The sequence below is a fragment of the Mytilus californianus genome, unplaced genomic scaffold, assembly GCF_021869535.1.
Source record: "Mytilus californianus isolate M0D057914Y unplaced genomic scaffold, xbMytCali1.0.p SCAF_4, whole genome shotgun sequence".
In the NCBI taxonomy this organism is placed as follows: domain Eukaryota; kingdom Metazoa; phylum Mollusca; class Bivalvia; order Mytilida; family Mytilidae; genus Mytilus; species Mytilus californianus.
In genome coordinates this window covers 49,735,093-49,871,570 of record NW_026262690.1, presented here as the reverse complement: position 1 = coordinate 49,871,570, position 136,478 = coordinate 49,735,093, and the positions used below count along the sequence as shown (strand labels likewise).

Sequence of the window (136,478 nt, the reverse complement as noted above, 5' to 3'; positions counted from 1 at the left end):
TTATCCTCTCAAAACTACCAGGAAGTAAATTTGTGCTAATGGAGTACATTTAATGTTAGATTGGTTGTTTTCAAAATGTCCAGTGACAAGAACAAATTAAAAAATGAGGGTAAAGTTTACTCCCCAAAGTTTGCTGTCAGTGATGAAGAATTTTTGACAGCTGGAGAAGCATAGGTTAAGAACGGAAATTTTTAATTTATCCTAAGAAAAAATAAGGAATAGATAATTTCTAAATCAGTTTTCATCTCATCAGATGTTTGGTGATAATATATTTAAAAAAAAACCTGAAAAAATGAATCTCACTATCCTGAAAATTACTACAAGAACCACAACTGTCACAAATTATGTACTGCTAAAAAAAATTCAGATGGCTCCATCAAACGACAAGTCTTCCTAATTTTTTTTTTAAATGCTACAGAGGAAAGCAGGTGAAAGATTCATGGATCTCATCATGTTGATTTTGATGCGAGGCAAACATTTCTGAAATGGTAACCTAACAACAACAACATTTTTCAGAAAACTTTTAAATTTGTTTTGTAAGTTTTGTTGAGAGGATATCAATTATGCATTCTATCTGATCACCTGGCCTAAAGTATGAGCTATTGTTGTCTTATGTCAAAAAACTATTCAAAAATTTTAATGGATAGGTTTAAATGCTGACCAGTAAAAAGGATCAATACAAGACCTACAAAAATATCTCTAAAAAAGATTTACAAATAAGCAAACACAACTGATTGCAAAAGGTAAAAATAAATATTAAAATGGCATTTACAGCTGTTATCCTTATGCTAGCAAGTTGAAGTTTTGGTTGGCTTTCTTGCTTTGTTTGTATTAAAGTTTGCCCAAGCCTTATGAAACATTAAGAGAAAAATTTAGCAGGAGTTTCCATACTCAGCCGAACCTGGTTTGTCTAATAAAATTATTAGAACGAACGAAGATCAACTGTATTCACAAGTCACTCCAAAGAGCCTGAATAGCTCACTTGGAAAATACTATTACAGCTGTTATCCTAATGCTAGCAAGTTTGGTTTGCTTGCTTGCCTTGTTTGTATTAATGTTTGCTCAAGCATTGTAATTAAGATTGACATATGAAAACAATATAAAAAGGCGGAGTTAAACTTGGACATTATCAAATAATCAAATTTACCTATAAACAGGTTTAACTCCGGTACTTATATTGTTTGCAAATGTCAATCTGAATTACAATGGGTTGTTTGAATTTCGTAAGGCTTTCAGTTGCAAAATCTTTCAGGAACATTAGTCAATATAATCTTGAAATACTAGGTTAGTGGTACATGCTCCATGGGGCCTCTGGTTAAACCTATTTCATATATTCTTAGATTTCAAACAAATGAGATATTCTTATAACAAGAATGCCACAATCCAAAATTAAAAAATAGAGGGCAATTTTTTTTTGCTTAATAAAAAATAGTATATTATCTTTTTGGGAGATAAAGTATGCTGTTTAATGACTGGTTTCAGATATAGACTATAAGTGCCTTTATCATACATTTGTCCTTTTAGTGTTATTAATCACAAATTATGGCTAAACATCGATCTTTGAGACTTGACATGTAATAAAAGTAAAGGGCCAATACTATAAACTACAGTTATTGAATGACAGAATGGAACAAGAACACATAAAATAATCAAATAAGCGAACATAATTTGAAATAAGTTTAAACGAAAAATATTTATTAAAAAAACGTACAAAAATGGGAGAGAGAGGTCCATTCCTCGAGCACCTGTGGTTCATCAAAGTGTCATGACTTTACAGTCTGTTTGCTTTATACATTTGTACTTGGTATGTTAAAGATCCAACATGGTCTTCTACAAAGCTGAAACGCTGTTATTGATGAATATCCTATACATCATTTTACTCATACTTATGTTCAGTGAAAATATTTCTGATTCAAGACTTGGGAAATATTTGTAACATAGTAACCCTGGATCAGTATTTCAAATTTTTTTTTCAGTTGCTACTTCTTGATCAGAAAGAAGCATCTGTCTAAGTTTCGAAAAATTACACAAAAATGTTGATGTCTACAAAAACTTTACACCCAGATTCTGACTGTATCTAAAGATTACTACCATAAGTAAACCAGTCTGTCCGACCGTGAATAAAATACGGGAAACTGTACAAAAATATTTTCGAAGATTTGCTGAAGATGCTATCTCTTTATTGTGTAGAGGCTTCTTACTGAATTTCGTAGAATTCCGTGAATGTTTGACTATTCATCTATGTCTAACGAACTCCAACCACAGATGCATGTATGATTAGGTTCTCGTGTTATTATTATTTTTGTTTATAGAGCTGCTTATCTTGCTTGTTTAAGGTTGTAGTACACCTTTAATTTTTGGTTATGCTTTAAATTATAGTTGTGTTTTGCTTTAATTTAAAGTTGTGCTTCAAATGTTTATTGTGCTACTGTTTTTTAGCCTCTTCGCTAACCAACGGTTACGACCCGAGAGGGGACCGAATCTTCTTCTTCTTCTTTAGGTACAGAAAACCATCAACATTTTGAAGATTACTTTCCGGCGCATGTAAAGTTTATTACATTTTTTCTTCTTTTTTTTTATAAACTTTACAATTTTCATTTAACTTTTAATTTTTACATTTTTTATATATTTTTTTTCATATTAAGATAAAAACTTGGACTGGCTATTTATGAGAATATCTTGCGATGGTATTGCAATTTCATTGTTTATGACTTTGTGGAACATTTGAAGTCTGGTTTTTAACCTGCGTTCTTGTAGGGTTTGCCAGTTTAGCATTTCAGATACACTGCTGGTGTTGTGGAATCTGTTGCAAGTTTAGCGTGCAGCTCTTCTTTGCACTTGTTCCAGTCTGTATATGTTTTCTGAAGTGTGTGGATCCCAAACTGTGCAGCAATATTCTAATTTTGGTCTTACTATAGTTTGATATGCTCTTTCCTTTACTAATTTTGAGTTAATGTGGCAAAAAGCTGTAGATGTTCTATATCCAGTATTTCTATATTTGTTTAAAACATATCTACATTAGAATAAAACGATTCAAATGAACATTTATTTATTAAATCAAACGAAATTTATACGAATTTTCATTTTCGAAATAGAAATTACCTAATGATTTGTTAGTTCTATTATGAGACTCACTAGTACCAGAGAATATCCTAGTGAGTCTCATGATAGAACTAATAAATCATTAGCCCGTATTCTCTGGTACAAGAGAGTCTCATAATAGAACTAACAAATCATAAGCTATTTTCTGTTTCGAAAAATTATCATAAGCTGAGTAGTCACTGTCTCTGTATAGACATTGATTCATGACATACTCTTCTTAAGTTCTCAGGTGATACATTTTCCCTTAGTCGAATTTGGCTTTTTTTCTACGGTTCCCTTATGTTCATATAGCAAGTAATATACTTCCTTTTGTGTTTGAGCATTCCTGGTGAATAATAAATTCAGAAAAATATTTCGGACGGACCAAATTTATAGTGTTATTTTAATTTATTCGTGTAATGATCGCATTTCAGTTTTCATAAATGTTTGTTTTCACCATTTCTTTTGCATTGCAACCATTTTGCATGGAATACTACTTGATATGTTATGATAAACAGGGGCGGATCCAGGATTTTGGAAAGGGGGGGGGCGAAGTATGTAAATATCGCCGAGCGGAGCGAGGCGAATTTTTTTTTTGGACCTTTTTTTGGCTAAAAAACATAAAATAAGTGTAAAATGCACTTTTTTAACGGTTCCTGACGTAAGGCATGTATATTTTATAGTTAAAGTGTAAGGGTTGGACATTTTTTTATGCCGTATTCTCCCCATTAATTGTCTATTATAAAATGATTGGATGGATCCAAAGCTATGTACTAATATATTTGATATGGGACTTGTCAGTAAAAAATTGACATGGAAAATTCTCGTTTGTTGTATGTTTAGTTAGCATAACATCACGGATTTCTTGTTGTAAAAAAGATATACGCCGGGCTATTCAATGAAATTTACAATACGACCGACACGAGTTAAGAAAGACAAACAAGCAATTTTTATCCAAATGTTTGGTTGAAATGTTTCACCCAACAAGGGAAGTGAGGGGTTCCAAATCAACCAAAGGCTACGAATGAGTCTGAAATGACAACGAATATATGAATGACGGTCGACAAATGGAGACATAAAGGCCACACCCAGCAGGCAGGTTGCAGTCGGGCCTTGAAAAAGTATTCATTTTATCAGTTGAATGTTCGAAGAAAGAGACATTCCGGTCAGATATTGGATTTACATGCAAACCCCCGGCCCCAAAAAAATTACGGCCGTTTTTTTATTCATCATGTCCATTTAATGCTAAATAATTCTGTTGGAAACTTTTGTTTCTAATAGCAAAAAAAGTGGACAAGATTATTGTTTTCAATCCAAATACGGCCAGAATTTTTGTTTAAGGCAAAAATCAGGGTCAGAATTTTTTCTCTCAAACATCTCAGACTGCCCCCTCAAATCAAATGGTCCGTACCTTAGAATTTAAATCTATCTAGAGCTTATTGACTGGGGATCATTATTCAGCTATGTTATTAATAGGCTGGGGCGTTTTGGGTTAAACATGTTTTCGTAGGTAAATAATATTGCTGTGGAACTTTTTTCATGAAAGTGTAATAGAGTATTACTTTCTGTTCGGTGGAATTGTGAAATAGAAGTCAATAAATACGTTCTTGCTCAATCCTTTGTTGCTTTGAGGGTGTCATGCTTGTCATCCTCAGCCTAAGCAATGTGTTACTGTTATTTGAATTTCAAAATGACTGACGTTTTTTCGACGAACTGGTCAACTCCACCGTAGCGAATCGCATGATTTTGACATAATCAATAATATATTACAGTAAATACGAGCGAAACATATCTTTATAAGTAAAGAATTGTCGCATAAAAATTAAATACGCGGAAAATGGCAAAGTTCACGAAGACTAGTCTGATTTATCATTTTACAAAAAAAAAAAAAAAAAAAAAGTGCAAGCAAAGGGGGGGCGTACGCCCTCTACGCCCCCCTCTGGATCCGCCACTGATAAATAAAAATGCACATGTCTATCAGTTTTATACGTCGTTGAAATCTTTTGTTCGTACAGAAGGAGCATTGGAATTTAAATCCTTTGAGTAAGAAGCTTAATAGAACTGTAAACATTCTTGCTTTGAGGCAGAAATCAAGGACTGAATTTAGGTCACACTGATAGTTTCTCGTTTATATATCTATAAAATGCATAAAATATAATAAACTATGGAAGATAGTCAGTAAATTGTATATTATATCCAAAGTTGTCATATATATATATATATACATATATATATATATATATATACAAGTCTAAATTGAAAACAACGTTCAAACCTATGATTGCGTTGGATAAAAACCGCAATTTTTATACGTGTGCATGCAAAACAAATTTCTTGGTAGAGGGGTCTAAATACAGCACAAACAATATTTTCCAAAAGACCAAATGAGTGAAAAAGTATATTTTAACAAAACGCATTTGACTAGCAGGTCGAACAACTGATGTTCTTAAACCCTGCTGACTGCCATTAGCGATTGCCAAATAAACGGGTCACAAGATGTAACAAAATAGATCTTATTATTAATTTAATACCAAACAGAAAACAATAAACTTGCGGAAAAGATGGTATACCGCAAACATGAGGTGCAAAAATTTGTACACCATATCCGGATTTCGACAATTAATGTCTCTTCAGTGATGTTAGGAATCGAAACGGTATTTGGAAGGCCATATTTATATATAATTTACCTCAATTTAGGATAGACTCTTGAATTTTGAAGAGTCGAAATAGGATGAACGTATCATATAAACCCGAAGGCAAATATAATACAAGCCCAAACTTTGTTACATCTTGTGATCCGTTTATTTGGCAATCGCCAGTGGCAGTCAGCAGGGTTTAAGAACATCCGTTGTTCGGCCTGTTAGTCAAATGCGTTTTGTTTAAATGTACTTTTTCACTTTTTTGGTCTTTTGGAAAATATATATATATTACAGTGAATTTGTATAATTAGGGATTATGTAGAATCTGTGATTTTTCAAGGATTATGTGTTGAAAATGATTAGTGATTTCACATAATAACTGAAAATTTAAAGAATAATTTTACAAATTCCCTGACTATTATTTCAGGTATTATATATAATAGAACATACTTTGTTTAATAAAATAAACAAATATAGACAAATAAATCATCTGCATTTCGTATCAATTTAATAAATGAACAGTATTCATTCCCTGTCCATTTATCAAATCTAAAGTGAACAGTTTTTCCAGGTATATGCTATTCAACTATGTTGAATAATACATTAATTCATAAACAAAAAAGCATTTAAAATTGAAATGAATAATACAAACATTCTCAATGATGGGGATAAAGTTCTGCACATATATGCCATGAATTGTTTCGTTTGCCCAAAACAGCATTAAATGCATATTCATGTTGTGAATGTAAATGCACAGATCATGCAATTTGCAATAAAACAAATGTCGATGATGGTTATAGAATACCTGTCTTTTGTTTTTGTTTTCTATGTTTCAATGGACATTGAATTCAAGCTAAGCAAACTAATGCAACTAAACGTACAGAAAAAAGTCAGAACGCCTGTTTTGCAAATTGTTCGCGGAAAGGAGGATACCAAAATATGGAACGAAACATAGAGTTTTGCTCGGATCCTACAAAATAAATCAATTTGAGGTGGCCGATTCACTTTTTTGGCACCTTCAGATGTTTCTACATAAACACTTTTTTTTTCTTCAAGTGCAGCAACATTAGATTCAATATGTAAAGGACAAGGTTTTTTCTAAGTGGATGTTGTTCACGAATAACCGAAAGGCGTCTTCTAGCATTTGAAAATGGTTGATTTGTAAATGTGCAATAGCAAATGCCATCCAAATCTACAATGGAGTTTATAAAAATAAATGAGTTGTATTAGAGTATTGTGCTGAACATTCACAAGCACTTGTCTCTGAAAAAAAAATCCTATATACCTTAATACAACAAGTGTTATATGTTCAAACTCTTTTAGGTCATTTTTTAGTAACAACAAACAAAAGAACTATGTCAATTGGACCTGCTTTGATACTATAACTGCCCTTGTTTTTTTTACTTGATAACATTTTTGTTCGCTTTGGAGATTCCGTATATCGTCAAATTATCGGAATTCCAATGGGAACTAACTGTGCACCACTTATTGCAGACCTGTTTCTGTATTGTTATGAGTTACAATTTATGACTAAAATCAGTAAAGACCCATCGAAACAACATCTGATACAAAAATTTGATAACACTTTTAGATATTTGGATGATATATTGGCTCTCAATAATGACGACTTCAGTATGTACACTAAAGAGATTTATACTGCTTAACTGACTTTTAATAAAGATAATACCAATAATAAACACTGCCCTTTCCTGGATTTTGATATCTATATCTTTAACGGGAAGCTTAATCCAAAATTTATGATAAAAGAGATGATTTTTCATTTCCTATTGTTAATTATCATTTTTAGATGATGACGTTCCCTTGTCACCATCTTATGGTGTTTATATATCTCAACTTGTTCGATTCGCTCGTGTATGTAACAACGTATTTGATTTTAACGAAAGAAATCTATGTATTACTGAAAAATTATTACACCAGGGTTTTCGATATCACAAACTAGTCAAAACATCTACTAAATTTTATCATTGGTACAAGGACATCATTCGTAAATATAAATCAACATGCAGACATCTTATACGTTCACGTATTTCACATCCAATCTTTTATGGTAATATTCTTTACAAAGCACAAAAATGTCGACTTTCACCTCAAAAGCTAACCAAACCTTTAAACAGACTTATTAAGAAGGGATATAGTTACGATACTGTTGTCAGGTCATTAAAGATGGCATATTTTGGTTTTTATATTGATTCACTCATAGGGTCTTTGCGTCGGAAATAAACACATATATTCTAAAACCTGTTGTTGGCATGATACGGGTTATGTTCTTCTCATATATTTTATGATGGTATGATACTAAACCCCTAACGGGAAGGATTGTGCTTGATTTTCATATGATGAAGACATAATCTTTCAATCAGTTTAATTGAGGTCTGGAGCTGGCATGTCATTAACTGCTAGTAGTCCTTTGTTAATGTATGTATCATTGTCATTTTGCTTAGTTTCTTTCGTTACCTATTCTGACATCGGACTCGGACTTCTTTTAAACTGAGTTTTACTGTGCGTATTGCTATGTGTTTGTTTTTTTCTACATTGGCCAGAGGTATAAGGGGAGGGTTGAGATCTCATAAAACTTGTTTAACCCCGCCGCATTTTTGCGCCTGTCCCAAGTCAGGAGCCTCTGGCCTTTGTTAGTCTTGTATGATTTTTAATTTTAGTTCATTTATATGTTTTGTAGTTTAGTATGACGTCCATTATCACTGAACTAGTACACATTTTTGTTTAGGGGCCAGCTTAAGCACGCCTCTGGGTGCGGGATTTTCTCGCTGTGTTGAAGACCCATTCGTAGCCTTCGGCTGTTTTCTGCATGCTCTTTGGTCGGGTTGTTGTCTCTTTGACACATTCCCCATTTGCATTCTCAATTTTATTATATTAAGGTACTAGTATATAGGAATTTTTGTTCAGAGACAAGTGCCTGTGTGAACATTCTAATATTCACGTTTCAAAAGATGTTGAAATACAATTTTAAAGAAGAAATTATTATATATTAATAGCTTTATTCATTGTTTCATCATTCCAGTTATTATATATGATCCCTGACATTTTTCTAGTGATTATGCATAATTCCTGAAAATTTTAGTGATTAAGTTACCAGTGATTATACAAAATCCTAGGGATTATACATAATCCCTAATTAAACACATTTACTGTAACATATACACAATAATAATGAACACATGAGCTCTGACGATCGACTGCATCAGTGACCAAAAAGACCACTTGACCAAGAACATCTATTTGTCCCAGTCCTGTTTGTCATAAAGTTTGGTAAGGAAATCACATTGAAAAAAGAATGTACAAGACCTCCAAGGAAGACCAAGATCATGCTGTTTCCAAATATTTTAAGCAGAAATGGTAATGTCCATGTTTTGGTTTTGCCGGAAACAACTAAAATCAATATAATAAACAAATAATTTGAAGATTGATTGATTGTTCTAGTGGCAATTAACAAGGATGTTCAGGCCGAGAACAAATCAACAATGAATCATTGACAATAGGCAGATCCTGCAAAAAGGGGTTGACCGGGATGATGGACGGAACATTTAGAATGTCACACAGGCAATTGTCTCTGAAAAAAAAATCCTGTATACCTTTGTGTTATATTAAGGTATATAGGATTTTTTGTTCAGAGACAAGTGCCTGTGGAATGTCACTGGATAATGAGGATATATTTTATAGAAACATAAATTTTGCCTTGCAACCGGCCACCTAAGAATCCTATAAAGAGATGTTGCTAAGGATCTTAACGTGCAGATAGTGTGGTGTTCTCTGTACTCGACGCATTGGATTTAGCGTCCGCTGACCAGCTGTTGTATTACGCTAGCTGCGTATATATACATACCGCACAGTCAAACGGACTCACAACTTGGGCAAGGTTTTTACTGCCGGTCGGAAGAAGACCGCAAGTGACCACATTTCTATACCCCAGTAACCCTCCGTATGTATCATTTCCTAAAGAAAAATCTGTGCACGTTTGGTGAAATTCTGTCTATATATTGTCGTTTTCGAGGAGTTGCGGATTAACAAAATGTTGCGCGGACGACAAGGATGACGACGCAGTTCGGACAACATAAGACGACATACTAGTATGTTATCATATGTATCGCTCCAGCTGTAATAGCAAGCGGGAGTCCATTACTAGGACCTGCAGTGATTCATACAGTTAAAAGGGACAACTTAACACTTTTGAAAACGAGGCGGAAAGGACAATAAAAAATTGTAAGTCGGATTGACAATACCATGCATGGCTTAAAACACAACGAAAAGACAAAACAACAGTCCACAAAAACTACATAAAAGATCTACAGACTTAGAAACACGAACCCCATCTTCATCAATAACCGGCTGTGATCTAAGGTGCTCTGGAGGGGGTTAGCATATTCTGCCCAACATGTGGCACCCCTGTTGTGTTGCTTATTGTGGAGATTTCAAATTGGTTGGTTTAAGCAAGAGTACGTTCAGATGGATCAGTTCAATGTCTCTAATTCTTAACCGATGAATACTTTCCTTTGGATAAATTGTAGCTATCTTAAATATCAGTCTTGTCTGATTTATACTTTCCTCAAACGGTTGATAATTTTTTTAATCGACGTGTGTTTCGTTTGATCTCAGTTCTTCACAGATAATTTTCAATTATGACATAGAATTTTATTGTTATCTGAATGCAAAGAACGGCTAGCATAATCCTTGCTATGTACATCCCCTCACTAGATAATCCACGGGTGTCATTCGGTATATCGGGAAAAAACATCGTGAAAGAATACCTCAAGTATTGCGATTGGATCTTGACAGCTCTGATATAGGATCGTGAAGGAAATCTTATCGAGAAGACATATGCAAGGTCAATTACTAATCTTATTTAATGAACTATACGGACAAATTTACAAAAAAAAAATATAACTGTCTGTTAAAATGGTACAACATTGTGATCAGTATCTGAGAAAATCATTCAAGGTTTGAAAGTAAAACCGTTTTTACAAAACTACAAAAGGCAGATTGCTCCTCGACATTTCAATTACATTAGATATGTAAACAAACAAGATTTTTATCATAATTCGAATGACTTAACTACTTTTCTTGGAAAAATGTCATTCCATTTTAATAATGCAAATGGTTCTTAAAGTTATTTTGTGTTAGCATAATCAGAAATTTAGCAAAAAAATGAAATATTTACTAAAAATTGATTTTTTTTTGGATCGTGAAAGATCGCGTACCGCTTTTTGGATCGTGAAAGATCTGATGCCACGAAAATCATTATTTAATTATATGGTAATTTATATTTTTAATTGGTATAGCAAATATTGGATTTGCATGACTCATTCCGTTTCTCTTTTGTCGGTGAATATGGCTATAATCTATCAATGCCATTGGATCTGATTATCTCATAATACCACAACCACTAGATGCTTTATAGCAATATCAGTCTTTTTGTCCATCCTTCATAAGTTTTGATTTCTTATACAAATTAAGATTGCGAATAGAACCTAATCGGCGAATAACAGTTCAAGCTGGGCATCCTGCACAATCAATCGCGAGGTACATTGATCGGTAATTTCCCCACTAAGTATGGTACAATGACGTATAGCTATTGTGAGCAGACTGGTCAAACAAGCAAGTAAAAATAACGTTATCCGAGTACCTTTTTAGTTTATGTCGGCGCAGCCACGAATTAAACAATAGATTAGCAAATATTGTCATACGATGTACGCACGAACGACACTCCATATAACTGAATGTAACAACCCTTACACACAAAAAAAATGCGTACACATGCATATATTACCAGGGCGGATGCATTAAGCATGATAGACACATGCGTGCTTTTACTTTTCAAAAATTTACGCCCCTGAAGGTCCTTTTATCTTGGAAATCTACTTATCTAAACACGTTTTTAGTTATTTAATAACTTTTAAGGAAAAGTGTCGAATTAAAATGTTCGTTCTTATTAAAATATTTACACGGTTCAACTAGTTGCAAGTATATCAATTGGTAAAAGAAATATTGTTTTCTGATTACTAAGTCTGGTCCCGCGCGGGACGTTTGTGCCTTTTGATAGGACATTTGCGCTTAAATTTTTAGGACTTTTGCGCTTAAATTTTAAGGACATTTACGCTTTTTAAAAAAGGACATTTGCGTTTTTTTTTTCAATAGGACATTTGTGCTTAATCAACATATCAAAAAAAAATCATTTAATATAAAAAAAAACACAAACATTCACATATATATTTATATTCAGCTAAAAGCATCAACCTTTCCCCATCATGCTTGTGTCAAATGAAAATGACAACACTCCAAGAGGGTGGATGGGAGTAAATTCCTTATAACAACCATGAGTCTTTCTAAAAGTCAACAGGTACAGCAGGTGGTCTAAAAATAAAATTTCGGTCTTCACAAATTGAAACAGTTCCTCGGACTATTCATGCAACAGAATAACCACAAGAGGAATATAGTTTCCAATTTGAATCCACTAATGAGAAGGCTAATTGAAGAAAACCGGTCAAAATTTAAATGTTCCATCCATAAAAGTTTCCTTTTCTCTATCGTTTACCTAGAAACGAATGCTACATTTTGATAATATGTCTGGTTTACCCGAATATTTTTTTTTAATTTTGTCGTTTGTTCGGAAGAACTTTCAAACAATATGTGAACATCTTTCCATGACTTTGGTAAATTTTCTATAGATAACAGGTAAACTATTATAGGTAAAAAGCGCAAATGTCTTGTCAATTTTGTTCATGTGTATCAAAGTTTAAAGCACAAATGTCCATAGTGTTTGAAGCGCTAATGTCCTTAAGTGTTACCGGTAAAAAAGCGAAAACGTCCTGCGTCCGTCTGGTCACGCCTTGTCTTTCACGATCAAGATAATGCGTTGCCCAATCTTTCATGATAAATTTTGATGAAAAATCAACAAAATTCAATGTTTTCAAAAACAAAATGAACGGTTTCAAGGGGAAAACCCTTTTATATTAATGTACTATCTGACACTCCAAAGATTCAGTTTCAAATATATCATTATATATTGGAATTTGACCATTCTAGGTATAAAACGTGTTTTTTTAATGAATACCATAGACTTGTGTTGCGCCTTTTGTGTTTTCTCTTAAAGTTGAATCATTTTGACAGACATAATTTTTTTTTGGATTTGTTCCGCGTTTTGAAAATACAGCAGATTTTTCACAGATTTTGAAGTAGATTTACAATTAATTACATTCGTGATCCGATACCAGATCTTTCACTATCCGATTGCAATGCTTGGCCACCGTTCGGTATTCTTTCGCGACCTTTTTTCTCGATATACCGAATTACAACCGTGTAATCCAAAGTTTGGTGAACATGTTAAACGCAATCGAACTTTAAATATAGGATACCAGAGACAGTTAAGTCTGTCTCATTTCTTGACTTACATCTAAAAGATTGACAAAGAGGGTCAGTTGAGTTCAAAATTTTACGACTAAAGGGATGATTTCAGCTTCCCAATTGTGAACTTTCCCTTTCTATGTAGCAACATTCCTTCATATGGAGTTCTAGTTTGTATATATATCTCACAGTTGATACGATATTTCAGAGCTTGCGTTTTCTGTCATGATTTCCATGATAGAGGGTTGTTGTTTAAAAGGAAGCTATTGAATCAAGGGTTCCACATGGTGAAGTTTAAGTCGTCCCTTGAAAAGTTATACGGACGTCATGATATGGATAACCGTTATGGAATTTCTGTGTAGAAGATGACAACGGAAATATTCCAAATGTCGTTACCACAATCCCGTCCTATCTTGAGCAACACGACGGATGCCACTGGCATGGGGAACAGGGGCTGCCTAACCCTTCCGTAGCACACGAGTACACCCCTAGTATTTGGTAGGGTTCGTGTTGCTCAATCTGCAGTTTTCTATGTAGCGTTTTGTGGACTTTTTAGGGTTTTTTAGCCATGGCGTTGAGAGGTTTTCTTAGACTTATGAGTTTTGAATGTCCCCTTGGTATCTTCCGCCTCTCTTTTTTTTTCACTGATTGTGCCGGTATTGTGATGTCCAGCAAAACCTCTCCTCTTACGACATTTAAGTAAAAAGACGTGTTTTTTTTAATTGAAAAGTTAACTGGCTCGAGAAGAGAAATATCGTTTCACACTCGGCTCAATGATAGAATCGATGTTTAAATATTCATATAATCCAATCTAGGGTTTGATGTTGAGGTTCTCCTTTATGAATTGAAGTTAGAGGGTCATATTTTGACAAAAAAACAAATGGATATTATTTTACCTATTTATTGCATTTTGTTCTTCTTTCTGTTTTTAGGAGGCGCATCTGGGGCGTCCCCGTCTGAATCCGCGACGGAAATCTGGATTGTTTACAAAGAAATTTTCTAATAATTTCTGTGAAAGTATTACAGAAACAACTGTCGAGTCTGATTTATCCATATGTCCGGTAAATTTCTCCCTCAAATACTTCTGTTTGTGTCATTACTTTTTGTAGCGTCAAATGACGTCGGCTATAGTTTTGATAAATTTCTTAAAACTATAATGTACCAAAAATTAAGAAAAAAGATTTCTTTCTTTCATCGCCAAGCATGTCTATCACTAAGCATTATGCTAAACCTTCCATGCAAAGGTGATATACTGAAACACACGAATTCAGCATAAAGTTTCTATTTGAAAATACAAAATCTTTATTGTCATATAAACATAATTTATTTGTGACAAAAAAACAAAAACAAACATAATATAGCAAAGAAAAAAACTATTCTATAAGAAATGAACACATGCAAAAATATTAGACTTCTGCCCTCAGTTCTAATGACTGTTTTTTAAAGGAGTCAATATTTTTAACATGTTCCATGATAGAGGGGTTTAGCTTTTCTTTTACTTTTTGTACTTGGGTAAGAGACATAAAATTACGAGAAGATAGACAATTTTCAAACAGATTACCCCTTAATTGTTTGTTAATTTTACATTCAAGGGGGAAGTGTTTTTCATCCTCCAGCAAATGGCACAGTTTTACATATTCTATCCTTTCTAGAAATTTTATAATAGCGACCTTTTTCTATTTCTAAATTATGGTCACTAATTGTCAACTTGGTGAGGCATTTTGTTATAGAAAAGTCATCGGAAGCTATATAAAATTCTCTATCCAAGCTAAGTTTTAAATTTTTATAAAGCAGCAGTTTACTATTTTCATCATAACTATCTATTCTATTAAAAATGGATTGGGCCGTTAACGGGCATTCATTTCGAGTGACACAATGTTTGAATTAAATGAAAATCAATAAATTGGGCTTGAATTTTTCTAGTCTACCGGATTTTCCTACGTTCATTTTCTTTGTGATTTACACAAAAAATAAACCAAAACAACAATCCAACAATCGCATAAAGTTTGCTCGACCAAAAAAAATAAGCTATTTATAAATGACCACTGAAATCATAGTCTGGAACTTGCCCCCCCCTTTTCCCCTCCACTCCCCCCCCCCCCCCCCCATTAGGCCATTTATTGTGCTCCTCTGTTCTAATTTTGGAGAGAAAAAATTATATGAATAAAGTAGCAGCATTATTATATAAAATGTTGTGATTGCATGGGTAAGAGCTAGAACACATTCTATTCTATTCTACCATATAGTGACAGCCTTCAACAAATTGAAGATTATGTCACAGGAGGAAACTTACAACAAGACATAGATTGATATATATATACAATCTTTAAAAAATGCGAAAAAATTAAAAAATGCTTTGTATAATTAAGTAATCATTAGATAAACGAAAATAAATTGAAATACAAATGTATTAAAGAATCTTTGAAAAAATAAAATAATCACAAATAGAGGAAACAAAGGAAAAAAGTATGAAAACGGGTTCCATGTGATTGGTATTTCTTAAATTTTTCCTATTTTTGTTGTTATGAAAAAAATGAGTTATCCATAGGAGTTGAAGATCGTTGAATATTAAGAAAAAAGAGTTTTTTTCTAAGTAGCAAAACTGGAGGGATGCCATTAGTTCCCATTGGAAAACCATCACTCAATGTGATACGAGTACGCTATAACAGATGCAATTTTGTTTAATCATTTGTAGAAAACTACGTTAACAATTCATTTGGGATAAAAGATCCTAAAATGGTCAAACATTTTTTGCAGAAAAAAAGATGGACAAAGGGAAACAACTCCAATTTGGAAAATCGATGGTCACGTCCACGAGAATTGAACGGTATCAACAGAAAATGGCTTCCAATGTGAAAGCGAAAATTGTTACTCACAGTTTTAATGAGTTTTAGTCCCAATTCTTGAAACAATGACTTGAAAGCTGAACGTACTAGCTTGACTTGGCCCAAACTAAGAGAAATATTATGGGGTCTCATGTGATAGACATCCTGCGCCAAGGAATCTGGGCATCACTCACAGGAGGCTGGTTCTACGACCCTCATCAAAGCATCTTTTCCAATACTTTTCATTTGTATCTATGGATGTCATTACTTGTATTCCCACTAATTCTTCATCTTGTAAGTTAAAAATTAGAAACAAAAGCTATTACACATCTAAAAAGCAATAACAAAACGGATGCAAGTACTTCCTGCTATAAAAAAAAACCAACAGTATGTCGATTGACAAAATTATGAAGCAGAACTTTTATTTTCTGAGTAACCATGCCATATACAATGCATGGACGAAAGTATCCATTACTTGCAAATTTTCACATAACTCCATTTTTACCAAAATATTATTGTCTGATAATTACTTTACAGATTTAAATCAACTTCGTACCACCACTAACAAATGACTAAACATGCTAAAACATAATACACCTTGTAAATGGTCATATTTGTCAGTCATTACTGGTTATCACAGACATGAGTGAGAACTCCTTTTTTTGGGCAATATCTATACTGGTTTAAAATGTATGCAATTTTTCATGGTTTTATGTTTATAAATATTTCATAAAAATACCACATAATTTATTTTATGATTTTAAAGTGAATATACATTTATTCCAGTGCTGTTATTCCTGATCATTTTACAATTTGAAGGGTAATATATCTATAAGAATGTCATTCTTATATTATCCAATATAAAAGTGACATTTTGATATGAAGTGTAATTAAGGCAGATTCCATAAAAGAAAAGGAAATGTCTGTCTAAACAGTCAAGGGTGTAACTTGAATAAGTTATTAGAGAAAAATAACATACATGTGTTATTACAGATACTTTCTCTTAATATGTAGTAACATATGTTTGTTATCAGTGTACCATAAATTTTTTTATTTTCAGTGGGCACTTGGGAATTCTTGAAACTTGTGCAGTAACTTAATACATAACCTTGAAAACTAATTTTCCAATTCAATTAATAAATTTTTGATCAACTATGGTAAATCAATGAGACAAGGCTTTTAAGTGATAACTTAGCTGTAATAACAAGGCTTAGTTATTACAGGCATTTAACTTATTACATGAGACACTTGAAAATGACTAGGAAGCTTGCGCAGAACCTCATTACATGCTCTTATAATTATTTATTACAATAAATTAAAATACATTGTGATATATGTAGGAGAAAAGGCTTTGAACATGTTGAAGAGATGTAGAGAAGCTGTAATAACACCCTTTAGTTATTACAGGCATAATTTTTCTGTAATAACATGGGTGTGTTATGCATGATTGGCAAACTATGGGCTGTTATATCTTTCTAAAGTTTAATATACATAAAGACAATTATAATATCAATAGAACTAGTACACAATTTAACAAAATAAAGGATGTATAATGCCCCTTTGAAACATGTAACATACATATGTTATCACAGATGTTTGATTTCTTAGCCCTCAATAACAAATGTATGTTATTTTTCTCTAATAACTTAAGTTAGACCCTTGACTGCTACATGAACAAATAAATAAAAATAATACTATCTGTTATTTGAATGATAATCTGTGAACGTTTTAATGAATAATAATGTTAAATGATGTAAAAAATCAGTTATTGGATATGATTGTTTCCATTTAAAGTAGAAATTATCAAAATAAGTTGAAAAAAGGCTAAATGTTTGACAGAATTACTTCCCATTTTTTGACACAAGGTTCATGTGTTACTATGCTTTGTGTTGACACTGGTATAATGGTTTTTATTAGTGAAGTCTGATTTCAAACATCCCTGTTTCCAAATCTATTGTTTTTTTTAGTCAAAAACATCTGTGATATAATTTTTTTCAATTTCAAATATAGTGCTTCATAGCTGTTTGTCTGTCAATAAATCTTATGATAGCAAAATGTTCTTTAAATCTTGCCACATCATTGTAGGTACTTATATAAGCCTTTTTAAACTGTATTTCATAATGTACATTAAACAAACACACGTTGAATCTTTCAATAAACTTTATTTAATCAATAGTTTAATAAAATATGTTGCTAACATAAGTTCTGTCAAACTTGTTATAATCTTATGTTAGCAACATCATGAACATTTGGATGAGCTACAAATTAGAGTTATCAGTCCCGGGGTGAAATCTTGTTAAATGTCAGGCTGCGGTATTTTCAAGGAGTTTTAAAAATGACTTTCAATTAGGATAAGATCTCCAATGTTAGTTAAAAAACCCAAATATATATTGTCTGTCAAATTTATCTGATGTTAACAACATCTTATGATAGCATCAAGTCTGTCAAAATCTTATGTTAGCAACACTATTTAGTCTGTCAAATCTGATGTTAGCAACAATAAAATCTGTCAAATCTTATGTTAGCAACAATAAAGTCCATCAAATCCTATATTAGCAACAATAAAGTCAGTCAATTCTTATGTTAATCTTATGTTCATGTTGCTAACATAAGAATTTTCTGTCAAAATGTCTGTCCTTTTTGTCGAGCCTTCGACTTTAGTCGAAAAAGCGAGACATAGCGATCCTACATTCCGTCGTCGTCGTCGGCGGCGTCCACAAATATTCACTCTGTGGTTAAAGTTTTTGAAATTTTAATAACTTTCTTAAACTATCCTGGATTTCTACCAAATTTGGACAGAAGCTTGTTTATGATCATAAGATAGTATCCAGAAGTAAATTTTGTAAAAATAAAATTCCATTTTTTCCGTATTTTACTTATAAATGGACTTAGTTTTTCTGCCGGGAAATATTACATTCACTCTGTGGTTAAAGTTTTTAAAATTTTAATAACTTTCTTAAACTATCCTGGGTTTCTACCAAACTTGGACAGAAGCTTGTTTATGATCATAAGATAGTATCCAGAAGTAAATTTTGTAAAACAAAAAATCCATTTTTTTCTTATTTTACTTTTAAATGGACTTAGATTTTCTGCCAGGAAACAACACATTCACTCTGTGGTCAAAGTTTTTAAAATTTTAATAACTTTCTTAAACTATCCTGGATTTCTACCAAACTTGGACAGAAGCTTGTTTATGATCAAAAGCTAGTATCTAGAAGGAAATTTTGTAAAAAAATAAATCCATTTTTTCAGTATTTTACTTTTAAATGGACTTAGATTTTCTGCCAGGAAACAACACATTCACTCTGTGGTTAAAGTTTTTAAAATTTTAATAACTTTCTTATACTATTTTGGATTTGTACCAAACTTGGACAGAAGCTTGTTTATGGTCAAATGCTAGTATCTAGAAGGGAATTTTTTTTTTCTTCCAGTTAACATTACATTCAGTCTGCAGTTAAAGTTTTTAAACATTTATTAGATTCATAAACTATCCTGGATTTTTACCAAACTTGGACAGAAGCTTCTTACAATCAAAAGATAGTATCAAGAGGAATATTTTTATTGATTTACTTCCTCATTTTTGTTGAGCCTGCGATTAACAGAAAAAGTAGGCGAGACACTGGGTTCCGCGGAACCCTTACGAATTTTTCTTATGATAGCAACTTTATATTTGACGTGTCTTTCATTTAAAAAAATATGATGTGAATAGATTTATTTTTTGTCAAAAAGTCTTTATTTATATATTAGTATAACATGTATTCCAAAACACAAGTTCATTGGTGTTGATTAATGCCAAACATACTTATGGGAGTTTTTTTACTTATTATATGGAAGCTGCCTTATATATATAATTTTTTGTCAGGAAATTTGCCAAATACATGTTGTTCAACTTACTTTAATGGTAAATATGCATTTTTATTTCATGAGAAAACAAAAGCAACAGAAAACAAAATTATGACAGAAAAATCTAATAAACTTCAGACTATTCTACTACCTTTCAACACAAGGTTTAAACAAATTCAGCCATTTATGGCTTAAAGTTTTATTTTAGTGTGTTATTATATGAAATATCATATTATATTTGTATTAAATGTAGGAGAGGAATTCTTATGTCCATGCACTGTACATTTAATGTTTTTTTAACACAATTTCTTTTCAAGTCATGCAAATGTGAGTGATCCTCCATTATATTTATGAGGGTGTGACATTTCTCTCTAAAGTCATACTGCTTCTCCTTTTTTGATTAAAAAGAAAAGAATGTTATCTATACAAGGTTCAACCTTAACTCTTTAACAACTAAACCATGATATTTTACTTTTCCAAAAAAAACCAATCACTTGTCCAAATTTTGTACTTTGCTTAAGAAATTTCCAAACTGCCATTTTGGCACAAAATCCATCCATCCTGTCCAGGTTTAATTTTATTTTAAATACCACTTAAAGGTTTCCCCAGCATAAGCTGCTATACCCATCTCAAGTCTGGGAAAAACACTGATTCAGTTTTGATATACACTAAATAGCATAAGAATACAGAAAATGGACATATTTTTTACCCATAAACATGATAAAGAATCTCAAAAATTTCCATGATTTCACTTTTGATTGAAGGTGACCTTGATTATATACATTATGTCTCACATTCTTCAGTACTTTCCTAAATTAGCTAGGTTTCTCATGATTGGTCCATCAAAATGTGTGTTAATCATTGATTTGGCTGTTTATGAATACAGGGTTTACTAAAAATCAGTGAATATGAGTTTATTGTCAGGGCTGATTGTGATGATGATTATTGATAACAAGAGAAATAAATGAGGCTAGATTCTGTATTTTCCATGTTTTTGATTTTATTTCTTTACTTGCCCACCAGACAAGTACACTTCAGCTTTTACTTGATTGAGAATAACATTCAATTGTCCTGGGCAATGGAATAACCTCTTATGTCATACCCTGCCAATGATGCTGAAAAAGTGTAAGCCATGTTGATTCATTATCATAATGATATATAATTTATATTATGACAAAAAATCCACAAGCAGCTCAATATGTACAAACACTTCTGTAATCATAGCTGGTAAACAAAAATATATTTGCCAATCTTTAAATTTTATTTTTGTTCGTATATTTGTTTACGTTTTTTAACTTTCACGTAAGTTAAAAAATCTAATTTTTTCAAGTATTTAGTGTTCTGTTGCATTATTTATTTCTAATTTTGTAACTTAGGGTAATTGTAAGATGCTTAAATTTACATATATATTTTGTATATATATGTAGGACTCTAAAGTGCGATGGGGACGCTAAAGTACGATGGTCACACTAAAGTGCGATGGTCTGCGCTAAAGTGCGATGCCTCCATACGCTAAAGTCAGATGGTCCGCGAAAGTATAGACGTAAGAAACGTAGTTGGATTATGACGTTAACAGTCGTTTATACAAACCAAAAATGAACATGCCGGAAGATAGATTTTGAATATTTGATTTTGAAACAACTTTTAAACCAAATGTCCATGACTTAATTTTAGACCTAACCGTGCTTTTTCGGCTGAAGCAAATGTGTTTTTTTCGGGTGCTGGAAGAAGGAATTGTCTCCTACAGTCAACCATTTTACTATATAGATACAAAATAGGCTGCCACATGTGAAACAGGATCTGTTTACCCTTCCGGAGCACCTGCGATCACCCCCAGTGTTTGGTGGGGTTCGTGTTGCTTAGTCTTTAGTTTTCTATGTTGTGTCTTGTGTACTATATTTTGTCTGTTTGTCTTTTTATTTTTTAGCCATGGCGTTGTCAGTTTATTTTCGATCTATGAGTTTGACTGTCCCTCTGGTATCTTTCGCCCCTCTAGTATACGCAAAAGTACCCTGTTTCCATTGGAAGCGAACGGATACATTTAAATCATTGTTTACGTTGAAGCTTACTTTGCGGTCCCCGTTAAAATATTTTCGATTTTATTGAAAAGTAACGTCGGTAAAATAAAGGTAAAATTAAGAATGGAAATGGGGAATATGTCAAAGAGACAACAACCCGACCAAAGAGCAGACAACAGCCGAAGGCCACCAATGTGTCTTCAATGCAGCGAGAAAATCCCGCACCCGGAGGTGGTCCTCAGCTGGCCCCTAAATAAAATTGTGTACATGTTTTCAAAAGTAAATTATAAATTTTTGGCTATTAAAAACATTAGTTTGTACATTGTTGGAAAATATAATATGTATTTGCACTCGCTACGAAAAAGGAGGAAAAAAAAGCTCGGCGAACATTGCCTTTCTCTCGCATTGATAATAAAGCTTGTACTAATAAATGTTACTTATTCCGACAGTGAATGAATTTTGTATTTGTTATTTACAATGACGACTGTAAGGGGAGGTGTTCACATTACTGATAGACTTTGTGAACGGCAACCTACGCTAATTATCCAAATATTAAATACGCCCCAATTGTTACATTTACAGGAAATAAAGTATTTTGTGACACCTATATATTACCGTTTTAGCAATTATTGCGTGGTCGGTCTTCTAGAGTTAGAAACAACCACTTAAGCCTACCGGTAAATTATAATACAATCTATCACATATGTTATACCTGAGCCTACTAGCTTTTGAAAAAAGACTATTTTTTAACAGCCATGTGTTTAACGTTTTAAGTCCTCGAACCTTATCCTATTCATCCATCGCACTTTAGCGTGACATACCATCGTATTTTAGCAAACAAACAACCATCGCACTTTAGCGTGATTCACCATCGTACTTTAGCGTAAACCATCGCACTTTAGCGTGACCATCGCACTTTAGAGTCCTACATATATATCATCAAATGTTGGTGTAGGTTTAAGACACCCATTCTGTTTACATATACTTAGCTTTATGTGAGCATGCTATACTTCAAATTCATCTCTCATCAGTTTTCTGATTTCAGAATACTTATGTATTGATTCTTTCGCATAATGGATATGTATAACATTTTTGTGCTCCGTTGTAGCAAAGAGGGCATTAAGGTTTACCCTTGTCTGTATGTACGTCCCAAAATTGGTTTCTTTTCTCTTACTTTAGTATGCCTAAACGAAATGTTATGAAACTTATACTCAATGCTTATTATTACAAAACTCAGATCAATTTTCAAATTGGACTGGCATCACTGTTACCGTTCTGGAGCTATGCCCCTTTATGACGTTATATGCAAGCAGGGGCATCATTTGTGTCCCATGGACACATTCTCCCTTTTTTTTCCCCCTTTTATAATAAGAACTAAGAATCAGAGTTTTGATGATATCAAATTTGTGTTTTTTCTGGTTATTTTCAGACATTGGAACCATCCCTGGTAGTTTGGACAATATATTGCTGTGTAATAGGAGCTATATTCACCATCATCAAGATATTCAACTTTAGAATACATCATATGTTCGATACTAGTGAAGTTATAGAAGACAAATCAGACAAAAATGAAGAGGAAAATAAAGAAAACAAACCAGCAGTTATTGGGTTTGTATTATAATGTCACTGGTGTTACAGTCATTTTAATGTGCTGTTAATGGATTTCTTTTAAAAAAATTGTAAATTCACTATCATTTAAACATTTTTTGCCTCCCCTCAACAAAATCAATAAAGGGAGACAAGGTGTGCTGTTACCAGCAGCAGTGGCGTAAACAATGTATTAGTTTGTGATTTGGTCAATTTAAGTGGAACCACTAGTGGTAGGTCAACATGGTATTTGGTATGCAGTTGTATTAGCAATTGGCATTTCTCATTTATTCAGAGATTATTTGACCCTGCACCTACAGTCATGGTTCATTGACTTTGAATGTTTTGCATAGTTAACATGCTAAAGTTTAAAGAATTGCATTATAGTATCAAAACATCATAAAGGTGGAACATATCTCTGTGTCAACAGTTTATGTATATTAAATCCCTTACTGAAATTGTGGAAGTAAAGGGGGTATGTGTTTGCTTGGACATCTGTTCAACTGTGTGTCTGTCCATCCATCTGCTACTGTTGAAGTATTTATATCAGATTAAAACTTGTTTATTAATACATTAAGTTGAAACCTACACAATGTGTATTTGAACAGTCTGTCTGTATGACCCTAATTGAATGGTCATTGTCAGCCTTCTTTACAAATATTGGAATAACATTTAATATATATGTAATGAGTTGTTAAAATTTTTTTTTGTGCCTTATTTGGATATTTGACTATTGAAATCAATTTCATAAAAATATGAGTTTGCTGCTCTGTAGGGATTTTGTGCTGATATTTGATATGCCAATTAATTTCAAAGAGGGTGGTAATTACATACCACTTATGAGTTTTGCTCTGGTTGGCATATTTTTTACCTAATTATGTCCCTTTCATAAAAAATATCAGTATTCTCTGCAGTTGTCACCCCTCCTTTAGATTTGTTTTTCTCTTTGAAACATTTTATCAATATTTTTATAGATCTAGCAGTAATTCAGTACCAGTACAGATGTCCATAGAAGGGGAGGCAATAGAAATGGCAACAATACGACGACTGGATGATATAAATATTACTACATCTGATCCTAGTAATTCAAGTGAAGAGAAAAATAGTCAAGTGGAAGTTAATCTAATCAACAAACAAGGTAAACATTTTAGACAAAAATATTGTACAGGTAAAAGTTAGCATCTGGCTACATAAACTTAGTATTTGATGATCACATTCTTACTGTTACTAATTGTTATGATAGACACCTTGAAAAAATGTAAACAGTCTGACAAAAACTTGATTTTAATATATGTATATAGTTATTACAAATGTTGACATATTTTTTATGGACAACATGATACAGATTATAATTGCTTCCCAGGAAGTCTGAGATTAAGGGAGTTGCATTCATGATGATGATATACACAATAGTTGTGTTTGTGATTTGCAGGTAAAGGTAGTCAGGCTCCCTTGGCTGAGCATGAAACTGACAGTATAGATCAACAACAAGATGATTCATTAAAACAAATTCATGACTTTGGAACAATCAGTTCAAAAGGTAACAAACATATATGTTTATAAAATATTCAACAGGGATAGTGATATTGTTCCTTGGAGAAATATGTCTTTTCATTTAAAAAAAAACAAAGGTAAATTAGAAAATGGTTATTTAACATTAAAAAAAATTCAGATTTGACAATGAAAAGTTTGACTGTAATTTTTATACGACTGCAAAGCGGTCGTATATTGGTATGACGTTGGCGTCGTTGGCGTCGTCGTCGTCCTGCGTCGTCCGAAGACACATTGGTTTTCGCACTCTAACTTTAGTTTTACTTTAAGTGAATGGATCTCTATGAAAATTTACCATAAGGTTCAATACCACAAAAGGAAGGTTGGGATTGATTTTGGGGGTTATGGTACCAACAGTTAAGGAATTAGGGGCCAAAAATAAGCATTTTTGTAACTTCCAGACATAACTTGTGTGTTAGTGTATGGATCTCTCTGAAATTGTACCACAAGGTTCTATATCACACAGGGAATGCTGGGATTGATTTAGGGGGTAATTGCCTCAAAATATTAGGAATTAGGGGCCAAAAAAGGGGCAAAAAACAAGCATTTATCTAGTTTCATGACAATAACTTGTGTGTAAGTGTATGGATCTTTCTGAAATTGTACTACAAGGTTCCATATCACAAAAGGAAAGCTGGAATTGAGTTTGGGGGTAATTGCCCAAAACGTTTAGGAATAAGGGGCCAAAAAGGGGCCAAAAATAAGCATTTTTCTAGTTTCTAGACAATAACTTGTGTTCAAGTGTATGTATCTCTCTGAAATTGTACTGCAAGGTATAATACTACAAAGGGAAGGCTGGGATTGAGTTTGGGGGTGATGAATCATAAGGGGGTTCAAAAAATTTGGGGGGGGGGGGATTTTTTTTTTTTTATTTTTTTTTCCTTTTTTTTCCTTTTTTCCTTTTTTTTTCTTTTAAAATTTTCCATTTTAAGTTGGTTATTTCTGTTTTATATTTAAAAGCAAATAATAATGATATTGTAGGAGATACACACCAAACAGGATGTGTAAATTATTATATAATAAGTATTGTGCAATAGCAAGAAATTTTCAATTGCACAGTATTGCACAATAGCAAGAAATCTTCAATTGCACAGTATTGCGTAATAGCAAGATATCTTCAATTGCACAGTATTGTGCAATAGCAAGAAATATCCAATAGCACAATATTGCGCAATAGCTAGAACTTGTCAATTGTACAGTATTGTGCAATAGCAAGAAATATTCAATTGCACAGTATTGTGCAAAAGAAGATACTTCGTATAAATTGCTTATTTCTTGACCAATTTCAGTGGGGTTTTATTCTTGAATTCTTGGGGTTCTTTGATATGCTGAATCTAACCATGTATTCAGATTTTTAATTTTTGGTCCCCATTATCAACTTTGTCCACATTGAGGTTAAAAGGGTCCAAAATTAAACTTTGTTTTATTTCATTAAAAATTGAATTCTTGGGGTTCTTTGATATGCTGAATCTAACCATGTATTTAGATTTTGGATATTGGACCATAATAGGTGAATGTCCAATTTAAAATTTTTAAATTCTTAGACCACATTCATTCTGTGTCAGAAACCTATGCTGTGTCAAATATTTAATCACAATCCAAATTCAGAGCTGTATCAAGCTTGAATGTTGTGTCCATACTTGCCCCAACTGTTCAGGGTTCGACCTCTGCGGTCGTATCAAGCTGCGCCCTGTGGAGCATTTTATTATACTTTAAACTCTGAAACATTACTTTTTAGTCCCCTACCGACGAAGTCAAAGGGGACTTTAGGTTTGCACTCTGTCCGTCTGTCTGTCCTTCTGTCAGTCCGGCAAATCAGCTTTCCACACTTTTTTTCTTTGTTCTTGAAGATTTTATTTGATTTGATTTTTGGCGTTTTAACGCCACTTTTAAGCACCGCTTTTGGGCTATTTTCGTGGCGGCCAGTTTTTATTGGTGGAGGAAGCCGGAGTGCCCGGAGAAAACCACCGACCTTCGATAGGAAAACTGGCAATCCTAGTCAATTAAGAATGGAGACGAGTGCACCCGCACGAGTGGGGTTCGAACTCACAACCTCAGTGTTGACTGGCTAGTGATTACAGTAGTAACTACTTAGACCACTCACTGTTCTTGAAGATGTTGATTTGATATTTGGTATAGTTTTATCATGACAAGTTATAGATCAAGTTCAAATTTTGTTCCAGTCTGATGATTTAATCCAGAGTTATGGACCATTACTCTGGACCAGATCTAATGTTAGAGTACTATGTTAAACCATATTTCTGTACAAAGGGAGATAACAAATTTTTTAAAAGACATTCTTTGTTCAATTATTTGAAGAATTTTTTTGGCAGGTTTGTTAGTGATTTAGTATAAACTCATTTTCTGAATGCTATATATATAAAAAAAAATTATGAAGAAAAATCCTTTAATTAGATAATAATCTATTTTTATTATGTATATATTTCAATACATTACATTGTGTAGATAAAAGTTTTTGACATTTTATAGATAAGTTACAAATCTATATTAGTTTGTGACAAATGAAAGAAAAAATATTTGGAACTATTAATTATATTTGATGATAATTTGAAAATAGATATACACTGTTTTACATCATATCTAATTTTAGAGAACTATTAATCATATCTAATGTTTTTTTCATCATGCTTATACGATATTGATTGATAATTGGTATATAGTTTTATCATGACAAGTTACATATCAAATTTTTGTTTCGGTCTAATAATTTTGTGCAGAGTTATGGTCCTTGGACTTGAAAAATTCACTCATATAATCAGTTTTCCACACTGTTTTAAGTCATGCTTGAAGATATTGACATGATATTTACTTTTTGTTTACACCATGGCAAGTTATATAACAAGTTAGCATTTTGTTCCAGTATAATGAATTTTTACCCGGTAATGGACTATGTATTGCCATGCAATACTCTCAGAATGCTTGTTATTTCTGAAACTGAAAAAAAATATTGCCATTTTAAAGACTTTATTTGAATCTACATGTATAACAATCAGTCAGCCCTATCTGTAAATATACAGACATAATTAAATGACATAAATTTGTTAAAGGTCTTTTACAAATACATGTATTGATGTTCTTTTTGTCTTAAGAAAACTGTGAGGCATTTCGTCATTCTGAGAAAAAACAGGGGTTTGATTTATCAGAAATGTTTTGAATATTTTCATTTTGTTTTCTATTACAGAGGATAGTTCTGACAAAGATTTAGCAGGAGGTAGTCAGATTACCACAACAGCTCATGTAGAAATAAATCATCACATTTCTGATGGAGAATTAGAGGAAGGAGAAATCAAAGCTGTCAATCATAAACATGAAGATTCTGATTCCGATATGTCTCCTCATGGTAAACATCGAATTAAAAAGAGACGCAAAGCTGTAAGACGAGCTCAGAGTGATGTTGAAAGAGGTGAATACTATCGTGAAAGACCAAGACAAAACAGATCTAACATGTCACTTCCCCAAGGTACAAAATTATCGGAAGTTAAAATTGATATTAATGATGAAATTGCGAGTGGTAATATGTTTAGACCTAGAAGTGAGTGTATCATACGACAAAGAAAACATAGTAGACCAAATTGTGAGATGATGATTGTTGAATTAGAGTCAAGTCCAAAACATGCAAGGAGAGATGATATTTCAGAAAAAATGGATGCTGATGATGAAGCTGATAAACCAAAGTATAGAAGAAGTATGTCCCAAGATGGTGCATTCATGCCTTTTAAACCAAAAGCTTTTTCAGCAGGCTGTGGTTTAGACTTAAAATCACATTCAAGTAAAAAAGAAGCAAAAGACAGTAGTAGAACTAAAGACTGTGAAGAGGAAAAAGGAAGCAAAATGTCTAAAGACAAACAATCAACATCTAAAAATAGTTCATGTGATGTACCAAAGAAAGAGAAAACATATAAAAAGAAATCAAGACCTAATAGTGCAGGCGATATCCATAAAATTTATGCAGATAAACACCAGTCGGGAAAAAGTAGTAAACCTAAAGACCTACCTTTATCTCATAAACAATCACAAAAGGTGAAGGACATTGATGGTGCTTCTCAGAAAAGTAGTACTGTGGGACTTGATTGGTTGTTTAGTACTGACAGTGATTCTGTTTCATCTGGTGAAGGTAAGGTTAAAGGTTATAAGGCTTTCGGAACAGTTAATATTTAGATGCTACAAAATTATAGATTGACACACTACAAAAAAATCCATATGAAAGATTTGACACTATATTTTAAATTCTATTATAAAATAGATTAAGTTAGCACTATGGTAAATTTAAATGGGTAATTATGGTTTGGGGGAAAAAATGGGGGGGGGGGGGGGGTAAAAAGAAATTGTGGGGGGTCAATTTTTTCTCATTTCAGATTTCAGAAATTAAAAAGAATTATTCTTCAAATATTATTTTTTTTCAAATTTCAAATATTGAAAAATTTCAAGAAGTAATCTTTAATTGCACAGTATGGCGCATTAGATTTGTAAAATCTTTGACCACATTTATTTATTTGTTATGCCGAATCTAACGATGTATTTAGATTTTTAATTTTGGATCCAGTTTTCAAATTGGTCTACATTAAGGTCCAAAGGGTCCAAAATTAAAATTTGTTTGATTTTAACAAAAATTGAATATATGGGGTTCTTTGATATGCTGAATCTAAACATGTATTTAGATTTTTGATTTTTGGCCCAGTTTTCAAGTTGGTCCAAATTGGGGTCCAAAATTAAACTTTGTTTGATTTCAACAAAAATTGAATATATGGGGTTCTTTGATATGCTGAATCTAACCATGTATTTAGATTTTTTATTTGTGGACCCCGCTATCAAATTGGTTCATATAGAGGTCAAAAGGGTCCAAAATTAAACTTTGTTTGATTTCATCAAAAATTTAATTATTGGGGTTCTTTGATATGCCAAATCTAACCGTGTATTTAGATTTTTAATTTTGGGTCCCGTTTTTTAAATTGGTCTACATTAAGGTCCAAAGGGTCCAAAATTAAACTTAGTTTGATTTTAACAAAAATTGAATTCTTGGGGTTCTTTGATATGCTGAATCTAAACATGTGTTTAGATTTTTGATTATGGGCCCAGTTTTCAAGTTGGTCCAAGTTGGGGTCCAAAATTAAACTTTGTTTGATTTCAACAAAAATTGAATATATGGGGTTCTTTGATATGCTGAATCTTACCATGTATTTAGATTTTTTATTTGTGGGCCCGCTATCAAATTGGTTCATATTGAGGTCAAAAGGGTCCAAAATTAAACTTTGTTTGATTTCATCAAAAATTTAATTATTGGGGTTCTTTGATATGACAAATCTAACCGTGTATTTAGATTTTTAATTTTGGGTCCCGTTTTTTAAATTGGTCCAAGTTGGGGTCCAACAAAATTAAACTTTGTTTGATTTCAACAAAAATTGAATATATGGGGTTCTTTGATATGCTGAATCTAAACATGTATTTAGATTTTAGATTTTTGGCCAAGTTTTCAAGTTGGTCCAAATTGGGGTCCAAAATTAAACTTTGTTTGATTTCAACAAAAATTGAATATATGGGGTCTTTGATATGCTGAATCTTACCTTGTATTTAGATTTTTTATTTGTGGGCCCGCTATCAAATTGGTTCATATTGAGGTCAAAAGGGTCCAAAATCAAACTTTGTTTGATTTCATCAAAAATTGAATTATTGGGGTTCTTTGATATGCCAAATCTAACCGTGTTTTTAGATTTTTAATTTTGGGTCCCGTTTTTTAAATTGGTCTACATTAAGGTCCAAAGGGTCCAAAATTAAACTTAGTTTGATTTTAACAAAAAATGAATTCTTGGGGTACTTTGATATGCTGAATCTAAACATGTGTTTAGATTTTTGATTATGGGACCAGTTTTCAAGTTTGTCCAAGTTGGGGTCCAAAATTAAACTTTGTTTGATTTCAACAAAAATTGAATATATGGGGTTCTTTGATATGCTGAATCTAACCATGTATTTTGATTTTGGACGTTGGACCATAATAGGTAAATTAAAAAAATTGAAGTTCTTAGACCACATTCTTTCTGTGTCAGAAACCTATGCTGTGTCAAATATTTAATCACAATCCAAATTCAGAGCTGTATCAAGCTTGAATGTTGTGTCCATACTTGCCCCAACTGTTCAGGGTTCGACCTCTGCGGTCGTATCAAGCTGCGCCCAGCGAAGCATTTTATTGCAATTTAAATAGAAGGCACAGAAATTGGCTGCCTTTATTAAAAGATATATCATGTTTAAATTAAAATTTCAGTTGAACTAGATTCACACAGAGATCACTTTATGTCTGATACCTCAAGTACAATGACTAATGAAGGAGACAGTACAATTGATACTAGTCCGCAATTTCCTATCAAGTATGAAGTCCTAAAGGAGACAGACACACCTACTCCAAGTACACCTAGTGCTGATGAACTTGAGACAATGAGGCAAGGTGCCATGCATAAGCGGCCTGATACACCTACTCCAAGTTCACCTAGTGCAGACGAACTTGAAATGATGAGACAACAAGGTGCGATACCAAAGCGGCCGTCAGCTAGGCCACTCCCTCCTATACCCAAACCTACACCTACAGGTAAGGAGAAATATAAAAAATGAGATGTTCCTGTCTACCTATCTTTTGATTTTATCCTTGTAGTAGATGTTTTTAAGTGCCCTCTGATGTAAATGCCAAAAAAAAAATCATTTAATTTCAAAAGTTCCTGTAAAAATAAAATGTTATTTTAGCCTTTTGATGTACATTTCACATGAGTTACAGTAAAACCTCTACTAAGATGGCTATTAACAACAGAAATTTTCAAACTGATTCCTTACACTTTGTCTATAATCTACTGATTGAATAACTTTCACTTTTGTAACTGTTTTAGACAACTGTGGTAGGTATATTGTGTTAGAGGTATAATGTGTTGTTCAACACTAGGTATATTGTGTTAGAGGTATAATGTGTTGTTCAACACTAATTTTACTTGTATGGGTGCTAGAAGTGCATATCCCTTTTTGTTTAAAACATGTCACATGTTTATAATTATTATAGATGAGAGCGCTGCAGGAAGTCCATCTTCTGGAGAGTTACCAGATCCTGAAGACTTCAGACGGAAGATTATGGAGATACTCAGTGATACGTCTGATAATCCAGAACAAATGAAGAAACTTTTTAAAGTTGTTATTGAAGCCAAAGGTGTGTTTGGTTGTCTTTCTTATGAATAAAAAGAAAAATCATATCCTTTGATTCATTTCTTTTTACTAATTGTAAATTCTTGATTCTAGAGTTTTGTTATTGCTTAAAAAAGAAAGAAAATTAACTGTTGAAATATGTTTACACCCTACAGAGACAATTCAAAGTCCACTCTTTTGGGAGAAACTTAATATTTTAAGACATAAGTTTTCCTGCACACTAGTTCTAATGTTCTACCTTAGAGACAAAAGTAAAGAATTGTTGTAAAACAAGAAGAGTGGTGCATTTGACCCTTCCTTTACTATATATTTAATTTTGAACTTCAAAGTAAAAGTGGTAGAGTTAAATCTGCAATGGGAGCTGCATTGTGTATTTTACACAATCCAAACTACACATTTGAAGATATTTTGAGGGGGGGAGGGGGTGTATTACGGAGTGCAATATTTTAGATAACTTTGAGGAATAAATTCTTCAAAAGTCCTAAGAAAACATTGTAAAAACAGGTTGATTGTTTCAACCAAAACTATTGAAAGATCAAGATAAGACATTGAATGACTTTCATTTATATATTTCTTGAAAAGTATAAAATCTTAATTTTTTACTCAAATATTTATTACAGGGAGATCAGGAAGTAGAGATGGCAGTAGTCCTCGACGAGACAGAACTGCTAGTAAGAATGGAAAAGTTACTTATTATGTTCTGATAGGTATTCATATGACTAAATACACACCTAAATATACATATGTTAAACTTATTGCTATTCACAAATCATCCAGCAGCAGATAATTTATGAATTTGAATGGCAAAAAACTACCATTGAATGTATTTCTTCTTAAAAAAAAACTATTTACATTCCGAGATATATATATTTGAATAAAAATTATTCAGTTGATCAGCTGAGGCTTAATCAGGAATATGAATCTTAATCTAATAATTAATCATAGGGGTCTTTACATTCAGTGGAAAATATTTCATACATGAAGGATGAGAACAAGTTAACAATATTTGTGGATCTCAGAAGTTGTTGCGCTGGGTTTAATAAACATACCTTTTTTACTTCCACTTGAAAACAAAATCATATTATAGGTTTAGTATGAAATTTTGAAATTTATGAATTTCCCTGGAGATTTGACGATTGTTTCTTTAAGGTGCAGACAGCATTACATTTTCCCAACACTTGCTTTGGACTTATTATGCATACAGATAATTTGGTTGTATGTGACAAATGCTTACATAAATGACCAAATAGACCTCTTCTCTTTCTATGCATGTCTTGTATCTTATAGGATTCCAGAAATCTGCATTCTTAATATATAATAATATACTGTAAATTCAGAAATTATTGCGCACATTTATTAATGCGATTGTTGAAGAAAAGACAAAAATGCGAGATTAATTATTGCGATTCTATCAAAATCTGGATACAGTTATATGTATTCGATATCAGAATGCGAGTTCCAATTATTGCGATACTCACCCAGTCGCATTATTCGCATTAATAAGAACCTCGCAATAATTTCTGAATTTACAGTAGTACATAAATGTATAGTTTGATGTTAACATGGGTTGATGTAAATGCAATAGTTTCATGAATTACTTGGAAATGTTAATAATTAAAGGAACAGTTCTTTTATTGATGTTCCTCATCATGACATTCACTGAAATGGTCTTAAGCAATGAACTATCTCACATCTTACAGCCAAAATAAAGAGAATAGTGCTTTTATTGATGTTTCTCATATTGACAAAAACTGCATACAACCTGTAGTAAATTTGTACTTTGATGAAATTTAAATTCTAGGTTTGCCTTTACCAACAAAATCCATGTAAATTGGTATCCCAGGAATAATAATAGATCCACAGTACATATATTAATGTTGTAATGTTATTTTAGGTAAAAGTAAATCTGACTGTGCAGAAGATCCAACAGGAGAAAGTACACCAAGGTTAGGAGAACATGATAGAGGTTCATCAGATTCTAAATCAGGGTCACCTACAGAAAGTTCTGCTCTTTTACCCTCTGTTAGTATAGCTTCGGCAGCTTCATCTCAGATTAAAAGGCATGGCAGGTAACTATAACATCTGACAAATTCCTGCCTTCTGTAATAAGGGCTTCACCAGGTTTATCTCAGATTCAAATGCATGGCAGGTAACTATAACATCTGACATAGGACTTAGTTTCTGTAAGGCCTTATTTGGCCTAGAGTATCCAGTCCATTGTTATAAGATAAAAAGTTTTTTTCAATTTGATGTATAGAAATGTAAGAAAATGAAATAAAATTATCTTTGTAATGCTTTTCTTATAAAGCGTTGACATTTAAATCCTAAATAGGCTAAAATAATAAAAGTTGACAAAATCTTCTGGATTACAACCACATTTAGGTCTAGGAATCATAGAGCACAGGTTTTGAAAAACTAAATATTCAAGTCAGATGGATAATTTCTTGAAACAAATATAATGATGAAAGACCTTTTTTGTCTACACATGCGCTGCATGTTTCTGATGCTAAAACCTGATGGAAATTGGCCCTGTTTTCATTGAATTTTGTTGAAAATCAAAATTTGTTCTATTTATGACGTCATGAAACAATTGCTTATATGTAAATTTTTTAGCTAAAAGAACTTATTCCTATGTAGTCATTGTTTAACTTTTCTTTCATTGTGATAATGGCAAATAAATCCTGATTTGAAATTTTTTCTAGAAAAAGGGGCCATATTGGGACCTTATCGAACCTACCCTTTTCTTCCTTCTGTTAGTTTTTATGTGAAAGTTTCATCTCAGATAAATTGGCAAACCAGGCAACCATACTCTCTGGTAAATTTTTGCTTTCTGTAAGGAAAGCTAGGGCAGCTAAAGAAGTGGCAGGTAACTTTACCATCTGACAAATTTTTGCCTTTTGTTAGGATAGCCTCAGCAATATCTCAGATTAAAGGGCACGGCAGGTAACTATAATATCTGACAAATTTCTGCCTTCTGTCAGGATAGTTTCAGCAGCTTCATCTCAGATTAAAAATAAATGGCAGGTAACTATAGCATCTGAAGAACATTTTATCCTCTGTTAGTTTAGCTACAAAAGCTTCATCTTAGATAAAAAGGCACAGCAGGTAACTATCATCTGACTTAATCTTTTGCCTGATAGCCTCTGCAGCTTTATCTCAGATTAAACGGTATGGCAGGCAGCCATACACTCTGGCAAACTTTTGCCTTCTTATAGCTGCGGCAGCTTTAACTTAGATTAAGAGGCATGGCAGGTAACAATACCATCTAATTATAGTTTGCCTTCTGTAAATAACCTTTACCTGCTATAAAAACCATTACCTGCAATAAAATGCATGCCATCACTTTGCTTTGTTTTTAGTTATGATGGTTTCAGGTAGGACAAATCTTTGTTTGTAGTTTATGAATTCTATATTCAATTTCTATAGTTGGGTAAGTTTGACATAAGTATCAATATCATCACTGTAAATATAACCTTCTAGTTAGGTAAGTTGGACATAAGTACCAATATAATCACTGTAAATATAACCTTCGTTATTTTCTAATTCGTGGCCTCAAGCGCAAATAAAGTATTTATGAACAAAAACTCAACACATATCTATGGGAAACAGCTAGCCTAGACGAGTGCAGCAAAGTTTTATTTTTCTAATTATACAACTGTCCTCAATCACTTTGCCAGCACACTAAGACCGCTGCAGCATACATGTCTTACAAACATATCTACAAAGAAAAATAATGAAATAGAATTTGTTCATATCATAAAACAATATTTACATAATGTTCTTTCAAGATCTGCATAAAAAACGTAATGCGTTTACAATAATTAGAAATTAATACAAAACATTTTCACAGGGGGGGGGGGGGGGGGGGGGGGGGGAGGGAAACTTTACTGCACTAAGACTGAGCTTTGAATGGTCAAACTATGAAAATGTATTTTCAATGTAAACTTTTACTGCGAATGACCAGTCCATGCTATCATATAAAGAAACTTTAAACTCTTAACTTTGTTAAGGTGACTTATTGTTATGCTAAAATAATTTAAATATTATTGTAAACATGAACACATGTTCCCAATATAACAACAAACCCATATGCTATTGATAGTTAATAAATACATTTAGGTTGTTGACAGCAATTCGAAAAAAATAGTAAAACATTATAACTAAATATACCTTCTTAGTTTCAATAAATCATAAAATATCATGTGTGTTGAACAAAAATTTGTAGTATAGATTATCTTTTCTTTCAAACATAATCTTAACTTACAGTAAAAAAAGAGAACGAGGAGTAGGAAAGTCAAGAAGACGTGTAAGACGAAGTGGTTCACCACCTGGTAGTGTGAGGGACAGCGTGAGAAACACTGGGAAGTTCCATACTGCTGCATCTCATGATGATACAACTGAAGGAGCTCTTCATTGGTTCCAAGATGAAAATGGTAAACAAATTTTATTTGATAGTTGTACAAATATTTTATTTACATTGTATAGATTAAATGGTATAGCAGTAAAGACACACTGTTTCTTAAAAGTCCGTCAGAAAATAATGATTTAAAATATGACATTATTTACTTTGTATTTTTATAGGAAAATGGTATTCCTATAGCTTTGGAGAAAACAGTTCAGGATTAGCTTTTACAGCCAATGAAACTCCTGTAGATAATAGTTTTTGGTCAGACAGGTAATAATTACATTTAATTAAATTACTGTACATCTGTCAGTCAACACTTGTTGATGCCTTCATAATTTGTCTTGATACCTTTCAAAGGAGTATGTTTGATAATGCCCTAAAATGGCCCCTACTTCTAGCTTCAGTTTCAAATTAAGATCTAGGAAATATGACTTTTTTTTGAAAATTATGTATTAACCCTTAGACTGCTACGCGCGACTATTGTCGTTTCCGTAACTAGTTTTTGTCGAGCCTGCGACTTTTGTCGCAGAAAGCTCGACATAGGGATAGCGATCCGGCGGCGGCGGCGGCGGCGGCGGCGGCGGCGGCGGCGGCGGCGGCGGCGGCGTTAGCTCACTTCTTAAAAGCTTTATATTTTAGAAGGTGGAAGGTCTGGATGCTTCATACTTTGTATATGGATGCCTCATGTTACGAAGTTTCCGTCAGTCACATGTCCAATGTCCTTGACCTCATTTTCATGGTTCAGTGACTACTTGAAAAAAAAGTTAAGATTTTTTGTAATGTTAGATTCTCTCTTATTATAAGTAATAAGATAACTATATTTGGTATGTGCGTACCTTGCAAGGTCCTCATGCCCGTCAGACAGTTTTCACTTGACCTCTACCTCATTTCATGGATCAGTGAACAAGGTTAAGTTTTGGTGGTCAAGTCCATATCTCAGATACTATAAGCAATAGGTCTAGTATATTCGGTGTATGGAAGGACTGTAAGGTGTACATGTCCAACTGGCAGGTGTCATCTGACCTTGACCTCATTTTCATGGTTCAGTGGTTATAGTTAAGTTTTTGTGTTTTGGTCTGTTTTTCTTATACTGTATGCCATAGGTCTACTATATTTGGTGTATGGAATGATTGTAATGTGTACATGTCTAGCGGGCAGATGTCATTTGACCTTGACCTCATTTTCATGGTTCAGTGGTCAAAGTTAAGTTTTTGAGTTTTGGTCTTTTTTTCTAATACTATGTGCAATAGTTCAACTATATTTGATATGTGCGTACCTTGCAAGGTCCTCATGCCCGTCAGACAGTTTTCACTTGACCTCGACCTCATTTCATGGATCAATGAACAAGGTTAAGTTTTGATGGTCAAGTCCATATCTCAGATACTATAAGCAATAGGTCTAGTATATTCGGTGTATGGAAGGACTGTAAGGTGTACATGTCCAACTGGCAGGTGTCATCTGACCTTGACCTCATTTTCATGGTTCAGTGGTTATAGTTAAGTTTTTGTGTTTTGGTCTGTTTTTCTTATACTATATGCAATAGTTCAACTATATTTGGTGTATGGAAATATTTTATGATCTATTTGGCAGTCACGCAGGTTTTATTTGACCTTGACCTCATTTTCAAGGTTCATTGCTCAGTGTTAAGTTTTTGTGTTTTGATCTGTTTTCTTAAACTATAAGCAATAGGTCAACTCTATTTGTTGTATGGAAGAATTGTTAGCTGTACATGCCTGCCTAGCATGGTTCATCTGACCTTGACCTCATTTTCATGGTTCATTGGTCAATGTTTAGTTTACTTGGTTAATGTTAAGTTTATGTGACAGTTGTAATAAAGCTTTATATTTAGGACTATCAACATAATATCAATGATTAGTAAAGAAGGCGAGACATTTCAGCGTGTGCACTCTTGTCTAACACAGTTACCATGGAACGAGTGGAGTCAATATTATGAGATTGCAGCATTTTAGACTTGTATGGATTTCAATTGGTTAAAATTCTGCGTATTTTTTTCGAGTTTCTCTTGACTTTTAAATCAGCTATAAGCAATAAAACCAAAAGTGAAAAATTTTGATGAAAAAAGTAACAAAATGGCGGATAGTGTTTGGAGTGATGGCTAACAAACTCAGAATTATTTCAATGATAATGACGTGATAGTGGCGCCAGATTTGAAGGATTTGGACCAGAACAAAAGATATGATAGATAAAAATTGAAACATTCTAGCAAATCTGCCAACAGAAGACTTTTCATGCAAGAACCACTGGGATTTCCCAGACGATGTACCAAACGGATGGACATGAGACAGGATTACGATGTTTATCATTTTGCCGTTTAACTGTGAAACAAAATTGATCACTGACATCGACAGTTCCGAACTTTGTGTTTGTTTAAGCTTATCTATTGACGAAACTGTTATCAATGAACCTGTTCATTGGTTAAACTTATTTGAATGTGGAAGTAAAAGTTGTCGCAGTGAAAGTCAGAAGGAAAATAGTCGCATAAAAAAGGCAGCTGGTGCGAGCTAAAAGTTTTTTTTTGATAATCACAATGAAACTACCGGTAGTTCATAAAAGAGATTTTCAATAATATTGGTTCAATTCTAAAGTGAATGATACTTTTGTAAAGTTATAACATTGATGGATTCGTAAATAAAACTTAAAATTTAAAAAATTTACCTTTGTTTTCCTCTATTTGCACCTATACAGGTAAAAAATTACCAAAGACACACAAAAAATAAAATATATAAAAAATACAGAATCTAACAATACTTTTTTATATAACTTTTATTGATGAGTACTCAATAATTACAAAGATTGGCACTCATACCACATCTTCTTATTTCTATATATAGCAATAATAAGTACCCAGGTAAACATGTTTATTTCGTCAGTTATTAACAATTTATTCAGCAATACACAAAAGTACAATAGAAATGAATGCAGCAGTCTAAGGGTTAAAGTTCTTGTCATGATGTCACAAATAGCACACATATTGATTTTCCACATAAATTAAAGAAAACAGGTAAATTTTCATTGTTTTTTTGGACTGGAAACATAGAGCCCATGAATCGACAAGAAAGATCTTTTAACAATTTGTTTATTGTAACATTTTACATATCTGATTTGAACATTTAGTTTGTCGAAGCCTGCGCTGTATGTTTCCTAGGCCTAAATTTGGTAGAAATTCAGACGATTTTGCCTATTTCATCAAAATCTCTACTTTTGGTCTCTTTGGGTTGTAAATATTAAGGCTTTAAATGAAAAGCTACTCAGAAAAGGCTTTATTGCACTTTCCTATATGTCCACTGGAATAATTTTTTATCTTTGAACAGTGGACTTAATATTTGGGGCCATATACATGTATGACCCACACCGAACTTCCTCCTTTGAAGAAAGATTTTCTCTAGTCATGTTATCATTTGACACACATTTGGAGGGGAGACTTTTTACAAGTTTCACTTAATTATTAGTGCTAAATGGATAGCAGCTTGATTTGATGCCTCATACCTTTCAATTTGAATGAAAGTTTACTTTTAGTAAGATAATGGATTAGTTTGTTTACTAGAAAATTTGGGAAATCAAGGATTTGGGGGGTGGGCAGTGAGGGGAGAGTTTTATCTTTACCTTGTATAAATTCAATTATTGAATATATTATTCTAATAGTAAAAACATTAATTAGGAACCATATTTTAGTAGGATGCTTGTACAAGTATTAAACTATTTGCTACTTGAATAGCAATTTCTGTTTGTTGGGGTCTGCAGGTTTGAATGAAAGTTCACTTTTATCAAAATCTGCTAGTAGTTGATCATCAGAAACTTCACAAATAGGAAACTGCCTTCTTATTACTGTGGAGGTATGTGAGCCTGCTCTTTGTTCTTTCTTTAAGCTATCTTATTTACTTTACAACAGAAGAAAACTATAACAATTAAATAAAATGACACTGGTCATAATTTTGTAAAACCTAAGAATAAGCATTATGTTGTTTTGGACAAAACTAGATGTCTAAATTATATACATTGGACTTATTGAATGAACATGTTCAGTATTTTCTATAGGTATCATGCATGTTAAAGTGCTATTTTGATATTTTACTGAAGATGCTTTGTTCAATTTGATTAATTTATTTTTGTGAGTACCAATTTTCGTGGATTAAGGATTAATTGAATTTTTGATGATATTTCAATACATGGTTTTGCCAAAGTCTGCATACAAGCTTAAAGAAAGTTTGTACTTTGTTGAACATTTAAATATGTGGTTCATCTGTACCCATGAAATAACAATCCACCGTAGTAAGACATTAACATAGAAAGAAGAGTTTCTATGCCCTTTCAATGATAGTTATGTTTTTATCGTTTGAAATATTACAGTTGGAGTAATTCATCTAGTGGATCTGGCTCAACTGTGATGATTGATTCAAAGACAGAAGATAAAAAAGATGAACCAGTCTTACATGAACTTGATCTTCCAGGAACAGTCACTCGTCAAACTATTGAGGAACTTTTAATGACAAGAAGAAGAATGGCTGGTACAGCATGTGATAGTTCTGCAGATTCTGATTCATCAGGAAAAGCAAGCATAAAAGAGGCAAAAAGAAACCATTTCTACAAATTCCAATATCTTCCAAAGAAATTTTTAAAGATTAGATTTGATCGATTAGCTTTATTAGCATTGTTAGACAGGTTAGTAATGATAAATTTCCTTCATCTGTATAAACAGGTCACCTTTACTCTAGCTGAAATGAATTGAAATATAAGGCCAACAAAAATATATGTGATTGCCGCCATAAAAAAGGGTTGGTGGGTTGGGATTTTTTCGGGAGGCAGAAAACAGACATATATTTATGACTGAATTATACAGTCGACTCTCTTTATCTCGAAGTCAGCCGGACCAGAAAAATATTTCGAGATACCCGTAGTTCGACTCAAACGAATACCGGAAGTTTGACAGACCAAGGGGCACAACTCTTGCTTAGCTTGGTAAAGCTAAAATAAATCCGGATGAATATGGGAAGGGGATCGATATTCTGGTCTCATATCGATGGATTTGTATGTTATGGTCTTTCATTATTATAATAACATTGTTTTCACTTATTTAATTATTTCTTTGAACAGTTACAATTTTTCCCTGTGGCTTTTATCCGAGAGAGTAATTTCCAATCGATCTTAGCGTTATTTAAGTCATTTAAATGTGACGAAATTGTTTATTCTCAGAAACAAGAGATTTTAGAAATTTAGATGTATTTTTATTTTCTTTTATCTCAATCTTTCTTTTAAAGAAAAAATACAAAAAGATAAAAGACTCCGAGTGAGTAGTTTTTGTGTGATCACCAACGGAAGTCTTAATCCCCACTTTATACACATCCAAGCTCATCAGTGTAAATCATGATTAATTTAATTAATTTTTTTTGTAAACATTTTAAATAATTTTTCATAAACTTTAACAATGTATCACTAATTATTTATCATGGTGATAAAAGATAATCTTAGGTAAACACTCGTGGAAATAGAATGTCATAAATCAATACAGTGGTCAGTGACCGGAAATTTAATTACACGTGTATTGTCAGATTAACTCTTCAATCCATTTAATTCCCGGAGGTCATGTTTTGACATATGTGTATTAGTTCGAGATAAATAATGAATTTTGAATGCTTTTGTTAACCTTGGGACCGTAAATTTAGTTCGACTCAACTGAATTTCGACTCATCCAATTTCGACTCATCAGGAGTCGAAATACATATATTTATATGGAACAAAGTTCAGGACCACGAGAAAACTTCAACTCATCCGAAATTTCGAGTCTACCGAGTTCGAGACAATGAGAGTTAACTGTATGTTGAAAATATGTAATAAAATTGTTTATATAAAGTTGTTGGCCAAAAAAAAAAATTCTCATTGAGGTGACCTCTTACAAGAAGTATATTTGTATTAAACAATATTGATAATTATCATTTTGGGGTTAAAATACCAATATTTCCTTATTTTTAGATAATGAGAAGAAAAATATAAAATTTTTCAGTGGGATAAACAGTAAATATTTCATATATAGATAGGGGAAAAAAATCAAATGATATCAAGTATATACATTTTATTGCTGAAAAAAATAATTAAGGAATGAAGCATATTTTCTAGGTAAAAAAATATTATTTTTAAGCTGTTCAGATCACATAGTTATGTGTTCAAATTTTTCCAAAATTCAAATGAGACAGAAAACTCAGTAATAAGATGTAAAAATACATGGCCTTTAATAGTGGTCTCACAAACTATATTAATCAGTCAAAAATAGAAATTTTTCATGCTCACATATAAAACAAGTAAAACCATCAGTAAAGTGAATGCATAATAGATGTTTTTCTTGAGTTTAAAATTATACTTGAGGCTTTTGTTTGTGATTTCAGAAATTTAACAACAATAGAAAATAGTATAGCTGTGATAATAGCAGTGACCGTAGGTGCTGTTGGGGCACTGGTGCTGTCTGCCAATTTTTATTATGATTTCTGGGTCTTCATGTTTTGTTTTGTTATTGCTGGTTGTCAGTATTCTGTTATGAAGGTAAGTGTTCCATAAAAGAAAAAATAGTTTTAGTTGTTCACTGAACTAATTGTTAAACTTGCATGAGAAAATTTTTATTTTTGAAAAATTTATAAAAAAAATGATTTTTATTTTGTTAGCATAAAGATATTAAAAATCGTGAGTATCCCCCCTAAATAAAAAGAAATGTATACAGATTTAGTTTATTTTCAATGGCAGAATTAGAAATATGAAAGTGCAATTTATTTTAAAGTTATGGTAAGAAAACAGAAAAAAAATAATTTTTAATTGAGAATTTGATAATTGTCAACAGCAGGTTAGCTGATGTAGATTGAACATAACACATTAATATATTTTTACAGAGTGTACAACCAGATGCTGCTTCTCCTACACATGTAAGTTATTAATTGTTTATGAGAGTCTTTATACTTTATCTATGAAAATAGCCCAAGTTTCATAGCAATTTGAAAAAAAAAGAAAGTTGGAAGGGAGGATGATGTATGTGTCCAGAAAAATATTGATTTTATACTATCAAACAAATTGTGAATTTATGATATTAGTTTGTTGTCATCATTATCATCAGTAGTTGTCAGAATTATCATCTTCTGTTTGAAGACACAATTTTAAGTTTAAGTTGACAAATATTTGGCTTATGAAATTAAAATAAAGTTCCTGGCAAAAAACAAAGGCTTGTATTGATTTTGTGGATTGTGTACCTATTTGTTGATGACACAAAGGTCAAATGGACCCATCACAGGGTTTTTACTGGTTTTTCATTAGATTTTGTTGCAGGTATTTTTCTTTAAAACAATAGATATTCCAAGTGAGTCTGTTAGAGCTTTTTTTTTTAATCATGAGTCTGTTACGGCTTTTTATTTTAATCAAGCCCAGAAAGATTAACTTCTTTCTTTTCATTTAGAATTTGTGTGACTATTTCTTTGAATTCCTTATGAAAATCCATGACAATATTTTTTTTTACATTTATGGTACCTCTTATCCTCCAAATATCACCCTTTTACATTTTTTAGATATAACGTTTTCTTTTCCTTCAAATTTGGATTCAATATTTCTATCTCTGACTTCTTATTGAAGATCTAAAGAATTGCATCCATGGACTTTTCACAGGTCTCACTTCATCAATCTTTAAGGAGCCCTATAGCTGTCAACCCACCAATTTTATACTTCAACATGTCATAATGAGAAATGGTGAAAGCATGCTCATTTCAAAGTAAACTATTAAAGAGTGGCAGTAGAAATTCTCATTTATCAACTTTCTGATGCCTTGAAATATTTTCAAATTTCTTTTCCCAAGCCTATCTATATCTTATATATTGCTAGTTAGTGCTTTCATGGTTAATGTTAATATTTTTAATATTTTTATTTATGTTCGGTCTGTCCATCTGTCCGTCTGTCCTGCTTCAGGTTAAAGTTTTTGGTCAAGGTAGTTTTTGATGTAGTTGAAGTCCAATCAACTTGAAACTTAGTACACATGTTCCCTATGAGATGATCTTTCTAATTTTAATGCCAAATTAGAGTTTTGACCCCAATTTCACTGTCCGCTGAACATAGAAAATGATAGTGCGAGTGGGGCATCCGTGTACTATGGACACATTCTTGTTGCTTATGTATTCATATGATATGCTTTTTTTTTATAGGGGTATAACAGATTAGTTGTATTCAGCCGTCCATTTTATTTTTGTGTATGTTGTGGCCTTATGTTGCTGCTGGACTATGCACATAGCTTTGCCTCACCTAACCCTGTAGATGTTTATGGTATGCCATTTGGAATTGTATCATCTCTGAGATTTACCAGAGATCTCCTTAAAGGTAATGTTGAATCATACACTTACAAATTTGTCTTTCCATGGCTGTTTAAATACATTATAATTTGCATATGACCTTTATATGTAGATTTTGACCTCATTGATAATTCAAACAATGAATTCACAAAGTTAAAAAAATCAGGACTCCTATACCAAAGCCATTGATCGTTAATTACTAATGATTTTTAAGTTCAAATGATATATATACATAGTTATTTAAGTATTACTCTGACACGGAACTGTTGACATCAAATAACAAATAAAAGTATATGAAAGTAGAAGAAAAATGTATGTGGATGAGACTGGACTTAATATAACCAAAAACTTTTCTTGCGATGAAATAAAAATATAAAAGAAGACATAAAAACAAGCTAGGAAAACACATTACTTTGTTTTTATCATATTGCATACAATGGTGGAGATGCAAATGAGACCAATACAGTATAACTAACTTACATAGAACTCATGCAAAATGGTTCATTCTAGTCTTAATGTGAAGACCTGTATTCAAAGACCACCTGTGTTAAGAGACCACAAGACCCAATAGAAAGTATCCACAAGAATAAGTTAGTTTACTGTACAAAGTTAAGAGTTTTTATGTTTTTATGCCCCCGCGGAAGTGGAGGGGGCATTAAGTTTTACCCTTGTCCGTCTGTCCGTACGTCCCAAAATTGGTTTCCGTTCTCTAACTTAAGTTTGCCTCAACCAAATGTTATCAAACTTATACACAATGCTAATATTAATTTTTATTTCAGTATTAGTTTTGTTTTTCCCTGTGATTTTTACAGTAGGACTTCTGCCTCAAGTCAATACATTTATTATGTATCTATTTGAGCAACTTGATATGCATCTGTTTGGAGGTAATGGTAAGTAATCCTTAGTAAGAATTTAGTACTGTAGAACATATCTGATATCATCAAGTCAACAAGTAATCTTTTACATATTTTGAAATTGAAATAGTTTTATGAAAAACATGGCATCAGTAAAGACCACACATGTTTCAGCTATGTATCTGTTCATAAAAAAGAAGAAAAAAAACATGAAATAAACGAATGATATAGCAACCTGCTCACAAATTACATCCTAAAAAGTAAAATATTTATTGGAATCCTGCATTGTTCATTTCATTTGATACATGTACCTGTATTTTTCAGCTACAGTCAGCCTAGGATCATCAATATATGTGTTTTGTAGAAGTATAATTGCAACAGCTTTTCTCTATCCTTTCTGTTATTTAGCTGCACAGGTAAATTTTACATGGATTTTATGTTACATTTTCATATTTAAAGTCAAATATCATGTGACCTTTTTACTAAATGTGACAGAATAGGGGATACATGATGGTGTTATTTTGGTGTCAAATCCGGGCACCCAACATTAGAAGGGGACTTATTTTTACATATATACTTATATTTAAAAATATCTTTTTCTGCACTTTTTCAACCAATGTATACCAAATATGTTTTAAATGTTCTTTGTAAGGAAATTGGACTGAATGAAAAAAAAAGATAAGAATTTTATAATTTTCTCTTAGAAAACATTATCTTTGGCAATACTGATTTATGAAGTCTTCTTCATACTGTACACTATATAAGTGTCTAAATGATGTTACATTTTGAATTGTGAGTCTTATTATTGTATTTTACCTCCTCATTTCAGGTAGGAACATGTCCTCAGAGTAAATGTGAACAAGAATGTGCCCAGAATGCAGTATTTTCTATTTTATGTGCAATGATTGTTGCTGTCTCATACCATCTCAGTAGAGGTGCCAGTGATCCAAGTGTCTTGTGGTAAGTCTTGAGTCATTTATTAGTCCCCTACCGATGAAGGCCGAAGGGGACTTTAGGTTTGCACTCTGTCTGTCTGTCAATCCGTCAGTCCGGCAAATCAGTTTTCCACACTTTTTTTCTTCATGCTTAAAGATAGTTATTTGATATTTGGAGTATTGTTTTATCATGACAAGTTACAGATCAAGTTGGAATTTTGTTCCGGTCTGATGATTTTGTGCAGAGTTATGGTCCTTGGACTTAAGTAATCAGTTTTCAATGTTTTTTTTCGTCATGCTTGAGGTATTGACTTGATATTTGTTGTATAGTTTGTACATCATGCCAAGTTATAGATCTAGTTAGAATTTTGTTCCAATACAATGAATTTTTAACCGGTAGGGGACTATGTATGGCCATGCAATACTCACAGAATGCTTGTTTCTCTTGTACTAATTTGTTAGATGTATCAGTGATCCAAATGTCTTGTGGTAAGTCTTGAGTCATTTATTTCTCTTGTACTAATTCATAAGATGTATCAGTGATCCAAGTGTCTTGTGGTAAGGCTTCAATCATTTGTTTCTCTCCTACCATTTCAGTAGAGGTGTCAGTGATCTAAGTGTCTTGTAGTGAGTCTTCAGTCATGTGTTTCTCTCCTACCATCTCAGTAGAAGGTGTTAGTGATCTAAGTGTCTTGTGGTAAGTCTTCAGTCATGTGTTTCTCTCCTACTATCTCAGTAGAGGTGCCAGTGATCCAAGTGTCTTTTGGTAAGTCTTCAGTCGTTTGTTTCTCTCCTACCATCTCAGTAGAGGTGTCAGTGATTCAAGTGTCTGTTGGTAAGTCTTCAGTCATTTGTTTCTCTCCTACCATCTCAATAGAGATGCCAGTGATTCAAGTGTCTTTTTGTAAGTCTTCAGTCATTTGTTTTCTCTCCTACTATCTCAGTAGAGGTGCCAGTGATCCAAGTGTTCTTTGGTAAGTCTTCAGTGATGTGTTTCTCTCCTACCATCTCAGTAGAGGTGCCAGTGATCCAAGTGTCTTTCGATAAGTCTTCAGCCATTTGTTTTTCTCCTACCATCTCAAAAGAGGTGCCAGTGATCCAAGTGTCTTTTGGTAAGTCTTCAGTCGTTTGTTTCTCTCCTACCATCTCAGTAGAGGTGTCAGTGATCCAAGTGTCTTTTGATAAGTCTTCAGCCATTTGTTTTTCTCCTACCATCTCAAAAGAGGTGCCAGTGATCCAAGTGTCTTTTGGTAAGTCTTCAGTCATTTGTTTCTCTCCTACCATCTCAGTAGAGGTGCCAGTGATCCAAGTGTCTTTTGGTAAGTCTTCAGTCATTTGTTTCTCTCCTACCATATCAGTAGAGGTGTCAGTGATCCAAGTGTCTTGTGGTAAGTCCTGAGCCATGTGTTTCTCTCCTACCATCTCAGTAGAGGTGACAGTGATCCAAGTGTCTTGTGTGTAGGTCTTCAGTCATTTATTTCAGCTAAATAAACACAGTAATACATATTTATTGTTATCTTGAAATAAATGATTTGCAGTTAGCAAAAAACATCTTAAGTTAAGTTTATGTAAAAGTCCAAATATAAAATGTTAGCTGTGTGATAAAGATAATGAAAACCTTAGTATTCATTTTGATCAACAGGATGCTTGTAAAAGATTTGATATGTAGTAATAAGAAACAGGATGAAGTTGATGAGAAAGATCTGGAAGATCCTTTACCAGAGAAACTTAAACAGTGTGTTGTGAGTATAGTATACATATCAGCAGTGAAGAGAGGATTTATGAATTATAAAAGATTTATTACATTTATATAAATTGTCTAGTTAGGGCCCCGCTGAATGGCAGACGCCCTATAGTGATCAGTCCGTCCGTCCGTAACAAATTGTGTCCGCTCTATATCTAAAGAACCATTATGATTTCAAAGTTTATACTTGACATGTACATTAACCAACACCAGAGGGTGTGTCATAATGTATGTACAACTTCCTAGGTCAGAGGTCAAGGTTAAAAACTTTGGTTTTAGTTGACAACCCCATGTCCTATGGTAAAGATTGTGTCTGCTCTATATCTTGAGAACCGTTATGATTTCAAAGTTTATACTTGACATGTATATAAACCAACACCAGAGGGTGTGTCATAATTTATGTACAACTTCCTAGGTCAAAGGTCAAGGTCATAAACTTTGGTTTCAGTTGACAACCCCATGTCCAATGATAAAGATACAAATTTTTTACCACATATTATTCACAGCGGGGCCCACAGAGATGGCTCCCATCTCAATGATATCTAGTTAGTTCTATAGTGTTATTAACTGTCTGTTTCTGTATTGTCCCAGAGACTGAGAATTGAGGGTCTATTCAGCTGATCAAGAATCCATACCATGACCAATACAGAAACATCTAGATCATAACACTTTTGTTAAATGATTCTATCTCTTCTAGTTAAATTTTTGGCAGGTGTAATTTAATATATTGAAATTGTCTTTTTCTCAGTTACAATGTATTTTTTGTCAATATTGATGAAACTTCTGATTTCTTATTCATGTACTTAATCAATGCTAATACATGTACAGAATAATTTAAACATTTAACCATCCTTCTTATTGTGGTCTACATTCTTGTAGATTTTGATTGACAGAAATTAAACAGTAATATTAATCTAAAATGCTGCTTGGAAAGGCTGTGGAATTTTCTGTTTAAATGTTTTATAATTCTTGCTACATTATTTAAATTTGTTGATGTCATTTGTAATAAAAGATGTATCTTATGTATCAAAATATGTCCATAGTTTGATGAGGCAAAAACACTTTCCACCAGAAGTGAGTAATCTGTATTAGCTTATTTGTTATGTATTAGCCCCAAGCTGAAAAGCTGTATCGAATGAAATCAAATCAAAATCTTTAATTAAAGTCGGTATGTCACAAAACAATAACATAACCTCTTTGAGCTTTTATAACCTACAAATACATACATTTACACAATAAACATACACAATAAACATACAAAATAAATATTAAAGCATAAAAGACATAAAACATATATTTCATGCACAGTTAGGCAAGGCTGAACTACTTTAAATACTACACATTATATACATGCATGAGCACTAAGCTAATAGCAACATTAAAGCAGCAACATTAAAGCAGCAACATAAAACACTAAAGCACAGATAATCACAAATTATAAAAAGCTAAGCAAATAAAACACAAAAAGAGTGGAAGTAAAATAAGCAGCACTACTATGTTTCAAAGCTGTAACATAAAACATAAAAATAAATACTAAGCACATGCATTGCAATGGCATGAGTTGCCATTCCATGAGTTTATTAGACTCTTGAATTGGGTAAAAGATGTTTCAGTTCTAAAGTGGTTTGGCAACTCATTCCATAGTTTGACTGCAGAATATCTGAAAGATTTCAATCAATACCTTGTAGTTCTTACTGCAGGCATTTGAGCTAAGTTTTGATATCTGAAAAATTATTTTGTTTTTTTAATGTTTATAAGATCATGTAGGTATATTGGATTTTCTTTATTAACTGTTCTAAATACCTCTATTGCCATGGTTCTTAGGCGTCTTACTTTAAGAGATGGCATTTTTTATTTCAAAAGTAAATCATCATATGTGCTATTGTAATCCTGGTAAATGAAGTGGAGTGCTCTTTCTTGTACTTTTCCAATTTTAGTAGTGTTTGCCTTGCTGTAGAAATGCCAGGACAATGAGCAGAATTTAAAGTTTGACATAATGAACGAGTGATAATTGTTAATTTTCCCAGTTTGTTCAAGTATTTGCCAAGTCTTTTTAAGACATTAAGTTGTCTGGATGCTTTTTTGCAGATGTTGGAGATTTTTGTGTTGAAATTTAGTTCAAAGTCACTGGTGATGCCTAATAGTTTGACCTCTTTTTCACATTTTATTTTGTTACCTGCCAGGTCAAATGTAATGTTTTTGCCCATTGTTTTTTTGCCAATTGCCAAAGCTTGAAATTTTTCAGGGTTTGCATTCATTTGATTGGAAGAGAACCAGTCTATCAGAGCCAAACTGTCTTTTTCAAGTGTAGAAATAACTGTTTATATCCCTATTTGCATAGGAAAGTGTATTGTCATCATCATAATTGTAGAGTGAACTGTGTGAGTTGAAGTGAAAGATATCATTTAAGAATATGTTTAAAAGTATATGACCAAGAATCGAACCCTGTGGTACTCTTTTGTATATATTTTGCCAATTGCTCAGACTGGAGCCAACTCGAACACATTGTTTCCTGTAAGATAAGTAATTTTTTAGCTCACCTGGCCCGAAGGTCCAAGTGAGCTTTTCTCATCACTTGGCATCCATCGTCCGTCGTCGTCGTCAACTTTTTACATTTTGAACTTCTTCTAGAGAACCACTGAATGGAATGAAACCAAACATGGCATGAATGTTCCTTATGAGGTGCTGACCAAGTGTTGTTACTTTGTAGCGGATCCATCATCCAAGATGGCCGCCAGCGGGGGACTTAGTTTAACATAGGACCCTATGGGAAATACATACAAATGTCTTCTTTTAGAGAACCACTGAATGGAATGAAACCAAACATGGTATGAATGTTCCTTATGAGGTGCTGACCAAGTGTTGTTACTTTGAAGCTGATCCATTATCCAAGATGGCCGCCAGCGGGGGACTTAGTTTAACATAGGACCCTATGGGAAATACATACAAATGTCTTCTTTTAGAGAACCACTGAATGGAATGAAACCAAACATGGCATGAATGTTCCTTATGAGGTGCTGACCGAGTGTTGTTACTTTGAAGCCGATCCATAATCCAAGATGGACGCCAGCGGGGGACTTAGTTTAACATGGGACCTTAACGGAAATACATACAAATGTTTTCTTTTAGAGAACCATTGAATGGAATGAAACCAAACATAGCATGCATGTTCCTTTTGAGGTGCTGACCAAGTGTTGTTACTTTGAAGCTGATCCTTCATCCACGATGGCTGCCAGATGGGGACAATGTTTAACAAAGGACCCTGTTGGACAATACATACAAATGTCTTCTTTTAGAGAACCACATACTGAATGGATTGAAACCAAACATGGCATGAATGTTCCTTATGAGGTGCTGACTAAGTTTTGTTACTTTGAAGCTGATCCTTCATCCATGATGGCCGCCAAGGGGGGGACTTGCTTTAACATAAGACCCTATGGGAAATACATACAAATGCCTCTTCTAGAGGTGCACTGAATGGAATGAAACCAAAACATGGCATAAATGTTTCTTATGAGGTGCTGATGAAGTGTTGCTACTTTGTTGCCGATTTACTGTTCAAGATGGCCACCAGGATTTTTTATTAAATTACAGGACCAATATTAAACCAAATTTGGCCTCACTCATTATTAGGGTATCTGTTATGATTTTAATCTATTTTTACATTATTTCCAAAACCAAAGTAGAATCAGGTGAGCGACACAGGCTCTTGAGAGCCTCTAGTTATCAGTTCTAGAGAAGAAGTTGAAAGACCATAAGCTTCAAGTTTTAGCAGCAGAAGATTGTGAGGAAGACAGTCAAACGCCTTAGAAAGATCCATTAGTATTGACCCAATAAACTTATTTTGATACAAGTGCCATTTTCCAATCCTCAATGATTCTGAGTAGAGTAGTTTGACATCCATATTTTGGTCGAAAAGCTGATAAGTATGGGTGAAAGTGTGTATTGAAGTATTCAACTAGCTGTTTGTAAATTGCTCATTCTAAAAATTTTGAAATAACTGATAGTATACTTACTGGTCTATAGTTGCCTACATCAAATACATTGTTCTTTTTGTTCAATGGAACAACTTGTGCCTGTTTTAGTTGGTCTGGAAAAGTAGCTGATTTTATAGTCTTGTTTATTATACCGCATGCAACGAGTTGCGAAGGGTATAATGTTTTTGACCCGTCCGTCCGTCCGTCCGGCAGTCCGTCAGTCCTGTTTCTTGTCATCACAACTCCTCTCAAACCACACAACAGAATTTCACGAAACCTTTTTATATAATAAGGACATACTATGTAGTTGTGCATATCGATAGGAAATTACGATTTAATTTTTTTTCTAGGAGTTACACCCCTTTGAACTTATTTACTTTAATGTACTACTGCAACAGTTTGTCATCTCAACTCCTCTGAAACCACACAACAAAATTTCATGAAACTTTGTAGATAATAAGGACATACTACGTAGATGTGCATATCGACAGGAAATTACGATTCAATTTTTTTCCAGGAATTACGCCGCTTTGAACTTATTTGCCCAATAAACTACTGCAACCTTTTGTCATCGCAACTCCTCTCAAACCACACAATAGAATTTCATGAAACCTTTTTAGATAATAAGGACATACTACGTAGATGTGCATATCGACAGGAAATTATGATTCAATTTTTTTTCTAGGAGTTACGCCCCTTTGAACTTATTTGCTTTAATAAACCTCTGCAACAGTTTGTCATCGCAACTCCTCTGAAACCACACAACAGAATTTCATGAAACTTTGTAGATAATAAGGACATACTATGTAGATGTACATATCGACAGGAAATTACGATTCAATTATTATACCCCACGCAACGAGTTGCTGAGGGTATAATGTTTTTGACCCGTCCGTCCGTCAGTCCGTCAGTCCTGTTTCTTGTCATCGCAACTCCTCTCAAACCACACAACAGAATTTCACGAAACCTTTTTAGATAATAAGGACATACTATGTAGTTGTGCATATCGATAGGAAATTACGATTTAATTTTTTTTCTAGGAGTTACACCCCTTTGAACTTATTTACTTTAATGTACTACTGCAACAGTTTGTCATCTCAACCCCTCTGAAACCACACAACAAAATTTCATGAAACTTTGTAGATAATAAGGACATACTACGTAGATGTGCATATCGACAGGAAATTACGATTCAATTTTTTTCCAGGAATTACGCCCCTTTGAACTTATTTGCCCAATAAACTACTGCAACCTTTTGTCATCGCAACTCCTCTCAAACCACACAATAGAATTTCATGAAACCTTTTCAGATAATAAGGACATACTACGTAGATGTGCATATCGACAGGAAATTATGATTCAATTTTTTTTCTAGGAGTTACGCCCCTTTGAACTTATTTGCTTTAATAAACCTTTGCAACAGTTTGTCATCGCAACTCCTCTGAAACCACACAACAGAATTTCATGAAACTTTGTAGATAATAAGGACATACTATGTAGATGTGCATATCGACAGGAAATTATGATTCAATTTTTTTTCTAGGAGTTACGCCCCTTTGAACTTATTTACTTGAATGTACTACTGCAACAGTTTGTCATCTCAACTCCTCTGAAACCACACAACAAAATTTCATGAAACTTTGTAGATAATAAGGACATACTACGTAGATGTGCATATCGACAGGAAATTACGATTCAATTTTTTTTCCAGGAGTTACGCCCCATTGAACTTATTTGCCCAATATACTACTGCAACCTTTTGTCATCGCAACTCCTCTCAAACCACACAATAGAATTTCATGAAACCTTTTCAGATAATAAGGACATACTACGTAGATGTGCATATCGACAGGAAATTACGATTCAATTTTTTTTCTAGGAGTTACGCACCTTTGAATTTATTTGCTTCAATATACCTCTGCAACAGTTTGTCATTGCAACTCCTCTGAAACCACACAACAGAATTTCATGAAACTTTGTAGATAATAAGGACATACTATGTAGATGTGCATATCGACAGGAAATTATGATTCAATTTTTTTTTCTTATACAATTTTTTTTTCTCACAGTTATTTTATTTCTCCAGTGACAATGTGGGGACGTGGGGTATGTGAGCGTGCTCACTAAGGTTCTTTAATTTTTCTAGGAGTTACGCCCCTTTGAACTTATTTGCTTCAATATACCTCTGCAACAGTTTGTCATTGCAACTCCTCTGAAACCACACAACAGAATTTCATGAAACTTTGTAGATAATAAGGACATACTATGTAGATGTGCATATCGACAGGAAATTATGATTCAATTTTTTTTTCTTATACAATTTTTTTTCTTACAGTTATTTTATTTCTCCAGTGACAACGTGGGGACATGGGGTATGTGAGCGCGCTCACTAAGGTTCTTTAATTAATTCAGTTATTGGTTTTGTGATAACTGGTTGTGCTAGTTTTAGGAATTTAACTGAGATGCCATCTATTCCTGTTGCCTTTTTAGCTCACCTGACCTAAAAGGTCAAGTGAGCTTTTCTCATCACTTTGGGTCTGTCGTCCGTTGTCCGTCGTCCGTTAACTTTTTACATTTTTAACTTCTTCTAGAGAACCACTGAATGGAATGAAACCAAACATGGAATGACTGTTCTTTATGAGGTGCTGACCAAGAGTTGTTACTTTGTAGCCGATCCCTCATCCAAGATGGCCACCAGCCGGGACTTAGTTTAACATAGGCCCTATGGGAAATACATACAAATGTCTTCTTCTAGAGAACCACTGAATGGAATGTAACCAAACATGGCATGACTGTTCCTTATGAGGTGCTGACCAAGGGTTGTTACTTTGTGGCTGATTCCTCATCCAAGATGGCATCCAGCAGGGGACTTAGTTTAACATAGGCCCTATGGGAAATACATACAAATGTCTTCTTCTAGAGAACCACTGAATGGAATGAAACCAAACATAGCAGGAATGTTCCTTATGAGGTGCTGACTAAGTGTTGTTCCTTTGTAGTCAATCCCTGACCCAAGATGGCCGCCAGCGGGGGACTTAGTTTTACATAGGACCCTATGGGAAATACCTACAAATGTCATTTTCTAGAGATCCACTGAATGGAATGAAACCAAACATGGCATGAATGTTCCTAATGAGGTGCTGACCAAGTGTTGTTACTTTGTAGCCGATCCATCATCCAAGATGGCCACCAGTGCCAGACTTAGTTTAACATAGGACCCTGTTGGAAAATCATACTAATGTCTTCTTCTAGAGAACCACTAAATAAATGGTGCAGGTTGTTTGCATTGTTTTCTTTTCTTCAAGGGAGCATGTTGGTCTAAAACATTTACCACAGCCTTTTCAAAATCTGAATATGCCTGATTTATATCATCTTGATCTATTATTCTAGAGAATTCAATATTTTCTTAGTCTGCAAGAAAATTTTCTTGGTTTAATTTTTTAAAGCTTATATAAGTTTTATACTATGTGTTCTTATTTGAAATTTGACCCTTTATCTGTACACTGATCATATTGTGTACATCTCTAATACCAGTATTAAAGTTTCTTATATTCATACATAAACTAGATTTATTTGTCAGTACAACATCTATCAGACTTGGATTATTCCCCTTAGTATGACATGTAGGTTCATGGACCATATTTGTTAAATCACAAAAATCACAGGCCTCTTTTAAAGTAATACATTTTTCGTTTACTAGCATATCATAATTGAGATCTCCTAACATCAAAATATTATCATATTTGGTTGAAGCCTTGTCAAAAGTATCTATAAAGTCTTTGCTAAAGTCTGAATTTGACATGGATGGTGGTCTATATATATATATATATATATATATATAACCCTGTTATAAGCCATTTTCTATTATTGGCAAATAAGTCTACACAAATTGGTTCTACTGATTTAAATTCTTAATACACTTCCTGTCACATACCAGATCTGATCGAGCATATGCGACAAGTCCTCCTCCGTTCTGGTTTCTATCTGCTCTCCAAAAATGATAGGTATGCATATCAGTAGAGCAGTGTCATCAGTATTACACATGCTGATTTATCTGTATTAGGGGTTAATTAATAAATGTGTATCTTATTATGGATAATATTTATAGCTAAAACCTTTCAACTGTAAAAAAATTGTTTTTGCCAGTTCAAAAACTTAAGGTGTTTAAATCATAACTGTTCAAGTCAAACATGTGGGCTGTGAGGTTTGTCACTAAAGTTCTTTATTTTTTTTTAAATGACCTTTTTTTACTTTTTCAGAATTCACCCTCAATACTTTACACATAAAATCTGATTACTCATATTTGTATGTTTCATTTTTCAGAGTGAGAGACTACAGTCAGATTTGTTAATTAGTTTAATAATTCTAGTCATAGTATTTGCAGTTCATTTGAGTACAGCATTCAGCAGTCTTCAGGTTAGTGAACAATAAGTAAATTATCACTTCCCCTTGTCTTCTTATTAGAGGTTTTTGAATATCAATTTTTTGTTTTAATCCAACCTATCTATATATTCAAGTACAGACATATATTTTGGCATTGTTTGTATCACTGTAAAAAATAATTTTCTTAAAATATTCTTTTACATGTGATTATCATTTCTCTCAGTTAAGACATTCTACAATATAAGTTAGCCAGTCAGTTTGCAGCTTTATTCTAACAATATAACATTCAAATAGTGTCAGTTAACAGATTTCTATAGATGACTTTCAAATTCATGCAATTTCCCATAAATTTTTTTCATATGTCACAATGCTTATGTTATTATGTCACAGTAAGAACCGATTGTTTAGATGACATCGTTTTCACAGATTGACCTCGGGTCAACCAGTGTAACTCATTCATAAAAAAACAACAAGATTGGTGTATTGGGGAAAATGTTAAATTTAACTTCAGCCTTTGACCTTGATCAGATTTATTTTTGAAATATAACATGTCAGATGAGACCAATAGATAGAAGTTGTCCAAGATGTCAGTCCTTGCAAAAAGATCAAAATTCTGTAATATTTACTGACCTGCTGTGATTGCCATTTACCATACTGTAGCTGGTCTTACTTTACAGCATATACTGTAAACCAACTAATTTTCCCAAGAAATTCATTTTCACGACTTTTAGAAAAAATAATGTGAATATAATTGTTGTTTATACGTAAATTTGTGATTCTTCCCTTATATAAAATTGAGAATGGAAATGGGGAATGTGTCAAAGAGACAACAACCCGACCATAGAGCAGACAACAGCTGAAGGCCACCAATGGGTCTTCAATGCAGCGAGAAACTCCCTCACCCGGAGGCGTCCTTCAGCTGGCCCCTAAACAAATAAGTATACTAGTTCAGTGATAATGAACGTCATACTAAACTCCAAATTATACACAGGAAACTAAAATTAAAAATGATACAAGACTAACAAAGGCCAGAGGCTCCTGACTTGGGACAGGCGCAAAAATGCGGCGGGGTTAAACATGTTTGATGAGATCTCAACCCTCCCCCTACACCTCTAGCCAATGTAGAAAAAACAAACGCACAACAGTACGCACAGTAAAACTCAGTATTAGAGAAGTCTGAGTCCGATGTCAGAATAGGAAACAAAAGAAAATAAACAAAATGACAATAATACATAAATAACAACAGACTACTAGCAGTTACTGACATGCCAGCTCCAGACCTCAATTAAACTGATTGAAATATTATGTCTTCATCATATGAATATCAGACACAATCCCTCCTGTTAGGGGTTTAGTATTATACCGTCATAAAATATATGAGAAGAACATAACCTGTGTCATGCCAACAACTGGTTTTAGAATAATGTGTTAATTCCGATGCAAAGACCCTATAAGTGAATCAATATTAAAGCCAAAATATGCAATCTTTAATGACCTGACAACAGTATCGTAACTATATCCCTTCTTAATAAGTCTGTTTAAAGGTTTTGTTAGCTTTTGAGGTGAATACTGACATTTTTGTGCTTTGTAAAGAATATTACCATAAAAGATTGGATGTGAAATACCCGAACGTATAAGATGTCTGCATGTTGAGTTATATTTACGAATGATGCCCTTATACCGATGATAAAATTTAGTAAATGTTTTGACTAGTTTATGATATCGAGAACCCTGGTGTAATACTTTTTCAGTAATACATAAATTTCTCTCGTTAAAATCTAATATGTTGTTACATACACGAGCAAATCGTACAAGTTGAGATATATAAACACCATAAGATGGTGAAAAGGGAACGTCACCATCTAAAAATGGATAATTAACGATAGGAAATGAAAAATCATCTCTTTTATCATAAAATACCTGAAGAAAATTAGACAATTGCGAAAATAAAAAGCCATAAAGTTGGTTAGAAAGGACTAATTGTAAATAATGTATTCACGAAAATAAGTTGTTTTACCGTATACTTGAGTGTGTACAATGAAGAATGAAGTTAAGTTTGCTTGTTCTCTGAGTGAACCATAAAATCAATATACCTTTGTTTACTTTCTATTAAAGAATAACAATGGTTATTACTAATCAATCAAATCACGGGGTGAGTAACAGAAAGATTACAGAAAAACCTGTTTAACCAGTATGTTTCTATATTTACAATCATCAATAACAAATTCATGAATCACAACAAACAAGCACAAAGGACACACTCATAGTTCAGTTGTAAATATCATTTGTTTTGTATTTCAGCCTGTTGTCAGTGATATTATTTACTACATGGCTGGTGGGCTTGGCTTTATTATCCATTACATTATTCCACAACTACGTAAAGAAATGCCATGGCTATGTTGTTCTCACCCAGTACTAAATAGTAGGGAGAGAAATTTCTTCGAAGTAACTGGTATGTATTGATCTGACAAAAAATGCTATCTTGTATAATTTATAATGGTATTTTCAACAAAAGGAAGGTTACAAATTTAGAACCTGGTCTAACAGATAACCACTAAATGTAAAAATAAAAACACCAAAACTTTAAAAAAAAAAGAAAAAAAGAAAGAAAAAAAGGGAAGCAATGAACGGTGGTGCAGAACATCATCAAGAGGTTTGGACAGGGCTTTAAAATATTTAGACCGGATGAGCATGGAGAAATGACTGGCTAAGATGTGTTCCTTGAGTCTTAGTTCATCTAATGCACTCGGGTAAAAACCTGATTAAGTAAAGCTTTGCTTGCCAATAAATGTGTTATCTACTTTGTCATGGGTAACAACTTAAAAAAAAAATATCTTGCAGCTTGTCAATTCTTTATTTCCAATTTTATGAAGAGCTATTTTGAAAAGTAAGAACTTGGGTTTGTACCTTGCTTTGTTCTAGGCTGATTTATAAGGAAGCAACATTTGTATGACCTGACATTCTATTTGTAAGATCTAAGGGATATCATGGCAAATAAATTAAACATAATTGTGCAATGTCACAAATTATATTCCATACATCCATATTTGGTTATGATTGACCATTTCAGAAATTGAACTTGTACATATAATTTAGGTTTGACAATTTCACTCTCTGCTCAAAGTTTGCCTTTTACCAATCAGAAAAATTTGAAGCATGTATGATTCAATAATGCATCACACTTCGTAATGAGACCAAGGCTATAGAAACTGTATAGATGATGATGATGAAGATGAATTGGTGTTTAATGTCCAGTGGCAAATTTAACACGCATATTAGGAAGAAAACATAACATCATTTGGTCTCTGGTGGAGAGTTGTCTCATTGGCAATCATACCACATCTTATTTTTATACGACCGCAAAAATTGAAAATTTTTAGGTCGTATATTGGTATGACGTTGTCGTCGTCGTCGTCGTCGTCGTCCGGCGTCGTCCGAAGACACATTGGTTTTCGCACTCTAACTTTAGTTTAAGTGAATGGATCTCCATGAAATTTTACCATACGGTTCAATACCACGAAAGGAAGGTGGGGATTGATTTTGGGGGTTATGGTACCAACAGTTAAGGAATTAGGGGCCAAAAAGGGGCCAAATATAAGCATTTTTGTAACTTCCAGACAATAACTTGTGTGTAAGTGTATGGATCTCTCTGACATTGTACCACAAGGTTCCATATCACAAAGGGAAGGCTGTAATTGATTTTGGGGGTAATTGCCTCAAAATTTTAGGAATTAGGGGCCAAAAAAGGGGCAAAAAACAAGCATTTTTCTAGTTTCATGACAATAACTTGTGTGTAAGTGTTTGGATATTTCTGAAATTGTACTACAAGGTTCCATATCACAAAGGGAAAGCTGGAATTGAGTTTGGGGGTAATTGTCCGAAACGTTTAGGAATTGGGGGCCAAAAAGGGGCCAAAAATAAGCATTTTTCTAGTTTCCAGACAATAACTTGTGTTCAAGTGTATGGATCTCTCTGAAATTGTACTGCAAGGTACCATACCACAAAGGGAAGGCTGGGATTGAGTTTGGGGGTGATGAATCATAAGGGGGTTCAAAAAATTTGGGGGGGGGGGATTTATTTTTTTCTTTTTTTTTCTTTTTTTCCTTTTTTTTTCCTTTTAAAATTTTCCATTTTAAGTTGGTTATTTCTGATTAATATTTAAAAGCAAATAATAATGATATGGTAGGAGATACACACCAAACAGGATGTGTAAATTATTATATAATAAGTATTGTGCAATAGCAAGAAATTTTCAATTGCACAGTATTGCACAATTGCAAGAAATCTTCAATTGCACAGTATTGAGCAATAGCAAGAAATCTTCAATTGCACAGTATTGCGCAATAGCAAGAAATATCCAATAGCACAATATTGCGCAATAGCAAGAAATTGTCAATTGTACAGTATTGCACAATAGCAAGAAATATTCAATTGCACAGTATTGTGCAAAAGAAGATACTTCGTATAAATTGCTTATTTCTTGATCAATTTCAATGGGGTTTTATTCTTGAATTCTTGGGGTTCTTTAATATGCTGAATCTAACCGTGTATTAAGTTTTTGGATTTTGGGCCCCGTTTTTAAATTGGTCCACATTGAGGTCCAAAGGGTCCAAAATTAAACTTTGTTTGATTTCATCAAAAATTGAATTATTGGGGTTCTTTGATATGCCGAATCTAACCGTGTATTTAGATTCTTAATTTTTGGTTCCGTTTTCAAATTGGTCTACATTAAGGTCAAAAGGGTCCAAAATTAAACTTAGTTTGATTTTAACAAAAATTGAATTTTTAGGGTACTTTGATATGCTGAATCTAAACATGTATTTAGATTTTTGATTATGGGCCCAGTTTTCAAGTTGGTCCAAATCGGGGTCCAAAATTAAACTTTGTTTGATTTCAACAAAAATTGAATATATGGGGTTCTTTGATATGCTGAATCTAACCATGTATTTAGATTTTTGATTTTTGGGCCCCGTTATCAACTTTGTCCACATTGAGGTCAAAAGGGTCCAAAATTAAACTTTGTTTGATTTCATCAAAAATTGAATTCTTGGGGTTCTTTGATATGCTGAATCTAACCATGTATTTAGATTTTTTATTTGTGGACCCGCTATCAAATTGGTTCATATTGAGGTCAAAAGGGTCCAAAATTAAACTTTGTTTGATTTCATCAAAAATTGAATTATTGGGGTTCTTTGATATGCCAAATCTAACCGTGTATTTAGATTTTTAATTTTGGGTCCCGTTTTTTAAATTGGTCTACATTAAGGTCCAAAGGGTCCAAAATTAAACTTAGTTTGATTTTAACAAAAATTGAATTTTTGGGTTCTTTGATATGCTGAATCTAAACATGTGTTTAGATTTTTGATTATGGGACCAGTTTTCAAGTTGGTCCAAGTTGGGGTCCAAAATTAAACTTTGTTTGATTTCAACAAAAATTGAATATATGGGGTTCTTTGATATGCTGAATCTAAACATGTATTTAGATTTTAGATTTTTGGCCCAGTTTTCAAGTTGGTCCAAATTGGGGTCCAAAATTAAACTTTTTGATTTCAACAAAAATTGAATATATGGGGTTCTTTGATATGCTGAATCTTACCATGTATTTAGATTTTTTATTTTGTGGGCCTGCTATCAAATTGGTTCATATTGAGGTCAAAAGGGTCCAAAATTAAACTTTGTTTGATTTCATCAAAAATTGAATTATTGGGGTTCTTTGATATGCCAAATCTAACCGTGTTTTTAGATTTTTAATTTTGGGTCCCGTTTTTTAAATTGGTCTACATTAAGGTCCAAAGGGTCCAAAATTAAACTTAGTTTGATTTTAACAAAAATTGAATTCTTGGGGTACTTTGATATGCTGAATCTAAACATGTGTTTAGATTTTTGATTATGGGACCAGTTTTCAAGTTTGTCCAAGTTGGGGTCCAAAATTAAACTTTGTTTGATTTCAACAAAAATTGAATATATGGGGTTCTTTGATATGCTGAATCTAACCATGTATTTTGATTTTGGACATTGGACCATAATAGGTAAATTAAAAAAATTGAAGTTCTTAGACCACATTCTTTCTGTGTCAGAAACCTATGCTGTGTCAAATATTAAATCACAATCCAAATTCAGAGCTGTATCAAGCTTGAATGTTGTGTCCATACTTGCCCCAACTGTTCAGGGTTCGACCTCTGCGGTCGTATCAAGCTGCGCCCAGCGAAGCATTTTATTATGTTAATGTTACATGAATATGATCCCTGCTTTGTTCTAGATTTACACAATGAGCCAGATTTTAAATTTGCTAGTTCAAAAGGTAATGAACCCATGAAACATGTCACCCTACTCTGTCACATTATTCTGACTTGGAGCCAATCTGTCTTTGCTCTTTTTCCTGAATGCTTAGTTGAGAAGCGGCAAATACCAATTTTCAAGTGTTTGGTTTGACCTGGCCTGAGATCAAACCCACAACCTCCCACACTTGTATAAAGGGAAAGATTTAATATGTGTTAAGTCATTTGATAGTTTATAATGGCAGAACATCAAATTAGATCAATATATTATTTTTTTGTTTCAGCATTGCCAATGATAATGTGGTTTGAGAAGATGTATGTTTGGATGAGATTTTTTGAAAGAAATGTGATGTACCCTGTTGTCTTTCTTTGTGCCTTAACAAGTTCCACGCCCATCATTATGTGTAAATTTGGAAAATAGTAAGTTGCATATTTTTATGTACAGTGCATTAAATATCAAACATTTTTAGGGGCTGTATCAAAATTACAAGGATGTAAATTATGCATAAGAGATTTTGAATGCTTATTTACAATTTTACACATATTATACTTAGTAACCTGATCAAGGCACCACACTATAAAGTGGTAGATTATGACACTTCTAGGCATAGATATCAAATTGTATAGATTTCTAATTATAAGTAAGTCAACAAGAATGTCACCCTTAGACCATGTTACAATACAGGGCAGTTGCATGGAAGTTTAGATCGTGTGTTATTCTTAACAAATGGCTTGATCGATTTATTTTATGCAAAAAGGTAGAAAGGAATGATAAACACATAAAAGCTATTTGAAGCCAAAGAAGAATAAAATGCCTATAACCTTAAAATAAGAAAAAGGTATTCTGTAGTGATGACCAGATATTCAATTGTTAAAAAAGTTTTGATGGGAACATACCTATTCAATTTAAACAGTTGATCTGCATTTCATTACACTTTCAATCATTAGTTTTACTTTGCTACCATCCATCTGTCATTCTAAATTTCTGTTCTTCTTTTCAATGAATAAGAAAGTCTCTGTCCTTCCATCATTCTGCAGGAGTATTTATGATGTTTAAAAAAGTACCAATTTTATTACTTTATTATCATATCCATACTTTTTATTTTTTTCAGTGTTGGACCATTTTTAATAATAATGTGTTCCCTGAAGTTGTTGAGATTTGCCTTCTCACAGACATCAAAGCAGTATCTAATCATGACATTTACTGTGTTCTTCTTCAAATATGACTACAGAGATGCCTCAGAGACATTCCTCATAGATTATTTTTTTATATCTATTGTATTTGTTAAAGTAAGTATATACACAAAGAAGGTGGCTTGAGGGTATTAGTTTTCATTACATTAAGACTCAAGAAATAGAACAAAACTGAAAATCATACTGATTTTGGTAATGCTAGCCTCACTCATATGTTAAAGAAAGCCAAAATGTGAAAAAAACTTGTTAAGATGATTTAGCCTAACTGTTAAGCATTATTTTTTTTTGCACTTGATTGTGAGAAAAGTATTTCTGTTGAATAAAGGAAGATGGTGGTGAGACGGCAACTAAAAGACAAAAATAACTGAAAGACATCAAAAGGTCAACATACAGTCTTCTACAATAAACAGGTGTCATTTGCAATACGGCAAGCTCTAAATCATTCAGGGCCCCATACAAGTTGTGAATTCATTTTACAGAAACTATAGGCCATCTGTTTTCTGTTTTAAGTATGATACAACTTACCTTTGATAAAACATAAATTATTTCATAAACAACAGGCTTTTAAATGTTAATATTAGTAAATTTACAATACTAACTAGTTCTTCTGGTAAATGAATAACAGTAACTGTAGAAAAAAAAGAATTATTATTTATGTGTAACAATTTTGCTGTATTTATTATAAAATAATTTTTATTTTTTGTTTCAGTTCTGTGATTTATTATTAAAAATGAAGTTCATTCTGACGTATATAGCTCCATGGCAGATCACATGGGGATCTGCCTTCCATGCGTTTGCTCAACCATTCAGTGTTCCACGTATCCTTTATTATTTTGTAATAAGAATTTGTTAGTATAGTAACTGCTGTTTAAGCTGACATGCACAAGATTTTTTTAAAGTTTAATTGAGACAATTTTAGAAACTGAATATTGGAACAATTGATTGTCATAAGTTTGCCTGATATATGGTTTTAAAATATTATCAGTCACATAATATTGATTTTCATCTTTTTAGTTGTTCACAATGATATTACAACTTGTAGGTTTTTAAGAAAAATTATAATGATATCATATTGACTATTATTCTTCTATAAGTGTTAATTTTTACATGGAATATTATGTTGTTATAAAATTTCTAACAGTGTCTTAAATAATTAATTGGTCAAAACAACTCTGTTAATTTATAAGAAACCATTGTTTCAGTATAAAATAATGATTTGCCGGTTTCCTTAACCAATATCAGATTCAGCCATGTTATTTTTACAAGCAGGTGTATCTGCTTTCTTTTCTACACCATTGAATCCATTCCTTGGTAGTGCTATATTTATTACATCATATGCTCGTCCAGTGAAATTCTGGGAGAAAGATTACAAGTAAGTTTATTACAACTGTTTTTTTATACGACCGCAAAAATTGAAAATTTTTTGGTCGTATATTGGTATGACGTTGGCGTCGTCGTCGTCGTCGTCGTCGTCGTCGTCGTCGTCGTCGTTGTCGTCGTCGTCGTCGTCGTCGTCCGGCGTCGTCCGGCGTCGTCCGAAGACACATTGGTTTTCGCACTCTAACTTTAGTTTAAGTGAATGGATCTCCATGAAATTTTACCATAAGGTTCAATACCATGAAAGGAAGGTTGGGATTGATTTTGGGGGTTATGGTACCAACAGTTAAGGAATTAGGGGCCAAAAAGGGGCCAACAATAAGCATTTTTGTAACTTCCAGACAATAACTTGTGTGTAAGTGTATGGATCTCTCTGACATTGTACCACAAGGTTCCATATCACAAAAGGAATGCTGGGATTGATTTTGGGGGTAATTGCCTCAAAATGTTAGGAATTAGGGGCCAAAAAAAGGGCAAAAAACAAGCATTTTTCTAGTTTCATGACAATAACTTGTGTGTAAGTTTTTGGATATTTCTGAAATTGTACTACAAGGTTCCATATTACAAAGGGAAAGCTGGAATTGAGTTTGGGGGTAATTGCCCGAAATGTTTAGGAATTGGGGGCCAAAAAGGGGCCAAAAATAAGCATTTTTCTAGTTTCCAGACAATAACTTGTGTTCAAGTGTATGGATCTCTCTGAAATTGTACTGCAAGGTACCATACCACAAAGGGAAGGCTGAGATTGAGTTTGGGGGTGATGAATCATAAGGGGGTTCAAAAAATTTTGGGGGGGGATTTTTTTTTTTCTTTTTTTTTTCTTTTTTTCCTTTTTTTTTTCTTTTAAAATTTTCCATTTTAAGTTGGTTATTTCTGATTTATATTTAAAAGCAAATAATAATGATATGGAAGGAGATACACACCAAACAGGATGTGTAAATTATTATATAATAAGTATTGTGCAATAGCAAGAAATTTTCAATTGCACAGTATTGCACAATAGCAAGAAATCTTCAATTGCACAGTATTGCGCAATAGCAAGAAATCTTCAATTGCACAGTATTGCGCAATAGCAAGAAATATCCAATAGCACAATATTGCGCAATAGCAAGAAATTGTCAATTGTACAGTATTGCGCAATAGCAAGAAATAATCAATTGCACAGTATTGTGCAAAAGAAGATACTTCGTATAAATTGCTTATTTCTTGATCAATTTCAATGGGGTTTTATTCTTGAATTCTTGGGTTCTTTAATATGCTGAATCTAACCGTGTATTAAGTTTTTGGATTTTGGGCCCCGTTTTTAAATTGGTCCACATTGAGGTCCAAAGGGTCCAAAATTTAACTTTGTTGGATTTCATCAAAAATTGAATTATTGGGGTTCTTTGATATGCCGAATCTAACCGTGTATTTAGATTCTTAATTTTTGGTTCCGTTTTCAAATTGGTCTACATAAAGGTCCAAAGGGTCCAAAATTAAACTTTGTTTGATTTTAGCAAAAATTGAATATATGGGGTTCTTTGATATGCTGAATCTAACCATGTATTTAGATTTTTGATTATGGGCCCAGTTTTCAAGTTGGTTCAAATCGGGGTCCAAAATTAAACTTTGTTTGATTTCAACAAAAATTGAATATATGGGGTTCTTTGATATGCTGAATCTAACCATGTATTTAGATTTTTGATTATGGGCCCAGTTTTCAAGTTGGTCCAAATCGGGGTCCAAAATTAAACTTTGTTTGATTTCAACAAAAATTGAATATATGGGGTTCTTTGATATGCTGAATCTAACCATGTATTTAGATTTTTGATTGTTGGGCCCCGTTATCAACTTTGTCCACATTGAGATCAAAAGGGTCCAAAATTAAACTTTGTTTGATTTCATCAAAAATTGAATATATGGGGTTCTTTGATATGCTGAATCTAACCATGTATTTAGATTTTTGATTATGGGCCCAGTTTTCAAGTTGGTCCAAATCGGGGTCCAAAATTAAACTTTTGTTTGATTTCAACAAAAATTGAATATATGGGGTTCTTTGATATGCTGAATCTAACCATGTATTTAGATTTTTGATTATGGGCCCAGTTTTCAAGTTGGTCCAAATCGGGGTCCAAAATTAAACTTTGTTTGATTTCAACAAAAATTGAATATATGGGGTTCTGTAATATGCTGAATCTAACCGTGTATTAAGTTTTTGGATTTTGGGCCCCGTTTTTAAATTGGTCCACATTGAAGTCCAAAGGGTCCAAAATTTAACTTTGTTTGATTTCATCAAAAATTGAATTATTGGGGTTCTTTGATATGCCAAATCTAACCGTGTATTTAGATTCTTAATTTTTGGTTCCGTTTTCAAATTGGTCTACATAAAGGTCCAAAGGGTCCAAAATTAAAGTTAGTTTGATTTTAACAAAAATTGAATTTTTAGGGTTCTTTGATATGCTGAATCTAAACATGTATTTAGATTTTTGATTATGGGCCCAGTTTTCAGGTTGGTCCAAATCGGGGTCCAAAATTAAACTTTGTTTGATTTCAACAAAATCTGAATATATGGGGTTCTTTGATATGCTGAATCTAACCATGTATTTAGATTTTTGATTTTTGGGCCCTGTTATCATTTTTGTCCACATTGAGATCAAAAGGGTCCAAAATTAAACTTTGTTTGATTTCATCAAAAATTGAATTCTTGGGGTTCTTTGATATGCTGAATCTAACCATGTATTTAGATTTTGGATATTGGACCATAATAGGTGAATGTCCAATTTAAAATTTTTAAGTTCTTAGACCACATTCATTCTGTGTCAGAAACCTATGCTGTGTCAAATATTTAATCACAATCCAAATTCAGAGCTGTATCAAGCTTGAATGTTGTGTCCATACTTGCCCCAACTGTTCAGGGTTCGACCTCTGCGGTCGTATCAAGCTGCGCCCTGCGGAGCATTTTATTTACACTTGAGTTTCAGTGTGTAGCTTTCATTACATCCTTCTCATATGGAGAGGGTCGACTGGTTTACCTCTGCTTTTCTATCTTTTTTCTGTGTGTCCATCTGTCCCATGAATATTTTGTCACATTTTACATGAATCATGTTATATTGTGTGATATGTTTTCACATGCTTATCAATTTCCTGATAACCCATGCTTATAGCAGGAGTATCAATAGTGAGCAGTAGCTCACAGTTCAACTTGTATCGTCTGTCATACCTTTGTTGGAAAGGGCCTATATTCCTAGTCAGATTCCTTCATATTGGAAACAAATGTAACTTATAAAAATCCTGGATGAATTTGATAATATAAAAAGAAATAGAAATGGAGAGTGCTTTTTTATATGACCGCAAAAAATTTTTGCGGTCTTATATTGGTATGACGTTGGCGTCGTCGTCGTCCGAAGACACATTGGTTTTCGCACTCTAACTTTAGTTTAAGTGAATGGATCTCTTTGAAATTTTACCATAAGGTTCAATACCACAAAAGGAAGGTGGGGATTGATTTTGGGGGTTATGGTACCAACAGTTAAGGAATTAGGGGCCAAAAATAAGCATTTTCTAGTTTCCAGACAATAACTGTGGAACGGTGTATGGATCTCTCTGAAATTATACTACAAGTTTCCATACCACAAAAGGATGGTTAGGATTTGCTTTGGGGGGTTATGGCTCAAACCGTTTAGGAATTAGGGGCAAAAAAGGGGGAAAAACAAGGTTGTCCTGGTTAATGGACAAATACTTTAGTACAAAACATAATTTAAAGCAGTGTAAGGGAGATAAATCAAAAACATCATTGAAATTATCTCCCTTACACTGCTTTTAAATTATGTATAAAGTAATGGTTAATGAACAATTAAGATAATTTAAAACAGTGTAAGGGAGGTAATCCAAATAAAACGTTTTGGTTACTTCCCCTACACTGCTTTTAAATTATGTTTAAAGAAATGCATAATTATAAAGGAAGACCAGTAAAAATATCTGCAAATGTTGCATTTTTTTTTTTACAAAAAAAATCCATATGAAAGATTTGACACCATATTTTAAATTCTATTATAAATAGATTAAGTTAGCACTATGGTAAATTTAAATGGGTAATTATGGTTTCAAACTCCATTGGAAATTTGAATTGAGATTATGACCATATCTTTAGGGAAAGAATTTTTTGGGGGAAAAAAGGGGGGGGGGGTAAAAAGAAATTGTGGGGGGTCAATTTTTTCTCATTTCAGATTTCAGAAATTAAAAAGAATTATTCTTCAAATATTATTTTTTTTTCAAATTTCAAATATTGAAAAATTTCAAGAAGTAATCTTTAATTGCACAGTATGGCGCATTAGATTTGTAAAATCTTTGACCACATTTATTCATTTGTTATGCCGAATCTAACCGTGTATTTAGATTTTTAATTTTGGGTCCAGTTTTCAAATTGGTTTACATTAAGGTCCAAAGGGTCCAAAATTAAACCTAGTTTGATTTTAACAAAAATTGAATATATGGGGTTCTTTGATATGCTGAATCTAAACATGTATTTAGATTTTTGGTTTTTGGCCCAGTTTTCAAGTTGGTCTAAATTGGGGTCCAAAATTAAACTATGTTTGATTTCAACAAAAATTGAATATATGGGATTCTTTGATATGCTGAATCTAACCATGCATTTAGATTTTTTATTTGTGGACCCGCTATCAAATTGGTTCATATTGAGGTCAAAAGGGTCCAAAATTAAACTTTGTTTGATTTCATCAAAAATTGAATTATTGGGGTTCTTTGATATGCCAAATCTAACCGTGTATTTAGATTTTTAATTTTGGGTCCTGTTTTTTAAAATGGTCTACATTAAGGTCCAAAGGGTCCAAAATTAAACTTCATTTGATTTCATCAAAAATTGAATTATTGGGGTTCTTTGATATGCCAAATCTAACCGTGTATTTAGATTTTTAATTTTGGGTCCTGTTTTTTAAAATAGTCTACATTAAGGTCCAAAGGGTCCAAAATTAAACTTAGTTTGATTTTAACAAAAATTGAATTCTTGGGGTTCTTTGATATGCTGAATCTAAACTTGTGTTTAGATTTTTGATTATGGGCCCAGTTTTCAAGTTGGTCCAAGTTGGGGTCCAAAATTAAACTTTTTTTTATTTCAACAAAAATTGAATATATGGGGTTCTTTGATATGCTGAATCTAACCATTTATTTAGATTTTTTATTTGTGGGCCCCGCTATCAAATTGGTTCATATTGAGGTCAAAAGGGTCCAAAATTAAACTTTGTTTGATTTCATCAAAAATTGAATTATTGGGGTTCTTTGACATTCCAAATCTAACCGTGTATTTAGATTTTTAATTTTGGGTCCCGTTTTTTAAATTGGTCTACATTAAGGTCCAAAGGGTCCAAAATTAAACTTATTTTGATTTTAACAAAAATTGAATACTTGGGGTACTTTGATATGCTGAATCTAAACATGTGTTTAGATTTTTGATTATGGGCCCAGTTTTCAAGTTGGTCCAAGTTGGGGTCCAAAATTAAACTTTTGTTTGATTTCAACAAAAATTGAATATATGGGGTTCTTTGATATGCTGAATCTAACCATGTATTTTGATTTTGGACATTGGACCATAATAGGAAAATTAAAAAAATTCAAGTTCTTAGACCACATTCTTTCTGTGTCAGAAACCTATGCTGTGTCAAATATTTAATCACAATCCAAATTCAGAGCTGTATCAAGCTTGAATGTTGTGTCCATACTTGCCCCAACTGTTCAGGGTTCGACCTCTGCGGTCGTATCAAGCTGCACCCAGCGAAGCATTTTATTGTTAGGTATGTTAGCTGGCTTCTAAAAGTTTTGATTACTAGATGTATGGATGTAACCTATTGCAAGCATTTTTATGTTTTATTACAGTACAAAGAGAGTGGACCATTCAAATACTAGACTGTCATCACAACTGGAAAGAAATCCAGGTAAATGGAGTGTAATTACAATAGGTGTGAAATTTTCAATTTGACATCATTTAAATTTGTTGTTTCACATAGCCAAGTATAAAGGACTCTTGCACGGTTTATATGGTGATTTGTAACTCTTATCTGCATATCCTATTTACTCTTAAAGTAGCAGAATTTTTGGGGGAATTAGAATTATTGCATTATCTTTTATTTTCAGGAATTTCATTAACCAAAACATACTTTGCCGAAACTTGTATGTTCTATATTTGATGTTATGTATATGTATCTTTATTGTCTGTACTTTGTTTATAGATTTGGATGCATGTTAAAAGTTTACAAAGCTTATGTTGTGATGTATGTGTAACTGAAAATGTATTTCTGTTTTCAGGTGCAGATGACAATAATTTAAATTCCATATTTTATGAACATTTAACAAGATCACTACAGCACAGCTTGTGTGGAGATTTAATGATGGGACGATGGGGTAATACAGAGCAGGGAGACTGTTTTATAATGGCTTCAGACTACCTCAATGCACTTGTACATGTAATTGAAATGGGAAATGGACTTGTAACATTCCAACTCAGAGGGTTAGAATTTAGAGGTAATGATACTGAAAAGAAATGCTGCAATTTTACCTTTTCTTTTTTCATTATGTCTTACAGGATGGATAGGTACATGATACAAAATAGAATATAGTGAATTTTAAACTTTATGTAAAAAAAAAACTTTATCAGTGAATTTTAAACTTTATGTTAAAAAAAGCTTTATCAGTGAATTTTTGGTGAAAAGAAGGAAAAGGTCTGTTTCAACCAAGAAAACTGGGTTTTTGACACCCTCCATTATTTTTTCACATAATTATGTGTTTATTCACAGGAAAAATAGCATTTATGACATGAAATTATTTCATAGTACTAGAAATATTGAAACTTACAAAATATAAAAACATTTTTTTTCATATTGCTTGTTTTAAATTATTGTGTGTTTTATACGATAGGTGTGTAAATGTCATTTACATAAATTTAAGAGGAAATAACAGATTTAAAAGTGGTGTGATAATGAAAAAGTTAGATTTCACTCAATTTGTGTTTTATTTCCAGGAACATACTGTCAACAAAGAGAAGTAGAAGCAATTACAGAAGGTGTTGAAGATAACGAAGGTTTGTCTTTTCTAGAGTATGGTTCTCATAAAATTTACTATTGACAGAGAAATTATGAATTGTGTCAAAACCCTTTGCTACTTTTGCAAATAAAATATATTTAAACTAGAGAAATCATTTTTGTTTTCCTGATAAGATAAACATGACTTATTTTCTTGAATAAGAAATGCAGATTTTTTTTATAAGTTTGATGATTGTAATACTTTTTGAAAGAACCTTTTGTTTGAGTTGCTACTTGTGGATTGCATTAGATAACACTTGACATTATAAAACAAAAATTCAACATTTGATATTTTACAGGATTTTGTTGTTGTGAACCTGGCCATCTACCTCATTTTCTCTCACTGAATGCAGCCTTTAATCAGCGAGGATTAGCTTGGGAAGTTGTTGTGACTAAATATGTCCTAGATGGATATAGTATATCAGATAACAATGCAGCGTCTATGGTTCAGAGTTATGAAACCAGAAAAATTCTCATTTCTTTTTACATTAAGGTTAGTTTTGAGCTATTATATAACAGATTGCATATCAATTTAAAATTAGTAAATGTCAATTTCACTTTTAGAATTTGTCTTTAGTTTATGACAGTGTGATAGGAAAGAAACCTTTTTACTTCAATAACAAACAACTTCAATGATTAAAGGGAAACCAAGAAAGTTATGAAGACAAGTATGTTTGAAAATAATATAAAAAAAATCAGCAAATTTTATATATGGAAAGCATTACAAAGCAGAGGCGGATTCACGGTGTTTCAGGGGGCCCGGGCCCCCCCCCTTTTGTGGAAAAATTTGGTTGATTATATAGGGAATCACTGACTTAGGCAGTCAGTGGGCCCCCCCTTATAAAAATTTCTGGATCCACTACTGCAAAGTATTTCTTAAATTCACCAATTTTACTTTTCAAAATGTTTTGGTATGATTGTCAAATCTGAAATAAAGAAAATGATATAACTGAATGTATTCACTAGGAATACTCCAGAGAATCGTATACTACACAACGATATCATATGTATATTACTTTTTGAAGTCCAACGTATAATATGCTACAGAGCAAAATGTTCATATTTTCCAGAGTATTATTTACTACACTGTGCGATCACCACGATTACAGGACTGGTTAGAAGGGGAGACTATTCTGGAAGCTCTCCAGGCTACAACAGGAGATAACTATGTTGATGTGGATCCTATTTTCTCACATCATATTGATGAAGATTATGATTCCAAATTAAAAGGTGTATCCAGAAACAAGTTTTGTTCTGTTTACCTTAAATGGATCAAAAATTGCTACGAAAGACGAGACAAGGTAGGATAATAAGTTTTATTGTATTGAATGTTTAGGAAAAATTATACTGGTTAGTATGCATATAATAGTACAACACAATGGGTATTAGTACGTTGGTTTTTTTTTCTATTTTTAGTATAGGATCCAGTAATTCATTAATGAAATTCTGGAAATGCGTTATTTTTATTAATGATTTTTTGGTTACATTATATTACAGTACAAATATTTAGTTCAAATTATTAATTATCACTTTTAAAAGTATCTACACTTTTGAAAAGTCTACAATATTTTTTTTATAACTTTTTTTTTTATACTTTACAGGAACAAATAATAATAAAAACATCACCTGTTGTGTCCCTGTGTTACTGTCTTAGTCTTCTTGGGAGACGAGCCCTAGGAACAGCAGCACATAATACCATTTCTGCAAGGTAAAGTAAAAGCCTTCAACAATATTACATACATGTAGGAGAGTTGAACTTGTATATGCATTTATAAATACTCTTTTAAAGGAGGAGTGTGCTAAAAAGCTACAAAAATGACCAAAATCCAAAAAATTTTGCCAAATACGGCCCATATCCCACCCTGTCCTTTGGTGATTCTAAAATTGATGTATGAAATAGACATGTAAATTGATAATGAGATGCCAATGATTTATATTTGTCACATTTATAATAAAATTTAATTGAACTTTTTCTTCAGGGAACATTTTAACTAAATATGATTGTTTCATTGTTTATACATCAATTTTAGAATCACCAAAGGACAGGGTGGGATGTGGGCCTTATTATACCCCACGCAACGAGTTGCAGAGGGTATAATGTTTTTGACCCGTCCGACGTCTGTCCGTCTGTCCGTCTGTCCGTCCGTCAGTCCTGTTTCTTGTCATCGCAACTCCTCTCAAACCACACAACAGAATTTCACGAAACCTTTTTAGATAATAAGGACATACTATGTAGTTGTGCATATCGACAGGAAATTAGGATTCAATTCTTTTTCTAGGAGTTACGCCCCTTTGAACTTATTTACTTTAATGTACTACTGCAACAGTTTGTCATCACAACTCCTCTCATACCACACAACAGAATTTCATGAAACCTTTTCAGATAATAAGGACATACTACGTAGATGTGCATATCGACAGGAAATTACGATTCAATTTTTTTTCCAGGAGTTACACCCCTTTGAACTTATTTGCCCAATATACTACTGCAACCTTTTGTCATCGCAACTCCTCTCAAACCACACAACAGAATTTCATGAAACTGTGTAGATAATAAGGACATACTATGTAGATGTGCATATTGACAGGAAATTATGATTCAATTTTTTTTTCTGATACAATTTTTTTTCATTACACTTATTTTATTTCTCCAATGACAATGTGGGGACGTGGGGTATGTGAGCGCGCTCACTAAGGTTCTTTCATTTGGCCTATTATTTAACTGATATTCAAACTTTTGATTAAGTATTTCAATTCATGTCTGTTTTAAAGATGAGTTAATAAAAAATTGTTTAAATATTTTACAGTGCTGATTTATTCCTATTTGGCCTGCATGCCTTGTTTAAAGGAGACTTCAGAATAACTTCTCCACATGATGAATGGGTGTTTGCTGATATGGAACTTTTGAGGAGAGTTGTAGCCCCAGCAATCAGAATGGCTCTTAAACTTCACCAGGTAGGAAATACTACAATACAAAAAATTCTGTAAAAATAAAAGAAGGTATTATTTTAACTGCAAATAACTCAGTAGTAATCAAGTATATAATAATTACACTGACACAAACATATTTAGTTTTCTGTAATTTTTATTGCATTTATAAACCCATCACCGTAATTTTGAAAAGTCTATAAAAGTATAATTGTGTTTTTCAGGATTGTTTTATGTACACAGATGAATATGAGGATGAATCCTTCCTATATACTGCCATAAGTAACTACGAGAGTAATCTAGTCATATCACATGAAGCTGATCCTCAGTGGAGAAATGCTGTCTTATCTAATACACCATCACTGTTAGCTCTGAGGTAATGATTAAGTTGCATATTCTAGCATGTATAATCTGTGTTTTTTTCACTCCAAAATCCAAATTGCCTGCCAGGGGCGCAGGTTATAGACTACTACAAGTAAGAAATAAATAAGTTCTGCCATGTTTGTTCTTACAAGATTAGAGGGTGCTTTTATTTCTTTTCAAATTTTTTAATCTTTTACCTAATCCACATTAATATGCAATTTTAGTTTTTTTAAATCCAATATTTATTATATATCAATATGTAATGCTTCATTACTAATTTCTTCGTTCTTTTCAAAGCATTCCATAAGGATGTATCAACTACAAAACATAATCAGTTATTCATTCAGATTTGGAGTTTCAGACTGCTGTCAGTGTTTTGTTTAAGATGTTAAAGTGATGAAAACATTCATCATATTTTACTAAACGACAGCACTGTTTTGATTTCAAAGTTGTTTTCTTTGTAATATCTTATTATCTATTAAGTACAGGATTTACACAACTCTCATTGAATTTGTTTGAGATTAACACATACTTTTTCTTGTTTCCAATTTATGACGAATACAACTTTTCCAATTGTTTTTATTGGTGGTTACTTTGGCTCTCATATAACCAATCAAATCACATGAGATACAGTATGCTTTAGAAAAAATCATAGATTAATTTTTGAAAGACTTTTTGTTACAAATTAGAGTATCTTTAATTTTCTTGTAAAATACAGATCAGTATGATATGAAATGGTTTACAGTTAAAATATATTAAACTTTCTCTTTTCAGACATGTGTTTGATGAAGGTACCGATGAGTACAAAGTTATTATGCTCAACAAAAAGTTCCTCACCTTTAGAGTTGTCAAGGTAAGCTTGATATAACAGCCATTTATCATCTTCGCTAGCCAAGGGTTATGATCCAATTCCCTCCTCTCCACCCTTGGCAGATTAAGCCATCGTTTGTGATTACAATGCTGCCCCATCTATCGGTAGATAAAAGTCGAGCCATTCCTACTACATTATTCTTGATCAATGACAGCACTTGAGCTCTCTTCAATGTGGAGTAGTAAAATGGTTGTGTATAGTGTTTACAAATTTCATGAAGCAGGAACCGAAAATATACGTTGACATTCCAACATTTGCACGAGAAACATACCCAGGAACTTAAATTAGTTGATTAAGAACTTTAGAATTGTTACTAAGTATCATCCTATGTTTTGGGGTTAAAGACTTGTTGCACAATCAGCATGTGGCAATTGTTTATTTACATGTGATTACCTTAAAGGCACTTTTTGATTGGGTCAGCCAGTTACAACTGGGACCAATGGAAATAATTTACTTGTGGATTTGAAATTCTATCTCAATCTGCCAAGGGTGGAGAGTAGGGGATTGGATCGTAACCCTTGGCTAGCGAAGATGGCCATTTATATAAATAACTTAATACATGTAATTAGTTCTTTTTTTGTACAATTGATCATTCATTGTTGATAGCTTTATAGGAACTTGTACATTAGTATATATGCAATAGCATTTGATTTTTTTTTTAATTAAACGCTGTAATATTTCCCTCTTTATACACATCCAAGCTCATCAGTGTAAATTACAATTAATTTAATTAATTTTTTTGTAAACATTTTAAATAATTTTTCATAAACTTTAACAAGGTATCACTAATTATTTATCATGGTGATAAAAGATAATCTTAGGTAAACACACGTGGAATTGAATGTCATAAATCAATACAGTGGTCAGTGACCGGAAATTTAATTACACGTGTATTGTCAGATTAACTCTTCAATCCATTTAAATCCCGGAGGTCATGTTTTGACATATGTGTATTAGTTCGAGATAAATAATGAATTTTAAATGCTTTTGTTGTCGAGCCTGCGACTTTTGTCGCAGAAAGCTCGACATAGGGATAGCGATCCGGCGGCGGCGGCGGCGGCGGCGGCGGCGGCGGCGTTAGCTAACTTCTTAAAAGCTTTATATTTTAGAAGATGGAAGACCTGGATGCTTCATACTTTGTATATGGATGCCTCATGTTACGAAGTTTCCGTCAGTCACATGTCTAATGTCCTTGACCTCATTTTCATGGTTCAGTGACTACTTGAAAAAAAAGTTCAGATTTTTTGTAATGTTAAATTCTCTCTTATTATAAGTAATAGGATAACTATATTTGGTATGTGCGTACCTTGCAAGGTCCTCATGCCCGTCAGACAGTTTTCACTTGACCTCGACCTCATTTCATGGATCAGTGAACAAGGTTAAGTTTTCGTGGTCAAGTCCATATCTCAGATACTATAAGCAATAGGTCTAGTATATTCGGTGTATGGAAGGACTGTAAGGTGTACATGTCCAACTGGCAGGTGTCATCTGACCTTGACCTCATTTTCATGGTTCAGTGGTTATAGTTAAGTTTTTGTGTTTTGGTCTGTTTTTCTTATACTGTATGCAATAGGTCTACTATATTTGGTGTATGGAATGATTGTAAGGTGTACATGTCTAGCTGGCAGGTGTCATCTGACCTTGACCTCATTTTCATGGTTCAGTGGTCAAAGTTAAGTTTTTGAGTTTTGGTCTTTCTTTCTAATACTGCATGCAATAGGTCAGCTATATTTGGTGTATGGAATGATTGTAAGGTGTACATGTCTAGCTGGCAGGTGTCATCTTACCTTGACCTCATTTTCATGGTTCAGTGGTCAAAGTTAAGTTTTTGAGTTTTGGTCTTTTTTTCTAATACTATATGCAATAGTTCAACTATATTTGGTGTATGGAAATATTTTATGATCTATATGTCAGTCACGCAGGTTTTATTTGACCTTGACCTCATTTTCAAGGTTCATTGCTCAGTGTTAAGTTTTTGTGTTTTCGTCTGTTTTTCTTAAACTATAAGCAATAGGTCAACTATATTTGTTGTATGGAAGAATTGTTAGCTGTACATGCCTGCCTAGCATGGTTCATCTGACCTTGACCTCATTTTCATGGTTCATTGGTCAATGTTTAGTTTACTTGGTTAATGTTAAGTTTATGTGACAGTTGTAATAAAGCTTTATATTTAGGACTATCAACATAATATCAATGATTAGTAAAGAAGGCGAGACATTTCAGCGTGTGCACTCTTGTTAACCTTGGGACCGTAAATTTAGTTCGACTCAACCGAAATTTCGACTCATCCAATTTCGACTCATCAGGAGTCGAAATACATATATTTATATGGAACAAAGTTCGGGACCACGAGAAAACTTCGACTCATCCGAAATTTCGGGTCAACCGAGTTCGAGACAACGAGAGTTAACTGTAATTAGTTCTTTTTTTGTACAATTGATCATTCATTGTTGATAGCTTTATAGGAACTTGTACATTAGTATATATGCAATAGCATTTGATTTTTTTTTTAATTAAACGCTGTAATATTTCCCTGTATAAAACTGTTTTTCCCTTTCTTCATCAATGTACAGGTAAATAGAGAATGTGTGAGAGGATTGTGGGCAGGACAACAACAAGAATTGATCTTTTTACGGAACAGGAATCCAGAAAGAGGCAGTATACAAAATGCCAAGCAAGCATTGAGGAACATGATCAACTCTTCATGTGATCAACCCATAGGTTATCCTATATATGTATCGCCATTGACAACATCATATTCTTCTACACATAATCAGCTTGCCAGCATCATTGGTGGAGAATTTATACTTGCAAATGTTAAAAGCTTCTTCCAAAATGTATGGAAAAGGTAAGGTTTAGAGTAATAATTTATAATACTTACAGGAAAAAGGGTATAAAAATCACTTAGTCTGTCTGTTGGGTTCATAGCCTTCACATGCTTTTAAGAATGTTACTTATGATCCGTACTAATGTTGCCCACCAGCAAAGGGTGTGACGCCAGAAAGGTTAAAATCTATAAAAAGCAAGTTCTAGGTCATAAATTTATTTCAATTATACATACCACATTTCTATAAGCAAAGATATGTCAATCTCAGAATTATTTGTTTCCCAACACCATGGGTCATAGTTAAGGTTGGAAACGACTTCTACCAAGGTTGTGGCCACAAACCATATGTGATATTCATGAATACCAGTGGTCTCTGTCTTGAAAGAAAAAAGACCAAAAGACCAAGAACATTCTATGAAACATAAGATAGAATAACACAAACCCCACAAAAATCCAAGGTTCTGGTGAGATGAATGCTTTGAAGGATATTGAATAAAAACAACAAGAGAATGTAAAAAAAGAGATTCAGAGAGCGATGAAGGATCTTAGGAGCATCTTGTGTATTTTTGTAATGTGAAAAAAGAACTTTTGCCAGAGTTTTTGTTTATATTTTTATGCCCCCGCCGTGGCGGAGGGGGCATTAAGTTTTACCCTTGTCCGTCTGTACGTACGTACGTACGTCCCAAAATTGGTTTCCATTCTCTAACTTTAGTTTGCCTCAACCAAATGTTATGAAACTTATACACAATGCTTATTACCACAAAACACAGATCAAGTTTGAATTTTGGTGGCGTCACTTTTACTGATCTAGTTTATGATATATTAGTATTTTGCTTTGTTCGATCATACATTGTTATCTGATAAATAATTTTAGGATGCGACGACGATGTGGTGCCACCTGTGCAGGAAGTAGTTCTGGTTTCCAGGAAGAAATGGCATACTCAATAGGTTGTTCTCATGTTGGAGCAGCCACTGCTTTAGGCTCTGCAGGTAAAATAATAAATGGATAACAGATATTTCTTATTTCATGTTACAAACATGAACTGACATGGAAATTGCCTTATTTCATGTTACAAACATGAACTGACATGGAAATTGCCTTATTTTATGTTACAAACATGAACTGACATTGAAGTTGCCTTATTTTATGTTACAAACATGAACTGACATTGAAATTGCCTTATTTTCTTCAAATTAATCGTTTTTACTGAAATACTTGAAAGCTATGATATTTCTTCATTTTGGTTCAATTTTAAGAGTATGTTATCATGTATCCATATAAAGTTTTGATAGTATAATTTCACATGAAAAGTGTTCCTTGCTTAATAACGTGTAACAAATATATGATTTTATCATCTTTCAGTCTTTCTCTGTAAGTAGTAAGTGTGGTTAAGTCAGTTTTGGATCCCAGGATTTTAAGGTCGCAAAGGGTTTTAGTTCGTCTTCCAAATAAATATATATATTATATATAACGGCAAATATAAACCATATCTGTTTAACAAGCTACCCAATATTGTAAATTTTAAGCAGTTAACCAGTGGTTAAATATTGTGTACATGAACAAAATCTGTCTGTTGGAAAAATTAATCTATCAGTTATGTATTAATATACTGCATCTGTCCGAAGTCAGGAACCTCTGGCCATTGTTAGTCTTGTATGTTTTTTTAATTTTGGTTCATTTGTATGTTACGGAGTTAAGTGTGACGTCCATTTTTGATGAACTAATATACATTATTGTTTAGGGGCCAGCTGAAGTCTGCCTCCGGGTGCGGGATTTTCTTGCTGTGTTGAAGACACATTGGTGGCCTTGGGCTGTTTTCTGGTCGGGTTGTTGTCTCTTTGATGCATTCCCCGTTTCCATTCTCAATTTTATTGAAATTTATCCAGTGAATAAAGTTATTAGTAGGTTTTAACACTGACAAAATACTGATCAACAAAAATATATTTTTCTCATCAGGTAGTAATACAAGAGCCACAACTATCGGTACACCAACTAATCAACAAGACATAGCTCTACAAACATTAGGGAATAGAGGGAGTTTGATATCCACAACAAGTTCCCTTGGTAAACCTAGTGCCTTGGCAGCATTTGCTGGAGTGTTGACAGAAATCAACTCAAAAGAAACCTTTAATCAAAAAGTCAGGGTAAGTAAACACAACATATAATATGACTTTAATGTATCTTATTTTCACAAATTTGGAAGTAGCATGTTGACATAATTAAAACGTATCCTTCTTTTAGGAATTTAAGAAAGTAACATCCAATCTTAATGAAAAATGGTATATACAGTAATTGTGTTTGTTTGTCCATTTGTCTGTCTGCACTTTGTATCTGCAACTCCAAACCACAACTGGATTTCACTGAACCTTTCACTAAATATTTAGTATTGGATGGTATTGTGCACCCATTTTATAAGTTTTTTCCAATGGCAAATATGGACCATGTCATATCTACTAAAAGGTAGACATCTTGTACCTGCAACTACTCCTTGAACAATGACATTATTCAATGAACTTTCATAGAATCTTTCTTTACATGTTAAATTTCATTCAAGTAGCACAATATATGTCTTGGAATATAGGTAAGTTGTAACAATAAAATAAACCTGCATCTTGGGAATAGTTCTTCAATATCATTCATGTTTCAGTGATTAATATTTTAAAGTTTCAGTAAAAGAGGGACGAAAGATACCAGAGGGACTGACCCCTGTATGCATTCATCTGATAATCCATCAAATGGTTCTGTTTAGGTATGGAGTAGGTAGGACAGGTCTTTTTTCAACAATTTATTATAAGCAATAGTAATGACATTAGGAATAATATTTTAATGTGTATTTTGCTGTTTTCAGATAATGGATCCATCTTTAGTTTTCCTGAACATTAATCTTGGTCGACGTATTGATGTCCAATGGCCCAATGAAGAATGGAGACTGAATGGAGGTAGTAATGCATGGCAGGGCTGGCTTCCTGCTAAAGGCATGGTGGGAATAGTTGTACACAAATGGATTCCCTGTCATCGAGAAACCATCAAAAGATCTCATGTTGACAAAGTCATACTTTTAGTGCAAATAGGTGACAAATATGTTCCAATTGCAGATTCAGGGGTAATGGACCTTGGTGCTGAAGTTTGATGATCCAGTGTCTTCACATTTATTATCAGTCTTAGATGAAATGTTTCCCTGATGAGTATGTGAGTGGACAGTAATGAGAATATTCATCATGTACGGATGAACTTGTGTCCATGGTAACCACTGGTTAAGTAGAACCTACATTATTACCATAAGTTAAGCTTAAATCATGATTCAGTAGTAGATATGACCTTGACACATGATACTGTCACCTATGTATTGAATTAATACTATGTAAGTTGTTATAAGACCCTTAATGACAACATCTGATTACATATTGTAATGAAGAATTTAGTGGCACTTGGAAAGAAAAAGAAATGGCAAGTTATTCAAGTTGTAATTTTATACAATTGTGTCTTTACACAGCTGCTGTAAGTTTTATAGATCATGCACAGGTATAGTTTGTCATCATCTGTTTACAATGGCTTGTCTATGTGTAGAATGGCTATGTGTAGATTTGTAGTAAGTTTTGACTGAGGGATTTAATTTACATGCTGAAATGTTAATTTGGTAATTGTTAGCCATGTCTCCAGAATTTCTTTTTATTTTTTGTCCCAGGTGTTTTATAGATCTAAAATGTAAATTTTGAAAATTTAATTACCAGCATCATGAATGAATATAGATATTGTAATCCACCATGGTAGTGTGCTTGAATGTTAATGAATGGTGAAATAGATGATTAAAATATATTGTACCATGAAAACTGTGAAAATGCAAATAACTTTTAAAAGGAATAATTGTTTAAGTGGGTTTTCCTGAAATTTTATTTGAAAATTTATTATTTTTTTCTCACTATGCTTGCTTGACATTTTTGATAGTATTGTGTCCCTACTAAACAAAAGTCAATTAATCAGCCCCTTCTTGTCAATTTAATATGGTGTAAATGTTACAAGAGGTGTGTGTTAATTAATGAAGCACAACAGATTTATTATCAAAAATGATAAACCACCCAGGGAGGGCAGTCAGATATTGCATCTATGGTGCCTTTCTTCTAAGAAACAAGCTAAAATTTCTTCTTTCATCGCATACCCCATTTTTGAAGTGCCTTCCCTTGGTACCATATAAATACTAACATTAGACAGTCTAGCTTCAATTATTTTTGTAGATATAACAAAATGTACATGTAAGACATGTATAATAAGTGTAAGCATAACCAAATATACATACAAACTCAAGTTTGTGTGACCATTTATTATTGTTATTTATGTCAATGTTGGCACTATTTTCAGGGTTTATTATCATGTTTATTCTGCTTTTAAAGCAGAGTTTTTTTGTAAATATATAGATAAATTTGATAACTTGTACATGATTGGTGATTTCAAAATCAAAAATATGTGATTTTGTGTAAATTTATGTATTGTAATTTTTAAACAAGCAATTGTATTCTCTGTCTTAACCTTTCTGTATATTATGTATATTTTTGTGTATTTTAGAAATCGTGCCATGTTTGTATATATTCGGTCCTGTAGTATACAATTCCAGTAACACAGAGTTATATTTATTGATGTGATATCTGCTTTATATTTGATCTATGGTTTGATTTAAGTTTATATGCAATTTCATCTAGGACAAAAGAAGATGCATAGGTTTCTATTGTTTTTCTCAGCCATTTTATTTTGAGTAATTTATTGTTTACTTTAATTGACTTTCCAAGAAGGCAGTGATTATTCTGTAAGTATTGGTACTTACTAGTTAATTAAAGGTGTGAAAACTAGAAGGGGTCATAGTTGATCAACAGTTACATATCATGTGACATGGGTATCTATCAGTGCAGTTTCTGTCATTCTATAAGTTAACCTTTGAATGATTTGCTGCACCTCTGAGGGCTGCATATGATATGTTTGTGATCAATAAGTTAACAAGTCCTAAATCATATTCAGATTTTCAAGAGAATTGTGTATTTTCTGTTTTTTATGCCATTTATGCATAAATTGACAATCATTTTGTTTGACCTTGCTGATAAATTTGTGAATATTTCTACATTTAACTTGATATTCAATATCACCTTGACTTTTATGCGTTCAGACCATATCAATTGTAAATGCAAACTGCTTTTTTATGCCCCACCTACGATAGTAGAGGGGCATTATGTTTTTCGGTCTGTGCGTCCGTCTGTTCGTCTGTCTGTCCCGCTTCAGGTTAAAGTTTTTGGTCAAGGTAGTTTTTGATGAAGTTGAAGTCCAATCAACTTGAAACTTAGTACACATGTTCCCTATGATATGATCTTTCTAATTTTAATGCCAAATTAGAGTTTTGACCCCAATTTCATGATCCACTGAACATAGAAAATGATAGTGCGAGTGGGCAGGTTAAAGTTTTTGGTCAAGGTAGTTTTTGATGAAGTTGAAGTCCAATCCAATTGAAACTTAGTACACATGTTCCCTATGATTTGATCTTTCTAATTTTAATGCCAAATTAGAGTTTTGACCCCAATTTCACGGTCCACTGAACATAGAAAATGATAGTGCGAGTGGGGCATCCGTGTACTATGGACACATTCTTGTTTTTAAATTAAGCAGTGTTAGTTGACATCATTTTTTAGTTATACAGATGTTTATCTAACTTAAGTAACATCTTTGAACGAGACATTTCACATTTGTTAAAGGAATTCTCATTTTATTTCATATTTAACCAGAAATAATTTTTCAATTTTATTTAACATTCCTTAAAAAGAATTCATTTTCCCATTAATTTAGGTGTTAGTTATTTCACACAAAGCTCCTCAACTTTATTTGCAGCATGTAATTTATACTGCTCAAATCATATACCGGTAACTTACATACTTGATGTTTTATTTAATTTGCATATTTTAAAGATTATTAATGAATTTTTTAAATGTACAAATGTAAATTGACGTACATATCAGATTGTACCAAACATTTCCTTTTATTGTTTGTATGAAATCAGAGATTCTATATTTATTATAACACGGTTCATCATACAATATATCATAACGGAAGTATGTGTAGATATTTTATGGGTTATTTTGGTAAAACATTATGATTATTGTATACCTGTCTATTATGCATGTCTTTTGCATAAATGTTATTTTAAATTGGTACTTTATCACTTCTATTTTATTGCATTAGTCATAAGTTTTCCTGAGACAGGATTCTCTTTTTTTTTAACTAAAATTTCATAAGGGTAATAATGAATTGTAATACACTTTTTTAACTCCCTAGGTTATAAGATCAATGTGAAATACTGCCACCATTTATTTCCTGTCATGTTAACATTTTTCAAAATTCTTTATTCTGTATAAACTGAACAAATCGGATTCAATATGGAAATCATTTAAAAAGTAATTTATTTGTGGCTAAAACACCAATGTCTATTTTTTTCTCAACAGTCAAGCACTCACTCTATGACTTATCAAATAACAAGGAATTTGTCCTTTACTTACCGCCCTATAGAACTCTGATTGATGATCCCCACTCCTTAAAGCAATATACAAGTAAACCCCCTAAAAGGGAATTAACAATTCTAAAGAAAGAACTGCTTCTGTTTATTTTAAACTAGAAAGGACATTGCTTATGTGATTGGACATCCCAAAGTATAGTCCAATGGCAGAACATAAAAAGCTTGTGGAATGTTGTCATTGCTGTGCCTGCATGGCTATTATATATTGAATTATAATTTGGTACTTTGTTAGATCTTTTAGTGTATTGTTGTATTAAGGGAGGATGTTCTGGTTCATCAAATTTCTTTTCATTTAAAACACTTCAGGCTAACTAGCACTTACCTAATCATGACATTTTCTTCTATAATGTTTATTGTAGCTACACAATATTTGGTGCATTGCAAGTTTCAAAGGGAGAAAACTACTCAAGGCACATTGAAATTCACATAAGTTGAGTTATCTTTCTTCCTTTATTAAATCGTATACAAATATAGTACGGTCTTGAATTACTTTACAAATATTAGATATCAAGATTTCTGTGTAAAGCAGATTCGCAGGTGGATAGGATGTTGTGTTCTGTGGCTTTTTCTCCAGAGTGCACTGTTATTTATTCATATGCAGATTGGAAAAAATATGTTGATCCAGTTAGTTCTTCCAAAGTTCAGTCTTTACCTATATCTCTAACCATTTTGTCATTGCAACTCCTTAAATGAATTAAAGTATATACATGAAACTTGGTATAGCGTTGTGCTAGTCCATTGAATTTTCCAGATGAGAATAGTATTTGTTCTTCCTAGCCATCTATTCTATTTTCTGAGGCATGAATTTTTGAAATTTCTGTTAATTGTAGAAGATTCTTGGAATAATCTTAATGTCTCAACTCTCCTCAGTAAATTTCATTCCTCTAACACTGTAATGAATGTCTTATTGAAAAGTCACTGAATTAATTATAGTCTCCAGAGTCTTGAGTGCAAAAACTTTCAAAATTGGAATGTTAATTTCATTGAATATCATCATTGGTATTCAGTGATTTACGTAGACAGAGGCAGTATAATTTTGTTAAAAAAACACAAGAAAAAAAAATGAAAAAAATTACAAGAAAATAGAAAGCTTTACAGTTCCAGTTTTAAAGAGACAGAATGAACTTCGGTATTATTTTCAATGAAAATAACACCTTGTGCCATTGGTTAACCTACCAACTTATCTAATGAAGTTTTAGTATATATTTGGATTTCACAGTCCTTCACTAATAGCTGTAAGAACTCTCTTTTCTCGACTTAACCATATAGGAGTATTTTTGATTAAACACTGTCAGTTTCTTCTTTATCTTATTTTGTTTTAAATGTTGTTGAAAATATACTTAAATTATTAGTTACTGTTTGTTTTGTTTTTTATTTTTTTATGTCAGCAAAATGTGCAATTAGTATTATGTGTAATTGTGTTGGAGTATGTATATTTGTGTTGTTATATGTGTATGTGTGTGCGTATGTTTGTTTTTTTTATGTTTTGCTTAAATAATGGCATATTTAGGACATAATTCATTTAATACATGAACTTAATTTGTTTTTAGACTTGTATAGGCCATTGCATCACTGCATTCCATATACACACATTTGCTTAATGTATTTCATTGTCATAAACAACTTTAATGCACAGTGTCAAAGTATTTCACTCTGGGCTGCAATGGAGGCACCAGTTGTTTTTGAAGCTAGTATAAATTCTGAGTAAAAACTTAGCTCTCTTTTATGTTTTAGTAACATTTAAGTTCATTTTATCGTGTTAAAAAATATTTATCAGTTATTTTTATGAAATAGAAAACTGTGTACAAAGTGAAACAGTGAGTTTATTTCATTTTTATCATATAGTGCTCTGAAAACACGTCATTGAAGTTATAATTGGAAATGTTATTTTTTATTGTGCTGATTGTCAAATACATTTTGAATCATTTTGCAAGTTTTAAGTGTGTATGTTTTCTATAGACTTGATTCTTTAGTGTTTGAAGACGAAAAAAAATGTGTATAATTTTTACCAAAGTCATTCCATTCATTGTGTTTCCATTTCCATTGTATAAGAATGATTATAGTCACATCATATACTGTTAGAATGTGGAATAAATGTGTGTGTAATGGAAATGAGAAGTGTCAACTAAAAGATCAAATAAAACATTGAAAAAAAACAATAAATTATTATAAAAAAGTTTATAGTTATTTTTTATGCCTCGAATAACAACAATGGGGTAATTGGGTCTTCTGTTGTCAATTTGAAATGGTCTATAGATTGTCATTTCAGCCTCATAAATTTTGAATTAAAAAAAAATCATATAGATGATATATGACATTCTGTTATACATTATATTTTTAATGGGCATTGGCTGGAAATTAGAAAAAAAAAATTAAAATATATTTTTTTTTCATTTTATATTAAGAAAAGCAGAATATTGAAATAATATTTTGCTTTCTGCAGTCAGTTTGGTTCAGTTTTGTCAAAATAAGCTAAAAATTATTGCCGATGTATTATAGTTCAACAAGCGTTGGATAGGTATTCATGTGACCTTTGATATAACTTTTGTTGGGGATAAGTTGCATGTTTGTCTGGTAAAAGTGGATAGGAAAAAAATTTGGCATAAAATCATCATGTTCATTTGGTGGCAAGTCAGGATGCAAAATATGAACAAAATCCCTCAAAAGATAAAGAAGTTGTCTCCACAAGATTTGTCAGAGGGACAAAGCCAATGCAGAACACCACTTAATCTGACTAGTAGGGGTATTAGTTTTGGTTAATATTAACCATCTGGTTTCAGAGAAGATGATGAAAATGTGATTTCGCATAGGCTTCAATGGAAACTCATGTGTGAGGTTCTGGGTAAATAGAATAGAGAATAATGGGCAAAAAATATAAAATAAAGAGAAAAATGGATCAAGAAAATAGAGAATAACGGGGTGCTAAAATATAAAGAATAGAGAAAAATGACCTCAAAAATTAAAGAATACAGATATAAAGGACACCCATGTGCCACAGTAGCCACCCAATAAGGAATTTATGTAGAAGGTCTCCCAATCATGATGATCATCTACTGGTATTACAATTCTCAAAATAATAGCCAAAAACACAAAAAAAATGGCTAAATCAAAGAACTTTTAGTGAGCTTATTCACATACACAATGACCTCTTCAAGAGGAACAGCATAATGTGACTAGATGGCATGTTTTTTTCTGTTAACTTTATCATTTCAGACAGAATAATGTCACATAGTTTAAAGTTAACACCGTAAGGATGATTGTGCCAAAGTTCGCTCCAGTTTCAGGCAAGTTAAAACAAGAGGTTGTCAGTGTTATTTTTAATCAATCAAGGAACACAAACAAAAGTGAAAATTGTTTATAGAACTTAAGACTTTCATTTTTTCGTCAGCAACATATTAAAATTTGAAAAGCATTGGTTGAATTACTTTTATAAGTTATTGTACAGAAACAACTGAAGCCGCCCCTTCCACCTCTAAATTAACTGGATTTCAGTTGAAAACATAGTTAACATGACACGGTTTCTAACTTTAAAGAGGCACATCATAACATTATTTTTTATGGTATAAATATTGATTTTGTTATCAGTAAATTAAACCATACTAAATATTATTGTTATACACATATGTACTTTCATAGTTCTACAATCTGTCGATAACTATATTTTGGCATTGCTCAAGGTCATGTCTTTACACTAAATCCATTGGATGTTGGATGTGTACTGATTGATATTTTAGTCTTAGATGCATGATTTTTTTTATTAGTTGTTATTGGCTTTGATCTAGCTGTCAGTATTTGCGAGTATTCTCAGATCTGTACTTAGTGTCTTTTTTGTTGTTAGGGATGAGGGATGGATAAATACCCTGCCACGTCCGGTCTGTGCTTTTGTTTGATATTTTTTCTGCTTTGTATCGATCTGATGAGTTAAGCCTTTTTCAAATGATTTTTATAGTTTGTTCTTATGTTATGCTGTTAAACCACTGTCCCAGGTTAGGGGGAGTGTTGAGCGCTCACAAACATGTTTAAACCCCACCACATTCTATATGTGCCTGTCCCAAGTCAGGAGCCTGTAGTTCAGTTGTTGTCATTGGTTCATGTTTGTCATATTTGTTTTTCCTAAATTGTTTTGTTATAAATTAGGCTGTTAGTTTTCTAAATTGAATTGTTTCATATTTTTCATGTCGGGGCCTTTTATAGTAAACTATATGGTATTGGTTTTTATACGCCCAGTTAAAAACACATACTCTGGATTTAAAGTTTATTAATTTACAAAACAAACATCTGGATGGTTTAGGGTTTTGTTCTTTTCTATGCAAGAAATATTGAAACTAGTCGCACAGACTATTTCTCTCGTGCTTTTTTCTATAAGAGATTTGTGCTGTTGTATATGAAATACTGTTGTATATGAAATAAAACGTGACAAGAGTTAACTTTTTTAATTTTCATTTCCTTGAAAATAACAACAAAAACAAATTAAAAATAAATATCAAACCTACCAATTATGCACCTGGCATATGTAACAAATAAAGTTTTTAATCATTTAGACAAACAAAAAAATAACTAAAAATTACAAAATCATTCTAAAAATTATTACATTTATATGACAACAAGACTACAAATTTTAAATACAAATTAAACCAAAAAAAATTAACTTATAAATAGCCAAAGACTTCTGTCCTGGTTGTTCAGTTGGTTTGAATGAAAAATTCTATAGTACATGACTGGTCTTCAAACTTAAAAAAAAAATATGTGAAAATGCCACCACTTCCATCTCAACAAAAAACTTCAGTAGGCACAGCTTTTAATGGGGTTCATAGTCAACTTAAAAATATTGAAGAAGTGCATTTTTAATGCCTGATAAAATGAAGTGATGAAATAACAATATGGATCTTTACAATATGATTATAAAACAAAACTTGTTCAAGAATCAAATGTAGCTTATGGTGCTAATAAGGTTGAAAGTTGTTTTGTGCTATATGTAAATAAGAACTTAACAACTAACTATCAGATGTTCATCTGTTGAAATGTTTAAACATTGGCCTAAATGCAAAATTTACATGAATAATGTCATAGCCACCAAAATGTTCCAAAAATATTGATGTGAACTCTTCTTGAATATTTCATGTAAAACTAATTTGAAATTCACATTGAAATTATTGAAATCAAATGTACATAAGTTTCAACATACAAGTTCATAAAACACCCAACTCATGCAAGTAAAAATGTATGTGTACAGAATGCAAAGGGTAAATATCCTATCCCATTAATATTCACATTTAAGCACACAAAAAATAATCCAATTGAAATTGTTAAAGCCTGAACTTGAATCACATATGAACTTTTCTTGTTGTTATTTTTTTTCAAAATTAAAAGTCTTGACTAGAAGTTTGATATTTTCTGTTGACAAATAAATCATCATAGTAAGGTCACGACTTAACATAAATCAAATGTAGAGCTAGATGTTGCATGGTGTCAAATCAAATGTAGAGCTAGATGTTGCATGGTGTCAAATCTAATGTAGAGCTTGATGTTGCATGGTGTCAAATCAAATGTAGAGCTAGATGTTGCATGGTGTCAAATCAAATGAAGAGCTAGATGTTGCATGGTGTCAAATCAAATGTAGAGCTAGATGTTGCATGGTGTCAAATCAAATGTAGAGCTAGATGTTGCATGGTGTCAAATCAAATGTAGAGCTAGATGTTGCATGGTGTCAAATCTAATGTAGAGCTAGATGTTGCATGGTGTCAAATCAAATGTAGAGCTAGATGTTGCATGATGTCTTCATATGCAATTTAAAAATGGAACAGCTCTGACCAAAATAGACTAAATTAATAATTCAAATAAAAGTTTTTAATGAAGTTTTGGATATCAACTTTTACTTATAGTTCAGTGATCACCTTTGTGATTAGTTGGGGGTCAAATTGATGCCATTTTAATAAGAAACTGTGATATGGTTAAATCACTTGTTTTGTAGGTTCTGTAGTTAAAGGATTTGAACATGTAGTCTAGAGGTATAAATATTCTTATATTCATTTACTGGGTCCATCAGATGAATATTTTCCATTTTGAAAAGAATTTTTAAACTTACTGCATGACCACTGTAAATGTACAAAATATGGTAAACCTAAGCAAATCTATCAATAAAATTGTCACATTTATCATAATAGTTCAGAAAGCAGTGAAAGTTGATATCTTACTCCTATAATAGACCATATTTTTCATGTCAGATACCCTTAGGTACAATTCTAATAAAGTTCAATCATTCAGGCCTAGATTTTTCAAAGTAGATCTGTGATTTTAAAAAGCTTACTAATAGACATTAAACCTAAAATAACGGCTTTAGTCCAGCTAAAAACTTGTAACTGAGGAATGAACTAATGTCTCTATGATAATCAGTCTTCTGCAAATATTATTAAAAACAACAGTAGCTAGAAACTTGTATGAATATCAAAACAAAGATAAAAAAAACATAACCTTAGTTAGAAACTTGTAAAAATATCAAAACATATATATGTATATAACATACAAACTTAGCTAGAAACTTGTAAGAATATCAAAACTTGTTGGAATTTCAAATAACATATATAACATAACCTTAGCTGACAACTTGTAAGAATATCAAAACAAAAAAATATCAACAACATAACAATTTATTGAGCCTTTCATCCAATTTTAAGAAAAAACTTAATATTAATTATATATCAATGACAAAAACAAAACTGAAAAAAAGTTTTAAAAGTTAAACAATACAGGTCAGCTGACTAGTCATACAGCTATTAAAAATTTCATGCTTTACATTACTTGTCAATAATAAAAAGCTGCATCATGAGTGCATATTTTTATCCACAGATTAATTTCGACACCTAGGTATCCGAATTCCAGAAGATCACATCTAAAAAACTGACATCAAAGCTTTAAAAGGTTGGAAGATAGTTCCAATAAACATTTTGCAGAGGTAGGGGATATAAAAATAAGCAAGACATATCAAAATTTCAAAATAAAAAAAGTGCTCATGTTTCTAGATGCATTAAACATTGTGTAAAAATTTCCTAAAGATCTAATAATGTACACAGAAATATCATTTGAGATGCCATTAAATTGTAACAACAACTAAAGTCACATAACTATGGACCACTGTCAGATCTGACAATTATCAAATTGCACATGGAGCTGGTATATATGATAAAAAAAAAACATTGCATAAAACCCTCATTTGTTTTCATGTGCATATATCAGGAAATTAGGAGAAAATCTTTATAATTCTTCAGTCTGAGACAAATAAAGATTTTAAAGTTTACAACTTTCTACCACATTCCTGACAGCAAAGAAATCTGTGAGTGTATTAAGAATCTTCTTCAAAACGGGTATACTCCATGCTCTGCCGATCATCTGTCGACGTTTAGTTACTGTGATGTTCCCTACATCTGAATAATGATCTGGAAATCCAAAAACTCTGAAAAATACAAATACTGACATTTAGCATTTTTTGCACTAAGAAAGTCATTTGTCTAAAAACAACAGATGTTTTTCTGACAATAGTTCAAAGTACTTGCATCCTTCATCTCCTTTCAATTTTATTCAGATGATATGCTCTAAATTCTGATCTCTACTTTATTTTATTGAAACTGTTGAACAATGGACAAAATTGCAAGATAAATAACTACAATTTTAGGAAATGCTATCAAAATTTAAAGCAAGTTATTTATGGAAACAACTTTCCCTTGCCGACTTCACAACAATGTTAAAAACTTCACAACAATGATAAAAACATCACACACATTTCTGAATTTACACTAGTAGAAGGTCTTTAAAAACTCTTTTCAATTGTCTAATAACATTAAATTAGCACAACTTTCTTTGTCATGTGTTATTCAATGTACTAAAAGCTGAAGATATAAAGCATTGACCATTTTTACTTACACTCTGGTAAGCTTAACCATGATTACTTCTTTCACAAAATAAATTATAAACTAGGGCCCCTTTGTTTTCAATCAGGGATTGAATTTAAACTTCCAATTCACTAACAAGAGTAAATATTAGAGCAAGGACAAGTTCAGGACTATCAAGTTCTATTACAGTGAACATTCAAAAGGGCTATTCCATTAAAAAGGAGGTACTAGGGTCGGAAGGCAATTTTTAAGTACCCCCATGACCAAGAGGAATGTACCATGTATCTTAACACCAACCAACAGGAAGTCGTTTCATAACAATACAAGAACCAACTGGAATATATCTAACTTATTTTATTCTAATTTACCACAACCAAAGGAATTGTTATATAAACATTATAGTTGCTAGACAATTTAGAGGGGGTGGACAGGGTCAAGGAGCTACAATGTTTGGTTATTACTATGATATAAAGGGCTATTTGTATCTTTTTTTTTATATTGTTCAATTCATACCGGATTATATAATTAATGTAACAGTTCAAATTCAAAGCTGTTTAAATGTATCATATCTAGTTGCACTATTATATTAGTTGTAAAAATAAAGTAAGAAACTTCCAGATTTTTACTGGCCGTTCAAAATTGAGAAGAAATGACCTCTTGGAATTGTAGATATATGTATACTCTATAAAAACATCTACATGTAATATCAACATTTATTAATGATAAAGAAAATTACTGTCACATTTCATCGGATTTTGACATGAAAATTTGTGAACTAAAAGTTATTTTGAGTTTCTGTATAAAATATTTCATGCTTTTTCTTTCTTTTCCATATGTCTTTTGGTTTTCAATTCTAGTGTTTATATTTCATCATCATATTTTGTCACCTGCCTGGAATTATTTTTTTTTTTATTGTATTTGATCGGCAAACCCGGAATTACCCTTATCCGACTCCGGAATCTGATCCGGTATTGTAATCGTCTTCATTTCCAGTTTATGGCATCCATTGTTTTTCAATGTTGTTTTTGTCAGTAAGATACGATTTACTCGTATTTACACATTACTTGTTGGCAATTTTCAGTATAAAGCTAGCGATTGAACAAACTGAGCATCGCTGTCATGAATAATAAAGATAAAAATAAATGTTGAGATCGTTTGGAAGTTTTGGTCCCAAATTGAAAATTGGGAAAAATGTAGGGTATTTGACATTGCCAATAGGAATGGGTCCGGTATTTGGACCCTGTGGAATGCTAGAAAAATCCCTGGAGGGTGTACGATCTCAATAGTAATATGGCTTTAAAATGACCATACTGATGGTTAAAAAGGTCGCCATAGTAAATTTTTATTTTCTTTCAAATCGAAAGTACGTCGGGCCTAGCTAGTCACCAAACGAAAGTCCGATTGCAATAGTGGAAGGTCGCAAACCTCGGACCACCGCTAATTTGAACCTACGAATATTATTTTCAAGAGAATTAGACATCGTTCGCCATGTGCTTGTCATTTAAGGGAAGTAACTCTTGCACTTCCGGAACTGGTACCATGGGTAGAATACAACGGTTGCGCCTGCCGCTGCGTAAGTCGCGGGAACAGTTATGTTTTCCAAAATATCACGATAAGAGCAGGAGACAAAAACAATCGGTTATATAAGTCCTTGCAAAAACAAATAATAATAAATAACGGAAAATAACACATTGAAACCGATAGTCACAAAAAATGACTGTCAAAGAAGACCAACAACCAACAATACTTAGTTTCTCTAAACACCAAGGGCCACTGGCCATACACACTTCAACACATCAACAACCAACGGGATTTTTTATAATTGCCCTCCGACCCTGGTATATTCTTTTTAATGGAATAGCCCTAACAAGTTTCCTAGCTCAGAGATGAAAACATGCATACATGCATAGATATAAGAAGATGTGGTATGAGTGCCAATGAGACAACTCTCCATCCAAGTCAAAATTTATAAAAGTAAACCATTATAGGTCAAAGTACGGTCTTCAACAAGCATGCATTTCTAATTTTCTACTTCTTGTTGAAATTTATACAAAAGTTTTCTCAATTGAATTGTTTCATATTTTTCATGTATACTGTATGGGTTTTTCTCATTGTTGAAGGCGGTACAGTTGCCTATATTTGCTTACATCCGCTTTATTTAAACTTTGATGGAAAGTTGTCTCATTGGCAATCAAAACTCATCTCCTTATTTTTATATAGCAATTATGGGAAAGAACATGTTATAGGTATTTAAATGAAAAGTTCCAAAGCGCAAGCAATCGGCATTCCCATGGGAACCAACTGTACTCATCTTCTTGCAAACTTCTTCCTTAATTCACATAAGGCAGACTTCATACAGGCTTCTTAGGAAGAACTAAGCTAGGCATTATCCTTGAACTTCAAATTCTGCTATATAGATAATGTCCTCTCATTGACCAAAGCTTTGTGAATTTGTTTTTAACAATATTAACATCCACCTTTCCTAGAATGTGATATAAGCGAATAACTTGCCACATAATTTGTACTTTAATGAGCAATACTACGGTAGCTGGATCTGCTAACCCTTCTGGAGCACCTTAGATCACCCCCGGTTTTTGTGGGGTTGGTGTTGCTCAGTCTTTTAGTTTTTTGCAATGGTGTTGTCAGTTTGTCTAGAGACTTGAAGAGTTTTCACATCACTTTGATATCTTCCATCTCTTTTTCAAGGAGTTACAGATTTAGTAAATAATATAAGCAGAAATGGTTTTGAGTCAACTCAAGTTGAAATTGTCAGTTGACTCTTTAGAAGTTATTGCCCTTAAATGGAAATTTGTTGCCCCTTTTTTTCATTTTGTTCAAAATTATAGAAGATAGAGAGAAACTGTACACATCTAAAATAATCAACAAGAAACAATCTACAAACAGGGAGTCAACTAACAATTTCAACCATGTTGACCTAATTGTAGATCTGGTCTTGATAATCATTTTTGCCAAACTGCCCTTTTTAAGTTTTTACAAATGTCATGGTGACCATCATGCTACATCCATTTACCAGCTATACCGTTCTAATTCAGAAATCCAGATAATATCATCTTTTCCATTCATGGTAACAGGGAAGAAAGCATCATTTTTTCCTTGTTTCAAAGAATTCTGTCTTGTTGTAACAGTCCTTATAATCTTTACCTAAAATTAAATATTCATATTAAAGAAATGATTCTATAAGATTTTCAATCTGACACTAATATTACAGTTTAATCTGGAGATATTCTACCAGCATTAACAGCAATGTACAAAAAGTGACAAATCTTGCAATCCGTATCTATATTTTGTCCTTTCTGTACATTTCTTTCGATACAACATTAAAGGAATTGAGCCAAATTTCATGTGGGGTCACTCTGAATATTCTTTTGCAGTGCATTTTCACTTATGTCTCACACCTGAAAATAGTGATATGCGTATTTATATTCTACAGTTTCATACATATTACAAACAAGTGAACAGAAATAACTTATAGCTGTCTTTTTTTGGTCATTCCTTACCGTACTGAAAATTAGATGTTTACGAGACAATTTTTTCCCAGGATAGACCCAGTAGCTGTTAAAAATTATGTTTCACACTATAAAAATGACTGCCAATTCATAACCCCTCTCCCCCCAAATTTCTCATCCTGAGTTAAACTTACTGTAGCTTTTCTGTTGCATTTCTGAGACAAAATATCATCAAGGTCTGCTGTGAGTTTAATATCAGATAAATCTGGTGTGCTGTAATAAGAGGTATATAAAAGGCTATACAAGACATGTAGCAACACAACCACAAAATATAAATTAAAAGATAACTAGAGATAAAAAGAATGGGAGATGTACAGTATATGTCAAAAATGCGCTCTGCCTATAGCAGCTGGATATGACTGCAGAGGTCAAACTCTGAACACTTGGGGCAAGTATGGACACAATATTCAAGCTTGATACAGCTCTGAATTTAGATAGTGATTAAATATTTGACACATTACAGATTTCTGACACAGAAGAAATGTGGTCAGATAACTTAAAAATTTGAAATGGGACATTTAATCTACTTAATGGTCCAATATCCAAAATCTAATTCCATGGTTAGATTCAGCATATAAAAAAAACACCATGAATTCAAACAAAGTTTAATTTTGGACCCTTTGGACCTTAATATAGACTAATTTAAAACAAGGCCCAAAATTAAATATCTGAATGCACAGTTAGATTCAGCATATCATAGAACCACCAGAACTCATTTTTTGATGAAATCAAACAAATTCTAATTTTGGACCCTTTGGACCTCAATGTAGACCTATTTAAAAATGATGTCCAAATATCCAAAATAGTAATACATGGTAAAAACCTCAAACAATTCAAGACTTTAAATTAATCCTCATTGAAATTGGTTCAAAGATTTGTATTTATTTTCAATTGAAGAGTTCTTGCTGTTGTGCAATACTTTGCTGTTGCTCAATACGTAGTAAATCTGTTTACAAACTAAATATAATAATTTACACACCCTGTTTGGTGTGTATCTCCTGCCATATCAGTATTTGTTGTTTCTTTATATAGATCAGAAATAATTTATGTTAGAACCAGCTTAGCTAGTATTAGAAAAGTCTGGTTTTTGGCCCCTATTTGGCCTCTAGTTTCTTAACGATTAAAGCCACAACCAACAAAATCGACCCCAACCTTCTGTGTGTGGTATGGAACCTTATGGTACAATTTCATAGAGATCCATTGACTAATACTTAAGTATTTGTCCGGGAACCAGAAAAACCTTGTTCCCCCCTTCCCCCCTCCTTTTTCCTGAACGGTTTGAGCCATAACCCCCAAAGTCAAACCCAACCTTCCCTTTGTGGTATGGAACCTTGTGTTTCAATTTCATAGAGATCCATAGACTAATACTTAAGTAATTGTCCATTAACAAGAAAAACCTTGTTTCCCCCCCTTTTTTTGCCCCTAATTCCTGAACGGTTTGGGCCATAAACCCCAAAGTCAATCCTAACCTTCCCTTTGTGGTATGGAACCTAGTGGTACAATTTCATAGAGATCCATACACTTATACACAAGTTATCGTCTGGAAACTAGAAAAATGCCTTTTTTGACCCCTAATTCCTAAACAGTAGGACCATAACCCCCAAACTCAATCCCAACCTTCCCTTTGTGGTATTAAACCTTGTGGTTAAATTTCATAGAGATCCATTCACTTATACTAAATTTATTGTCTGGAAACCAAATGTCTTCAGACGACGACGACTACATGATAGCAATATACGAACACAAATTTTTTGCGGTCGTATAATGAGACAGCAACTCGACAACACAAAGCACCAAAAACTTCATAAGGGGAATATAGTCTTTCACAATAGTAAAAGAATCACTGTTTACATCTCAGAATTCTCTACAATAAGTGTATAAATTTAAAAGTTAAAAGCAATATGCAACAGTTCTTAGTGATGAAGGTGTGAAAAAGCATTTTTTAGCCTCTTTATAATTTCACTGAAGAATTTACAGTATGCCTCTTGTGAAAATAATTGCAATCACGATACTTGGTAGTGTCTTCTAGTTGATAATTAAAGAACCCTTGTGAGCATGCTCAAATACCCAACGTCCCCACATTGTCACTTGGCAAACAAAATGTCACTAGATTCTTAAGTTCAAAGACTCAAAACTCCTACAAAAGTCAACTGACAAAAATTTCTTGTTAATATGCACATCTTCATAGTATGTCCTTATTGTCTACAAAGTTTCATGAAATTCTGTACTGTGGTTTTAGAGGAGTTGCGATGACAAGAATAGGACTCACGGACGGACAGACTGACAGGTCATGACAACTACATTTTACATTAGTCTTCACAGAGAGAAATAAATGTGTCATTTCAATTTCAGTAGATAAAAATGCTAAAAATACATAAAATATATCCTTTGCCCATTTAACTTTTTAAAAAAACATTGCTAAATAAGAACGGCCTAATTTTATCTCAGCTAGCTTCTAAAAAAAGATTTCCAGTTAATTCTCACCTATACATTCCAGGAATATTGCCCCAAAAATATCTTGGCCTGGCTTGTGCTGAAAAATACTTAGCATCCCATAATGCTGGTTGGCACTGAAGAATACAAAAAATTATGTCAAATATTTCTTTTTATGTTTGCTTAATAAATGTAACAAATATAAAGAAATGAAAATTTTTTACTCACATTCCTGAATAGATTTTTTGTCAGCTGCGTGTCATGTGTTAAGGAATTCCTTACATTTTGCCCAAATTTCAAACTACAGATAATTGCTTTTGCCCCTAAAATCATTAGGGGTGTTACTCATGCCATTGGGGGCATTAAATTTGGTAAAAGTTGGGAATTTGGTTCAAAAGATAATATCTGGAAACCAAATGTCATATATTAATAGTTTCTGTGACCTTGACCTTTGACCTATTGATTCAAACACCAATAAGATTTGTCCTCATCCCATCAGGCATTATCAAACTAAGTTTCGTCAAAAAACAAATTGCTTACGGTTCAAAAGATTTTTCCAAAATATGAAATGTTTAAACCCAGATAGATATTATTACATTATAAGCAAGTTCAACTTCATCACAACTCAACTTCTTGTGTTGCCAAATCTTTTATATACTGCATCAATTTGTGCGTTTGTGTGTGTATGTGTAAAATCATCTATTAGTGTTTTCAAATACCTGTAAAAACCTTGATATAACATCAGAATATTCTCTTTTCATTGAAGCCACATTTTCATACAGCCAGAAGACATGATGGCCATCAGATAAATTTTGTACGCATCTTAGTATACGAAAATAATCAAAGAACAAAAGAGCTGTGCTGCCTGAAAATACATATTAAACAAGACATGCTGTGAAAAACTGCTCACATACATTATCCCTCCACTTATCTAGCTGACTAGAATCACAAATATTTACCAGCAGCATGTTTTACAATGCATCTACAGTACAGATTATTTTAACTTATGCTTTGTATAGAAAAAAGATTCCAGAAGCACAATGGGTGCATTAGCAGAGTTACTATCTTTATGGAGAAGAACATTTTTGGGAGAACTGTTTTTGGGGGTTATTTTTGTTTTGATAATGAAGTTTTTTATATTCTGCTGACAATTTAGGTCAAATGATGGAAAACCAAAGATTTGCTCAAGTTTCTGTCTTATTATTGCTGATGTGACCTTGACCTTTGAACTTGAGACCTTAAACTCATTAAGGGTCTTATAATCCACCACAGATTAGTAAAGACCTGATATTGTTGTCTAAAATTAACTTTCCCAAGACCTTAATCTTTGACCTATTGACCCCAAAATCAAAAGGGGTTAATTTCTTTCCACAGAGAATTTTAAGATTAAAATTGAAAGAAAGCTGAACATATATTGCATTATATCACACTTTCACACTATATCACAAAGTATGAGGTTAAAAACACCACTTTTAAAATACAACAGGACCAAGTCAGGTTAAATATCCATACTTAAAATATTATAACATTCATTAATTTAATTAATTAAAAAAATATTACTTACTGAAATCAGAAAAACCCTTTCTTATTGGGTTGGCTAAAGACAAGTCATTGCATGGGGATCCACCAATCACCAAATCTATTGGACTGATTTCTTTCAACTGTAACAAGAATCAACGTTTACCATTCATTAAATATTACACATTTACTTCCAAAAATTATCAGTTTATTTCTATACTAGTCCTTAACTAGAGGCTCTCAAGAGCCTGTGTCGCTCACCTGTATTTACTGATGCTTTGGAAATCATGTAAAATAAGGTTAAAATCATAATTAATAGTATTAGATATTAGATATTATAATGATATCTAAGATAATAACAAAAAACTGCAAAATTTCCTTAAAATTACCAATTCAGGGGCAGCAACCCAACAACAGGTTGTCAGATTTGTCTGAAAATTTCAGGGCAGATAGATCTTGACCTGATAATCAGTTTTACCCTATGTCAGATTTGCTCTAAATGCTTTGGTTTCAGAGATATAAGCCAAAATCTACATTTTACCCCTATGTTCTATTTTTAGCCATGGCAGCCATCTTGGTTGGTTGGCGGGGTCATTGGACACATTTTTTAAACTAGATACCCTAATGATGATTGTGGCCAAGTTTGGTTAAATTTGGCCCAGTGGTTTCAGAGGAGAAGATTTTTGTAAAAAGCTAACGACGACGACGGACGCCAAGTGATGAGAAAAGCTCACTTGGCCCTTCGGGCCAGGTGAGCTAATAATATAGAAGTTTGCCAAACTTGTATATACTTATATATATATATATGTGTCTTCAACAAGAATGCACACTGCCTTGCTAAGCAAAAGAGCCTGTGTTGCTTGCCTGCATCAACAATGGCCATGTTTTGGTAAAAATCATCATGAAAGGGCAAAAACTCTATAAAGAGTTTACCGACAATTCCGTCATTTGACAAATTTGGAGATCTTGTCTTGATGATCATTTTTGTTATTTCAAGATTCTATATATCTATTAGTTTTCAAAATAATAGGCAAAATGAAAAAAAAATAAATAGGAAAAATCGTCATTAAAGGGCAACAACTTCAATAAGGAGTCTACTGCTGATTTTGGTCATGTTGACTTATTTGTAGATCTTGACTTGTTGATCATTTTAGCTTTTAAAGTTTTCACTACAAGTTTTGCAATAAATCCAATAAGGAGTTGTCTGACAATTTTGTTCATGACATCATGGCTGAATTATCTTAATCAGAAATGCTCAGCACCAAAAGTTTGGAACATCTCAAAACTATATCCTGTACAATATTTCTCATGTACAATAAAAGAGAGTAATGAGCAGGATGGTGCTAATAGCTTACATTCATCTTAAGAATACACAATAGGGCAATTGCATACGACAAGTAGCACATATAGTATAACCAAACAAATCTTTATCTGGATTGTTACAGATAAAAACAACATATTTATTTCAGATGTAAACACTGAACACATTACCTTTTCTTCAGTTAATTTGGTCACATCCCCAATAGGAGTAACAGAATCACCATAATGAAAGGATGTCACCAACAAGGAATCCTCATCTATTTCTGATGTGTAGTATACTTCAATGTCCAGTCCTAATGAATCCAATATTACCTTTCCTGTTGTCAATAGAAACTAAACATTGAAAATCATTCAGGATATAATAACAAAACAAGATGTGTAGGTACATTACAAATGGCCCCACCAGAAGACTTAATACAACTAGAGGCTCTCGAGAGCCTGTGTCGCTCACCTGACTCTACTTTGGTTTTAGAAATCATGTAAAGATAGATAAAAATCATAACAGATACCCAAATAATGATTGAGGCCAAATTTTGATTAATATTGGTCCCGTTATTTAATAAAATATCCTGGTGGCCATCTTGAACAGTAAATCGGCAACAAAGTAGCAACACTTGGTCAGCACTTCATAAGGAACATTCATGCCATGTTTGGTTTCATTCCATTCAGTGGTACTCTAAAAGAAGACATTTGTATGTATTTCCCATAGGGTCCTATGTTAAACTAAGCCCCCCGCTGGCGGCCATCTTGGATGATGGATCGGCTACAAAGTAACAACACTTGGTCAGCATCTCATAAGGAAGATTCATGCCATGTTTGGTTTCATTCCATTCAGTGGTTCTCTAAAAGAAGACATTTGTATGTATTTCCCATAGGTCCTTTGTTAAACTAAGTCCCCTGCTGTCGGCCATCTTGGATGATGGACCGACTGCAAAGTAACAACACTTGGTCAGCACCTCATAAGGAACATTCATGCCATGTTTGGTTTCATTCCATTCAGTGGTTCTCTAAAAGAAGACATTTGTATGTATTTCCCATATGGTCCTATGTTAAACTAAGTCCCCTGCTGGCGGCCATCTTGGATGATGGATCGGCTACAAAGTAACAACACTTGGTCAGAACCTCATAAGGAACATTCATGCCATGTTTGGTTTCATTCCATTCAGTGGTTCTCTAAAAGAAGACATTTGTATGTATTTCCCATAGGGTCCTATGTTAAACTAAGTCCCCCGCTGGCGGCCATCTTGGATGATGGACCGCCTGCAAAGTAACAACACTTGGTCAGCATCTCATAAGGAACATTCATGCCATGTTTGGTTCCATTCAATTCAGTGGTTCTCTAAAAGAAGACATTTTTATGTATTTCCCATAGGGTCCTATGTTAAACTAAGTCCCCCGCTGGCGGCCATCTTGGATGATGGATCGGCTACAAAGTAACAACACTTGGTCAGCACCTCATAAGGAACATTCATGCCATGTTTGGTTTCATTCCATTCAGTGGTTCTCTAAAAGAAGTCATTTGTAAGCATTTCCCATAGGGTCCTATGTTAAACTAAGTCCCAGGCTGGCGACCATCTTGGATGATGGATCGGCTACAAAGTAACAACACTTGGTGAGTACCTCATAAGGAACATTCATGCCATGTTTGGTTTCATTCCATTCAGTGGTTCTCTAAAAGAAGACATTTGTATGTATTTCCCATAGGGTCCTAAGTTAAACTAAGTCCCCCGCTGGCGGCCATCTTGGATGATGGACCGACTGCAAAGTAACAACACTTGGTCAGCATCTCATAAGGAACATTCATGCCATGTTTGGTTCCATTCCATTCAGTGGTTCTCTAAAAGAAGACATTTTTATGTATTTCCCATAGGGTCTTATGTTAAACTAAGTCCCCCGCTGGCGGCCATCTTGGATGATGGATCGGCTACAAAGTAACAACACTTGGTCAACACCTCATAAGGAACATTCATGCCATGTTTGGTTTCATTCCTTTCAGTGGTTCTCTAAAAGAAGTCATTGGTATGCATTTCCCATAGGGTCCTATGTTAAACTAAGTCCCCGGCTGGCGGCCATCTTGGATGATGGATCGGCTACAAAGTAACAACACTTGGTGAGCACCTCATAAGGAACATTCATGCCATGTTTGGTTTTATTCCATTCAGTGGTTCTCTAAAATAAGACATTTGTATGTATTTCCTATAGGGTCCTATGTTAAACTAAGTCCCAGGCTGGCGACCATCTTGGATGATGGATCGGCTACAAAGTAACAACACTTGGTCAGCACCTCATAAGGAACATTCATGCCATGTTTAGTTTCATTCCATTCAGTGGTTCTCTAAAAGAAGTCATTTGTATGCATTTCCCATAGGGTCCTATGTTAAACTAAGTCCCCCGCTGGCGGCCATCTTGGATGATGGATCGGCTACAAAGTAACAACACTTGGTCAGCACTTCATAAGGAACATTCATGCCACGTTTGGTTTCATTCCATTCAGTGGTTCTCTAGAAGAAGTTCAAAATGTAAAAAGTTAACGCCGACGACGGACGACGCTGGACGACGGACGCCAAGTGATGAGAAAAGCTCACTTGGCCCTTCGGGCCAGGTGAGCTTAAAATATGGTAAAGACAATGTAACACAACCTTAACGGGTATGTCATCATCATTTTATAATAAATATATAATGCCAGTTCAGCAGGCATTAAATAAAAATTTTCAGGGAATGTTGGTGATGTCCAAAAATGGCGGGCAAATAGCAATAAGATGTATTCAGAATTCTTCCTTTTATAATACATCTTGACCGAATAAACTTGCTTTAACCATTTTTTTTTTTCTAAGGCTAACGACTTTTTATACAAACCAGTTCCAATTCCATCAAATAGGGAGAGAACTCTTATTTTTTTCTTTTCTCCTACCAAGAGGTAACTCAAATCCTGCTCCTGTAAGAAATAAGAGAAATTTTGGTTTACTGTGAAACTCAATTCTCAGAAGTTGATTTATTTCAAAATAATGCTACATTTTTTACTCCCAAGAAATGTGTTACAAAAGCTGTGGGAAAAAAAAATTGCTTTGTTAACATGTAAAAAAGACTTTTGTTACAACTGATATGAGATCATAGGACAGCCCATAACAGAAGTTATGCAATCGTTGGCAAATAGTGGTGTGTTAGATGTGATGTTGTCCAGTAAGTTGTTGATAAATATTAGAGATAGTAATGGTAAAAGTACAGTTCCTTAGGGTACTTGACTTACCACAAATTCTAAGAACTATTGGCTTATTTCAGTAGCTGCCAGCATTCTTAATTTTATTGATGCTTTATTTTTTGTCTTTCTATTAAGCTGTAATTTTGGATTCAAGTGTTATTCCTGTTTATGATATGTTCTTTTGTGCATCTTTTGTGGTAGTCAAATTGTATTGAAATAAACAGGGAAGGGTTGATGACTCAAAAAACAAGTTTTACAAAGCTTTCTGTTCATGTGTCTGTCTCAAGTCAGGAACCTAGTTAGTGATTGTCTTAATCATATTTTAAGCACAAGTCTCTATTTTTTTTTTTGTCAAGACAGTTTCAGTCAATTGTAAATGTATTCATTACTTTCCTAGACCCGTGTAGACTTAAAAGTTTAACATATATTTCTCTAATTTTTTCACATTTCCCAACCGATTGTGAAAAAATTGTTCTCCTCACTAGTGAAATATCTGTTCTCGGCAAATGATTGGTTGAAATTTAATTATGACTTCCATTTTTCTTGGTTTCTTCTGAATTTCCTATTGAGGCGTCATGAAAAAAGTCGACCATGCCTGATGAAGTCACATATAAAGAACACAACTTTCTGCAAATCTTTGAAAAAGAAGGATAAAAATCATTAGAGAAACAGATTTCACCACTATAACTCGTGTATTACGATATTTCTCTACTCTCAACCGTTAAATTTTAATTATTTAAAAACCTCAGCAAGCCTCACGCTTTAAATATTAAAACTTAACTGTCTCCAGTGGAGAAATAATGTAATACACTTGTTGCAGTGGTGGAATCTATATATAGACACCTGTCTATTGCTGAAGACCAAATGTCGACTTCCAGAGGTCATTTGAATTTTTTGCTGTTTGGTTATTGTCTTAATGACAAATACCCGTATCTATGATTTATAACCACATATCTGAAACCACCACTAAATTGGATCAATGGAACACCTTAAGTGAGTTTAAACATTGATCCCACTTGTGTGACTTGTACAAAATGATCAGTTTAATATGTTGTATTTTGCACATCAGACCCTTGTGTTGCAAATTTCTTGAAAGATTATAAACTTTTGTTACCAATTTTTCCCTCACTTGCTTATACATTTGCAATTTTGAAGGCATTTCTTTTGAGGTCTTTACATCTAAGCAAATCAGCATTTGTATTTGATCAATACCATGGTCCACATGAGATAGACACACAATGAACTGACTTGCCAAATATTGTTGACCTATCATTAATAATTAATCAGGAACTGAACTTTAATATCGGAAAAATTTAAGCTGACAACTACAGCCTTACAATGACACTTCTAAAAGACATATTTCATGCATCACATTCAACATATTAGACGTAATCGTTCCATCACTAAAAACAGACCTTAATCTGCAAAACTTGACCACTCAAACTGAAAAAAGCTCCATATAACATGTAAGATGGACATAAAGAAGTTTAAAAAATTCATTAGCCAAATATTGTTGACCATTTTTTCATATTAACAAACCTGTACTTGGTAGCCTGTGTCATACAGTCTAAGAATATTACGCATCCAGTCAGTTTTAGGTATCAAATATCCATGTGTTTCCTTAGAATATGGATGACATAGGAAACATGTCCATGGATCAGCCTGATTTATCTGTAAATATACACACAGCACATATCATTGGTTTTACCTATTATATTTGTAAAAAACTATTATATTCGTAAAAGGATAATAACATTCTAAAGTTTACATTCAGTGCTCCCTAGTTGGGTACAAAATGTAACGTTTGATATACTTTTGAAAACACCAATTTGCATTACATGTAAGTGAAATTCAAAAACATTTGTAAGGTATTGGTAGGGTTATAGGTATAGAACCACTAATTTAACCAAGGTCAGAAAGAACATACAAGAAAGCAGTAATATTTAAAACAAAATAGTTCCTACACATAGCTTTATATTGACATTAAATAAAATATTTGGGTAATTTTTGTATCAAATGAAAGCTTAAGTATGACGGATCACTGTAGGACCCTTTTAAAAATTTCTTTTGAATAATACAAAAAAGATATGAAATCAAAATAGGAAGGCATATTTGCCCTGAAGCACAGATCAGAAGTACCTGTTTTTGTACTACAAAACTTCCAGGAACCAGTGTGCTCTAATATGCAATTAAAGGTATGTTAAATTTTTCAGCACGTCAGGAAACTATATAGTTTAGACATAGAGTAACTGTCACTTTATTCTAACTTAAGACAAAATAGTTATGAATGCTTGAAATTGCAGAATTTAACATAGAAACCTAAGGTTTTATTCCTCAAAGGAAAATAAATAATCTTTATCTATATAATTAAGCTCATCATATTCAGAAGTATAGAGGCAACAACATATTGCATTTAAGTAATTGTAAGTTTCTGCACACATAGAATTGGTACAAAAACTACTTATTTACAATTTTAATTTTTCATGGAAGTATTCTTATCCCCCTCCCCCCCCCCAAAAAAAAAAAAAAACTCTAGAAAGACCATCCCTGTTGTTGATAAAATCATTTCAGACCGAGGAGGCAGAAGGTGAAAATAGTATACCACCACTTTAGAGTGGAATATGAAAAGTTTGAATTTTCTGTTTAAGCCCTCATTTGAACATGGTTGCAATGTTTGCTATACCAGCAGGTTCAAATGTCCAATTGATTCTCATTTATCAAGCTGGTGAGAAATGGCTTCAAGAGAGAGGCAGAAGATACCAAAGGGATATACAAACTCACAAACTGACAATGGGGAGAGGGTGATCTCAGGTGCCCCAGAAGAAAACAGATCCTGCTCCACATGTGTCAAGTTGCTTATGTAAGTATAAACCTGGTGATAAGTCTAATTCAGTAGGGCACATTCAAGGAAAAGAGAACGGGATTCAAACATTGAGAAAGACTCTCAGTAATAATGGTAAAAACAAAAGTGATGGCATCTTTAAGACATATTCTAATTCACCTTTTCAACATGGTCTTCCCCTACAAACAGTCGTATACATTCCAAGCAATATACACTGTAAAAGAAATAATGAACTGAAAGAAGTATATGCATTAGTATGGATTTGTTATACATACTTTGAGATAAGCTGACAATCATAACAAATTATGGAGGTTTTTCACTTTTATTTTAAGCTCGAAATGATTATCATACACAAAACTGCAATGTTTAAAATTTGGAAGTTGGGGGTGAAAATTTTTACTTTCTCAGAATACAACTTTTAGTAGGATTTTATGCAAATAGAAATGTCTTCTTAACTTTGGTTACAAGTACCCTCATTTCACGTTCAATAAATCTTAGAATTGAAAAGAATATTTCCCAATTTGTCTTTTTCTGGACTTGTATCTAGTTCCTATATTTTTTTTTGAATGAATGAAAATATAATATAATTTTCTTTTAAGACGTTTTCAAATAGTAAACTTATCTGACAGTACTTACTTGTTACACTCTGACTCCTCACAGACAAACAACCTTCCACCACTCGAGCAAACAATGCAAAACATCTATTAATCAAAAATATTTTTAACTGATATTTTATTGTATATTTATTACTTGTTATCACTAGATCAGAAGCTAAGAAATCTGATAATCTGACAAATATATATTTGTTATATATTTCCTATTACAGTAGTTCTAAATGGTTCATAAAAATTACAATCAAAAGATCTGCAGGCATTACAAAACTAGAGGCTCTAAAGAGCCTGTGTCGCTCACCTTGGTCTATGTGCATATTAAACAAAGGACACAGATGGATTCAATACAGAATTGTGTTTTGGTGATGGTAATGTGTTTGTAGATCTTACTTTACTGAACATTCTTGATGCTTACAATTATCTCTATCTATAATGAACTTGGCCCAGTAGTTTCAGTTGAAATTATTTTGTAAAAATTTATTATAAAGGGCAATAACTCCTTAAGGGGTCAATTGACCATTTTGGTCATGTTGACTTATTTGTAGGTCTTACTTTGCTGTACATTATTGCTGTTTACAGTTTATCTCTATCTATAATAATATTCAAGATAATAACCAAGAGCTTCAAAATTTTCTTAAAATTACCAATTCAGGGGCAGCAACCCAACAACGTGTTGCCTGATTGGTCTGAAAATTTCAGGGCAGATAGATCTTGACATAATGAACAATTTTATCCAAGTCAGATTTGCTCTAAATGCTTTGGTTTCAGAGATATGAGCCAAAAACTGCATTTTACCCTATGTACTATTTTTTAGCCATGTCAGCCATCTTGGTTCGCGGGCGGGGTCATTGGACACATTTTTTAAACTAGATACCCTAATGATGATTGTGGACAAGTTTGGTTAAATTTGTCTTAGTAGTTTCAGAGGAGAAGATTTTTGTAAAAGATTACAAAAATTTACGAAAAATGGTTAAAAATTGACTATAAAGGGCAATAACTCCTTAAGGGGTCAACTGACCATTTTGGTTAAGTTGACTTATTTGTAGATCTTACTTTGCTGAACATTATTGCTGTTTACAGTTTATCTCTATCTATTATCATATTCAAGATAATAACAAAAAACGGCAAAATTTCCTTAAAATTACCAATTCAGGGGCAGCAACCCAACAACGGGTTGTCCGATTCATCTGAAAATTTCAGGGCAGATAGATCTTGACCTGATAAACAATTTTACCCCCATGTTATATTTTTAGCCATGACGGCCATCTTGGTTGGTTGGCCGGGTCACCTGACACATTTTTTAAACTAGATACCCCAATGATGATTGTGGCCAAGTTTAGTTTCAGAGGAGAAGATTTTTGTAAAAGTTAATGACGACGGACGACGACGGACGCCAAGTGATGAGAAAAGCTCACTTGGCCCTTTGGGCCAGGTGAGCTAAAAATGTCAATATGAAGTACAAATTTTATGGAAATTTTAACATAACATCAAAATTGGTCAACCGATAAAAAAAATCCAAAACTCAACTCAATCTTAAGTCTTCATTATACACAAATGTATAAAAATCAGTTCTAGATCAGTAGGCATTACACACTAGAGGCTCTAAAGAGCATGTGTCACTCACCTGCACCTTCAACAATGGCCACTTTTAAGTAAAAATCATCATTATAGGGGAATAACTTTATTAAGAGCTAACTGCCTATTTCAGTCATGTTGACATATTTGTAGATCTTGTCCTGCTGATCTTTTTTGCTTTTTAAAGATTCTATTTACTTTTGAATCTATTATACTTTTCAAGATAGTAAGCAAAAACTAAATAAGATAGTAAAAATCATCTTTAAAGGGCTATAACTCCAATAACAAGTCGACAGATTTCAACAATGTGGCTTATTTGTAAATCTTGTCTTGCTTATCGTTATGGCTATCTAAAGTTTCTATCTATCTATCATAATTAATAAAGATAATGGGCAAAAATGATAAAAAATGGGAAAATCATCATTAAAGGGCAATAACTTCAATAAGGAGTCGACTGACAATTTTGGTTATGCTAACTTAGTTGTAGATCTTTTCTTGTTGATCATTTTGGCTTTTTTAGATACTAGCTATCTATTATAGCTTTTAAGATACTAGGTAAAAATGCAAATAACTTAGTTGTAGATCTTTTCTTGTTGATCATTTTGGCTTTTTTAGATACTAGCTATCTATTATAGCTTTTAAGATACTAGGTAAAAATGCAAACAATTGGTAAAAAAAGTCATCAAAGAGCAATAACTCCAATAAGGAGTGGTATGACAATTTCAGACATTAAGTCATTAGAATTAATTGTAGATCTTGTCTTGCTGATCACTTTTCCAGGATAAAGATCCTTTCTATCTATCTATAGTTTTGAAGTAATCAGCAAAAATGAAAAAAAAAAAAGGTAAAATTTGACATTTATGGGCAATAACAAGAAGTCGTCTGACAGTTTTGACATACATAAACAGCAGATAGATCTCAGCATTTCTGCCCCTTTCAGATTTTCTCTATTCAAAATGATTTTCAAAATGATTGACAAAACTTGCATTTTACCCCTATGTTCTATCTTAAGCCATGTCAAACATCTTGGTTGGCAGGTGGGGTCATCGGACACATTTTTTAAACTAAATACCCCAATGATGATTGAGACCAAGTTTGGTTAAGTTTGGCACAGTGGTTTCAGTGGAGAAGATTTTTTAAGATATTAATCAGAAACACAAAAAAATGGTAAAAATCATCATTAAAGGACAATAACTCCAATAAGGAGTCATCTGACAATTTCGCCGATGTTGGACTTTTTTGTAGATCTTGTCTTCCAGATAATTTTTTCTTATTAGAGTTTCTCTCCATCTATTATAAATTCCAAAATAACAAGCAAAAATGAAGAAAAATTGGTAAAATTTGACGTTAAGGGCAATAGCTCCTACAAGAAGTTGTCTTCACAGTTTTGATGTAAATGGACAGCAGGTAGATCTCAACATTATTAACATTTTTGCCCCGTCAGATTTTCTCTATTCAAAGCAGTTTTCAAGATAATATACAAAACTAGCATTTTACACCTATGTTCTATTTTAGCCATGTCAACTATCTTGGACACATTTTTGAAACTAAATACCCTAATGATGATTGTGACCAACTTTGGTTAAATTTGGTCCAGTAGTTTCAGAGGAGAAGATTTTTGTAAAAGTACGACGATGGACGCCAAGTGATGAGAAAAGCCAGGTGATCTAAAAAAAAAGTCAGGACAAGTAAAAATATAAAAATTCCAAGTGCAGTTATTCTTCCAAAAGTTGATCAACTTGAAGCAACCGTAAATTAATATGTTATCATTTTAAAATAATGTACAAAAATCAGCAATATCTGCAGTAACATAAAAAAGTTGACTTGATTTCAGGATATTGTAACAGGAAAAGGTAAGAATGAAGGATGTGGGAAACATTATATACACCAGCCACTTAGTAGTGGGGCAAATAAATCATAAATGGACAAGCATAAGGCAAAGCAAAATCTATATGACTCTTGAATTTTATGTTAGGCTTAATTAAAAAACATTTTACCTAAACACTAACATGCTTAGTTTTTTACATTATCAAACTCCATCTTTTGAAGTAAATACTCACCCCTGTGCCATCATCTCCAACAGCAAAGAAAGACTCTATCAGTTCTTGCTACAAATAAAAAAAATTACCTCTCTTTCTTAGGACAATTTCAATTTAACAGAATACATGAAAGCAAATTGAATAAAATGCTTCGCTGGGGCGCAGCTTGATACGACCGCAGAGGTCGAACCCTGAACAGTTGGGGCAAGTATGGACACAACATTCAAGCTTGATACAGCTCTGAATTTGGATTGTTATTAAATATTTGACACAGCATAGGTTTCTGACACAGAAAGAATGTGGTCTAAGAACTTGAATTTTTTTAATTTACCTATTATGGTCCAATGTCCAAAATCAAAATACATGGTTAGATTCAGCATATCAAAGAACACCATATATTCAATTTTTGTTAAAATCAAACAAAGTTTAATTTTGGACCCCAACTTGGACAAACTTGAAAACTGGGCCCATAATCAAAAATCTAAACACATGTTTAGATTCAGCATATCAAAGAACCCCAAGAATTCAATTTTTGCTAAAATCAAACTAAGTTTAATTTTGGACCCTTTGGACCTTAATGTAGACCAATTTAAAAAACGGGACTTAAAATTAAAAATCTAAATACACGGTTAGATTTGGAATATCAAAGAACCCCAATAATTCAATTTTTGATGAAATCAAACAAAGTTTAATTTTGGACCCTTTTGACCTCAATATGAACCAATTTGATAGCAGGGCCCACAAATAAAAATTCTAAATTCATGGTTAGATTCAGCATATCAAAGAACCCCATATATTCAATTTTTGTTGAAATCAAAAAAAGTTTAATTTTGGACCCCAACTTGGACCAACTTGAAAACTGGGCCCATAATCAAAAATCTAAATACATGTTTAGATTCAGCATATCAAAGAACCCCAAGAATTCAATTTTTGTTAAAATCAAACTAAGTTTAATTTTGGACCCTTTGGACCTCAATGAAGACCAATTTAAAAAACGGGACCCAAATTAAAAATCTAAAAACACGGTTAGATTTGGTATATCAAAGAACCCCAATAATTCAATTTTAGATGAAATCAAACAAAGTTTAATTTTGGACCCTTTTGACCTCAATATGAACCAATTTGATAGCGGGGCCTACAAATAAAAAATCTAAATACATGGTTAGATTCAGCATATCAAAGAACATCATATATTCAATTTTTGTTGAAATCATACAGTTTAATTTTGGACCCCAATTTGGACCAACTTGAAAACTGGGCCCATAATCAAAAATCTAAATACATGTTTAGATTCAGCATATCAAAGAACCCCATATATTCAATTTTTGTTGAAATCAAACAAAGTTTAAATACTGGACCCTATCTTGGACCAACTTGAAAACTGGGCCCATAATCAAAAATCTAAACACATGTTTAGATTCAGCAAATCAAAGAACCCCAAGAATTCAATTTTTGTTAAAATCAAACTAAGTTTAATTTTGGACCCTTTGGACCTCAATGTAGACCAATTTAAAAAACAGGACCCAAAATTAAGAACCTAAATACACGGTTAGATTTGGAATATCAAAGAACCCCAATAATTCAATTTTAGATGAAATCAAACAAAGTTTAATTTTGGACCCTTTTGACCTCAATATGAACCAATTAGATAACGGGGTCCACAAATAAAAAAATCTAAATACATGGTTAGATTCAGCATATCAAAGAACCCCATATATTCAATTTTTGTTGAAATCAAACAAAGTTTAATTTTGGACCCCAATTTGGACCAACTTGAAAACTAGGCCAAAAATCAAAAATCTAAATACATGTTTAGATTCAGCATATCAAAGAACCTCATATATTCAATTTTTGCTAAAATCAAACAAAGTTTAATTTTGGACCCTTTGGACATTAATGTAGACCAATTTGAAAACTGGACCCAAAATTAAAAATCTAAATACACTGTTAGATTCGGCATAACAAATAAATAAATGTGATCAAAGATTTTACAAATCTAATGCGCCATACTGTGCAATTAAAGATTACTTCTTGAAATTTTTCAATATTTGAAATTTGAAAAAAAAATAATATTTGAAGAATAATTCTTTTTAATTTCTGAAATCTGAAATGAGAAAAAATTGGCCCCCCACAATTTCTTTTTATCCCCCCCCCCCCCCCCCACTTTTTCCCCCAAAAAAATTCTTTCCCTCAAGATATGGTCATAATCTCAATTCAAATTTCCAATGGAGTTGGCAACCATAATTACCCATTTAAATTTACCATAGTGCTAACTTAATCTATTTTATAATGGAATTAATAAAAATATAGTGTCAAATCTTTCATATGGATTTTTTTGTAAAAAAAAAAGATGAAAACATTTGCAGATATTTTTACTGGTCTTCCTTTATAAATATGCATTTCTTTAAACATAATTTAAAAGCAGAGTAAGGGAAGTAACCAAAACGTTGTATTTGGATTACCTCCCTTACACTGTTTTAGATTATCTTTATTGTTCATTAACCATTACTTTATACATAATTTAAAAGCAGTGTAAGGGAGATAATTTCAATGATGTATTTGATTTATCTCCCTTACACTGCTTTAAATTATGTTTTGTACTAAAGTATTTGTCCATTAACCAGGACAACCTTGTTTTTCCCCCTTTTTTGCCCCAAATTCCTAAACGGTTTGAGCCATAACCCCCCAAAGCAAATCCTAACCATCCCTTTGTGGTATGGAAACTTGTAGTATAATTTCAGAGAGATCCATACACCGTTCCACAGTTATTGTCTGGAAACTAGAAAATGCTCATTTTTGGCCCCTTTTTGGCCCCTAATTCCTTAACTGTTGGTACCATAACCCCCAAAATCAATCCCAACCTTCCTTTTGTGGTATTTAACCTTATGGTCAAATTTCATAAAGATCCATTCACTTAAACTAAAGTTAGAGTGCGAAAACCAATATGTATTCGGACGACGACGACGACGACGACGACGACGACGACGACGCCAACGTCATACCAATATACGACCACAAAATTTTTTTGCGGTCGTATAAAAATTAATCTTTATCTAAAATTGAAAGTTCTTACATCCATCACATAGAAGTGTAAATACAATGTACTTATATTAATGGATGAGGCAAAGTTATGCAATCTTGGGAGTAAAAAAATAGATTTTTTTCACCACTCCCCTCTCGCCATACTTGGTGAGTAGCTAATGGAAACTATTTTCAAAGTTTTAGTTTTCAACTCACGCAACTGTTTGAGGTTAAATTTTTCTATGAAGTACAGTTTCTGGTTTTAAGCAGAAGTAACAGAAGGATAAATTGCACCAATCAACAAGGAAATTGTTCATTGTTTCAGTGCCACATATTGTATTTTTCTGCTATAAACATGTATTTTCTCATTTTTGTTGTGAATCTTTGTAGTTTTTTTTTTTTATTTTCTGAAATGAGCCTTGTTTTTTATGTTGTATAAATGTATTTAAATAAATTGAAAAACCGACATTTTTGCAAAAAATAATCTGGAAAGAGTATGTCTTTTTTTAAAATTGAAAATCCACCACAGGCACTTGTCTTTGTAAAATAAAATATATCTAGGTAAAGTATATAGGTATATTTTTTTTACACAGATAAGTGTAAATTGTTTGCAATTTACACATACTTTTCCTATTTCAGGTTCATTATAAGCACAACTTGTCAATGTTTTTTCCTGTGATTTTGGTTTATTTTAGAATCATTTACAAATATTTTATACTTCTTCTTGATGTAGGAGAAGCGGATTCTTCAAAGAAATTTCGACTTATTGACTACAAAATCAATAATCATCATCCATTTCCATCTGGACAAGTTTCATCCCAATCAGGCAAGGAAAATCAAGCAACCATTTTTCCATCAATTTGTACTAAGTGACCTTGACCTTTACCTAATGACCCCAAAACATTAGATTTCTTACCCTATTTTTAATAACAGTAACCTTACACTTTAAACCCAAAATCTTCTCCTTCCATATTTCTACAATCTGTACAAGTTTCATTCCAATCATGTAAGGGAAACTAAAGTTTTCATACGTAAACCCTTTGTTCTGGATGCACAGATTGACGTTATGTAAGATGGACAATTTGGCAAAGCTATGGCTATTGCTTCTGAAATTTTTTCGGGGAGCATTATAAAAGATTGAAACTAACTTACACCATAGATTATATAAAGAGGAATAATTATACCTAAACTTCCGAACTAATTACTGACCTTACATTCTTTACACAATCCACCCACAAATAATGGATGTTGATGTACAACCTCTTGTGTGATATCATTACAGGAAATGCAGATTTCTGTAGATATATGAAAATACAAAACAAAGTTAGTTTATCAAAGGACAATAAAAGGCTAAGTGTTCAAAATTTGATTCCACTTTAAAATTTAGAGGAAGAGATAATAATAACATGTGCCTATAGGGCAACAAGGCCTGCTTTCACTGTAATAACATGTGTCTATAGGGCGACAAGGCCTCCTCTCACTGTAATAACGTGTCTATATGGCGACAAGGCCTGCTTTCACTGTAATAACATGTGTCTATTGGGCGACAAGGCCTGCTCTCACTGTAATAACATGTGTCTATAGGGCGACAAGGCCTGCTCTCACTGTAATAACATGTGTCTATAGGGCAACAAGGCCTGCTCTCATTAAGTGAGTCAAAAATTCTGGCTCAAATTCTTATCTTTTAAAAAGGTCCCATAAGAAGTCTTATCATTTCATGTTAACTTCAATTTGTAAGTTTGTTTTCACAAAGGGTAATGTAATTAAAATAAACACATTGGATTCCAATGATGATCTCAATAAATGATATTTACTCTGTTATGGATATTATAACAATGCCTCGTTGTCTACTTTATACTAAATACAAAATATGCAGTATATATAAATTTAACAGTTTATCTTCCATTCCAAATTCTAGTATACAGTTTATTATGCATGCTTATGTTAATGCAAATATTCTAAAAATAGCAAAGTTTCTGGAAGATTGTGGCAAATATATTGCCAACATATTCATCAAGGTTTACCTGCAGTCAAACTGTTCGAAGGAATTTTACTAAGAGGATGAAAGAATGAAAAGATGGAAACAGACTCCTAAGAAATGAGTGATGTGAATAGCTGACCTTGGCCCATTAATAATGATGTAAAGTTATATCATACCTTCAAGTTTTCTTTCTTTGCTTTTTACTTTATCAAGGGCGTCTCCTGAAGAAAATAATTTTTTATCTGTTATCAAAATATCAAAATTACACAATGTTTGTAAGATTGAATATAAGTAAAGTAATGTATGGCATACCTCAAGGTTAGGTAATATCCTTTTTTCAACTTTGCTTTTTAATTAGGTAGCAATTTATTCTCAATCATGTTATATTATATAATTTGTTGAATTTCAGGAATTCAATATTTTATCTCATTTAAAGTAAAACCCTAAGTTGTCAGCTATTAGTTTGCTGACACAGTGCATAGCATATGGAAAACATTTTGGTACCATATTTTAGAACTTATGTTTTTATCAGAATTTCCATGACAGAAAGTTGCTGCTTTCAGGGAAGTTACTGAACAAATATTACTTAATGATAAAATTGAAGTCACTTATTTGAAAGTTCTAAGTGATAAATCATGATTTGTTCAAATGATATAGAATATCTGTGTCACAGATCATGATTTGTTCAACTGTTATAGAATATCTGTGTCACAGATCATGATTTGTTCAACTGTTATAGAATATCTGTGTCACAGATCATGATTTGTTCAACTGTTATAGAATATCTGTGTCACAGATCATGATTTGTTCAACTGTTATAGAATATCTGTGTCACAGATCATGATTTGTTCAACTGTTATAGAATATCTGTGTCATAGATCATGATTTGTTCAACTGTTATAGAATATCTGTGTCACAGATTACCAAAGATAGTTTCATTTTTCATAGCAATAATCCTGCTCCTTTCATTCATGGCTCATCACTGAACACAACTTATTACCAGATTTTTACTTTTCATGAGGAACATGACATTTACCACTAACAAAGCAGGAACAGTTTACCATCCTGAAGCAGCTGAGTTCATCCTTGGTATTTTGGGGGACTGATGGTGCTTTTCCTTTTATTTTCTGTGTTGTATTTTACAATATCTTGATTTCTTATTTCAGTGGTGTTTTTATCTGTCATAATCATGTGGATCCTTTATCCGTAAACCAATTTTTTTAATCTAAAACTCTAGGGTTAGAGTATATAAACCTGCTAATGAGTCAATCCTCTGCCTTACACAAATAACTGTAGACGAGCAGCATGGTCAGTTGGTATCAGGTATAAACTATAATTTTTGTCTTAAGACTTGTATTAAACATTGGATACAAGTAATAACAGGAAAAATATTTACCTTGGCCACTCGGTTTTAAATCATCATCTTCATCATCACTGTTATCTATGTTCCTTCTCATTGTTGATCTTAATTCACTGATTGCCTCCAAGACAAAATCTGACAATGGTTTTTCTACAGAAAAATAAAATTCTGTATTTATAAATATGAAGGATATGTGGGGTAAATGTTAACAAGATAGTTACCCATGACACAAAAAATAAAAGACACCATGAGGTCAACTAACAGTCCTTTAAAAAAATGACAAATTTCTATACATGTCAAGCTCTAAATCTCAAGGGGGCCTCGGTGGCTTAGTGGTCTAAGTAGTCGAACCACTGTATCACTAGCCAGTCAACACTGAGGTTGTGAGTTTGAATTCCGCACGGGGCAGGTGCACTCGACTCCAATCTTAATTGATTAGGATTGTCAGTTTTCCTACCAAAGTTCGGCTTCCTCCACCAATAAAAACTGTCCGCCACGAAATAGCACAATAGTGTTGAAAGTGCCATTAAACACCAATCAATCAATCAATTTAAATGTGGTCCTCAGGTGCAAAAGGCGTCAGTTTTGACGTTTTTACGTTCTTTTTCTCGACTTGGAAGTCCGAGGGATGCTAATAGATGCATCCAACTGTAGTTTGCATGTAGGGTGGACCCCAGTGAACACATTAATCACAACAGTTGTTAGGTCGGAGTGAAACTGATCTGGGTACACCAGTCTAAAAAAGGTCATTTGCACCAAAATTCTAAAAATTTCCGACTTTTTCCGATTTTTTACTTTAACTGGACCTGCAACCGGAAGTAGTCGTTGCCTAGGCGTATTTTGATAATAGACACGATCAGTATTTATATGCCTTGGGGTTTACACTATTTGTCTAAGTTTCAGGCCTCACAACTTCATGTTTCAGACCTCGAAGGTAAGCCCACCCCTCCAAATAACCCAATTTTGTCCGATTTCAATTTTCCAAGTTCGTATTTGAGCTCAAAATGAACATTAAAAGTGAGAAAGATGACAATTAATGGTGTAAGATTAAGGAAACATGCATACATTTCGAATTAAATGGCATTACGTTGACCTCCAAATGTATGGAGCGCCATTAGTGCCAAATAACGGTGGTCTGGGTACGGCCGTAATATTACGGCCCCCGCATGGTAAGGGTTAACAAACTTGACCTCAGATTTGTCATCCATAATAGATATTAAAATTTGAAAAGCATTGATCAATCAGTTCTCAAATTTCTTGCACTGAAAAAACATAAAGTGTTATTTTCCAATTTAACAAACGACCATAACTCCAGAACAACAAAAGTGAAAATTGTAAATATCATACTTGACCTCTTTCTTGTAATAATTTGAAAAACATTGGTTGAAAGGTTCTCATGATATTGCATGGAGACCACATTATTTGCCATTTTCTAATTAATCAAGGACAGTAACTCTTGAATGGCAGAAGTGAAAATATCAAAATAAGCTAGGTGTCATTCCCAGAGAATGTTGTTTTCCATAAGGTATCAACCATCAATACTAAACTCCCCAAAACAAGACAACCACTTACAAGGTTCCTGACTAGTACCAGGCAAATGGGCATTCATCTTTTTCCAATACTAGTCCAACACCATCTTACCAGCAAATTTACTCTTTGAGGTAAAACAGACACACAGGTGTATTCAAAATGGAAGAGGCATTGTTAAATCAAGTACTACAAAAAATTCATGAACAATTAAAGAACCTTTGTGAGCATGCTCACATACACTTCGGCCCCACATTGTCATTGGGCAAACAAAATCTCAACAGCTTCCTAAGTTAAAAGACTCATAACTCCTACAAAAGTCAACTGATAAAATTTTTTTGTGGATATGTACATCTACATATTATGTCCTTATTATCAATTAAGTTTCATGAAATTCTGTTGTTTGATTTCAGTGAAGTTGCAATGACAAACTGTTGCAGTAGTATATTTTGGCCAAAATTCTTAAGTTCAAAGGGGCATTACTCCTAGAAAACAAGTGAAACTGTGAGTTACTGCTCACTGATGATACCCCCGCCGCAACTGGATAATTTTAATAGTGTAAAAATATGTAAGTGTTCGGTAAACAGGAAGTTGTTGAGTGATGAATCTGAAAACGCATCACACGGTATAGCTGACTTATTTAAACCCTGAAACCAAACTTCTGAAATCCTTATGATGTAGTTCCTGAAAAAGATGCGACAAAAAATATTCATGAGACGGACAGACAGAGGTAAAACAGTATACCCCCACTTTTTTAAAGCAGGGGTATAAAAATTGAATCATAATTTTTCTATCGATATGCACATCTACATAGTATGACCTTATTATCTACAAAGTTTCATAAAATTCTGTTGTGTGGTTTTAGAGGAGTTGCGATGACAAGAACAGGACTGACTGACAGACAGACAGGTCAAAAACATTGGTATAATGAAAGAACCTTAGTGAGCGCGCTCACATACCCCACGTCCCCACATTGTCATTGGAGAAATAAAATAAGTGTAAGAAAAAAAAAATTGTATCAGAAAAAAAAATTGAATCATAATTTCCTGTCAATATGCACATCTACATAGTATGTCCTTATTATCTACACAGTTTCATGAAATTCTGTTGTGTGGTTTGAGAGGAGTTGCGATGACAAAAGGTTGCAGTAGTATATTGGGCAAATAAGTTCAAAGGAGCGTAACTCCTGGAAAAAAAATTGAATCGTAATTTCCTGTCAATATGCACATCTACGTAGTATGTCCTTATTATCTGAAAAGGTTTCATGAAATTCTGTTGTGTGGTTTGAGAGGAGTTGTGATGACAAAAGGTTGCAGTAGTATATTGGGCAAATAAGTTCAAAGGGGCGTAACTCCTGGAAAAAAATTGAATCGCAATTTCCTGTCGATATGCACATCTACATAGTATGTCCTTATTATCTGAAAAGGTTTCATGAAATTCTGTTGTGTGGTTTGAGAGGAGTTGCGATGACAAAATGTTGTAGTATATTGGGCAAATAAGTTCAAAGGGGCGTAACTCCTGGAAAAAAAATTGAATCGTAATTTCCTATCGATATGCACATCTACGTAGTATGTCCTTATTATCTGAAAAGGTTTCATGAAATTCTGTTGTGTGGTTTGAGAGGAGTTGCGATGACAAACTGTTGCAGTAGTACATTAAAGTAAATAAGTTCAAAGGGGCGTAACTCCTAGAAAAAGAATTGAATCGTAAATTCCTGTCGATATGCACAACTACATAGTATGTCCTTATTATCTAAAAAGGTTTCGTGAAATTCTGTTGTGTGGTTTGAGAGGAGTTGCGATGACAAGAAACAGGACTGATGGACTGACGGACAGACGGACGGACAGACGGACGGACGGGTCAAAAACATTATACCCTCAGCAACTCGTTGCGTGGGGTATGATTAAATGTTTTACTAATGTAAAGCAAGAAAGCATTCAGCTATTACTACTATTTACCTTTAGAAGGAAGGAAAATATTGTTATCTAATGGTGAAGATGTGCTTTCTTCTAAAAATCCTTTCAATGCCCAATCCAAAAGTTGGTTGGTAGAATAGTTGTAGTTACATCTCTCTGCAGAAACCTGAAGAAAATCAAACAGTTTCTGCACATTTTCAATTTCAATGTGACAACAAAACACATAAATAGAAACACAAGTAATCAATTCTCAACCAAATTCTATTTATGATTATTGAAAATAATGCAGTTTACGATACAATTGTAGCCCTTGCATATGGATGTGGTAAAATGATATCAATCACATGATTGTATATCTTGTTTTTTGGGTTTTTTTTTTAACATAACAATTTCTTTATTGCACATTTGCTGTAACAACTTAGTTTACAGCTTTTAACTTAGTATCCCTCAGGTTAATATACCTTATAGTTAAGGGAAGCACTATTTGGTAAGATATAGCCTAATTCATTTTATAAGTATTTAGAATATCATTCATTCCACAAATGTATCTAATAAATTCATGTGAATACATTTTTGTGAATACACATACAGATTGTATTTTATTTTATTTTCATAACTTAGTTTTCCAGAATTGTTCCCTTATCGACGTGATCCGTTTTCCATTTAAATTTGGGTAAAGTGCTGCTTCTGCAAACATGTGCATTATTAGATTGATTTAAGATATGTGTCTTCTAAAATATTATCTGTATACCTTGTTAAATGTATCAATTGGTAATTTAAAGCTGCAAACCAAGTACATTTAAGTAAACTTTTATATTTAAACAATGTTTGAATATACAGTTTAAGTATGTTCTTGTAAAAGTTAAACAGTTGGTACTGTACCTTAATTGCTTCTTCGACTCCATGTTTGAAGAGGTTTCCTATAGTTTTACCTCCATACATTCTAATAAAATTTGCAACAAATGGAACAATTCTCTCTCTGGAAACCTGAAAATATATATTCTAACATAGATAATAATCAATTAAAGGTTGATTTTTCCACGAGTGGGTCTCAACATACAAATTGGGGTACAGACGTCTGGCTGGGGTTTATAAGACACCCCCATTCAAATATTGATTTATGCGAAAAACCCTGCCTATTCATATATTTCATAGGAAAATCACCACCCATTTACATATATTTCCCAACTATCATGATATCCTATTTAGACATTAACCACATAGGATCAGTCATATCATTACATAAAAAGATCAAAACGGTTTTTACAGACATCTTTATAAAAGATGTCCCATTGACATGTAAATTGCAACCCATTGATATAATACCTCAATGAAATTGCACCCTATTGATATATTTGACATTCCAAAAAAGGTGACCTATACCAGTGGCACTTTGTGTATACCTTAATATATGAAGAGGCCATTCCTTTAAATTTTGGCAAAAAGTTAATTTGATATGCACTATTGAAATATCAAAAGAAAAATATACCTTCATGACTTTATTTTTGAGATATTTCAGTTTGAAATTTGTATGTTTCATGTAAAAACACAAAAGTTCATTTTTCAATATTTTTCTGAAAAAATAACACATCTTTAAAACGGAAAGAGATATTTTCATCTGTTTTTTTTTCAAAGCATTTCTTAACTTATAGGCCTTTATGAAAGTCCCTAAGAAGGAGACTGAAAGAGATAAAAAAAATTGTGATATCATACAACTATTGGAAATAAAAAGCTGTAGACATTTTTCTTGGCAATAGAAATATATATTAAAAAGCACACCTAAGTCTTGCCTCTAAAACTTGTTGCAGCAAAACAAAAAATTATGGAAGTGAAATTCTGCTTGCTTATTAATTTATGTCCAAGTTTGTTTCAAAATAAGTAAAGAAATTAGTATATTCCCACCTAAAGTAGGTTACATTTGACAAAATGATCTTCAACCTCAAGATCTGGACTTTTTCTTAATTTTCCAACCTACAAAGAAATTTGTGTTTTAAATTTTACCTCAGTTATTTTGTGATCACCAAACCAAAAGAGCCATGAATGACCAGGTTCTGCTTGTTTTCTCAGCACCATATAACCTTCTAGAACAATGGCAGGCCACCATCGCTGTCTTCCTAGCTTGCCCCAAACAACTTGCCCAAAATTTGGATCCTGAAAAATAAAAAAACTCATATATACAATATTGAAAAATTTAAGTTCAAATATCTTAATGTTTCAGTTTGAAACAATTTAGAACAGAAGCCTTTATATAGTCTCATTATTGCTAATTATTAGGATTAAGATTATACCTTTAACAGACAAAATTTGACCTGTGTCAGAATGGAAATAATGGTTGTTAGAAGTCAAAATCCTAATAACTGATCCTTGTTGACAATTTTCTTCTTACTTCAGTTATACCAAAGGAAGTGCAAAATTTGATAGATTTAGGACAACCTTACGTCCAACAACTAATTTCTGGTTGGTAAATATTTCTTTATTTCACCCAATAAAACTTTCATTATAGAACCATAAAATAATATTGAATGCTTCAAAACATAGATACCTAAACGAAGAGCCTTCTCTTAATATTAGTTAATATATGTAGCCCCAGTTAGAAGAGGATTGGACATGCTTTTAATCTGTCTCTCCTTGATCAGGAACTTTGACCTTAAGAGTCAAAATGGTCATCCTTCATTATAATCAGAAATAGTAATAATGACCAGAACTAAATCAACCTATGGGCAGACCGTCACAAACCTTATAGACAAGGCCTTACAAACACTAAAACTTTGTAGCAAAGGAATAAACAATGACAAGAAATTTGCATTTAATGTTGAAGCATTTCATAAATCAGATAACACAATCCTGCTGATAATTTCAAATAGAAACCTGAATCAACATAACTTACATCAGACGATTTGTGGTCTGTTCTTATTTCTAAGGTTGGATCAATTTCATGGTCTCCACTGGCCTTCTCATGCAATCTGGGCCTACCACGTTTAGCTTTTTTATTCTTTTCTTTGTATTCACTGTTTCCAGAACCAGAGTTTTCAGCAACTTTAGACAGTAGTTTCTGAGGAGCAGGATTGACTTGAAATAATTCAGTTTTTCTAGGTTTTTGTCTTAAGGAATCTTCCCATCCTGCTGTACCTCTTCCAATCTGTAAGTAAATTCAAAGACTTCTGAATCCTAATCATAAGTTTTATTGGATTGCAATTTAATTGAAATTAAACTATTTTCATACATATACATTTGTTTTATAGTACTTCTGTACTACCAATGAACATAATGGATTTAATGAAATACTGACATTTCCATGAACACATTGATAGAATAGCACTGCCTAGCTCATGAATGACTACAAATCCCCAACCTTTGCAATTCTTTATTTGAACACATATTTTTAGAAGATTGCACTCACAAGTTTTTTGAAATACCAAGTTTTTTTAATAAAGTGCATGTGGAAACAGATTTTGTATGAGTGACCCAAATAAGAAGTTACAGCTAAATAACATCTTCTCGACAGAAAACTTGATACTATCTAAATATTCAAATTAACTTTTAAACATAATGAAGTATTAGTCTTTTTACAAAATGAAATCCCGTCTCCAATGTGCCACAATTAGATTAGCATACACATATCACCTCCCATCTTGTATGGGAAAGGATTTATACAGACTGAGCCTTTATGCAATCCCTTTGTTTAAATACAAATTAATTTAAACAATAAAATTTTTAAATTGACATTTCAGGCCCAAGACCACAATTAATGACCCTGCTTTTCGTTGTCCACGAATATAGTTCCTTTTAATTAGAGTGTATTTTTTCTTAATTTATTTTTCTTTCCCTTCCTCACTCATTTCTTAGTTTTTTTTGGGTGGAAATGAAAGAAGAGAGGTGAAATAAACTTTTGGATGTTGTATTTTAACTGATTTTGATATGGAAAGAGTGAGTAGGCCAGGTGCAAAAAGGTGATATTTACAGTTTTCGGAACATCTCTTGACTTGTCCATAGGGGTATGGATGTGTATTGGCTAAATTTGTAAGAGTGATAATGGTTCAATCTTTCTGAATTTTGGATATATTTTTAGACTAGTACTATACATTACACACACAAAAGATTTGACAAAAATGCATGGTGCAATTTTTTTAATGAAACAAAACGTTATAAAGAACTAATAGAGGAATTTAATTGTGGTCTGTGGCCCTGGAGGTGAATTCAGGAAATATTGAATTTTTATTTTGACAACTTCCCTGAATGATCTATTGGTATTAATTTGTCAAACTACATGAGAATAAATGATTTCCACTTTTATTTGATAGAAATTTTGTAAAAAAGAGACTTTTCAGCCTACATGCCCAAAATTGAACTTTTTCAGTTGTTTCAATATTTTTACAAAAGTAGCATGCTTACTTTCTTTCTGACAGATTTTTCAGGTTTTCTATTTGTGTTTGTGGTATCTTATGTAGATGTTTAACTCATTTTTGAACAATGAACACAAGAAAAAAGTAGATAAGATCAGAATAAGAGTGCAAAATGTGCTGCTTTAATGGTCTTAGTCTAACGGTCAGTATGAAGCAAGTGAAAAATGAGGTTCTATGCACATACAAGTTCAATTCCTTTTAGTAAATTTCACTGAATCTGTATCAAAAGCACTTATTACTGGTTGTTTGGCCTTGTCTGTTTCACAGACTACCTTTGTTTTCTTTTGTTTGATAACTAGTGGTTAAAATATTGGCCTTTTGAGACTGAAATTTCATGCCGGTTTTAAAAAGTACAGTAAATAACTTTGCATCAGACCATACTGTCTACATTTATAGTTGGAAGTGACAGTCTTGTTACATCCAGGTTCCATGTTTTATCATATCTAAGCAAAGATTTGAGCAAAAAGAAGCATTATATCTCCATCTCCCATATTATTATATAATTTTTAATATGCAAATGTGGAGAACGGCCTAAATTGACAACATGTTTTTAAAGCTTGACCAGGGGTTCAAATTAGCGGTGGTCCGAGGTCCGCGACCTTCCATTTTTGCAGTCGGACTCTCGTTTTGGTTACAAGCTACGCCCGACGGACCTTCGGTTTGAAAGAAAATAAAAATAAACTTTGCCGATCTTTTTAAACTAAAATTTCCAAACAATCTCAAAATTTATTTTCATCATTATTATTCATGACAGCGATTTGCATTTTGTTCAACCGCTAGCTTTATACCGAAAATTGCCAACTAGTAATGTGTAAATCCGAGGTAAAATCGTAATTGACTGACAAAACAACATTGAAAAACATTGGATGCCATAAACCGGAAATGAAGAAAATAACAAAAAACGGATCTGATTCCGGAGCGGATAAGGGTAATTCCGGGTTTGCCGATCAAATACAATGAAAAAATAATAATTCCAGGCAGTTGACAAAATACATCTATGATGATAAAATATAAACACTCGAATTGAAAACCAGAAGATATATTGAAAAGAAAACTAGAGGCTCTCATGTATTTACTGATGCTTTGGAAATCATGTAAAATAAGGTTGAAATCATAATTAATAGTATTAGATATTAGATATTATAATGATATCTAAGATAATAACAAACTAGAGGCTCTCAAGAGCCTGTGTCGCTCGATCACCTGTATTTACTGATGCTTTGGAAATCATGTAAAATAAGGTTAAAATCATAATTAATAGTATTAGATATTAGATATTATAATGATATCTAAGATAATAACAAAAACCTGCAAAATTTTTGTCAAATTACTAACTCAGGGGCAGCAACCCATCAACGGTTTGTACGATTCGTCTGAAAATTTCAGGGCAGATAAATCTAAATCTGATGAACATTTTTGCCACCTGTCAGATTTGCTCTGAATGCTTTAGTTTCAGAGTTATAAACCAAAAACTGCATTTTACCCCTATGTTCTATTTTTAACCAAGTCGGCCATGATGGTTGGAAGGCTGGGTCATCGGACAATTTTTTTAAACTAGATACCCTAATAATGATTATGGCCAAGTATGGTTAAATTTGTCTCAGTAGTTTCAGAGAAGAAGATTTTTGTAAAAGATTACAAAAATTTACAAAAAATTGTTAAAAATTGACTATTAAGGGCAATAACTCCTAAAGGGGTCGACTGACAATTTTGGTCATGGAAACTTATTTGTAGTCCTTACTTTGCTGAACATTATTGCTGTTTAAAGTTTATCTCTATCTATAATAATATTCAAGATAATAACCAAAAACTGCAAAATTTCCTTAAAATTACCAATTCAGGGGCAGCAACTCAACAACAGGGTGTCAGATTTGTCTGAAAATTTCAGGGCAGATAGATCTTGACCTGATAATCAGTTTTATCCTATGTCAGATTTACTCTAAATGCTTTGGTTTCAGAGATATAAGCCAAAATCTACATTTTACCCCTATGTTCTATTTTTAGCAATGGCGACCATCTTGGTAGGTTGGCGGGGTCATCAGACACATTTTTTAAACTAGATACCCTAATGATGATTGTGGCCAAGTTTGGGTGCATTTAGCCCAGTAGTTTCAGAGGAGAAGATTTTTGTAAAAGTTTACGGACGACGGACGACGGACGCAAAGTGATGAGAAAAGCTCACTTGACCTTTCAGGTCAGGTGAGCTAAAAAAGTAGGAAATATTTTTTTACAGAAACTCAAAATTACTTTTAGTTTATAAATTTTCATCTCAAAATCCAAAAAAATGTGACAGTAATTTTCTTTATCATTAATAAATATTGATATTACATGTAGATTTTTGTAAAGTGTAAACGTATTACTACAATTCCAAGAGGTGATGTCTTCTCAATTTTAAAGGACCAGTACAAATCTGGAAGTTTCTTATCTTATTTTCACAGAGGAACTAATGCATTATAATAGTACAACTAGATATGATACACTTAAACCAGAGACATATATACACATGTATATACGTCTCTGCTTAAACAGCGTTGAATTTGAACTGCTTTATAAAATGGTATAAGTAGTAATAAATTACCAATAGTTGAGAAAACACACCCACCCATGGTGACACCCTCCTCAATAACAAAAAAAAAAGGATTATCTGAATTTATAATATACAAGACAATTACAATTGTTATTAAATATTTTATACAACAGTGACTTTGACAATGAAACAAGTTGACCTCACACCAACAGCACATTAATTTTGTAACTTGTATCTTACTATGTTAGGAAATATTTCAAGTAAAAGTAGGACCTGGAATTTAGGTTGTGGACCTTTCAGTTTGGAGTGTCAAAGGTCCTGGACCTTCCAGTACCAAATGTTAATTTGAACCCCTGTTGACATTGCAGAAGACCATTTTATCCACATGTGTTCTGGTATTTGAAACTTATATTTCCATTAAAAGTACATTTATAACATGTAAAATGGTTTTCTTATAACTTAACAACTTCAGAAAATTGTGGTAAGTAAAAAATATTACATTTCATATAAGGCCTCACTTCATTTGAAAACCTCTATTTTTTGGCACATGCTCATATAAAATTAACTTCTGGCCATTTTTTATAAGTCTGAAACATGAAGTATGATATCTGTTGCTTTTAATAGGTGATAACTTATACATAGAGACATTAAAAAGTGCAAGTTTTGGTATCTTTTGGTTTTTAAAAGCCCAAATTTGATAGTTGAAATTGTTCTAATTCAACGCCACAATTCAGCACCCAAAGTTCTGATATAAAAAATGCCACATTTTTTATAAATGGTATCATATGGCTTTGAAACTTTGTAAACTGTTTTATAAAACACTAAGCTTAAATCATGCCAAGTTTTATTAGAACTGGTCAAGTTTTAGACCCCTAATAGGCCCAAGACCACAATTAATGACCCCGCTTTTCGTTGTCCACGAATATAGTTCCTTTTAATTAGAGTGTATTTTTTCTTAATTTTTTTTCTTTCCCTTCCTCACTCATTTCTTAGTTTTTTTTGGGTGGAAATGAAAGAAGAGAGGTGAAATAAACTTTTGGATGTTGTATTTTAACTGATTTTGATGTGGAAAGAGTGAGAAGGCCAGGTGCAAAAAGGTGATATTTACAGTTTTCGGAACATTCTCTTGACTTGTCCATAGGGGTATGGATGTGTATTGGCTAAATTTGTAAGAGTGATTGGTTCAATCTTTCTGAATTTTGGATATATTTTTAGACTAATATTATACATTACACACACAAAAGATTTGACAAAAATGCATGGTGCAATTTTTTTAATGAAACAAAACGTTATAAAGAACTAATAGAGAAATTTAATTGTGGTCTGCGGCCTTCACCTTCAACAACAAAGCAAAACAAAAACAAACCTTTTCGAACTTCCCATACTTTTTTGCAGCTTTTTCCTTAATTCTACCAGCTATGAAATCTGTCATCTCCTCAGTGCCTGCAGTATGCAGATTTACATCATTATATCTCTCACTGTTTATTTCCACTTGGTTTGCATTGCTTAAACTACAACATTCACGTAAACTAGCAGTTTTGGGCGAGTTCCTGAATCCAGTGTTTATTACATTTCTAGTTTCCTCAAAGTTCACTGCTTCTTGGTCTTCATCTGTTCTTTTCATAATATTATCTACCTCTGTATCTAATCCATTAGTTGATTCTTGATTGTCAAGATTTTTGTTGTTACCAAGAACATTGACACAATCTGGTTCCCCATTTAAATCCCCACCATCTTTGTTATTGCAATCTGAATCAGACCCAATTCCAGATTCAATGTTATCTCCATCATCAACTTGTAATTCAACAATACCTTCCATCTCAGATGTTGCACCGTAGTTCCAATACACATCTTTATTTATATCTTTTTCCTTTCCATGTTTGTCTTCACTGTATATTTCAGCTACATAAATTTTTGAACTCAATATTTCAGAACTTTCTACGTATTGGTTTGCCAATTCCTTTTCTCCAACAAAAGAATTTCTGTCTTCACTTTTGTCATATTCTATTATTTGATCTAAAGCTATAGTTTTAACTTGTTCATCAGAACAGTTATTTATAAGTGCACTATTTTCATCTGAACTAATTTTTCTGAGTTTAAGCGGAGGTTCAAGACTTGATATTTTTTCATATCTAGACCTTTTTTTCCTCATACAATTTTTCCCTATGATACGTCCAGTGACTGGTAGTGGGGCAGAAATGGTCGTTATTTTCTGTGAACTATGATCAACATCCATGTTAATTTCAATGGTATGTTCAGTGGTGGACCTTTTGGTCAGTGCTTCCTGGTTTGCAACTTTTGCAACTTCTTGTTCCATGAAATGATGATTTAGTTGATTGGTTTTACTCAAATTATTTGCAGATTGGGCTAACTTTGTGTCAAACATTTCTAAATCTTGCTTCTGGAGTTTTTTCTTATTTTGTTTATAAAACACAGTAGGAGCACAACTTCTTATATGCCTTGGTCTTGTTATTTCTTTCCCTTTATTTGCCATCCTAGGTTTCTTACGATTTTGTTTTTTATTTACACCTTGCATCACTTTTTCTGGAGTACTAGTAGTAATACCTGATGCACCTACTATATCACTTATATCAAGTTGTCCTAGCAGTTCTTGTATATGTTTATTTTGTGATTGACCAAGATCACAATGCATCCCTTCGGCAGAACAACTTTCCTTTTGCTGTCTTTTTTCCATTTCTCTCATGGATGTATGAACTTCTGCCTCTACTGTTACCGTTGGTCTCAATAGAGGAGGTAGGAGACTTTTAAAGCAGTTGTTATCTAGTGAAACATCAGGTTCTAGCAATTCTAATATTGGAGACAAACTATTTAAATGCATATGTGAATCACTCTTAGCATTGTTATTTTCAGATTCTTTTATATCACCCCTCCCTCCTCTGGAGAATACACCTCCCTGATGCTGTCCAGGCTTATTGATTTTGTCCAGTTTATTTCTGTTCTGGTCTGAATTTTCTTTTTGATCGGAAGTATTATATGGTTTTTCATGTGAATGTTGTATCACTATAGAACTGTCGCCATAAGTACCACATGTTTCATTATTATTGCCGTCTTCTTTTTGAGTAACAAAGGACTTTTTCTTTAATAAATTTTCATGTTGCCATCTTTTGTAGGAAGCAACTCCTCCTAACGTAACATTATTTGAACTATTACTGGAATTTTCTATTCCTTCATTGTTTGGTTCAATAGAATTGCCTGCAATCAAATTTGTATTTCTATGAATAGTTTCACTATTGTCTGTATTCATGATTTTCTTTTGTTCAGCACTTTTCTTTATCTCACTCTCTACATTTATTGACTCCTTTTTGTTTTTATCATTTTGCTGCTCTTTTTCAGACTGATTTACAGGTTTGTCATTTATAGCTGTTACAGTTGCAGATACAGATGGTACACTGTTTGCCTTTTCAACTTCTGGCTCTTTTGCATCAGTTCCATCAGTCTTCTGCTTAACATCTTCAACTGTTTCTTCAAATCCATTCCTTCCATGAAGATCATTTTTAACAATTGGACTTTTCAAGCTATTGTTAGGAAAAGAGACGTCTGGATTTTCTGTTCTTTCTTCATTGAACTCAAAATGTTCCTCAGTGTTAGATGCTACTACTGTTCCTGGTGAACTGTGTGCATTGTAAAGACTATCATGTTTAGCCATATCACTGTTTACAGGATACAAACTATTATTATTTCTCTCTCCCATACATTGTTCTTGTTCCTCAAGTCCTTGGTAAACCTCGGTATCAGTCTCATGTGATGTGTCAGAGATGTCCTGTCTATTTACTGTAGATTTTGTCCCTATACCCAAACCACCACTTAACAGAATGTTTGTTTTACGATTTGAGATGATTTTCTTATATTCTCTAATCACTGCAGCACTATTTTGGGATGAGCAAACATCAACATCCAGAAAATTCTTTGACATCTTGTCATTGCTATTACTAACTTTTTGTTTACACCATGATTGTTCAGAAATTTTATTATTAACTTCCACTGCAGAGTCCATGTTTTTTAAACTCTGACCTTTATGGGCATCTACTTTAAAGAATGAAGAGCAAGATGGTAGAATATTCTCTCCAGATATATCACTAGTCTTGTGTTTAATGTCTTTGTTTACATTTACAGAGGACAGTGATGTAGTCCTACTTGTGGTCCTTTGGATGACATGGGCCCTACCTCTTGGTGCAGTTTTCCTCAAAGGAATTCTAGGAAACAGTCTTTCAGTGAATGGCTCTGAAAATAAATACAGAGTGTTAAGAATTGATTTAAAAATCATTAATCAGGGGTCAAGAGGTTTTTTCCCAGTTTTTCATGCAGACCCTTTGAAAAGGGAGCACAAGTCCAATGGATCTAAAAAATATTTCGCAATGTCTATGAGACACCATTAACATACAAAATATGAAACTCATGCTCTTAACACACTAGCCTAGGAACTACAAATACATAACCATATGTGTTTTCTTTTGTAATAATTTAGTTAGCATATGAATAATATGAGTTATGTCAAGTTTTATAAAATTTAATGTCAAATCTGAAACAGGGTATCTTGCAATTTTCTACCACTGTTTAAACTAATAATCTGAAAATGAAAGACAATTACTTTTTTTTAGTTAAGTCTCTTTCAAAAATCATATAGGTAATATTCATTCACTTATCTACTATAGTTTTCAATTACTTGCATTTTACCCATGTTTTCTAATTCTATTCATGGTGGTCATGTTGGTTGATAGAATGGAACATAAATCACAAACTTTAACTAAAATCTAGAAAACTATATAAAATCCTTTTTGTCGAGTTTGTTTAATTGGTTCATTAGTTTCAAAGTTTCAGATCTCTGAACAGTAAGTGCAAATAAATAGTTTTTCAAGAGCATAAACTTTCGTTTTCATCACAAAAAACTCCTTCAAGGTGTCAACAGATAGTTTTGGTCATGAAGAAAAATCTCTTCATATATAAAAAAAAATTCAGGGTAAAAAACAATCAAGATAATTTTAAATTAATTCGTTCAGAAAAGAATTTTATCACATTACCTACATCAAGTGATGGCATTTGATCATATGAACCATTGGGCCAGTTAAATGATACCTTTTAGTGACATGTCATCAACTCTGTTTGTTGAAATATTTTCTTCTTGTTCTGATTCTTGAACAGAGCTCGTCATTTCTTCTTCCTGAATGTCATCTCCATCCATTAAAACCTGTGGAAGTATGGGATCTTTAGACAGAATACTCTGGTAGAGCCCCATGTCATCAGTTGATAGCCTAGAAGCTATATATAGCAAGTGTGGTGAAGTCTCCTCTGTCTGTACAGATATCTCTCTGACTGGAGTATTGCCTTCTGTAAAAGACAAAAATCAACATTACTGCAGTGCTTTAAATAACACAGGAAAGATAATGTTTTATTTATACACACAAATCATTCTACATGTAAAATCTTTAAAACATGCAAACTACAGTAAATTCAGAAATTATTGCATGCATTTATCATTGCGATTTTTGAAAAATGAACATAAATGTGAGCATTATTACAATTTCAGGAAAAGCTGTATAGAAATATGCAACAGATATCAAAATGTGAGTTCTTATTATTGCAATACTCACCCAGTTGCATTATTAATCAAAGTGTTTGTGAGCACTAAAGGGTAAAGATTGCTTTCATTTTGCAATTTTGTGAATTTTTTAAATAAATTGAAATTGTATTTTGCTAGACAAATCAAAAATTTGGGTTGGAGTTATCTTCCTTTGTTCATGATTGTACATATGTAGTTGAACCTATTTTAATAACAGATTCATACACCATGCATTACTTATGTAATTTTTAATTAAAGAATGTTTTCTTGACAAGTATGGTAATTCAAATACACATCATATATTGTAACTTAAATATCTAAGTATAGCATATTATCAAAAAATTGCATGACATTAACTGGATAGGATCCAAATAATGATCACTTCACTGCACTATTTTGTTTGAACTATTAAAAGTAGTGATAAACTTTAGGAGATATAGATATCAAGTCAGTACCATAAGGTTTTGATTGAATTTCATGCAATCATTACCCAAAATAATCGCAGTAACTTCTGAATTTACAGTAACTGTATACATCAGCATTAGAACCAAGTTATTATCAACTTAAATTGTTCCGAGTTAGAGGCTGAATTTTATGAATCAGAACCTTTTATAACACATAGATAAACAAATCTGCTACTACGTGACTATTACAAGACATGAACCAGAAGGTAGGGATGAACTGTTTTTGATATCAATTCTTAGTAGTTTTCAGAATGTCACGTAACGTTTCCACCAAGAAAATAAACACATTATCAAAATGTGTCACTACATGTTAGACTGGTGTGCATCCAAAAATACACAGGCATTCCCACTTAGCCTGGTCTTTTTAAAGATTTTAATAGGAATACAATTACTGACCAGGGAAAACAATTTCTCAATCCACACTGCATCTCCAAAAACATATACCTTACAAATGATCTTGTCATTTTCAGGTTAATTTTCACCACTTTGTAGCTAACATGAAAATACTGATATTCTTTCATGAAAATTCACTGTTGTAAAGTTTTTGAAATC

General features: G+C 32.8%; 2 protein-coding genes across 5 annotated transcripts; one reads left to right on the top strand and one right to left on the bottom strand.

The window, feature by feature from the left end:
* The first annotated feature begins 15,928 nt into the window (after positions 1-15,928).
* LOC127738202 (pecanex-like protein 1) lies at positions 15,929-82,926 on the top strand. Of its 4 annotated transcripts, none has more exons than XM_052249360.1 (38): positions 15,929-16,216; positions 23,213-23,391; positions 24,345-24,508; positions 24,803-24,910; positions 28,124-29,056; positions 31,199-31,519; positions 31,979-32,122; positions 32,739-32,789; positions 34,013-34,064; positions 36,385-36,551; positions 36,700-36,793; positions 40,892-41,203; positions 42,922-43,075; positions 43,417-43,449; positions 44,710-44,881; positions 45,633-45,743; positions 46,032-46,123; positions 46,537-46,667; positions 48,285-48,384; positions 56,687-56,779; positions 59,048-59,198; positions 63,309-63,444; positions 64,137-64,314; positions 64,928-65,036; positions 65,461-65,590; positions 71,461-71,519; positions 71,890-72,105; positions 72,602-72,661; positions 72,962-73,155; positions 73,733-73,963; positions 74,264-74,370; positions 75,470-75,617; positions 75,815-75,966; positions 76,728-76,806; positions 79,398-79,672; positions 80,526-80,641; positions 81,609-81,796; positions 82,501-82,926. In XM_052249360.1, the coding sequence occupies exons 1-38, from the start codon at positions 16,064-16,066 to the stop codon at positions 82,780-82,782; spliced, it is 6,375 nt and encodes a 2,124-aa protein (XP_052105320.1). In that variant the 5' UTR covers positions 15,929-16,063; the 3' UTR covers positions 82,783-82,926. The 4 variants fall into 4 exon arrangements, with proteins under 4 accessions (XP_052105320.1, XP_052105318.1, XP_052105319.1 ...); XM_052249358.1 differs by having other exon boundaries at positions 34,013-34,187; XM_052249359.1 differs by having other exon boundaries at positions 32,739-32,825.
* Positions 82,927-92,857: 9,931 nt separating this feature from the next.
* On the bottom strand, positions 92,858-133,634 carry LOC127736951 (uncharacterized). The gene is made up of 20 exons (XM_052247513.1): positions 131,251-133,634; positions 125,842-126,093; positions 124,956-125,105; positions 123,837-123,941; positions 122,997-123,120; positions 119,548-119,661; positions 118,328-118,372; positions 117,380-117,465; positions 113,171-113,218; positions 109,561-109,625; positions 109,084-109,138; positions 107,622-107,753; positions 105,740-105,818; positions 103,055-103,200; positions 101,610-101,706; positions 100,765-100,910; positions 100,097-100,182; positions 97,747-97,825; positions 97,126-97,247; positions 92,858-93,649 (listed from the first exon to the last, which is right to left on the bottom strand). Exons 1-20 carry the CDS (start codon positions 133,594-133,596, stop codon positions 93,484-93,486), a joined length of 4,443 nt encoding a protein of 1,480 aa, XP_052103473.1. The 5' UTR covers positions 133,597-133,634; the 3' UTR covers positions 92,858-93,483.
* Positions 133,635-136,478: the final 2,844 nt, after the last annotated feature.

Coding starts and splice junctions, on each gene's coding strand:
- LOC127736951 (XM_052247513.1), bottom strand. CDS start 133,596: ATGGGAGAGAGAAATAATAATAGTTTGTATCCTGTAAACAGTGATATG. Junction 118,373..119,547: donor TTTAAAACCGAGTGGCCAAG/GTAAATATTTTT, acceptor TATTTTCTTCAG/GAGACGCCCTTGATAAAGTA. Junction 100,911..101,609: donor AAAGGGTTTTTCTGATTTCA/GTAAGTAATATT, acceptor ATGTATTTTCAG/GCAGCACAGCTCTTTTGTTC.
- LOC127738202 (XM_052249357.1), top strand. CDS start 16,064: ATGGGGTCTCATGTGATAGACATCCTGCGCCAAGGAATCTGGGCATCA. Junction 31,520..31,978: donor ACCCAAACCTACACCTACAG/GTAAGGAGAAAT, acceptor TAATTATTATAG/ATGAGAGCGCTGCAGGAAGT. Junction 72,662..72,961: donor AGGTGTTGAAGATAACGAAG/GTTTGTCTTTTC, acceptor GATATTTTACAG/GATTTTGTTGTTGTGAACCT.